This window comes from Micropterus salmoides, unplaced genomic scaffold (assembly GCF_014851395.1).
Source record: "Micropterus salmoides isolate LMB-PRFRI ecotype aquatic unplaced genomic scaffold, ASM1485139v1 Ms_hic_scaffold_19, whole genome shotgun sequence".
NCBI lineage: Eukaryota > Metazoa > Chordata > Actinopteri > Centrarchiformes > Centrarchidae > Micropterus > Micropterus salmoides.
Genome location: NW_024041039.1, coordinates 13,153,091 through 13,296,688, shown reverse-complemented (window position 1 = coordinate 13,296,688; position 143,598 = coordinate 13,153,091). Strand labels below are relative to the sequence as shown.

Below are 143,598 nucleotides of genomic sequence, written 5' to 3'. Positions count from 1 at the left end.
CACTATATGAATAAACACATTCTTATTAAAATTCAACCAATTTAATAATAATCTGGATCAAGCCACCAAGTTCTTAAAAGAACTCCAGCACAGAGAGAGGAACAAAGAAATATTAACACATTATATAAATGCAGCAGTTTTGCAGGTCTGGACGCAGAATGGGCCACATCAGGTCCTGATTCTGCAGACAGAGAAACAAAAATGAGCACATCGCTCTCAAACACGGACAGGTTGTTTACCAATTAGGAGCTGTGAAACAACAGCACAGCTCTATTGATAAATAAAAAGTAAAAGTTACGTTGCGTTCTCCGGCGGACCTGAATCAGCTGTTAGCTGTAACACACCACAGGGTTAATGTTAACGTTGCTATGTGGCTATGTTTTAATGACCGGGTCGGTTTGTTTTCGAAAGGAGAGGACCTTGGAGGTAATTCGGCTCCCGGTAGAACCCTGTCAGGGCACTGAAGTGGACCCAGAACAACTGTCATCAGCTTTTAGCTGTAAACACTAGCAGGACTAAAGTTACGGTATGGCTGTATTAAAACTATAACTTAGCACAACATCACTGCGCTGTAATAATGTTATGCTTTATTAAATGTCACATAATTAACAAAATAGCTATATAATATCAGTCCAGTGACTGTTACCTGACGGCCGACCTGCCTCTCATTCTCCGGCGCTGGCAGTCACTCAGCCTGCCGAATGAACGACTCAAACCTAGAGACCCACAGTTGCTATGAGTCGTGAACTAATCAGTTCTGTTTCCTGTGCTGACGGAGCCCATGCAGCTGCCGTGTGACGAGTGAACGTAAGAGTCCAAGAACTTTCACGCATTTGTGAAAATGAACGAATTACTCACTGAGACTACCCGTTCCTCCCGAGTCATACAAACGATTAGGTCTTATGAACGAAACGTTCATTGAACGACACAACACTAATATGCCATTAATCAGTTCCAGCATCAAACGTCATACCTGCTTTAAAAGCATTAACATAAGCACTTCCTGGCAGTTTAGTGGGAATTTCACCTTCACCTATCCCATGCAGACTTACTCCAATCTGGAATAATCCTGACATCTTGCAAAATAAGAAAACACTAAATTCCCCACTGTGGTATGACAAAGGGATAAGACATCTAGAGCATGTAATGCAAGGCAGTCACTTTATTTCATTCCAGGATCTAGTGGCACAATATGGAATTAGCAATAATAGATTTCTTGAATTTAATGGACTTAGATCTATCTCCAATGATAACAGACTTTCTTAAACTCTCAACCCCAAAACTGTTATCAAAAATATACATGTTACTGTTAAAAACACAGTCTCTCTCCCATTCTTAAAGTGGGAGACAGATCTATCCATTAGTCCAGACCAAAACTTCTGGATGCAGATATGTTTAAATACCTTTAGAATGACTACAAATCCCAATCTACAACTCATACAATATAAAACTCTCCATAGAACACACTATACTGGACAAAGGATGTTCAGAATGGGTCTTATGCAGTCAAACATCTGCCGGAACTGCTCAGGTAACATATCTGATGTTACATGCATGCTATGTGGCAATTTGCACCTGTTCAAGAGTTCTGGCAGAAGATATGTGAAGACCTATCGATAGTTAGGTTACCCCGTCCCAGTTTCATCTGTGTGTGCTGGGGGACCTAAGTGACATTAATATAGGGGTTGACACATCATGACATGCTCCTCACTGCATGAACTGGAATGCCAAAAAGAATTTAAGTATCACCCAATATAGGAATCTCCTTATCGACCACATTAGCATGGAGAGAATGCTATAAAAAAAAATTGACAAAATTCCAAGCTCTCTGGTCCCCCTTGATCGACTTTATCATTTGGTGGGGGTGGGTGTTTACGGCCTTGCTGCTCAGGGTTACATGTGGCCGGTAGGTGGTTCTGTCAGGATGTGTGTGGTGAGGCAGGTTGGTGGACCCAAATGCAGGACTCAAGGCTGACAGGTACAGTTCAAGGGTTTTAATAAACGAACCAAAGGCGAGCACACTTACAAAGAGTGGCTGAGTCCAAAATCCAAAACAGGTGATCCAAACAGAAATCCAAATCCACAGAAAACCGGGTGACACGACAGGCAGGCAAACAGAACATCACAAAACAGAGCATCTACACGCGACAATGACCGGACAGGGAATGAACAGAAACACCAGACATTTATACACGGGGACTAACGAGCAGGGCGGGAGCAGGGTTAACGAGGCAGAGAGACAGCATGGAAAAACAGACACGCAGGCAGGCAGAGAGACAGCAGGGGGAACAGAGAGACGCAGATGCAAAACATCATTTATGAACAACAAGGAACACAGACTGAAGCAATGATAAAACAGAACTCAGATAGACATAGGCCAAACACAGAAGTACACAGACCGGGAGTGAACACTTAACACATAAACTAAGGTACAGGACTAAGAACTAAGATACGAGACAAGACAAATACTAAGTAACTTAAAGATGTGGATAACCACAAAACCAGACACACAGACAGTACCAGACCAACCAGCACAAACACACAGAGTAAAGACAACAGACATGACTGAAACCCAAAACACAGACAGACTACATAACAGATCAAAAACACAACACAGAAGTACAAGGACAAGGAGTAAATACTACGACATAAATACCAGACTGGGAACTAAGACATGGAACCGAAACACAGACTAAATAGCCGCTACAAACCCAAACCCTCAGAAAGAAAACCCGAAGACACAGCACACAGGACAGGATCGTGACAGGTTCGGCTCTTGGATGTGTTGCGGTGGATTCGGTCCTGATTGACGGGTGTCGGGGGATACATTTTTTTGAATATTGATTGATAACGTGGTGTTGGCGGTCGGCGGCGCCCGGGTTGCCTGGGGCATGTGTGTGGCGGGGGGGAATGGTGTTTCTTATGTGTTCGGCACGCCACTGCTGTGGAGTGGGCAGCCACTCTGCTTGGGTGTAGAGCGGTTGTTGGTGTCGGTGCTCGAGTGGTGGTTTTGGCTCGTGTGCTGTGTGGATATGGTGGCACTGGTGGTGCTTGGCTGGCTCCCTGTGGGTCCTGTGTGTGGGTCCGGGTGGGTGTGTGGGTCCAGGTGGCAGGGCTTGGCGGGAGGGGATGCTAGCAGTGGGTTCCTGTCTGGTGGTGAGCATGCGGTGTGGGTCATAGTGTATCCGTGGGTGGGGGTCTGTGGTCTCCCTGGCTGCGCGGGGGGGGGGGGTTGTTGGTGCCGGCTGGCATCTCCCCTGCGCAGCGCATTATTTGGCTGTTGTGTGGCGTTGGTTACATTGGTAGCGGGGTGATGTTGGCTGGCTCACCTTGTGTGTGCTTGTTGGGGGTGTCAGGTGCGGGCCCGGACTGGGCTGGTGTGCGGCTCTATCCTGTGTGCATGCTGTGCATCCTGATGATTGTATTTCAGTTTTCTGAGGGCTTTGGCGGCTGGTTGTTGGAGGGGTGGGGGACTGTGGAGATGGGTTTGACAGGCTGGTTCTTTTTTGAGCAAGAATTGTGCCTTGGGGTGTGTCAATGGTTGTTTTGTGGTCGCGTTGCGGCCCTCTGGATTGTGGTCAAGTCGTGGGATGCAGGGAGATTCCTGCCCCTAGGTGGGTCCAAGGGGCTGGGTGCATCTGGTGACATCCTGGGGCTGAGGGGCTGTTGCTGCTGTCGCAGGGTGACTGCTGTCTCTTTTCTTTGGGGTCGGTGGGGCTGTGTGTGTGGGATGCTTCGCTGCTGGGGAGGGAGGGGCGGGGGGGTGATGGGCTTCTAGCCTGGGTGGCCTTGCTTCTTGGGTGTGGGTGGAGCTTCGGGTCTTAGCCCTAAGGCTGTTGGGCCGTTCTGTCCCTGGGTGGGGTCCTTGCAGCTCCAGACCTGCTCCCCTGTAGGGGGGGCTCGTGCCGGCTCCGATGGCCTGGGTGCCTGGAGGGACATGGCGTCCTCTTGCTTAGGGGGGTGGGGGATGTGGCTGAATGACGGGGCCAGTCAGGAATCTGGACCCAGTGGGGAGGACCATTCTAGCCTCCCTATGAGCTCCTTCACCTTCCCCCCTTTGGTCACGTCTCACTACATACACCCTTAAGTGCAATTTATACTTCTGCGTCAAATCGATGGCGTAGGTGATGGCGTAGGCTACGGGGCTACAGTGAGGCTACACAGAGGCTACGCTGTCGCCTGATGTGCACCTCCTCAAAAATGGAACTACACGTCGAGTTGATGCGGACCGTAAGCTCTGTGATTGGTCGGCTGGGTAGCCTTGCAATGCTTCCGAGCCGACCAGAAGTATCCCGTGCTTTGAAGTAACATTTACTAGTGGCCAAAACGGCGGCTGTAACACAGTGAATCGTTTCGCTATCAGAATGTGATCCATTTGGTCGGTAACATTTGAAAATGCTACACCAGCCACACATATACAATATTGTCCCCCGGCGTGGCGGCCCGCTCTGGACATGGGGGTCTGGGGACTCGGGTCTTTGGCTTTTGCTTATTTCTGGGGTGAGTGGTGTGTCCGTGTACCTTGGGCCCGTGGTCTCCTCTCCTCGCCCTCTTCAGCTCCTGCTGCTTCCTACTGCCGCCTCTCTCACAGTGGGGGCATTCGGGAATCCCTGGGGCACATGGTCGGTGTTGTCGGGGTGGGTTTCGGACCTCTTCCTTGGGGATGGTTGACTGGGGGGCTGGGCCCTAGTCCGGGACCGGCCTCGGGTTTACAGAGCTCGGGGCTGCTGGCTCTGCCTGCACTCTGGGGGGGGGATGCCTCCGGCTGGGCTGGGGGGCTGTCGGCCCTGGTTTTCCCGTGTTATCGCTCCCTGGCAGCAGGGTCCTTTGCTCTTTGGGGATTCGCGGGGTGCCCTGCCTACTGGGGGTGGTGGTCTCTGGGTGCTGCGCAGCGCGGATCGGTCTGGTTGCAGTTCGAGGGCTGCGATGGGATTGTGGGGCGATTATTGATGCATCTTGATGCATTGTTCTTTTCTGTGCAGGGTCTCTGGGTGCCTGCTGGGCGTTAGTTTGTGCATTGGAGGCATTTCCTGGTTGGCTTGGGGGACTAGTATGTGTGCCTGGTTTGCCTCATTGGCCTCAGATCCATGCTCCCCTGTTTCTCTGTCAGCCGGTTGTCGGACTCCTCTGGAGATTGAGGTAGTTAGTTGTCTGGATGTGCAGGGTGTGTGCGGGGCAGAGCTGTGCTCCAGGTTTGTTCTAGGCGTGTGCATGGGGTTCTCGGCCCTTGAAGGGTGGGTGGGTTGACGATGACATGCAGCTGGGCTAGTTGATTTTGCTTCATTGCTGGTTTGGCAGGCGTTGCATAGCGGCTGGAGGGCGTGCTGTGCGTGCACTGGTCGCCTTTTGCTTTCCGACGGCATTGCGTTGTCAATTGACATTTGGATGGCCGGTGTCTTTGGCATTTGTTAGTCGGGTTCGGGGTCTTCTGCGTTCGCGTCGCGATTCGTTTGGTAGTTGACTTCTCTCCCACCCCTATTTGCTACTGGGGTCTTGCCTGCCTGTCGCTGGAGTCGGTGTGGCGCAGTTGTGGCATCCCACTCTCACTATGAACTACATTCTGTAACAGGCTTATGTGCACAAACATATACACACACATACACATATAGACACATACAGTCTCACATATAGACACACACACAAACAAAGGTTCTCCCTGGTAGAATTATTCTTGATGTTTTTCTTTCAGTTACTTATTTGAATTAATTGTTATTATTTCTGCTCTGACGGCAGTGCTGTGTTGTTTATTTATGTTGCCTGATTTTCTCTCGTTTTCATTTCTCTCTCAATTGTCATCCTATGTCAGCTGTTTATTGCTGCTGTTCAGTTTGTTGTCTCTTTGTTTTTGTTTGTTTGTTTGTTGTTTGTTTGCTTTTCTCTGCCCCAAGCCCCCCTTCCCGTTCTTTTGCAGGTTTTGTTGCTTTCTGCAATTGGTGTTTCCTTCTGCTATTTCCTGTTGTCCCCACCCCTCATCCCCATTCTCTTGCAGGTGTTGCCGTCTCTCTGTGCTGTCTGTTTATGTGGTGTTTCTATTCCCCATCCCCATGTCTGGCCCCTGTCTGGCCCAGTGACAAATAAATTTGAATAAATAACAATACAAACAAAGGAGTATATTAATACTCTCTTGTTAAAGTAAAATCTGTCTGGCACAATATGGTATCCAGCTCCTCATACTCATACCAGGCTGCCAGGCAGGACAGGTTAAAAAAAAAAAGTTTAACTGGGAGGTTGGTGTGGAAACTGAGATGGATGTTGTGTGAACATTTTACCATTTGCCTTCATTTTGTCTTCCAAATAAGTTTGAATAACTGTGTAAGGTTGAATACCACCTGTTTGATGATGTTTCTTACCCATGGACCTATTTTTTTTTACTGTTGTTGCTCTATTCTGAGATTTCAGCAATTACTTTGATGAGTACGATGTTATCATAACCATAGAACCAATGGCCATAGTTATTAAATAAAAGTTGCACTAAACCATGATTTTTTTTCCCCAAAAACTTTTGCAGTGCTATAACAGCTTGATAATGTTTTTTTCTGGCTGTCATAAATTGCACAACCACAAGAGGACAATTGATAGGAAAATGTAAATTTTTTTTTTCATGTTTTAGGAGTTTGAACAAAACAACAAATCCAGCCGTTTTTCTGGCGCAGATGGTGTCAAGGCAGACGTGTAACTACAATTTACAGAAATCTGATTTTGATTAGGCTTCACTAGTGCATGCAGGTTACAGTGGAACGGAGCAGAGCAACATATTGCCTGGGAGGGGGGTAGAGAGTGATGGAGGTAGAGTGTATAAATGTGTGTGTGTGTGTGTGTGTGTGTAGGGGGGTGGGTTGGGGCTAAGCTCACAGCTGGGAGAATGGTGTGTAAACCCTGCCAAAGCCTCAGCACATGACTCCCACCACTTGTCAAAATCACCATGTGTGCAATAATGTGATTACAGTCTGGTTACTATTATGATTTAAAACAACAGCTTGTGTGGAATGGAAGAAACGTACTGCCCCACAGAATGTGTGTGTTCTTGAGTGTGTGTTTTGGAGGGTAAGAGAGGGGCTGGAAGGGGGCAATATAGGTAACAGGAGTAGGGAGGGAGTGCATTGGATATGTGTCTCAGCACCCTTCTTTCTTTCTCCCATCTATGCCCTCCAGGGGGACAATGGGTGGGGGTTTCGGGGGGACTGTCTGGGTCTTGTCATGGATTTACAAGTCAGGGGAACGCTTTATGTCATTTTCTCCCTCTCTGTAGCCCCTTACACCATCCACAGCCTCCCCCTCCTTTCATTCCAGGTTACACAATCACTGCACTGCACACAAGGGGTTGTCATCACAGGTGCAGCCGAGATTGGCCAGGATAAAGGAACGCTTCCAACTCAAGATGTTTTTCCTTTCTGTTTTCTTTTTTCCTCAACCAGCTCCTTCCTTCTCCTTTCTTGTTTTCCCTTTTCTTCTTGTGTCCTCTAATTCTTTCATTTACTCATATTTGTGGCACATTTTTCATTTGTTTCCTCCATACCGGCCCATTTCCGTTTCTATATATCTTGCTATCTGTCAAAACAGGCTGTTAAAAAAATAAAATGGTTAAAATGGAAAAACAAGGCACTATTACCACACAGGGTTTGTCGTTTGCCTTGATTGAAAGAGGATTCTGTCCCCTCCAACTACCCCGTACAGCCAAGAACCCAGCCCAAACTCTTTACGGCTCTTGACGGTGGCTGCCCCTTGGCTCACTCCTGAGAACAGCCAGCAGAGCAAAGGTGTGAGATCACCAATTTGCCAAAATCGCGAATGTGTCTGTTTGTAATTACGCAGAAAGGTCTTTCAGTCTCTCAGCCACAGAGAATGGTGAGCCTCCTTTTTGGTGGTACAGCCTTGGCCGCAGGGCCAGATGGAAAAGGGAGAGGGAGGGATGGAGGAAGGGAGGGAGCGAGGGAGGAATGTAAACTGTAACCAGGCAGCCCAGCATGTTAGAGGCTGGACTCGATCCACACGATGCCAGCCGGGCATGAAGGCAGCTCTAACGATTCCCTCCTGGGCATATGGAAGTGGGTGAGACAGAATGAGTGAGGCCCAGGCCCACAATGCCACCCATCTCGGAGCTCAACTAAGGAAAACAAACGCCAGCGGTCACAGAGAGGGGATTTCCGGTTAGAGTCACCTAATACCTCCCTGGAATCTCAGAGGTTTGGAATCCAGAGTTGTGGAAGAGCCCAGGCTGCTATAAGCCACACAGCAGCGATGTAATTCCACTTTTAAGTTTCACCTCTTTGTATTAAAATCAGTCGGCTTAGCACTGGGCTCCATAGTCCTTTCTATGCCAGCTTAGCTCAGATGAAGGAAATAACAGTGGATTTCACTGACAAGAATAGAAAGATCAAGTGAGCTATCCAGTTTTACAAATCAGCAAAATCCCTATGCACATGACTTCCCCAGTTCTCTACTTTAATTCACACTTTTCCCATGATTGATCCTCACATGTAACAAGTTTGTGCATTCTTTCTGCAGACTTCAGGCCAGATACAGGAATGTAAAGCAGGAACTTGGCACAGCCTCCCCTACTGAGACTGGGACATGGTGTGAAGCAGGTCAGGTGCAGGATCTCCGCCCTCAATCCCAGTGACAGGACGTGTTTGATGTGTGTGAGACCTGAGGTGACCAGGTGGCGCAGTCACCACTCATGAGCAGAATCATTCAGTAACCCTGGTAGCGAGGCCCCTTTTTCGGGCCCTTGCCTTAATTCTTTCACCAACTCTTTTTTCACAACAGATGTTGTTAGAGAGACAAAACCCAGACTACTAATAGAAATAGTTTCAAAAACTCCCTGTTGGCTTTTTAGGTCGTGTGTGCTATGGGTTTTGGTCCAACTGATTTTACGGCCTCTTTTGTGTCTTGTGATGAAACATCTGTGCACATTTGTGGACAGACTACAGTTGAGAGCACTGGGTGCATACACGTCTCGTTTGTGCTAGGTGTGGCCCAAGCTGTTTACATCTTGGACCGAGTCTGTGCTGTGTTTTCACCATAGTGGTACATGTCATGTGAGTACTCCAGTCTCTCTAGTTTCTCTAAGCACTTCAGTCAGGGGTTTCTGTGCTCCAGGGACCCTGCCATGAGACAGCTGTGCAAGAGAGTGTGTGTGCATAGACAAAAAAGTGTGAGCAGGCCGCCTTGGTGCTGCATGTGACCCTTTGCCCCGACGCTACAGGATGGTGTGAACGAGCGAGGTCACCATGCGCTGCAGCCTGACGGGAGTTGAGGCATCTGTCTGGGCCGTGATGAATAGCAAGCACCTGCACTACTCACGGAAACCAGTGAGATTGAGAGATGGAGAGGAGGGGAGGAAAGAGAGTGAGTGTCCAGCTCGGAAATTGGCAACAAGAGACCTCACCTGCTACAAGGCATGGAGCAATAAAAAAACAGCCTCGCTGCAAACCTCACCTCCTGCCTGAGAGCTCCAGAACCTCGTCACAACCACTGCCATACACACATACAGATACATATTAAACCCTCATACACACACACACACACACACTAGCTCAACCCGCTTTATTTGAGATGTTTGTCATGCTAATGTGCAGTACCTCAGGGAGAATCAGACTTAATGCAAGGAGACCGCAAACTCTGCGCTCTGTGGTCTTAATAAGGACTAAACCACTCGCCGAGCTTGGCCGGGGCTGGACAAGGAGTCCAATGGGAGAGAAACAGAGAGAGAGGGAGCGAGAGAGTGAGGATGAGTGATGATGAAGAGAGAGAGAGAGAGTGCAGGATGGAGGAAGAGAGAGTATGAGATGGCAGGAGAGAGAGAGGGAGGGGGGATTGTTTTACAAACAGAATTCCTTTAATTAATCACCCTGTTTGAACAGCTGGCCTTCTCAAGACAGGTCGTAACGGGATCCCTACATGGAAGTGCGGATTACAGATGCAGATTCGGCAGAAAAATATTAGCTGTCAAACGTTGCAGCCGAGAAGTGCAGGAGAAGGCCCCTGTTTCCTGGTGAGAGAGCCATAGACAGGAGGGGGAGCTTAACATGGCTCCCCAAGGACTGAAGCTGCACAAGGCAACACAGGGGCCTGTGGAGAAGGGAAGCGGACCTCAGACCAGGGGGCAGCCCCCAAGGCCAGCAGTCGTCCCACAGGGCCAAGCCCTGTGCAACAGTTTGGGAAGGAGGATTCAGATTTAGGGTCAAGCTCTGATATGAGACTGGAAACTTAGAGACCCCCGTGTTAGCATTTATATACAGGCCGCACATAAACAACCGAGAGCAGCTGTCAAGAGAGAATGCAGTGTCCTAGTGGTATATGTTTATTATTGATGTCCCTGCAGAGGGATTGACATCATGGTTAAAAATGTGGCTGTGAAATAGTTGGCTACTTACTCTTTGTAAATAAATACATTCTGTATGTAGGTCAGTTTCTAGACAGGTAATTGGCATTCAGAAGGAAGGCTGGGAAATTACATGCAATCACAAATATTTGTTACTAAAAGTTTTACATCATTTGAGTTTTCTGTGAGATCCCTTCTTTGCTTTTTTGCCTATGCATTCAGTTATCCCAGCATTTATGAGAGCAACATTTTGAACAAAAATTAAAATAAAAATTTAAATTTATTGAGTGGATTCTCTAATGGACGACATACATTTGGATGGTGCTTTTGCATAAAGTTAAGTGTGTCATTGGTCAATTGCAAACAATCCTTTTTTAAAGTTTATTTGACAGGGACAGATGTTATAAACATAGAGAATTGTACAACAATTTTTCAAAGCACAATATCACAGCACTTATAGCTGCTGCTAATTTCCAATGCTTGTCCTAAAGCAGGTGTGAGGGTTTATTAGATAAAGGTTTGTTACATTCAAGCCCCTGCCAAATGAGTTCACACAAAGCTGATTAAACCTATCACTGCCAGTTAAATATCTCTGTCTATCTCCATCTCTGTATTTGCAATAAATCTGGTGTCTGTGACGACATTCCCAGTGTATGCCAACCAGCAAAGATTGGTTTGCCAGAGCTATAGGGGTGAGCAACCCAGAGCCATGTAGAGAATTGCTGTGAAAAAAAGGTCCATTGGAGAGAATGTTTATTATCAAGAACTGTTTATTGCTTATTTTGTTATTATTTGTTTATTATTTATTTTTATTATGATTGTATAGTTTGTATAAATAGCCTTTGGCAGTGTTGTATTGCATGCAGACTAGGGATGTCACAAGAAGCAATTCTTCAGTACCAAGTCAATACCAAAATTCTGAATACATGTCGGTCTAGGTACTGTAGGTACTGAAGATCCAACATGGGCAGTTGCACCGATAGCTCCACCTTGACTCGACAAAAAGAAAAATAGTAAGAGTCATGTATAGAAGTACTTTACCATTATTTTTGTTTGAGACAGCTGGCATTGCTGTGTCACCTGGCCAAGTATGTTACATATGACATTTGCAGAGGCTAAACGCTAAAGGCCACCGTGTTTAGGCTAACGTAATATAAACATAGCTAGTAGTGGTAGGCTACCATCCTTTCCGTACAGTGTGTGTCATCTGTCGTAATGCTTTTAGCTTTTTAAATAAATATTTCCGGACTAATGGTCTGTCACCATGTCAGTAAATTTATATATATATATATATATATATATATATATATATATATATATATATATATATATATATAATGATGGTATTGGTACTGACTACTAAATTTCAGGTATTGTGACATGCAAATAAACATACTTGAATTGAAATTGAACAGAGATGATGCAACTCTCTACATGATTCTGAAGCAACCCTAGCTTTGGAGTAGGCTAAAGCAACTGAGTATGGCAGTAAAAAAAAACTAATAAGCATCCAAGAAACATTTCTGGTACTCCAAATAAAATCGAAACTCGTCGTTCAGAGGAAGGATTACAGTCAAAAAAAGAAAGTGATCGATGGCATGGACAAACACAGATAACCATTTGTGTAGCCAAGACTGAGGCCAGCATTTCATTACTGCTCTTGGACAGGTTGGAATTTGGAATTATTTGGAGTAGGCTAAGTAGCTTTTACATTTACTCTACCTAATTAATAAAATATTGTCTTGGAACTGTGGAAATTTCTGTATTTTTGTTACTATTTCTGAACATAAGCCTGGGGTGACCTCACCTGTAGGTATGCAGTACATCATTAGCAGACATCGACAGTGTTTGTGTAATTACTCTCACTGCCAGAAGGGGGAGACAAAAGTTCTAACAAAAGTTCTAAAAGGTCTAACAGTGTTGACTTTTGAGGGAACAGAGAGAAACTCCAAAATGGGCAAAGCTATCATGTTCCACCATGCAATTTTATAAACCCTGCTCTTGGAATGAACGCCAATGCTAATACAGCTTTTCTCTTTATATCCATTTCACCATGAACAATACTAGCCAAAGCCAACAGAAGCCACTCCATGACCTAAAAGTAGTTATTACGTCACCAATCACAAAGAACTTCTTTGCTGTTCCACTTCCTGGTGTGACTGGGGACTAAAACTGAAGAACATTTACTATGTCAGGCTTTCCAGACAGCCCAGCAGTTTAAAACAAACACCGTGGTCTGGTCTGTTTGACTTGATGGAAGTGCTGAAGGTACAAGGCATTGTCATTATTACCCAGACGGGTATGACCTGATAAACCCAACAGCAGAGAATTGAAATGTATGTTTTTATGTTACTCAATGCTCCACTTTATTGATGAACCTAATATAATGTCATTACCACAATGTCAGCCAATTTCTAGTCTCACATTTTCCTTGTCTGCTTTTTTCCCCTTCCATGTACTAATTCTTCTGTCTTTTATATCCTTCTGCTCCCCCCTGCCCTGCTGCAACCCCTGTTTTCCTGCAATTCCCCATCCCCTGACCTCCCCCTGTCTACCTGCATACGTTTTCCCACTTCCCCGTCAGCAAAGAGGCATATATACTGGCCTACTTCCATTCATTCCCCTTTGTTATGACGCCGTGCCTGCTTTTATGGATTCTTGCTCTCCAGCCTTATCCCCTGTTGAGCACATTTGCCTCATCTGCCTGCCTGGTTTTGACTTTTGCGTATTTTTAACCTCAAGTAAACTTGAACTTTCCATTTTGCCTCCATGCTCTCAGAGCCTTGCTTCAAACCTGTATCCCTGAGCCTTTACTGTGATTTGATTGCAAGCTCCAGCACAGCTACTAATGGACCTCATGATGGGATTGTTTTGTCAATTGCTTTTTCCAAGGTCAAGAAATCTAAATCTGAACTTTTCTCCCATCGTGCAAGGAGTCCTTAAAGTTTGAACATCTACTTTCCCATGACAACTGAGCAAACTACATCTGCTAAAGGAAGACCTCAAAATAAAACAGCAACTTTACGAACACTAAAAAGCTTAATTCTCAGTTCATTCTCACCTTTAGAGTGATGTTATGGTAAAAAAAAACATGTTGCCAAAGCATCTACATAAAAAGTATTACTTCCACTTATACTTTTTAAAGGTGATACCTTACAGTGAATGGAACAACTACTTAACTGACGATACTCCTGTACAGAGAATCAGAAAAAGAAGGTAATTCTGTGTATTGATATGAAAGAATCGTATATATTCTCCTGCCAGTTGTGCTACCACCAAAATCAATTTGAAAAAACAAATTTCTCTTATACCTCTTTTTTTTATACACTGGGCATTCTACAAGAAAAAGGACTGCTGACTTTTCACTGTCTTATTTTTTTCGGTTTCTCTTTCTCTCTCTCCCCTTCGTCTTTTTCTCAGCTTCTCATTCTGTCCCGTCAGTGCAGAAGGAGAAGAGGTAGTAATGTTGGCTCAGGTGCTTTATTGTCAGAACACTCACTTATACTGTATTTACATGTAGGGTAGGGGAAAAACAGTGTTCACCGACCACACACGCACACACAAACACACACACACACACACACACACACACACACACACACACACACACAACCAAGATGTATCACTTAGATTGTGTAAACAGCTATATTACTCTCAGACCTTCCACCCCGCCTCCACTGCCCTTTCTCTCATGGCCATGATGTAATTACCAAAGCACTTAATAAGTCATTGAAAGACTTGGAGCAGATACAGCTACAAAGTGAGATTTACCACTTCACGAGGCTAAACTAGAATCTTATCCGCTCTTATTTAATGAATGGCAGTCACAACCACAATAATTTTAAGAAGCCAAAGCCAAGGATGTTTTAGCAATAATATTTGACTGTAAGGCCATTCACTGAGATATACACCAACGAAAGGAGAGACCTGCCTGGACAATGGTGTAAAAGCTTTTTTGAACATCTGTTGGGCTTTCCTTTGAAAGCCCAATAAAGTTTCACCACAGAGTTTTGTGGTGATTTTCCGGGTTTCTCTATGTATCCCAATAGGGAGGCTGCAGCTTGTTCAGTGAACCGTGTTCAGTTCAAAGCACAGAAAGGAGTTCGAGAAGTGTTGAGGACGATGATGTATAGCAGACTGGACCACCAGGGTCATGGCTTTGGCATATCCCTTCTGTGTGTGTGTGTGTGTGTGTGTGTGTGAAAAGACACATCCTCTTACTGTAGATCAAACATACATACACAAATAGTGATACAAAACAATAATTAATAGGATTATGTAGTGAATGAATTGACTTTCGTAACAACCTGGTCATTACTTCAATACTGTTTTTATGCTTTAATACATTATTATTATTATTATTATTATTATTATTATTAGACAACTAGCAAAGATTACAAGCAACACATTTGACCACAATATTAACAACCAACCAGAATTACTTTATATTGTCCCACAAAAAACTGAGGAAGACCTGGGGCATGTGTCCCAAAGCAGGGGTACCAATGTCACTGCTCTGAATAAAACACATTTTCACTGAAAGCAGTTTTTTTTCTCTGCTGTATGCAACCTGTGCTTGAGGAGTGATATTTTCAGCAATGGGAGGAGAATTAAAGGGGCCCTCCAGCCATTTAAAATTGCACTTTCAGAAGGGGTTTGGGGACTCACAAGACATTAAAAAGGTCAACATGGCCACGATATCCTGACTTTTATTTCGTACTATTGATCACGCTCCAGAGACATTGCATCGTACATTTCCCATAATGCATCTAGCTTAAAGCATTGTTGGATGGTGGTCGAATAGCATCTGAACCCAATTGAACAATTATTGCATCTCCTCCCCCTCTATGACTGAAGATTTTCACCATGCCTACTTGTATTGTCTTCCCATGTTGTCAGATGACACGATATACATTCTAGCCAACCAGTTCTCACTCCCAACTCGTCACATAGACCCATTGCCATCAGTTTGTAACGCACTGGGGATCCCGATAGAGTCATAGTTCAACACAGTGGGAGAGGCCATGTAGAGTCAGTTTTAGACTGTAAAGGTACGTCTATGATATTTAATACAAAAGACCGAGTAAGAAGGTGGTTGGGGTTGATGGAGGGCCAGAACCCAGACTTTCAACCAGGAGGCCGGTGTTCATGTCCCGTGTGAAACAAAAAGGCAACATTAAATACTTTTATTTAAGTTACGTAAATTGCGTAAGCTACGCAAGTAATGTTACTTAACTTACGTGTTAACTGACATACGTAGTTATTTTAACCCAAACCATGATTTTTTTCCAACCCTAACCAAATATTTTTATTGCCTAAACATAACCAAATTGCAACTTTTCACAATTTTTCCCAACTTTTAACGTGCCGTTTCAAAATGGCAATGTTTGCAACAATAGCGTTTTGATATGAAAGTGTAACCAGATGTTGCATATTTATTGGGCGTTAAAAAGCGACGCCAAACGGCCTTGACCAAGCGTCAATATGTGACGAGTATGGAGTATATGAGTATGGAGTGAGAATGTTTAAATGCCCTCTTCTTTCAAACCCCACATCCCTAGTTTGTAACCCAGGCTTTCTGTTTCTGTCTCCAGCCCAAACAAATATTACTCTGATAATATATCATCAGGGTTATTTTTTTCAGACTTTGGAAAAACCCCATTCATGGCCACAAAAGATATTACTCACATTTTTTCACTGAGTAGTATGCCGCATGACTAGTAAACTGAACTTCAAATGATGGAGAGTCCCTTTCAGGAGGCTGCACAACAGACACTTAGTGTCATGTAAAACTATGTGAACACTCACTGTGGCTTTGTTTTGTTCATTTATTTACAATATACACCAACAGGAATGCATACAGATTAAAGAGGTTACAGTAATGTAGTGGAAAAAACAATGAACAAAACTCTGAGCCAGAACAACAACATTCAGTGAAAAAAGATCAGGTCTGTCTTCTAAAATCAAACTAGGATCTTGTCTCCAAGAATTTGCCAAAATTTGCTTTTATGAAACTGATTTTAGGGAACGTCAACCTTGAGGTAAACACTCAAGGCAACATCACACTCAATGCAACATCACAATTCCCAGGATGCTTTCATGAGATGAGAAACTTTTGTTGTCTCCTCCTCATCAGTGTGCAGAGTCTTGTGTCTGCATGTTCTTGTGTTTTGTGACCACGCATGTTATTGAATAATTTGCATACTGTTGTAACATAATTTACTTTCCCATAAAAGAAAGAGGCAAGTCATGTATCCACATCTGTGGGCGTCCAGTATGCGCTCATCATGGAGGCACTTGGATGTTACTGTATGTTTTTGTGTCCATGTTTGTATTACGTTAGCTGGATTAGTACAGTTTAGTGGGTGTGTTTGCATCCATCACGCGGAGAATATGTGTGTGTTGAACGTATTTGTGCGTCTGTGAATTCCCCACCCTTTTCTTTCTTTCTCCCTCTTAAGCGGTTGTTTGTGTGTGTCTGCTCTTAATGACTACAGCCACAGGACAAACAGCCGCATGATAAGACAATTACAATTAAGCCCATATGTGAAGCACATACAGGGCAGAGAGCAAGAGATAGAGAGGGAGAACAGAAAGAGACCGGGAGAGGTGGCGAAAAAGAGAAGAGTGAGTAAAAGGTGTGAGAAAAAGTAGAGAATGTGAGGGAGATGCATATCACTTCAGTGGCTCGTCTGGGAGACTCGAGGCGCTCCCACGTCCCTCTGCTCTCTCCCTTGGACGACCCTGCTCCCCTCTGTCTGCATTTGGAGAAAGGAAACGGACGAAGGATTTACTGTTGGGTCCTGACTTGTACACATTCCTGGTGTTGTTTTTCTCCCCTCGGCCCCTTGGCCATACCAAAGGCCTCTAAAACAACAGGCTGTCAGGTTGTGACAGCTGGCTTCAAACAGCTCCTACAGCAGCTCTGCACCCAGGTTCCCAGCCACACCATGGAGTGTGTGTGTGTGTGTGTGTGTGTGTGTGTGTGTGTGTGTGTGTGTGTGTGTGTGTGTGTGTGTGTGTGCGTGAGAGTGGCTAAGTATTTGTTTGGTCTGTACATGTGGATGTATAGCTGCTTGTGTCGGTATCTGTGTGTATCTATCACTTTGAGATAAGTGGGACTTCAGTCACTGAGACTTAAAATTTAAACCCCTTTGGTGTGTCCTTATTCCCATCGAAGAGCCCAGGTGGCAGAGTGGCTTTGAAGCGCTGTGAGCCTTCTTATGATTCCCCTAGCCATCCAGGTGTGTGTGGGCTGGCCCGTCTGTCTCAGCCAGAGAAGGCCCTTTTTGTCTGAGCTTTGTCAACCAGGAGAACACCACTGATGCCCACGACTCCTCCACCTCTTCCCCTTCAGAGTGCTACCGCACCTCCAAAATACTCCCCAGCTTCAGATGTGGGAGCTGGGAAAAACCAATGCTGTCTAGATGTTGCAGGGGTTGTTGGGGTGGTCATACAGTGTTGCAGGAGGTGTGGGCAGGGATAAGGGCTCCTCTAGGTGAGCAGGAACAGCCCCTCTTAGCACTAATGGGATAGTTGTTTGCACTCCACAGGTGCTCACCGTCCAAATGAGGTCACAGCTCAAGTGTGGCTCTTCAGAAGGTGAGCGAGATTGGAATTTTTTGATATCTGGCAGATGGGAAACAAACATGACGGCATGCGCACACCGATGGACAGATTGTAATGTGGAAATTAATTTCGACTTGGAAAAAAGACACAATAAACAGACACATTGAGACATGGTTGAAACATGACATTGAGTTCATTTATACAAACTTTTATAATTTAATGCTTTAAATTAGACAGTGATAAAATCACTTGAAGTAGTTTATCTAGCTCTTGTCTAGTATGATTTTCAAGGTGCAAAAAAGCTGCTAAAGATACTACCTGACTGGAAAAGCAGAACATCACAAAAAAAAATAATGTATGCTTCGGGTAAGTGGAAAAGTTGGTGTGTTGATTAAAAGAAAATATGATAAGTGTGATGGAAACAGTTTCAGCGAATAAATCATGACATACATGAGTCATGTGATGTTGTCCTCTAAAGAGATTAAAATGTAGATTAAAATGTAAAATAAAATTATGCAGACAACTACACATTTGGATGCCTAACTGTGTATTGGCAGTGGCAATACACATGGACATGGCACACACACACACACACACACACACACACACACACACACACACATGCACTCACTCACTAAAAGATAAACTCAAAGTAAGATATAAGGCCCCCTTTTCCACTAGTGTCATTGTTCTGTGGCTTTGATGGTCTCATGCAGGTATTTTCCTTATGATATTTCCTGTGCTTTTGAATCACTCATTGTGTCACTGAGTCTTTAGGAAAGCCCCTTGATAACTCTCTTTTTTCTTATGCACAGGTATTTACAGTCACATCTTGTCAACAACAAGTTGGTATGACACAAAAGTTGAAAAATTGTTTTTGAACCACAGTAATTCCCAGAAAACTGACTGGCTGTGTCACAGTGAGGACTGTGGTTTATACAGAGTAAGAGAAATATAGATTTTGGAATTAGATGATGCTATATATTTTTTTCCATGTAATTTTGTACAAATGCCTTCAGCAGCAGCAGATGATGTTTGCTCATTTGTTATGGAACCTTCCATTGTTCAACAGCCCAGAATTAATTGTTGAATTATCAATTAATTATTCCAAGGTCAAGAATGAACTGTCAAGCTTGTTAACTTTTAAGCTAACATGAACAAGAAGTCCTAAAAGATCTCAGAATAATGGGGAGTTTAGAGATTTACAATTCCATGACAAAGAGGAAAGCAGAGGAAACACCGTCTGCTGATGAAGACCATGTTATACAGTTGAAAGCTCCGAAACAAGTGAGTTAGTAGGTCTTGAGTGTTTTGTCAACTCCTGTTTTCAAGAATGAACTGTCAAGCTCAAAAACAAGACTGTACCTTGTGTGACTGTATACTTTTATGTGCATGTGTCTCTTATTGGCCAGTTGTGAATGACTTTATGGTTGTGATGCAGTACTCTTTTTTCATATATTCATGTATTAACTCGCTCCCCTGTCCATTGGGAGGTCAAAGTCTCAGGTCAGTTACAATCTCGCTCTCGCTCATCGACACTTCAGTAGGGCATTTAAAGTTCAGATAGGAAAAAAGTACTCTTAAGTGTTTTCTACAGTGATTGTACATTAAAATGTGTTTAGAGCACTGGAGTGCACTTTGGAAACTATAATGTGGAATTTTAAAACAATCCTTCAAGCTCATCTCTGGTCTGAACGATGCTTTAGGCCTGATGCCACAGTGCAGATTGAAGTCACAATGGGAGACATCACAGAGTCATGGCCTGTAAATGTTAGCTTTAGTTTCTTTTACATCAACAGTTTACCCATCTCTAATTGGAACATGGCCCCCCTCCCTCCTCTTTCTATCTAAACACATAGACATGCACATGAACACACACTCACACGTTTAGATGTACTCGCACAGTCGGGCATGCACGCACACATCCAGTGGAATTATGGGAACATCTGGAGGAGCTCAGCCAATGCACAGACAAACGTTTCCTGGAGAGCACCAAAAGAACCATCAGAGAGGCTTCAAACAGCCCGCCACTGCTAACACAAACACACACACACACACACACACACACACACACACACACACACACACACACACACACCTCTTGGCTGCAGAGGTGAAGGCCAGATCAGATGAGCAGAGAGAACAAAGAGCTTCTCTTTGCACTCAAAGGTATTGCAGCACTTAAGGTTAATTCTCCGAGTACAAGGGCTGGCTTTCTTCTCTGCCAGTGTCTCATCTACAAATCTCATATATACCACCATTCCACGGCCCCTGGCCCAGCAGGACACAGAGAATTGCCCTGGGAGCTTCTTGTGACACAATTTCAGTATGTCAGGGTGTCTGGCCTCGGGCAAGCCACTACAACACCTACAGTGTAGTACGGAGGGAAGATCAATACACTGCATGTGTATGTATTGCAAGCAGTTTTATAGATGACATGAGATGGAGAAGTACTGTGCAAATTTCCAATGCTTTAGAAGAAAAGACACAGCTACTGTAGGAGCTAAAATAGCAGTTTTGATTTCAGACATCAGACCTCATTTACACCACAAACATGTAGATTAGTCTACAATGTTTTGGTAGGATCATAGATCAAGTTTGATTTTTATAGGTAGGATATTACAGTTAAATTATTATTTTCAAACGGCGAACACAAAATGCTGGATAGACAAAAACGGAAAATCACAAATTTGCACCAAAGTGCTTAAACAGCTGCATATTCAAATTGTGTTAGTGTAGAACTTTTATTATTAATTAAAGATTCACTCAATCACTCAAATGATAGAGCCGGTTGCTGATAATATTGCATTGTCAGTAATATGTATGAACAAATGCTAAAACAACCCTAAAAATGCTAAAACAACCCTAAAAATGTTTTTGTAATGATAGTCCCTTTTAAAAGTTCTTTCCTTTCCTTCATCTCTCTATCTCTGTCAGACACGACAGAAAAACACAGTTTATCATTATCACCCCCTCTCACCTGAGACCTCACCTCTTGCCTCCCCTTTCGGTCTACTTCCTGACACCCCCTCCCTCCACCCTCTCGGCCCTTTCACCCTTCCTCTCCCCTGCCACTACCCATCCCTTCACACATTCTCTCCCCCCCTCCATCCCCCTCCTCACCTCCCTACCACCTAGTGAGCACATTTCCTTACTCCCTCCTTGCCAACAAAGGGGGAAAAAAAGCTTTTACTCATTAGTGGATGACCCTTGCCCCTAGGCCACATTTTAAGAGGCTCTACTTGACTCCTGACATGGCCGTCAGCAATCAAAACATGTGCGTTCAGTGCATATAGACCTGGAAAATGAGGGGGAAAGGCCAGTGTGTATTGATGTTTGGCTCAATGTGTGTGTGACAGCAGTCTGACAGAAGACAGACAGGTTCACTAACTACTGCATAACCTCAGTGGTGGTTCTTCTGTCCCGGGGATGGACGCTGGCGATGGTTACCCACGATGGAGATGGATCACTCTCTCTCTTACTCCTCATGTGGCCTGTTTGCTGGAGCCCCATTAGCTTTCTCACCAATGCGTGTGTTAACTCACTGGGAAAGGTGAAGGGTTTAGGCATAGCGTGTCAGAGTCAGTGCGTAATGGCGTCGATGCTTTTCTAATTGCTCGCAGAAGTTGGATGTGGTAAGCTTGTTTAAGATTTGATGTGTTTGTGTTTCTAATTTCACCCACAGGATGCACTGCACATACGCTGTTTATCTCACTCTTGGCCACTGTCCCACACACACACACACACACACACACACACAGACATACACACGCAAACTTTCTGCCTGGTATAAAAATGTAATATTAAAATTACTTACAACCTTTTTTCATCATTATATTCACTAGATTTATTTGAAATGACAGCAAAAGAGTCAATCTGAAAATGTGAGCTCACCCGAGGCTCTCTCCTGCCCAGGTCAGTCTTTTAATGAGGAAGCTGACAACATATTCCCTAAGGCAGGGTGCTGCTACTGTAGTAATAGCCCTTCATTGCTGACAGATTCATGCACACTCCTCGTTTGATGTGGCTCTCTCCTTCTGCTTTGACTCTTCTGCTTTTGGAAAGTTTTCTTCCAAGGAAAACAGAGCTTTTCAAAGGACGGCAACCAAGCAATTAAGGTCCTCTTTAACCTGCTTTACTGTGTGGTAATGTGACATACCTCTGGGTGTCTCTGCCACTAATATAGACATGTCTGCTCCCAGTATGGCAACTGAGGGCTGGCAATGTTGCTGTAGAAAAGTTTAAAAAAGAAAATGATTCAAATAAAGTGCAATCAATAATGATGTTTCAAAACATATTTAAGGAAATATTTTTAATTTAAAACAGAAACAAAACAAGAAGAGTAAAATAACAATTCACACAGCCTTAGGTACTGTACAAAAATTATTAGAGGAGAGGGGTCAGAAAAGGGGCAGGGTTATGTATTTATTTGTTTTTGCTCAAGGGAAGGTAGTCAGATTTTTTGGGGGGGGGCGGGGGACTAAATTGTTCTCATCCCAGATTCAGCCTTCCCTTGTGAGATTGATTGTTCATTTTACAAAAGTCAAATGGATACACCACAAAGATGGCTTTCATTTTGATATTTAACGCTGTGCTCTTAGAAAGGCTGTCTGGAAAAACACTTCCAGCAATGCAACTTGGGCATCTGATTTGAGGGACATCTTATCTAATAAATATCAGGCTATTGCATTATCTGATCTAATATATATATTTATTAAGTGAAATCAGAAGCACAGAGCAGACGGCTGTACTCGTTTCACTCATTATGTGGATGTAGTGACCGTTTACCAGATCTAATACTAAAGTATTACAAAAACGCTATTTGGCAATAGCACTACAGTGTCCACTGCGTTGACTTTTGCCGGCTGAGCAGGCTAACTTCCGGTTTAGCCCTCCGCTAACTTGAATGGGGATAAACTTATATGTGGGGCTGTTATAGACTTTTCAAATGTTATTAACCGAATGGATCACATTCTGAACGAGTACACATAGTGAAACAAGTCATTTCGCTTGGGTTGTGACGCTCAATTATATTGACCCACCATGTTACAGCCGCTGGTTTGGCTGCTTGTAAAATTTACTTCAAAGCACGGGGCACTTCCTGTTGGCTCAGAGGCATTGCGAGGCTATCCAGCCGACCAATCACAGTTCTTACGGTCCGTGTCGAAGAAGGAGGTTGTTGGTGGAAGTCTTGTATGGGGCCTATCCTCCTCACCAGTGCACCACACAACCCCTGTATTTAGACAGGGTTTAATTTTCAGCCTCTGGGTCGATGTTTAGCACAAAAGCCTGCAATATCCAAGCACTGAGCAGCAACAGCGACATGTGGCCACCAGACTCTTTCAGAGCTTTTTCTCCTCCCTCCTTCCACTCCCCCCAACCACCGCCCCCTCTGCTGCTCCTGCTGTTCCTCTGAAAACATTGTGTCCCATGGCATGAGCAAACATGCTTGGCCATCTTTCCTGTGAACCTGTAGAATGGTAGGACCCCCCTCCGTAAGACATCCCGGCCTCCTCTCAGTGTAACTCAGAACCGGTGAGACAACAAACCTTGAAGTTGGGTTTCTGTGACCTTTTAAAGGTATTTTAATGGCCCTATCTCCCCACTATTGAAATATTTGGCAGGGCAGAGTAATTTTATCTCTGTGAAGTGGAAAACAGCTAATCCTGCTTGAATAGGCTACCCTCTAGTGTTTAAAGTCATTATGGCTCACAAATAGGCTTTGAAAGTCTTGTTCCAAACAAACTAGGATTTAATTAGTGCCATGTTTTCACACCAAAGCTGCATCTCGGAAATTATATCGTCAGAACATTACAACCTACTGATGGCTGAAGGGAAACCACAAAAGAATATAAATTTTAAACATATTTCCTACAATAGGCATGCAGCTATTAATTCTCCATACATTCGATTAGTATGTGTAGCTCCCTTCAGATGCAGAGAAATAGATACAGCGAGTTTCACAACTTTGTTTTTTCAAGTTCTTATTTGGGAGGTAACCTTTGCCTGAGCTTTGCCTCGCTTTCATCCTCCAACTAGATCTGAAAGTGTTTGCCAAATGATTGCTTTCCAAACATGGCTATTTACTCATATCCATAATAGACAGCTTACAGAGACTGAGAAGCTGTTGTGACAATATTTTTAATGAGAAAGGAGGCCTCTTTCTCCTCTAACCTGGTGTCAGTGCAGAGGGTCTGTATGATGTAGTCAATAATTTGAGGGAGTAAAGGTTCAACAGAACATTAACATCACGTGTACACTCTATGATGTGTGTTAAGCTTCTCATCTCTCTCTAAGGCAATGACCTTAGCCACTCAGGACCAAGCAACAAAAAGAAAGAAATATTAGTGAAAATAGAAATGTGGCACATGTAAAAAAAAAAATAATAAAATGCAGAGGGTCTGTTTACACAAATAGTAAAATAACACTTTCTCAGTTACTCCAAGTGGTGTCTGACCCTGCAGATAATTTTACTTTCATTTCCCCAGATTTTGAGATATCTGCTTCTAAGATTTAATGTGTGTAAGTAAGTGAAATTTCTTTAATAAAGCACCTTTCACAGAACAAAGTCACAGTTTGCTTTACAAGAATAAATTATGAGAAATAAGATCAGAAAAGAAAAATACAACTGAACTGAATGGTGTGTGTGTGTGTGTGTGTGTGTGTGTGTGTGTGTGTGTGTGTGTGTGTGTGTGTGTGTGTAACGTGAAATCTCAAAAAGTCTGATAAACCCACCATACAGTAACCGCCAGCAAACATCAGACAGTCAAAGCGATTAGCTTGTAGACATGAACAAAAGGGAAAGATTAAGAGCTAAAGAGTAAGATTTATTTCTCAGGAAGTGGTGGAAACTAAAACAGGTCTTAAAGTAGGGTGAATATTGGACTTACATTTGTCAGGTGGCCAGAAACATGACTTCATATGAATGTTAATATTACAATTGTTTCACCAGAACAACTTGATGCCAGATGTTATGTTCTCAGTTCATTCCTCTTCTCATATGTGGTCAAAAAAAGAGTCAGTGCAGCTATAAATATAACTTTTTAATGCTGTGAGAACAACAAACAATCCCCCACTCACATCCATTTTTATGGCAAAAATCTCAGAGACAGATATCTCTATCTGGGCAAATAAAGTCTACACTATCTGCCACTAGTGGTCGAAAAATATATGTACATTTTTAGCAAAGTGTGTGAACTGACCCTTTAAAGATCTTCTCTCTTGTTAAAAAGGCATATGGAGCAGCTTAATTGTCCACCTATGTTGAGTCCCTGCCAAAAGTATTTCTTTTGAGTGGCAAAAGTACTTGTTTTAGGTGTACTGGGATCAAAAGAGTTCAAATGTATTTCTACTAAGATATGTGTAAGACATATATGAGAGAAAACGTCACAGAGAAAAGTTAGCATGCTCACTGCCTTGTGTTTACTTTGGTCAGTTTCCCATGGATGGATGTTTGTGTCGCCCCATTGAGCCACAACTCTCAAACTAGGTGACGACATTATTATTGTAGTTAGGTCCCCGAAGGGTTATAGTCAGTGTGTTAAAAAATAATATAGGCCCTGACGGTTGAGAAGTCAGCAGCATCTCTTTTCACCTGCTCTGCCCTCCACAGTGGTTGTGTGAGGTCTTTGTCAAGCTCTTCATTTGTCTCCCTCACCGCCGATAATAGAATACAGTAAATATTTGAGAGTTATTGCAGGGATTGGATTAATTACATGCAGTCTTGAGTTTCTGCAATGCATCCTTTGTTCCCGGAGAAGTCACACAACATTAACAAGCTGTCAAGCTGTGAACTGACATGGTTTGTCTCAGTGACTTGTTGTTGGTTTGCCGAACATTCTCTCTGTGTGTGAATAAGTGTGTTTCTGTGCCTTTTTCATGTCTGGGAAGTTGAGTGTATGTGTGTATGTATGTAAGACACAAAAAGAATTAAAGAGGGAGCTAGTGACAGTGAAAGAGTAAGAAAAAGGGGGGGGGGGGGCTTGACTAAACCAAGTGCTTGTACATAAATTGACATGTGCAATTAGGGATATGTACACAGTCCCCCTTGTCTGTTTAAGATCGAGAATAGTTTCCTAACAGCTTCAAGATGCCCTGTTTTGGCTTTGGTTTCAAATCTAAATCGGGGTTGACCTTGTTGAATGATGGTGCTGATGAAGTTCCCTCTGTTCTCTTTGGCTAAAGTCCAACTCCACACCATACATGACGGCAAACACAGAACGAGGTTTGGCTTCACTGGAATCTGATGAATGGTGGATGAAATTCTGACCTGAAGTTGAATTCCCAACATTGTTATTTTGCAAGGTGGTCATAAACACTTTTGGTTTTGGATTCCTGTTTATACGATGTATAAAGATGGAGGGGGCATTAAAACTGGAGGAGCTGAGGGTTTAGCTAGAGCACTTGGCCTGGAACCTCTCAAAATGAAATACTTTGGGCAATTCTTGCAGATTTCTCTTTTCTCCTTTTTGTCCAACTTCTTCTTTCTGCTTTTGCCTGTTCTTTCACTAAGCCAACACAAGTGCTTGCACAAAAACAGTTGGTAACTACCCAACCTTTATCTGTGGCTTTTAACACTTTACATGGTGTAGAGTGGCAGACTGGAACTCCAGAGTGGCATCTCATGGGTTAAAGACAGCTGTCAACATCTGTAGCTGTGGCTAGCTTTTAATTGTGAGGCCCAGCAAGTGTGCGAGCAGCATGGTGGAGAGGGGGCTGGCAGGCAGCATATTTCGGCGGAGTGTTCACAGAGCAGCTTTCCGGCTGGCCATGTGGACTCAATGATGGCGTCCAGGGGTGTGCTGTGCTCCTATGAAATATTAAATCTGCTCGGCCCCCAAGTGTGGACAGACCACCTGCAAGCAAGCGTGGCGTGCGGCGAGCCTGGAGATCAGATGTCCCTCAGCAACACACATGCATGAAAATATACTCGCCAATGTCCCCACACAGGATAAATCTGTAGGCCTGCTCATGCTTACACTAATGGACTTAAAGACATACAAACAAAAAAAAACGGAGAACATGGAAACACTCAAACTGATGTCGCTGCAAAAAATTTATTTCCTGCATGTGATAAAGAGCATTTCTGCAGATTGCTAATGAGAGCTATTTTCATTGGAACTTTGTGTGCATAATGCGTGTCTGAATTTGGTTTAAAGCCATGATGTGAAGTGAAAAAGTTAAATTCATGTAGCACCCATGAACAATGAGTATTTCATATTCGCTCTCTATTGAAACAATCAGGAAAGGCAGTGAACGATGATGAAGAACAAGGAAACAAATAAGATCCCAAAGAAACTTAAGCCTACTTCGAAAAGCAGCCAAGAAGACAACGGGTGCTTGTCGACTGCCGTCCCCTTCAGGCCCTTGTTCATTTACACGTCGTGCAGCCGGTCCTCAGCCTCCCTTCTGCTCCCCCGAGGCAACTCAGCCTGCCCAGATGTGCAGCTGTTTATGTGGAGCAGCGATAAAAGCAGCTGGCCTGCCCCTCACATCCTCCGAATGAACAAAGGGGGTCGCCATTCTCCAGACACTCTGCTCTTCAGAAAGAAACTGACTTCTCAAAGTTCACTCACAGCAGGTTTAGGAACAGTTTCTTTTTTTTAATCCGTCACTGTTTAACCATTTAACGCAGCCAAAGCAAACGCCTGTAATGATGATGATTATGGTGAGCATCAGCACACAGAATGTGTATGTAAACAGACAGAGTAGTTTTTAGATTCAATTGATTTAAAAAAATCAGAACAGAAAAATCAATGCATCATGTTTAAGCTGAAAAACAAACAGGTCCCACCTACATAATATACAGTGTCCAGTTTATTAGGTACGCCTAGCTGAAACCCATGCAGTCTAATACAACAGTCCTACAATAACTGCTCCTTCATGAAGGTTATAATGTTCAGAGAGGTGTTTTTTGACTTTATGGTCTTTTTCGAGGCTGTCGACTGTGGTGCTGTTGAACTGTCTTACTTTGACAGGTGTTTCTGTTATTTTGTCCACCCCAGCATCAATAAGTGTAGGCTAAATAACAGAAACAAACTGAACATTAAAACCTTCATGAAGTAGATTTATTGCAGGCCTGTTAGACTGCATTAATTTTAGCTAGGTGTTCCTAATAAACTGGACACTGAGTGTATATATTATATATATAACTGAATCATCTAAATTACCTGCGATGGACTGGCGACCTGTCCAGGGTTCCCCCGCCTTGCGCCCGATGTCAGCTGGGATTGGCTCCAGCCCCCCCGCGACCCTGTACGCGGGATAAGCGGTTGACGATGGATGGATGGATGGAATCATTTAATTACTCTTTTTTTTCTAATATCAGAATCAGAATCAGCTTTAATTGTCAAGTGTGTCAACACTGGGAATTGGACAAGCATTTATCTTTATTTATTTTGTTTCCAGTAAAACATATACATATATATACATAAAAAATGTAGTGTTATAAAGAAGTGTTATAAATGTAACAACAATCTTAAAACTATTCTGATTGTGTCTGAGCAGCAACATTTTTAAACACAGCGTACAACTACAAGTTTAATTGTAAATGAGAATACTGCAAAAAAACAGTGTAGTTTAAATCAGGTCACGCCATGCACTATAATGAATTAGTAAATGTCAATCTAACCTTCATAACAGCAGCTCATGTATGTAGCTCATACAGTACCTTCTGGTCATTCCATGGACACTAGCGACATCCTGTGGTCATTTTGTGTTAATCTTTCAAATAGTTTTTGTTATATGTCCTTTTCTTGTTGGGGGCTGCCAAAGTTTGACACAGCTACAAGTGAGGGATCCAGATGAGGCATGAAAATGTGCCTAAAAATTAAGAGGTTAATAGGTGTCGTCGTTTTTTTTATTTCCCCATTAGGCATATGAGTTACCATATGTTCAAGCTGAGTGGACACATTTTACCAAAACAACACCTGCTCATGACATCATCACTTTATGAAGTAATGATGTCATTAGCTGAGTCACATCATAGGTGTTGATAAAATGTTGCAATGATACATAAATTATCAGTGCACTGAAAATCACCACTCACACCACATTACATGCTGCTTTGAAATTATTTCCAAGTGCTGTTCAATTCAGCTCTAGTTTATCCACAGTTCTGTATTCTGAACATCATCAGAGGGAAACATCTCTAGTCAAGTGCAAGGAATAACTTTTGCATTTCATAAAATATTACATCTGAATCGGCCTCAGTAGCAACAGGTAAATAAGCCTATAGTTACCAACAAATAAAACTACTTTGTTTTTCATCTGCAAGTCAGACTTCACATAAGTGTTTGGACAGCAGCAGTTCGTTTCAGTTGAACATCCTGTTGCTATTAACCACTGCTAAAACAGTTACATAGTTGTTACAGTTCAACCGACAATGTTACATCCCACATTTTGTCAGAACTGTGACCCTGAAAATATTGACAGGCATCTTGTATCTACTCCCCTAGGGCCCTCTTTTGAGAATTGTCTGTGAGCAGGCTACTCTTTTTATTACAGCTGAACTGTAATTGTTAATTTGTTAATTTACTATTTTGCAGCTGCTAGCCAAGCTAGCCACTATACTAGCTATCTGAGGCTATAGTGTTGCCAATACATTATAAGTAACTGATAAATTACAGTTGAGCAAACTTACTTGTGGACTTTATGTGTATGTAGGCCTGCATGACAACATAGATTAATTAATGTGTTGTACTACTACTCTATGGGAACTTTCTGTCATAACGGACTATAGACTATTAACCAGTGCCAATTACTGATGCACGTATAGCTAAGCATCTGTAATTCACGTTAACTGTGATTTTAACAGGACTGACAATTTTGTCTAGCAAAAATAAATGTACTCACCAGAGAACTCCTCATAAGCTTTTTCAACGGCGCTGATGAAATCTACACAGTGCTGTGGGTATGAGTCATAACTTGTCAATCTTAGATTATTCCGCCCTGAAGCATATTCTGCTTTATGGCCTATTTCCCTTTAAATCCATAATTTACTAAATGAACATCATGCTGTATTGAAGAAGACATGAAACTAGCGATTGAGACCATAAACTCATCAGGAAACTGTTTACTTAGGTAATAAATCGGGTGAGAAGTAGGGTCATTTTACCATTATTTGTAATAGAACAGGACTTCTTTTTGCAACCAGAAGAGTCGCCCCCTGCTGGCCGTTCCATAGAATGCAGGTTTAAGGGACTTCCGCATTCGATTCACGTCTCAGATCGGAAGCTTCCCGCTTGAGGAGGACTCATGACCACAGCATTTCTACAATCTTTGTTACAGCCTGGCTTCAAATTTTCCTTTTTCTAAAACAACAATGTGTCTGACCTTTGATTGCTCTCAGATATCTTCAACTAAGATTTTGAGCCATGGTGGACATTGGTAAAATGAAAATATAACATTTATATGCCCTGTTTCTATAATGTATATTTTATACAATTTGGATGTATGATAGTACCATTGAAGTGTCCATTTGTGTCATTCACTTTGACAAAGTACCAGAGTTGCCTTGGTCAGGGCACCTTTTTAACCATTATGGTTGATAAATAACAGATAGTTGATCATCTCTTCATAACCCATTGCCCCACATCCCACGCACTCACAAATAGAAGTACGGGTGTGTACTTCAAAGGGTACAAGTGCTTGTCGCTGTGGAGGTACCCTTTTGAGAGACAATCCTATATTGCTAGTCCATTTTGTACCTTATCAAATTGTACCAGTTAAAGTACAATTATGTACCCTGCAAGACATAAAGGTACATTTAAACTGTATATTACAATATTGAACCTATTTAAAGGGTACTAAAATGTCCTATTAAGGGTACCACCTCAATGACAAGCTATTCTGGACTTTAAGGAGACAATTCTCCAGAATTCTCTACACAATAATTGCTTTTTTACTGATATATCACTTTTTCAGATGAAAACATGCAACAACAACATACCAATTCATGGTAAGAAAAAGTTACTTCATTGCAAATGCATGTCAATGCCAATGTATAAAACAAGTTGTAAAGAGTGCTTAAAATATTAACATTATACATCTTAATTCCACCTAATTAAACACCCATGTGAAACTACAGGATGCATAGAAAAATAGACACTTTTTATACTCCTTTAATTTGTCCCCCATCTGTATGAACAGAAAAAAATTCAACATATTTAGACAGAATGTCTCAATGAAACAAACAGTCAATCATCAACTAAATATATGTCAAGAGCCTGGTGGTCTAACTCATTTCCTGGATTTAGCAGAATCCAGTCGTTGTCAACTGTGACACGGTAAGCATGGAAATGATTGTCAAAAGAGCATGGAAATAAAACTTTCCTGCACAACACCCCAAAAGTCTCAATGTTCAGAATTTACTTAAAGGCAGGGTAGGCAAGTTGCCTCTAAAACACTTTTTGTCATATTTGTTGTACCTGTCTATATACACCAATGCATATTAAAAAGTTAGGTGCACTGAAAAAGAGAGAATAAAAATCGTCTGTCTGTAGTCCTCTCAGGGCTGCAGTAAACAGAACCACTCGTTCCATTCGGACCGAATGCAATGATTGGCTGGCTGACTGTCACTCTCCCTCGCTGCCATGGCTACCAGCCCTGCTGCTACAGGAGCTGCCCCTGTGCGCGCACCCGCTCAGCTCTCAGACCTGAAGAGCGAAGTGGTCAGACCGGTGGGTGATATCTGCATGGCTTTTCAACGATAGTGACAACTGAGGAACACCAAGGGGCTGAGAAGTTACAACGTGGTGGCTTTATTTCTGCTGGACAGGTTATCTGGCTTTTATCATTTTGATGGTAATTTGTTACTTTCATCGCTAGCACGTAGCTACCTATGCATAGAGCTAACGGTAGCTACCTACTTAGCATACAGCTAACTGTTGCGAGTGCAGACTGGTGTAGGAGCCAGAGTAGAGAATTCCAACAGAAATCCAAATCCAGGGAAACACAACTAATAAGGCAGGCTGGCAGGACAACACAAAGCAACATGGGACAGAGCGTCTACACACTACAATGACCAGACGAAGACTGAAGAGAAACACCAAACATATATACACACCAGGGACTAACGAGCAGGGTGAGAGCAACACAGGTGAAGGGTATCAGGACTAGGTAGGCACAGCAGACAGATACTTGACAGGCAGACATTGGGCAAAATAACCACCAACAGAAGAACACAGACCAGGAGTAAACACTTAAGACAAGAACTAATGTACAGCACTAAAAACTAAGACACCGAACTAGGAACTAAGATACGGGACAAGACAGATACTAAGTAACTTAAGGATGCAGATGAATAATAATAATCACAGGGCTAAAAACTAACTAAACAAGACTACACAGAGAAACACAGAACCAAAAACGGACTTAAACAGGAAACAAGAACACAAAAAACACATTCCTAACAGTTTGACATTGTTCATAGCTAAACCTACTGTTTGAAAACCTTTTCCTATAATTGGTGCTGTTATGCCATTTCTTATTTTACCAGAAGTAAAAAAACATCCTGTATGTTGTATTTCTACTGTGCCTTCATAACCCTGTACTTCTCACCAGTATACGCTGATTGGACCATGCTGGTTGGCCTGGATTACAACCACCGTGTCCACAGTCCAGCCAGGAGAAAAGCTGATGACACCTTTCAGTATGTTGCATTATGAGTACTCCTCCTATGCATTTTACTTAATACATTTATAAGTGATGAATCAAAAAATATTAAACAGTATGAGGAATACAGATAGATGGTGCTGATTTATGGGTTTTGATTGCATTTTATGAGGAAATGCTAACTACTGTATAAGAGAATAATGTCAGGTATTACAAACCTTTCACTAAGCTGATCCTCCTTTCTGTATTATCAGGTACAGCAAGGTGTACAACAGAAAGTCCAGGAAGTGGAACTTGTACTCATTGAAGGTGGAGAAGGACTACAGTTACATCGCAGACCTCCAGAGTGCCATCCTCCTCCTCTGACGGTTGTCTACTACGGAGGAGATGCCTAGAAGCAGAACCTGATGATCCCCTTCAACATAGGGTTCTGTCAGGTGTCCCTGCCCCAACTGTGTTGCTAGATACAGCAAAATATAAAACAAAAAGTAATATGGTTGGTTTTGAAATGTGGTAATCATGTCAGAGAGGTGATTGTGATATATTTAATCATCTCCACAGCAGCGATATGATGCTACATGCAAAGTCTGAACTGTCTTCATAATCAGTCAACATACCTCTGGACACACCTTGTGTCTCCCTGTGTATATACATATATTTAAGGATGTTTAAAATTATCTATTTGTGATATAGATTTTAGTCTTAGTAGTATTTAATAACAATAAACAAATGTTATACCACATTTGGATGTCATTATTGGAGACGTAAGACATAAATGTAGTTGCTTGATTGTTTATGCTGCAAGTGTAAAGAAAAGGCATTAATCATTTTCAATGTTTTATTTAAAAAAAGAATGAAAATATTATCCAGAACAGGGAAAAATATACTTTGTATTTTCTCTACCCTCCTGGGAATAAAACAATGTACAGGTAATCATCCACACAATGGATGGAATTATTTGTGTAGCACTGTGTCAGTTAGTGACATTACATCTTACGCCCTGCTAGGATTAAACCTCTGTATTGTCCTAGTGGATCAGGAGAACAGCAACTCAGTATCACAACTCTGTGTCTAAGTGCTCCATACTGCCACACTACAAACTGTCTGTGTGCTGCCCTACTGAACTGTCTGTTAATCAGTCCTGGGTCTGAAGATCAGCCATGTGTGGTGCATGGAAACACTGTAGTCTGGATGTTGTCCACAGTCCTCAGATTCTGGTCTGTAAAGGAATTTATAGTTGTTAGAACCCAAAATGGGAAAGATCGGTGTAATTGGAAAGATTCATCAACATCATCAGGAATTTTTATTGAACAGTTTTTCTCTAATAGGACTTCTGTGTCCACATTAAACACCGGGTCAATGTACATGACACAGATGAGCCAATGGCTGAAGCAGAGCTGTAGTTAGCTGTTGTAATCAGTAAACAATAATAAAAAAGTAATAACAATAGTGATGGATTACATTTATATAACACTTTATTTTTGACACTCAAAGGGCTTAGGGGGATACACCAGAGAAACTTTGAGACAAGCACACTGGGAAATAATGTATTAATATTAATATATATATATATATATATACATACATACATACCTGTTCATATGCCGTTGTTGGAGTGTGAAGCTCAACGCAGGTCCTAGAATTTGTGCTCCTTGGCTTGCACCTGGTCCTCCCCGTCCTGCCTCTTCTTCCTCGGACTGTGACAGCCCTCCCTCCTCTGCTTCGCCTCGACCCCAGGCTGGTCCTGGTCCTGTCCCGGTCTGTGCTTGGCTCTGGAGTGCAGTCCTCAGAGACAATAATGGTGTCAAAGTGGAAGCTCTAACATGCAAAACAACGTACATGTTATGAGTCTAACACGAAATTCACTGATGGAAACGGGAAAATGTGTATCAGCCTGTTTTTAGCTTTGCCCAGTGTTACTGCAGCTGTTAGCACAGCTACCTGATGCTAACAGTTAGCTAGCCAGCTCGTTACTGAATCAAAGTCAGTCTTTTAAACCTATCCAGTATTAACCCTTGTGCCCTCCTCGAATTTTGCACCCTCCGGACATCTTCGTGGCAAAAATGTACATGCACAAATTAACTGCTATAAAATCCTTATACATCATATTTCTGACAAACACTAAAAGTGAATTATTTTCCATAAAATAAATAGTAGGGAGATGGGGCTTTGGTGGTAGTTAGAATCTTGGATATGTCAAAGATTTGCAATAAAATTGATTTGATTGCGTTAGTATTTTTTATGTAGTGTCTGAACCCTCTGGACACCTTTGTGGCAAAAAATGTACATGCACAAAGAAATTACTATAAAATCATCATACATCAATATTTTTTTCTGCTTTTTTTTCATAAACATAAACTTCTTCTCTGCCTAAAAATACCAAATATTCAATTATTTTCAGGATTTTAACCCTTTAAATGCCAGTTGAATTATTTGAGGCATTTGCAAAATACTCCCACTGGACACCTTCGTGACAAAAATGGCCTCATAGACTTCCATTCAAACCACACTTTTTGATCTCACTGCCACTACATTATAAAATCATGCATTCTGTAATGTAAGCATTTCATTTAGAAGAAAAGTAGTTATATTTGACATTTTTACTGTATTCTACCAGATTCAACCTTTTCCCATTGTAGGCAGATGCTTGAAATTATTGTATTTTTGCCAGACATATTATGGAGTTATGTGACCACCAGGGGGCCCCAAATATGTGTGTGTGTGTGTGTGTGTGTGTGTGTGTGTGTGTGTGTGTGTGTGTGTGTGTGTGTGTGTGAATCTGTAACCATGCACTGATCATTTCAGGGGTGAAAAAGGCCATCTTTTGAGGGATGTGTTGCATGTGTCTTTGAAGAGGTGCTTGAGTAGTTTGGCCTCCTGCTTTTGTTGTAGTTCAATCAAAAACAGCCGTTAGTTTCTGTATGCACCTGACTGCACCAGGCTAATGGGTCATTTCATCATTTAGCAGGGAAGGAGAAAGAAAGGCACAAAGAGAAGAAGCAAAAATGCAGAGGCATTTCAGTGCCGAAGAGGTTTCAGAAATGGTCATGCAGCCTGTATGTGCCAGTGAGCTGCAGGACTCATCTGAAGAAGACACAAGCCTTGAGAGGAAGTCTGACATGGAAGGCTCAGTCTGACTTGCGCTGTCCAGTCCTGGTTGGGATGGGCAGGATCCTCAGTGTCATCTCCACTTTCAGAGGAAGGTTCAGAGACACTCACAAAATAGAGGACTCCAGTGAGCATTCCATGTCAGACTCCCCGTCAAAGATTGTGTCTTTACACACACACGTGTGCGCACGCACGCAAACACAGACTCGCACAAACTCAAAAAAATGGGGCCCCCTGGTGGTCACATAACTCCATAATATGTCTGGCAAAAATACAATAATTTCAAGCATCTGCCTACAATGGGAAAAGGTTGAATCTGGTAGAATACAGTAAACATGTCAAATATAACTACTTTTCTTCTAAATGAAATGCTTAAATTACAGAATGCATGATTTTATAATGTAGTGGCAGTGAGATCAAAAAGTGTGGTTTGGATGGAAGTCTGAGGCCATTTTTGTCATGAAGGTGTCCAAAGGGAGTATTTGACACTACATAAAAAATACTAATGTACATTTTTGCCACGAAGATGTCCAGAGGGTACAAAATGCAAAGATAGAGTATAAATGGGAGAGTGAGAGTGAAAGACACTGGAATTAAAAAATTTTGCCAAAAAGAAGAGTTCCTGCAAAATTCCATGCCACCAGCTATAAAACAGCCAAAATGATCACCAAATTAAAAAAAAAAGTTGAGAAAAATGTACAAAAATGCCCGGGGAGGGCATAAGGGTTTTAACATGCTAGCTTGATAGTGAGTACTAACAACCAGGTTAGTTGCTTATTTTCATAACGATAAAGTTAAATGTTTTAATTCTTTCCAATGATATGAGCAGAGAGGTTGTCACATGAAATAGTTGCTAGAGTAGCTTTTATCGTGTGCTTCTGAAAGTGAAGCCCTCTGTGGAGAGCATCTTAAGGTCAGCGCTAAAGGGTGGTAGTATAGTTTCAAGCCCAACTAAGATTTAGAAAAGAAAAATGAAGACAGAAAGACATTTTATTTGCAGTATTTAAATTACTTTTAACACAACTTAAGAAAATCCGGTTTAGGCATTATTTAGAACAGAAGTGTGTGATGGGGGTATGCCCCCCACCTTGATGGCAGCTGACATCACTAAAACACTAGGATGTTTCTGGGGAAGGCTGTAGTGGCAGCCAAAACAGTTGTGGTAAAAATATCTTACAACAGGAAAATAATCACAATGAACCTTTTTTTTAATTTCTTGTGTTAATATATATCACTGTTAATGTACAGACAGGAGGACAAATTTAAGTGCTTTAATTTGTCTCCCGTCTGTAGCTCAAGTTGGGATCAGCTTAACAGTTCTGACTTATCCCTGAGGAGGTTCTTAGGAATAGATATCTCCTCAAGACACCCTCAGTAGACATTCCTTCTGCTATTTCTCGGTGTCTCCAGGCAAAGGTTTTCATCATGTGGTCTTTCACCAGATTCACATCGGGATACAACTTTCTGTACTGCTCAAGCAGCATCTTGATATGAGCCTCAGAGGTTGCATCCTCCCCCACAATGCACAATTCCTTTATTAAAGCAGACAATACTGATTACAAATCATGTGCACACAATATGACTAGATTTCTTGCCTTACATTTTGTGAAGCTTTATGACGGTATGGGGAGTTACTACAGATGGCTTCAGTCGTCTGGGACATGAGGATGCAGATTCTTCTGTGGTCTGTGATGTTCTTGTTTGCCGAAACTTCTTAGACTCGTTTCACTTCCTCATTGTTAGTTAGTGAGCCTGTTCGGTTTTGAATTTTCTCTTGAGTTGACTGTGCCAGGTATGCTGGTTGTTCCAAACAGATATTATGAAGGTAAATTATGTACATTTCTGTTCATTTGGAATCTGTTAAGGAGAAACCAGATGAGAGATACTTACAACCATTCCCATGTACATCCTTTAAGAAAGGGTACCTCACAATCAATGCTTTGACGACCAGAATGTAGTCTGAGTTTGTTGGATACCTGTCAGCGTGTGATTGCTGATGTTGCTTAAAAGCTGAAAGCTAAATTGTTTTTAAAGCTGGAAAAAGGAAAAATATATAGAAGTGGGAAACAGACAGTAAAGAAAGTAATAGTACTCCGTCAGTAAAAATCCCCCCAAAGTTGGAAAATCTCTGTGTGTGTTTATATTTGTGTATGGTAGTACATTACAATGTGTGTCTTTGAATTGACTCAAATACAGGCATGCAAACTGGTCAGGGGTAAACTACTGCAACAAGAGAACGATACCGGAGTCTGGGAGTCCTCCACAAGGAAAGCATTAAAGACTTAATTTCCTGTTCTGCCTTTCCTACATATGTTTGTTTAAAAAAAATCTATAAATATTACAGAATATAATGCAGTGCAGCTCTCATTCTGTGTTGCTTTCACATATGTTTCTCCTGTAGATCAACTTCTCATATACAGTCCCTTCCAAAAGTATTGGAATGGTAAGGCAAATTCCTTTGTTTTTGTTGTTCACTGAAGACATTTGGGTTTAACATCAAAAGATGAGTATGAGACAAGAGTTCAGAGTTTCAGCTCTCATTTCCTGGTATTCAAATCTAGATGTGTTAAACAACCCAGGACATACCACCCTTTGTTTGAACCCACCCATTTTTTCAAGTGAGCAAAACTATTGTAACATGGGGCTGACAGATGTTTCTTGTTGCCCAGGTGTTGCCTTTTAGGTTGATCGTCCAAACAGACTAGTCATGCAGAGCTATTTAATAAGTTTTCATCCTTGGTTCAAACCTCTAAAGACTGCATTTCCTGTTAGAGAATAAACCAACATGAAGACCAGAGAGCTGTCTAAGGGAGAAAAGCAAGCCATTGTCAAGCAGAGAAGAGAAGGAAAAATCGACCAGAGCCCCAGGACAAACATTGGGCATAGCAAGCACAACAATTTGGAATGTCCTGAAAAAGAAAGAAACTACTGAGTACTGAGCAACAGACATCGAACAGGTCGGCCAAGGAAGACAACAGTGGCTGATGACTGAAATACCGTGAGAGCTTTGAAGAAAACCCCCAAAACATCAGTAAGTGACATCACCAACGACCTCCACAGTGCAGGGGTGAAGGTATCACAATCCACTGTTCGAACAAGACTCAGAGAGCAGAAATAGAGAGGCCACACCACAAGATGTAAACCCACATCAGCAGGAAGAATCAGAAGACCATATTGAAATTTGCAAAGTAGTACAGAGATGAGCCACAAAAGTTCTGGAACACAATCTTATGGACTGATGAGAGCAAGATTAATCTCTAAAGCTAATTTGAATTGAATAATCTCTACCAAAGTGATGGAAAGGCCAAAGTGTGGAGAAAGAAAGGTACTGCTTATGATCCGAAGCATACGAGCTCATCTGTGAAGCATGGTGGAGGTAATGTCATGGCTTGGGCGTGCAAGGCTGCTTCTGGAACAGGCTCATTGATATTTATTGATGATGTAACTGATGATGGTAGCAGCAGAATGAATTCAGAAGTGTACAGAAACATTTTGTCTGCCAATTTACGGAGAAATGCATTGAAACTAATCGGGAGGAAGTTTATCATGCAGCAGGACAATGAGCCAAAGCACACTGCCAACAAAACAAAGGACTTCATCAGGGGAAAAAGTGGAAGGGTTTAGACTGGCCAAGTCAATCACCTGACCTTAACCCAATAGAGCATACATTACACCTCCTTAAGAGGAGACTGAAGGAAGAAACACCCCGAAACAAACAAGAACTGAAAGAAGCTGCGGTAAAAGCCTGGAATAGCATCACAAATGAAGAATGCAACAGTTTGGTGATGTTGATGGGTCGCAGGCTTGAGGCAGTTATTGCAAGCAGGGGTTATGCCACCAAATATTAAAGGTTATTTACTTTAGGATAATTTGTTCCATTACTTTTGCTCACCTAAGAATGCTGTGGTCTAATACAAATGGTGATATATCCTAAGTTGCTTAACACATGAGATGTAAATACCAGAAAACAGCTGAAATTCTGAACTCTTGTCTCATACTAACTTTTGATCTTAAACCCAAATGTCTTCAGTGAACAACAAAAGGAATTTGCCTTACTGTTCCAATACTTTTGGAGGGGACTGTAATATCCTCCCTGCTGAATTAGCATGCTTGCAGGCATGATTTAGTCTTCCCTATCATGTTCAAAGGGAGAGGATATTTTAGTGTAAGTGTATATCATAATATAGACAAGAGTCCATTTGGAAAACTACTAATTATAAATTAGTGGTTTTCCAAATGGACGCTGGTGTACATTATAATTAGTAGTTTTCCAAATGGATTCTGGTAATCAGTAGTTTTCAGGTTGACTCTGATGTAGTTTTCCAAATGGAGTCAAGTGTATAATTAGTAGCTTTCACAATGTACTCCGGTGTATATTATGTTTTTGTAGTTTTCAAAATGGACTCTGGTGTATATTATAATTAGCTAATTGTGTGCCCTGTTGTTCAGATGCTGTAAACACGTTTGGTTTTAGCTAGCTACAGCCAAAGCTAAATGATGTTATGTTAGTCGGTCAAGTGTCTGTCCGTCCTTCCTCAGAGCTGTCCAGCCTCTGCTTGGGGAGGGTGAGCCTGCCTCTCAGCGCTGTTACAGCGGCTACGGAGAACTGGCAGTGGGCCCAGCCATCTGAGAAGTGTCAGCTCTTATTGTGAAAAGGGCTTTTTAAGGGGACGTGACATCACTTAGAATACCCTTGATTCTGTGGCAGTTTTGGGGGGGGGGGCCAACAGGGGCCAGTGCCCCTGTAACAGACACCTTGGACCCCCTATGGCCCCCCCTCTGAACGAAAAGTCTACAATAATCATATTAATATATCTTCCTTGTGACGATATGGCGTTGATGCGAAAGGCAGAACAAATGTGTCTCAACTAGTCGGATCATTTAGGACGTTACACTGCCACTGACAAGTGTTGTGCCTAGATAGTTATCCCCATAGACACGTTTTATTAGGACTTTGTTATCTTTGATAGAAAGTGTTCTCCCTGCCATGGGAGCGTCCGTGCATCCAGCGGTGAAGCCGGGCTTTCGACTTCACCTAAGTAAATGAAGTAAAATATAATCTGTGGATTGTTTAATCTATCGTTTTAGTATTGTTTTGTCAACACTTTTAAAGGCTAAAGTTAATGTTACATGTTATTGAACTTCGCATTATTCATTGCACTGAATTGAGAAGGTCTAGAGAAAACAAGCAGTTTCAGTTTCCCTCATAAAGCAAATGCAATATTATTTTGCGATAGTCTGACGATGTTATAACTGGCCACGTAGTTGATCACTTAGTCATACATGCTATTGTTTGGAAGCTAGATCTAGACAGACTCACCTTTTTCAAGTAAACTGTTGTGATGTGGACAGAGTGGACCCAAATGCAACGCTCAGGATGAATTTTTTCAGGATGGTTTTATTTAGTGGAGGTGAGGGAGAGGCGGATGCCAGGGAAACACAGGCACGGGGAACCAAGGAGACTGAGACAAGGGAGAGAGGAGGCACGGGAGAACTGACCGGGGAGGTTGGTGGAGGAGTGTGGTGGCAGACTGGCTGGGCGCGGGGAAGAGCCGGGAGGATGTTGTGGAGGAGGTCCGAGGGAAGAGGGCAGGGTGGCGAGCCCAGCTGACTTGACGGGGGACAAGGGTGAGTGAACCTGGGGGAAGACAGACAGACAGCGTTAGACACAGTGGAGACAAAGCACAGGGAAACAGAAATGACACAGAATATATGAGAACTTGAACTTGGGTATATTTCACATCATGACTAATAACTGGGGTGAATATGGAGACGTATCTAGTACATTAGAGCTTATTGTGTTCATTAAGCCGTACAAAGAAGTGTTGCATCAAAGAATGTACTGTAACTTGAGCTAAAGTTAACAGGAATGTTTTTTTGGATAATGTAATTTAATAAAACTATAATTAAATTACTGAGAAGATCATGTTACTGAAACAAATAATTGTAAGTTACTGAAACATTCTAAAACATTACATTATATTCTAAACAAGACATTTTGAAAGCTTGAACACTGCCTTTGTTTATTTTGTCGCGGATTGAATGTGCCCCTCAAAAAACAACTGACCCCAGCCAGGTCCCTTCAATAAAATTTGTCTAGAACCGCCACTGCCCTGATTGGCTGACTACACATGTGGATCGTAGTCACACACTCTGCGTAAAGACAGTGCCAAAACGATCTGTAGACATACGAGGGATCTGTAAATGCCCTGTGATCTGCAAACCATGCAACACTTGTAGGGAGAGCATTGCATAGAATGTGAAAGACTGTCTTTATACAGTGGTTTAAAAATACAAGTTAGACAATGTGCGTTTGCAAATTACGAGGAGAAAATTTAATGGGAAAAACAGCAAAACAGTAGTGACAAATGCAACACAATCAACAAACATAATATGACCCTCATGCGCAGACAAATCACTTTGCATTCATTCAAATTCTGGTTGTAAAGTAAGTCACTGATTTTTCTTTGTAAATCATAAAGAGTTTGTTTGAGGATTTTAAATCTATTTGCAGATCGTGTTTTATATTTGTAGATCATGAGGAGTTTCTTTGCAGATTTTAAATCTATTTGTAGATCTTGTTTTGTGTTTACAAATTGTGCAATGCTTTTTTGACTCATAGTATGTTCATTTTCAATGATCATTGCATTGTTTTGTCATCACAGCGAGACAATAGTGTAAAAATTCTGAGAACAAATGCGACACAATCTAACAGAACATTATCCTCACCTGCACACAAATCACTTTGCATTCATTCAAATTCTGATTTTCACATACAAATCACTGATTTCTATTTGTGAGTCATGATGTGTTTATTTGTGGATTTTAAATCTATTTGTAGATATTGTTTTACATTTGCGGGTCATGAGGAGTTTGTGGATTTTTAATCTATTTGTAGATTGTGTTTTGTGTTTACAAGTTGTAATATCTATTTGTGACATATAATATTTATGGCATTGTTTTACCTCCATACACTTACCTCTAAATTTCTCAGCCTCCTCAGACGAAATTTCAATGCCTCCTCCCACCGCAAACTTTTGTAGTAGCGCCTCCGTTGACAGACCCCTGAGTGAAATTGCTAGCTAGCTAGCTTACACTTTGCTGCTGAAAATCTCCTGTCCTGCTCAGCGAAGTTTGAGCGGCAAACTGGCCGTTTACTTTGAGTGGGCGGGGTCAGGGAGTGAATTTGGAGAAGGCATGGCCCGCCCTACTATGCCTCTGATTGGCTTAGCCTGATGATGACGTTATTACAGCAATAATTTCGAACAAACTTACAAAAAATATTTATATATCTTTGTCTTTATTAGCTGTACTCCCCAGGCCAGTTGTCCATTAATGTACCCATACTGAATATGTGTATTTTGTATTGAAGCAATGAGTTAGCATGAGTTTGCATGTTCTCCCCATGTCTGCGTGGGTTCTCTCCGGGTGTCGTGCAATATAAGACTCTTTCTTTGCTCCACTTGAAAAAAGGAAGAAAACAGATTTAGACTACCACACATTGACTGTATATAAAAATGGTTGAAATACACTGTCATTGTCATTCAATTTACCTAGCTAACCACAGCTAACACAGTTTACATGAGGGAGTGACATGCCAATCACCTGAGAGTATAGATTATATCTTTAAACCTTTATTTCTTTTTTCTACCACTGAGAGCATCTACAATCTCAAAATATAAATAAAAACATTGGCCAACAAATATGTATAATGGTCCCTGGAAAGGAAGAGTTTGGGTTTTACAGTTTGTACTGCCATTCAGTGATGCCAACTTTGGAGCAAATGAGTGACACATTTTTCATTGCTGCAGGTAACTGGGGATGAAATGTTATAAATTTGTTCTTACTTTTGATTGAAAGCACTTTGTACCCTTTAGAAGTTTAAGTAAAAAGGTGCACTTCTACCTTCTTAAAGACCGATATTGTACCTTCAAGGGAACATTCTTCAAAAGTGTACCTGTACAGAACTGTTCTTGTCTCCTACCTCCATTTTTGAGTGTGCACCCCCACCCTCCATTTTGTTCCACACTGACACTCTGACACTGTTATCACATTTGTATTCAGGATCAGCATGTTCCAAATCTTCACTGAAGCTTCATCATGTTTACCCTGAGTAAAGCATTCAGGTCCAAGACTCCATGTTTTTTATATGGTTTTACCATTCAAGCAAAAGGAAATATACTATATTTCTTATGCAGTCGTATTTGGTGACTGTTGAAAGTGTGGTGTCTCCACATTCAATTCATTTTAGTTTTTTAAGTTAGTTGGCGGTTGCCTTGAAGGGGTTGAAAGAATATAAAGAATTCTCTGTGTGGCACATTTTAAAATCAAATTAAGAAAGTGCTTATTTCATCACTGTTTGCTCCTCTGTCGGGCATGTAGCCTACGCCATCTGCTGTCACCCAAGAGATTTTAATAAAGGGCGTTTGCAAACTGCCAGATTTGTTAAAGCTGTGAGCTGCATTATAATGTAGTGTTTATGTCACAACAAAGACAATGGGGTATTGTTTAAAAACGTGCCTTCTTCCAAAATGAAATGTGCACTGGATGTTATTATGAATGAGGTGACTCACCCTTGGTCTGTCACAAGGTGGCAGAAGAGGCCCACTGGCATTTACCACCTAAAACTGGAGAACCTTTTGTGCAGCTGCTTTATCTGAGCCAAATATACAGTGCTATACTGCGCGCAGGGAAAAAGACAACTGGGCATTTTAAGGACTGAAGGTCAACGATGTCCTGGAGGTCCTAAACGTGGTCAGGTCCTGGAAAATCAGCTTAGTGCAGGCCTATGTACATAATTTTGAAATTCATGAAACAGTCTGATTGGCCAATCTGTGGTGGACACGTGAATCCTGCATGCTTTGTTTTATGTTGTATATTAAAAGTCAAAATCCCTGCAGTATGACTATTCATTGCTAATGAAATATGCAGACATTGACTTGCCCTTGGAATATATTTGTGAATGAGCTGAGGCAGAGGCGCTCTCTCCCCTCCCCTTTCTCCTTATTTGGATAAATGTCACGGATTACCTAACGAGCGAATCAGTGACTTTTTGTCATTCAGGAGGAGGTAAGACTGTCATTTTGTTGCCTTGGAGACTACAAATCAATAGCATCATGCAGTATCTCCTTGTCCATTCCCAATGAGCGGGTTCAGTGTCTGCTGTCGTCATTGGGGCTGGGGGTGGGGCGGAGGAGCTCGAGTCACCTGGGCTCTGATTGGCTCTTGTTGATAATGAGCTGCCATTGAAGTTTTTCTGACCCGTCTACAGAGGAGGTGTGTCTGTGCCCGACCGAGCGCACGCCTCTTGCATAAATACTCAACACAACTGGGCTGCTGATCAGACGCACCAATTTAAAGAGCGACGTTGTCTTCCCGTGGCTGTCAGACTCGTCGCACAGTTACACTTTCGGTTTGCGTGAGCGTACTGTGCTGCTTTGGAGAAAAAAAGGCAGTAAAAGTAGAGAGAAGTCAGTGACTGTAATTACATCCCCTAATCATTAGACTTGACAGCAGGTGTGAATTCATGTCTGTATTTTCCCCGCAGATATACTGGTGAGTACTGGCATCTTTTTCGACTTTCACATGTGTCAATGTTTAGCTTTATTTGTACTACCCCTCTAGCTATTTGGTTGAAACTACTAAATCAAGAATGAATAGCTAGATCTGTAGGTTTTGCACCTGACAGATGGGAACACTTAACTACATAGTTGTGCTTTCTTTTGCTTGGTGATTTCCCTCAGAATCAGCCACCTTTGTTCCTACACCCACTCTTGTTCCCTCTTGAGATTTTCTGTGGGGTGTTGCCCCAGAAATTGAAAATTTTAGGTCTCACTGTTGGTGTGGTGTTTGTTGTTTTTTTTTTGTTTGGAAGCAAATGGTTGTCAGACCCCAGCTTGACAAATGTTGTTGCATGTGCTAATACAGAAAGGTCATAGTGGTCACAGGTGTCTTCATTTTCTGATGTTTAGGGATAAAACGTACTTTAACACCCTTTTTCAATACCCTTTTTAAAACCAGGAAGCACACAAGCTTACTTTGCTGTATCCTTAAACATTTGAATGGAGTAAGACAAAGCTTTCATCCTTTGGTCTTTATTGCTGCAAGTGCAGTGCATGGATGCACTCTATCTATTCCTACTATCTATTATCAGTTTCTTCTGGCAGTCAGTACCTCCTAACTTCTTGATTTACTTCTCAACACAGACATAGAGTGCATTGTTAAGACTTTCTGTTCTGTTATCTGTCGAATCTTTTCCTGTCTGTAGAGAAAATATGCAAGTGTCTTTTGAAACCTTGTTTTGTGAGCACTGTTCAAACCTCAGCAGGCTTCTGCCTGTCTCTACCAGGAAGTTCAGAATCGACCTCTTTACTGTAACCACACTTGCTTTCTTGCCTGTGCTTACTTACAGTAGACCTATGCTTCTCTGTTCTGTCATGTTAGCCTACTTGTATGACAAATCCGCAAACAGGGTTTAACTTTTTTCTTAAGGGTTAGTTTTATTTCAAAGGTATGATTAGAAATGTTTGAGTATGATTTGGATCTGCATGCTACAACTTCAACTAAAGCCTTTAATGTCTGCACTGCGGTTTTCTGTGTAATCAGGAAGACTATTTTTTTTTTTCTCACAACAGTAGCTATATCAAGACAGACAGATAGCAGCATATGTTTAAAACTTGGTCCACACACATCACTAGCATTACCATAAGGCACTGGAGTGATAACTGATCCATGATGTGTTTTCAGTGGCAGACTGAACCCACAGGAATCTGGATACACTCATTCATTCCAGCACACTTCTGGGGGTCTTACTCAGTCCCTGCGCCACCCACATACCTGCAGAGCTGTGTGACTCTGCCGGTGGAAAAGCTCAGCGCTAGCACGGAACGTTAGCAGATTTGCCCTGTCGCCACACAGGCTGAGATTTATGATAGTAGTAGTAGTAAGAACTGTGGGGTGGCAGAGGGGAAACCATTTTGATAATTCAAGATGCAATCACTGGGTCAGCGCATTTGTCTGTACCTCAGTGGTTGTAATCTACAGGGTTAACAGAGAATATCACATTGCGCTAGGTTGTCATGTAGGATCACGGATTAACTTATCTTTCAAGCAACTGTAGCTTTTAAAAATATTGTATAAGTCAATTGCAGTCGGTCTGTGACAGAAGATTGTTTCCATTATTGATTAATGTGCCAACTATTCCCAATTACTTATTCATAGTCTAAGACTATTTTGCTGTCATAAAGACTTAAGAAAACCACCATATTTAATATTTTTTTTTTGTTTGTTTTTTGTTTAGAAATATTACTTCTGATAAATTGACTTATTGGCTGATAATTTCTGTCGCTCACCTAATCAGCAAATGGTTTCAGCTCTAAACTCTAGTAATCCTTTCCAATACCTGTTTTGGACATAAGGTACATGACTTGTGTGTCTTGTACCTGCTGTCCATCTGTGTCCTGGCTGCATGTGGCATTACAAAGCTAGCAGGACTAGGTTTGCATTTGCATGATCTTGACTGGGTCAGGAGGTAAAGAGGTTTACTACCAGCTTCACACATCAATCATTAGAGACGGTTTGTCACTTATCTATAGTGGTGTTGCGGGATCATCACATTCAGACATGCCCTCCAAATGTATACTCTTGGGTGTAGACTAACTAGTTGTGGTCCATGATGATCTTGTGTCATACATGTACAGGTTGGTTACTTACAGAACACTTAACGTCCACTCTAGGAGGGGCACGCAGCTCAGCCCTGCTTGACACTGGAAGCAGCAGCAGTAGTAGATGTGACTGTAGTCTGTTTGTTTCCTCTCCAGGTTGACTTGTTAGTTGTGCACCCCCACTTCCTCCTCATTGTGCCCCTTCATGTTTTATTAGGCCGATGTTCTGTTATTCTTAGCTGAGCAGGATGTTTATACGATCCCCGAACAGAAATATGACTGGCAAGGCCTGAGTGTTTATCTTTCTTTCTCTTCCCCTCTCCTCCGTTGCACAGGTTTTTACTGTCACTGTTCATACCTCCGTCCCCTCCTCTGCTGCTTTTTGCATGCTTGCCTCACCCTCTCTGCTCCCACTCAAGGATGAAATATGTTCAAGAGCAGCCCCAGCTGACATTCTGTTTTTTCCATATTTAAACCTTGCATATCCTTCAAGCCTCCTTATTTTTATCTTTGGATATCCGGGTATTGTTTAGGCAAAGTGTGCCTGTGTCGACTTGTCTGGCTGTTGGTAAAGGTTACTTTACGGTAATTCAAACAGAAGCTTCTCATTTTAGAGCCACATTGTGTGTGTGTGTGTGTGTGTGTGTGTGTGTGTGTTAAATGTCATTGCTTCAGGGGTTAATGATCTCATGACTATGTCATGCCATTCTCTTCTCCTCAGGGTGTGTGTGAAATCACTGCCAATCGCCACAGATTAGGGGGGGACTTCTTTTTGTTCTTGTTGCTGAATTTAAAGTGAGATGATGCAATTTTTGCGGAATAATGTCACTTGTGGCCACACAAGTATAATAATTGCTAAAAGGTAGAGCAGCACAAGTAGAGCCTTGAAGTCAGCAAACTGTGAATTACACAGCAATATATTTATAAAGTTTGCTAACATTAGCTGCCATGAACTGCTGGTCATACCAGACCAAGTAAGGTGGGAGCAACATCGAATTGAGCAAGAGTGCATTTTATTGCTTATGAATTCAAGTTTTTATTTCTAAGTAGAGGTATGTTATTCTCTCAAAGGTTACATAGTCTCACTTAAGGCATGACAAGTTTCATTTCAACAAGGCAATTCAAAGTGCTTTACATCTGCATAATCAGGCTTTTTACCTTCAATTGTTTTGCTTTTTTGATCTCTCACACCATAAATCCAGGTTGCTTGCGCTACAATCTTGGTAAAAGTAGTCAACGGCAAAGAAAAACATTCAGCCCTACTTGACCCTGCCCAGACGCACTGTGACCCAGATTGTGGAGAACTCTACAGAGAGAGATTCTACTTAGCCCTGTTAAGATTTGGTCTGACAATTTGTGACAGAGGAGAACCTAATTGAGTTTTTTTTTTAAATCTTCCCCAAAAACAGGACGGTAAAATTTACAGTGCAGTGTAAAGTATTAATAAAAGGATGAAATGGAAAACAAAAACCGTTAATCGGGGGGGGGTTTACCTTCTATTGTTTTGCTCTTTCGATTTCCTATCTCTCACAACAGTCACTAAAGACAAAATTAAAGATTGTATTGTTATATGTGAAGAAGAGTATTGAGTGTAAGGTGTGTGTGTGTGTGGGGGGGGGGGTTGGTATGACTCATAAATGAAGACAAAAAGATGAAACTGTGTGCTTTACTTAAAAATTCCAGAGACTGTAATTGCAGATGGAAGTAAAAGTAATGTAGGTTTCAACCCTGTTTATTTTTAAAGGGGACTTCTCTTTGTCTATCAAAACACTGAAATGATTCAGTATTTCCAGTTAGCTAATAGACTTTGAAGCAAGGGTGTTTTGATAGATGAATTAGGCTGTTGTAAAATTAATTCTGTGGAACATGTTTACATAATCATGATAGATAGAGATATGGAAAAAAATTTATATATATTTTTTTTAACAATGTTTTAATCCCTACCACAGTATAATTTTTCACCATTCTGCTGTAGCCAAAAACACATTTTTAACATAAGGCACTAGAGAGAAGTCCACATCTCTTCCAAAAAAACAAAACAAGTCCATTGAAAATGTGAGATTCTGAGTGAACCTCTTATCATGTTCTGTTTTTCTTTGTTCCATATAGCCAGTGACCATACAAACCACAAGCCTGTGGCCACTGACCACAAGGCTTTAAATAGAGAGCGTGAGAAGGACACTCAGCATCTTGTCTCAAGACAGCATCTATGTCAGTCCTGGGACCTGCTTCAAGTCGTGTGTGTGTGTATATGTGAGGGAGGGAGGGAGAGAGAGAGAGATGGATATATATACTACAACAATGCTGGATAGTGAATGCATTGAACATGGATAAACAACCTCTTGTTACTTTCATCTAAAATGGAAAGTTTGGCCAAGCTTTGATGGAACTGAGTGCATCGAGTTCCACCCCAGTCAAATACCACAGCACGCCCCCAGCACACTCTCACAATGACTGTTTTCTAGTTGCTAGTGCAAGAGCACATCATCCTGTATTCAGAAACGGCCACCTTATGCAAGCCACTGCATGAGCTGTGCAGCTTTGCAGTGCAGTAGCAGAGCATGGACTGGATGTGTTGTGGTCAAGATGTGCAGAGTATAAATAAAACTGTCGAACGTGTACAGGTAAAACAACCATGATTTCCAGACTTTAACTGTGTGTGTGCATACAGACAGTCTGATAGATGTGGTTGTTTTCTCTTTTAGATGCATGCATTCATTGGCAGATTGTCACCTAATATGTAGAATTTCAGCCCCCCATATGGACTACCATTGCACAGTATCTAATCACATAACTTCTTTTCTTTCAACCCTGCAGCCCAGTGTTAGTGCCCGGCCGAGATATGACTGAGGTGATGATCAACAGCACCCCCATGGAGGACATGAGACTCAGCCCCAGCAAGGACAGACTCTCCTTCCAGGTAGGGCACACATGCATTCATGTATGTATAACTGAAAGACTACTTCCATCCAAATACCCTACCAGAACATTATTATTTTATTTTATTTTTTTTGTCGCATGGTCATCTTGTGGCAGTCTTTATCCATTTATTATCATGACTTGGATTGACATCAACATAAGGAGGGTGTGTGTGTGTGTGTGTGTGTGTGTGTGTAAAAGAACACTTGAGATTTTTTTTCTATTTACTTTTTTTGTTTAACCTTTAAGACCGCTGCCCAAGCTGAATTGTTTTTCCTAAAATGACAATCATTTTAGGACAGTTTGACCATGTTTTACTATTATGACCAACCGGTCTGAGATGTGAATCCAATGCGGAAGTCCTTTAAACCTGCATTCTATCAAAATGGCCAGCAGAGGGTGACTCTTCTGGTTGCAAAAAGAAGTCTGGCTCCATTGGAAATAAGGGTAAAATGACCCTACTGCTCACCTGATTTATTACTTCAGTAAACACAAGGCGTTACCATGGCGACCTGTCAATCAGGCAAGAGTGACTTGTACCCACAACACTGTGTAAATTTAACCAGCCATGCTGTATTAGGAGTTGGCTGTTCACTTTCTCTGAGTACATTTAGTTTTAAGCCTATTGTTCGCTAGACAATGTTAAAATGACAGTTAACATGAATTACAGATGCACCTAGCTTAGCTAGATCCACATATAGCTGTTACCTCCACCGTCTCGTCCAAATATGGTCATGTCCAGTGCCACTGGTTGCAAAAACTCAACATGGCGGCGGTCTATCGGCCACACTTGAGGCTTCAAAATTGCAGTCCACAAACCAATGGGTGACGTCACGATAATTACGTCCACTTCTTATATAGTGTATCATTATGACGCTAACAATAGTCATTAAAGTGTAATGGCGTAATGATGTACAGATTTGAGTAGTTACGTGGAAATGCTATGCATATATGCACAATTCTACATCATTCTTTAATGTTTAAGAGGAAAATATAAAAAAGTGAGTTAAATAGAAAATAAAAACGGGCAGGTCTCTCACCTTTGCTTATCTTACTCCTTTGATTCCCCATCTTCCACTCGATTATTTTTTTTTTTTTAACACTTAGGGACTCTAACTGTAAACAGACTCTAACCCTTACTACTTAGATACGAGATGAGAGAAGCAGCCATCAGGTGGTCTTGACAAGGTCTTTGTTTTACTGTCAGCTCAAGGGCCATCTTAGAAACAAAACTACTTAAACACACAGCTGCCTGCTTATTTTAGTGTCACATATGTACCCAGGGTGGAAAGGGGGGAGGGGATAGGTGGGGCCCTATTTTTTAATACTGAAACATTCATCATGTCAGACCATTTATGATTTTGGACATAAAGTTGGCCTAATTATTAGTGGAGCTGCATCTTAACTTGTGGACCAGAGTTACTACTGATGTGGTAAGGACATGGGTATCAAAATATTCTAGCAAATTCCACCTGCCGAGGCTTTTACAACTCACAGGGCTAAAAGCCATTCCTGTTAGTTTCATACAAGACTGATATAATCTAATCATTTGTATGAAAGTTGAGAATTCATACACACAAACTGATTCACTGACCTGCTACTGCTATGTAGACATACTCTAAGAGGAAGTAGACTGACCCAGAGGAAGGCTGGCTTCCTCTCCCAACAGTTCACACCCCAGCTGTGAGTCTGAGGATGAGAGGAGCAGATTTGGGGGGGGGTGAGACAGTGCCACTTCTCCACTCTTTCATCACTGCTCTGTATTTCCTCACCATGGCCATTTGCCCAAGGTCCCAGCCACTCCATAGAGAAGCACTGTATGAGGTAGTGAGGTTGCCACCAATCACTTCCTCCGTTATGGGTGGCGGGGGCTTTGACTCAAATTCTGTGAACATTAAATTCCAGCTGCACCTTTTTTTAATCTACTGAAATGAATGTGACCTACTAATGGAGAAAGATGAGCAAATGCTTACTGAATTATCTCAAAAGGCCATGTCATGATTCAGGCGTATAGAGTGCACTCCCTCCCAACCCACCCCAGAAGATCCTAAAATAGCCAGTATTGTGCCTGGCTGACCAATGCTTCCTGCCACTGGATGTGAAACAAGTTATGACATGTGTTAGCAAGGGGTCCAAAGGCAAGGTCACTCACTGCCCAACTCCGCTTAGTGCTTACGCACAGTGAGGATTGTCGATGCAGACCAGGAAATGCAGATACATGCAGGCCTTAGACATGAACACAGACATGCTCGCACACATAATCGCACCGCTTAGCATGCTTCTATACGCATCGGTTTTTGAAGAATGTTAAAGACGCTGATGGACATACATGCTTTCATAACCTGACAAACTCTCACATTCACACTGCATTTTCATAACTTTTTTTTTTGTCTTTTTCCTCCCTTCTCATCTGTCTTCTATGGAATAAACAGACTTGGACACAGCTGGATCCCCTCGATCTCCTGTCTCAGTCCCTCTCCTGCCTCATCTAATGCTTTCTTTCCACTCGGCTCTTTGCCCAGACAGCAACATCACCCCCACCCCCAATGTCTTAGAGTGAAATATGCAGGTCTAAAAATATTCATCCACTTTATCCAAACAGCAAAAAATGCTGTTCTTGGACCAGGAGTGGCAGGCTTTTTCCCCTGGGCCTTTTTTACAGTTCCTGAGAACAAAGTCTGAGGTTGACGTCCAATCCTGCCAGGACAGGGAACGCATGTAATCTCTTGTCAGAATGTCTCTCATGCCCTTCACTTTAGATCCAAACATTTGACTATGGCGCGCTACGTTTATAAGCAGACATATCAGTCTGGATTTGCAGATAACTCTGCTGATTATGTTCTTTCCAAAATCTTTTTTACAACTCAATCTCCAAAGGAATATAAAGTGTTTTATACTAAATGCTGATTGTTATAGGGATAAATGTTTTTATTTATACATATGTCCCAGTAAAACTTCACTTTTTTGTTTGTTTTGAAATGCTATGATTATGCTCTTCTGTAATCTTTTGAGTAGTGGGTGACGTGATACTAGATGGGTTCATAAGTAGCTACCAGCTGCTTGGCACAGTGCCTTCCAAAGCATTTAGATTAAACATGATACAGCATTTAGCATAAATCTTACTAGACATGCCTCATCTACCCAAACACAGCCACTGATGTAAATCTTGTACAATGTTTTATTTTTATGTGAGCTCCTATGTGGAAAGCATCATTTCAGCAAATGCCCAGCCCACAGGAATGTGGGCTGGGCAAGAGCAGGTATGCCACTGGGATTTTAAGCAACAACTTCCCATCACAGATGTTTAGTCTTCACATTGCTTACCCCACAGTTGTTTAGCCTTGTAGTGGCGCCTACAACACTTCTACAAGGCTCAAGACCAAGTTGTGGTATTTTAGAGCCTATCGCACACTTGGCACTAATCAGAAATATGCTCACAAATAACTTCTTGGCTTACAATATGGGACAGCTGACTCTGCAGTTCAGAAATTCAATTGTATTGATATGTATGCCCAAGGTTAATGAAAGAATACTAACCAGTATTTTACCTATGTTTTTAGATATTCCCCGACCCGTCAGACTTTGACCGTTGCTGTAAGCTCAAAGATCGTCTGCCATCCATCGTAGTTGAGCCAACAGAGGGGGAAGTCGAGAGCGGGGAGCTTCGCTGGCCTCCAGAGGAGTTTCTGGTCAGTGAAGAGGAGGAAGAGGAAGTTGATCAGAATAATGGCAGTATCCCAAATGGACAGCCAATGCAGAATTCTCAGCACTAGAGGCTGTGTTGAAGCACCCATACGGTCTTGTTCCCGCTTTCTTTCTGATGGACCCTCCATTTCCCACACTGGTTCCACTGCACCTCAGCACTCAACAGACTCGACTGGCAGACACACATTCGGTGTCTCGTGATGCTGTCTCATTGCCCTTGACGCCAAAGCATCACTCCCACAAGCGACGCAATACACACAGCCAACACACTTTCTCATACACTTATTAGTCCGCCTGGACTGCAAACCCACCAAAACGGACATGTACACCTCCTAAACTACACTTACTTCCTACCACCGTGTGTCTCGGCCCAGAAAGGATGTTCTGTTGGACAGTGGCAGCTTGGTGCTCCATGGACAGCTCTTATACTGCAGGGGGGCTGTACACTGTACTTTACTCCAAAATGGCTGGCGTCATGACCCCAGAGACTTACATACTCGCATACAGAACTATTGTGGTACCCATGGGGATTATTGTCTACAGTACAATGTCCATACCTGTGTTAATTTCTGGATATGTTAATTATTGTGATTGCCACTGCTGTCCATAGATTTGTCTGTTTCTGAGAAGTGAATGTTTTTTGTCTTGTTTTTGAGAAGTAGGTGTTTTGTGTAAAATGTTGCTGGGATTTTTTTATTTTATTCCCCCCTCCCCCCTCAAGATAGGTATAAAAGGGGGGTGGTGGTTGTTGTTGTCTTTTTGGTTTTTTTTGTTTGGTTTTGTGACCTTCCATCAGGCGTTCAGTTAAAGGCGACCTGGAATAATTTTAGAGAAGTGAGCAGAAAGTGAGAAAATAAACTAGCATGCCCTGTTATGCTTATATGATAACTGTTGTACAAATGCTTGTAATGCAATGAGGGCACAGTCATTCTATGATCCTCATCACATTGGCTTACTGTAAACCTTATGACAAAACAGTACTTGGTGACAAAGCAAAACAGTAGAACATTGTGAACTAAATGTGATATGAGTAGGTTATTATTCAAAAGGGCAAAGCTGAGTAAGGGTTGACATTTTTGATAAAGCAATGTACAGACCCAATGAAGGACGTGTAAATACTTGTTCCCAATGAGCCAACCCCTGAGGCCTTGTAGTGCGCTGATCTTGTTTGTACTTGGGGTTTGGTTTACTTATTTTATTTTAGAAAGAATGACTGAGAATTGCTCTGAGCTGTACACACCTGAACTGAAAGTCTTTCCTAGTCTTCCTTCATGAAAACATACTTTTGACACCGTGAAGTTCAGGTCACGGGAGAATTCACGCTGTAGGACAGCATTCACAAATCAGTATGGCAGTTTTGTTTTTTTCCCCACAATAAAATGTGTCCTAATGTTTGCCAAACACTGTTAATGGAAAAGCTTATTTGTTCTCTGGTAGTAACTTCTGTCATTGTTTTGTATTGCAATTCTAAATGTTTTTTGTTCACTCTTAAAATCACTGCTTATTGTCTGTGGAACAAGTCTTGTCGGTCAATTTGTGGAAAAGATTTCACTTTTGTCTAAACAATGAAAGACTGTTGTACAAGCATGACTGAAATATCTGTTCTTTTGTAATTTCTCATTTGAGTGGCATTAGGGCTGTGTACAGAACATCTCTTTCTCCTGTCACCTACAGGTCCCACATTGTTTTTGTAAAGCTCAGGGAGATTAGCTGGCATCTTTCTCTCGTGGTGTGGGGTTGTGTGGTGCTGTGTGGGTTTTTTTTTTTTTTTTTTTTGGTATTTTGACCACTTTACTCTGACAATTACAGAGACTGTAAATAAACATTTGAATTTGCTATCTGACTGTGAATAACTATGAAGAGTAACTGCCATTTTTATGGTACAAGATGAGTGTTTTACTGGGGTAGTCCTCAAGCACATTTAATGTATCGTTTCCAAGAGACTTTTACTTCTGTGTTTTTGATTTTCCTTTTGCGACCCCCCCCCCCCTCACCTGCAGTGGTTAGAAAAGCAGTAGTACTTCCTGCTCGGTATCTCCCTCTCTACGAATACAGATGCCTGTATCAAATACGTATATGTAGAAGCGAGAACAGGCCACATGCTACTTCCTGTCTTCAACTTGCACACAATCTGACTGTAGTTACAACAAAATCTCATTCCTGAGCACTGAACAGCATTTATTTCTAAGTTCCTAAAAATTGCATGTTTACAATATTAAAATGATGCCATCCAGCATTTTGGAAAATGTTGGTTGGCTCTACCAATCTCTGAAGTCTTAACAATTACAGACATTGAGGATAGTACAGGGTATAAAAGCCTGTGGAAGAAACTCCTCACGCTCTACCCATAAACACTCACCACAATGATACAACACTAATAAACTGGTTCAGTGGAAAAGCTCTAATGGGGAACTGGGGGATTTACAGGAATAAACAAAGCTTTCTGATCACTGTTACAATGGAAACTTCTCAGGTGATTTGCTGCTATGTACTGTATTAGTGACCCACTAGGTCACGTTTGACTGCCCTGTACCGGGAATAGCCCATCAGAGTTGCTGCAGTAGGGCCTTTGGGGGCCAAGGGCCTGATAGATTGGCCAAGGTGGTACTCTCAGGGCCTTACAGTCACTTCCTGGAAGGGGAACAATGAACTGACATTCTATCCTGCTTCCTACTTCCTGGAAAAAATGGAGCATAAAGAGTTATAAATACCCCCCAGCTGATAATGGTCAGCAGCCGAGTGTGTGTTGGGCATAGGGAGCCAGTGGCTAGCTCTGAATAGGCTACAAAAGGAATGTCCTTTATCCTTTTCTTAACTGCTCCTTGATCTCTGCAGAAAATGTCATGAGATCATGGAAAGAAGAAATCATGAGAAGTTAGACAAGGACAACCACAGTCCTTAGAGAGACTGACTGAACTTGCATCCAGCTATACACAATCATGTGACTTTCAAATATTACTGGAGAAAGCAATATACTTCAGCTTTAATGAAGAATGGTCCTGTGTTTTGGGGGCTTACAGAGATATGAAAGGAGCCCCCTGAAGCTTATTTCCATAGCATTTTGATATTTTGAGCTGCAGCTCCTCATCTTCAGCCACTTCTCAGCTTGATCAACTCTTTTTTAAAGAATTTCTTCATGCAACTGTAAAATTTGTGATGCTATCTAATCGCCTTTGACACCAAAGCATCACCCAAACAAGAGAAGCAATACACACAAGCAACACACTTCCTGACACACTCATATATCCTCCTGGACTGCAAACCCACCAAAACACTTACTTCCTACCGTTACTTCTACTGGGTATTTTGCGTATTGTGATTTGTTTTCCTCCCACAGGTTTTGTATAAAAGATCTTTTGTGACCTTACGTCTGGCATTCACAATAAAAAGGCAACCTGTAATCATGTTAGAGAAGTGAGCAGAAAGTGAAAGAAAATAAACCAGATGTCACCTGCTATGTCTATGTGATAATTGCAATCTATAAAGGCTTGTTATCACATTGGCCTCCTGTAAGCGTTATTACAAACAGTACTTGGATGACGCAAAATAGTAGAACATTGAAAACTAAACATGTCGCTAGTAGGTTATTCTTGAAAAGGGCAAAGCTGAGAAAGGACTGAACATTTATGAGAAATCAGTTGATAAAGCAATGTGCCCACTCAATGAACAACATGTACTTATTGCCAATGAGCCAATCCCTGAGGCCTTGTAGTGCGCTGATCTTCTTTGTTCTTTGGGTTTGGTTTACTTTTTAGAAAAACATGACTGAGAATTGCTCTAAACACCGAAACTGAAAGTTGACTGTCTGACCTGTTCTTTTTAAAAAACAGCCATACTACTGACAGGTATGGCTTTGCCCCATCAAACCTAATCGAAGCATTTAAAACTGTGACCTGACAGAAATGTTAACAGAAGTTCAGCATTTATAAATACTACTGTGACAGTATTTCCATCACCTAGACAGCAGGAATTTTCAGTTACAACACCAAGAAATATCTTTCTTTAAAAGCCCTGAAAACACATTTTCTTCTTCTGACTATGAAGTCCTACACAAACACAATTTCGTGCCAACGAGTAGCAGTTTTAGTTATTTCACTTGAGAGATTTCTGTATTTTTCTCACTGGTTTTAAGTGGGCGGGGTTTAGTTTGGAAAGGGCAATATAACATGCTTCCATGCACCATCAGGATTTAGCAACATATAAATCACAATGACAATTGTCAATGAATTGAATCTGATCAAACCACGTCACACAGCACTTTGACTGAGTTTCTGAATGTTTTCCCTAGAATTAGATTTGAATACTGATACCATTCTCATTTTCATTCAGTTAATATGTAGCTACTTAGCTTAGCTTAGCTTAGCACAAAGACTGATAACAGTTAGCCTAACTCTGTCCAAAGGTATTAAAACCTGTTTACCAGTCCCCTAATTAACATGTTTTATCTTGTTTGTTTAATCCATACAAAAACTGCTAAAGCTTAAGCTAAGCTAACCCGCTAATGGCTTCAGTTTCACATTTACTGTACAGATATGAGTGGTGTCAATCTTCTTCTAACTCTCTTCAAGAAAGTGAATAAGCATAATATGTCCAAAATATAACTCCTGAGGATGTTTTTTTAATTGTATTGTTGCTTATTTAGTCATGAGTATTTTATGTTAAAAAAAATCATGATTTGAAATCAAGTTCTCACAGACTTTAATCTTTTACTGCCATATGAACATACCCTTGTGTTTTAATTAACCCCACTACCGATTTTAACAAATTATTCTCTTGTATCTCTGGTGTGAAAGTGATTTCCTTACACATCAGTTTGTTAACTACTCTGCTGGTGGTCAGAGGTGACAGCATTCATTTTGCAAATGGTAAGATGAGTACTTCGTGAGAGTCACTCACTGACATAGGGGAATGGAGTGTGTCTCGCACACCATTGTTGGCATGAGATACAGTATCTTTAAATGTTTGTGAGAGCGTGTGTGCCTGGCAATGTATTAAAACTGTTGTCAGAGCTCTGAGTAAAGTCACTGATAGCTCTTCTAGTTCATTCTTGGAATTCTTTCCAGTGGAAACAATCCCATCACTGATCCCAGTGTGTCAGCAGAGTCTGACCTGCCAACCCTTGAATTCTCCCCGACTCCCAACTATAGTTCGCATTAACGCTGTTTCACTGTCACTCCTCTACACACAGACTCACACCAACCCCTCCCTCTTCAGTCTGGTATGTCACAAGGAGAAAAATAATACTTATCCGATTAACTCTTTTTTCCACTCCCTCTCCTTATTTTACTTTTTTCTCCAATGTAGTTGTTTTCTTGTTCTTTCTATTTTTCGATCTCCCAGACTTTTATCCCATTCTGTTGTTTCAGCAAGTTTCCCATACTTACATGACAGTAGAAATACACTCATTCCCACAGTGCAGGTTATGTAACGTAAGTTAACATTTCATTATAAACATCGCCCCTGTTCTTATTACCTTGCTATTTTAAAACTGCAACCTTCCTTTATAAACCACTGAGATCTCTGTGTGTGCACTCATAACTGTGTCTGTGTCTGTTTGCGCAAAGCTTGCAAACGGGCACATGTGCTTGGAGGTTTTATGTATAACTATGTCTGTTATTATGAGTGCCATGTGCGTAAGGGAAAGATTCTTTTCCCATGGTTCCTTAAGTGTGAGAAGAAAGTAGAGCTCTCAGGACACGAAGCAAAAACTCTGCTAGTTATTTATATCCTGTCTGGAGATGGCCCACCAAGCGCAGACACATATCTGGCACTGTCAACAAGGGAAGAGCTAGAGTAAGATATGCTGAGAGGCATACAACAAGGAGGGAGGATTAATAGGTGAAGGGGTCAGGAAAGGAAAAAGAAGGATGAGGAGGAGGTAGAGTATAAAGAACACCTGCACTGTGACATGGATGAAGCACATGTTATAAAGACTGGTTGTCTCTCCAACTTAGATAAGACTTGATGAGATATGGTAAAATGCAACCATAGCAAAAATGATACTTGGGAACTTGCATAGTGTCAAAATGCCCTCATAAAATGTACTTTCCAATGACACTATAAACACCATGGAAGGGGGAAAATGCTAACAAATGCACGAGATGCCTGCAAGTTTCTCATTTCACTGTAATCTGTCCTTTACCTGAATATATTCCCGGAATATATTTGACATTTGAAAACCCCACAAGGCCATGTGATGCACCAATCAAGAACAGAGGAGCACAAAGTATTGATTGCTAATCAAAACAAAGCGTCTGCAACGTCACAGTTAATCAGAGTCAAGCATACTCAATACTCAGTATCTTAGAAGACATAATGCAACTGCACAATTAACAGCCACAACACATGTGGATGGATGAGTCTAAGCACCCTGGGACTCATTCTCTATTTAACAGGGTGATGGAAGGTACATCTCCATCTCATCCTCAAGTTCTAAGCCACAGCCTGTGCTCTCCTATAGGCTGTTGTTGATATAAATAGACTGCTTATGGCCCTGCCACTCTTGCCTTATTGCCTAAAGACCAGGGTGGAAAAAGAGAGAAAAGAGAGAGGGGATAGGCCCAGGACATAAACGCAGATACAAACACAGTGGAGTTACAGTAACGTACATGTGCTGTTACAGGTGCGAGGCCGAGACATGTTGTCAGTGTGAAGAGAAGGTGAGGTAAAAGAGAAGAAGACGCAAGTTAAATCATCCATGTCCCCTCTGTGAACTACCAAGAAAGCACAAGAGGTCATTAGAGGGAAGAATGTTTAAAAAAACAAACTCTAGATGACTTTTTTTTTCAATAAAGCCTATAAACTGTTATCAATAGAGTCCATTGAAAATAAACCAAAACACAGTGTCCAATGCCTGAAAGAAGTCACTCTGTCTCTCCCACATGGATTTATGTAAGTAGAAAGACATGTCTAACATGAATTAATGTTGTTGGTCTCTACGTTTATCCGTTAACGTGAAGTTGCATTTAACTTGGCTTACCTTCCATGCTGTTTTTATCAGCAAACATAGCTAAAGTGTACATGTTTTATGTTTCTAATGGATTAAAATGACTTGTGATTCTTACTAGAGAGCTTAGATATTTGGAATTCTCAAAGGGAATATGATTAGGAGCTCCTGATCAAATTGCTTTTGCTAAATTATCTTGGACAAGCATCATTAATCATGTGGATGTGCTTCTCTTTTGAAGGTGAATTGGCACTAAACAAAAAAAAATGGGAGCTTGTTTCAAAGCAAGGTTTTTTCCGTTCCCCTCTGAAGTGATGCGTTGACCCTTGAGAAGTTTATACTGACAAAGCTATACAGTTCACTCAGTCTCTCAGATAGAGTGCATGCCATAGAGACCAGGTCATGGAAAAGTCTTGAGTTTGACTAAGTGCACTCTCCCTTTTACCCTGTCTGTCAGTCCTTCTCTACCTCACTCACCACACACGCAGCAGCATACAAACACACAAGAGAGTACATGTGCATGCTCAGATACACACAGACACATTGACCAGTTTACACACACACACACACACACACATCACTGAATGCTGAGGTAATTTGTAACAGTAGAACAGCTCATAACTGTGGGTAAAAGAAACAAATGACACATGCTAGGATTTACACTACTTTAAAAGGCTATGTTGGGGGACTCATGAAGTATATCATCAATACCATGCTTGAGATTTGAATGAGTTCTGGCATATTATTAACACGGGGATCGGATTACTAAACACAAACGTAGTACCAGAAACATACCAATCCAGTGGCAGTTCATTTCAGTGTTTTCAAACATGATTTAAAGACATTTATGTCATTACAAGGTTAAACAATCAGAAATTAACTCTAACTAAGTAGAGTCTATTAAAACAGTGTGAAGCCTACTAGATATTTTGTCTTGAAACACTTCAACCTTTTAAAAATTCTCACCTGGTTGCAAATGTTTATATAAATGATGATGCTGTGATAGATTAATTGTATTAATTATTTTTTCTTTCCTCCCCTACATGGGGATTGCAGACTTCATCTTGTGTGATTGATAGTTTGTTTGTTATGCATTGAGTTTTAAAGGCTCAGCTACTAAAATTACTATTTTGAGGTATTTGTTCTTTACTTGAGTATTGTCATTTTATGCTGCTTTATTATTCTACTCTACTACACTTTAAAGGGAAATATTGCACTTTTTATTTGACTACATTTACTTGTCAACTATGGTTAAAAGTTATTTTGTTACAGATTTCACTATCTAACAACACAAAGTAGTAAGAAGCTACTGTAGCTCCATGTCCACTAGCTAAAAAATTTAAATGCTGTTCAGACATTATATTATTTAACCTGTAATAATAATATGATATATAATTGTACATCACTCACATTTTGCTGATAATACTTGTAGACTTTAACTTTGGTTTTAAATGCTGGGGTTTTACTTAAAAATGAGTATTTTCACATTGGTACTTTTACATTGTTACAGATCTGAATATTTTTCCACCACTAGTACTTGCATTAGCAGCGCATGCATGGTCTTTTCCCCCCATTGTCTACTTTTCACCCTTTGCACCTCCTACAAAGACTATAAGAGTGCAGGTAATTTGATTACTGCTTAAAATATAACAACCATAGTCACTATCAACATGTGAGATCTACACTGAGGCAAACACTGCTCTACATACTGCTACTGCGGTCACCTACTCCATGAATGTAGCTTGTACAAACAGCACCCCCTGTTGATGTATGAGTGTAGGGACAGGTGAGGGGTAAGAAGTTGAGAGGTCGAGTTAGCAAAAACGGTAAGGCGGCTACACTTTCGCTGCAGTCGTAGCAAGTAAACGCACTCAATGAAAGCGAAGTTGTCGTGTGTCCTCGCAGAAAACAGAGCAGTCGAGAAACAGTTTCAACGGGCGTCAGCTTCAAGGACTAGGAACGCAATTGCTGAAACGCCTTGCTAGTTAGCTAGCGTTAGCAAGCTGCTAGCTGGCTTGCTAAATCGCTATGTCGCAACCAAGTGTTTGGACTTCCTGGAGCTAACGTTAAGTAGCTCACCTAAGACAAACCATACCTCTGGAGGAATAAATACGAATGGTGGGTATGTTGTCATCCAGCAGTATGTAGTAACTATTTGGCAGTCAGTTAATGAATTAACTAGCCACCAATGTTAAAACGAGAAAGATAACATGAGATAGCTTTTGTTTTATGTTGGATTTGACTTGCTAAATTAGCATTAACGTTGTTTGTGTGAACCTGGTTCTAAGCTGCACATTACCGTTCGCTCAGTGATCTGCACTGCAGTCACCGACAGCAAATATCCATGTCGTCTCAAGTGGGCGTTATAGTGTACATACAGCAAGTTTCCTTATTTCTGATGGTAACTTAACGTTAGGTACGTTAATGCTACGGTGACATTTACTCTCAGTTGGTCATGTTAGGTAAAATTGTGTTGCCACTAAAGAGCATAAACTGTCATAACGTGAACTATCATAGCATTAACATTTCCATCCGCGAATTCATTTTGACTCCACATCATCACACCATTGTTCTTTAAGGTTGTCACTTGCATAGAAGATTAGGGTGAAGTAATTATTTACGAAGCAACGTGCAAATCGAAGGGGTAATTATTTACAGACAGAACATGGCAAATCTCGTATAACTAACTTACTTAGGTTTAAAGTTAAACGTTGGCTAACCCATATTGTTTTTCTGGCTAAGGTCCTTGCGCTTTCGTTGCCCCACCCAGGGATTATGGAAAATGCGTGCACGTCAAATAAAAGTACACAGGCCACTTACTGCTCTTGATTAGACTGCATCAACGAATATACATTTATACATCATACATAGACTTTTGTACAGCTGCAACTGTTAATGAATCCCAACCAATTCAGACACATAGTCAGATGATCAAAAATAAGTAATCAAAATGCTTTCCTTGTTTGCTTGTTTACACTGGGATTATTCTTTTTGGTCATTAATTTTATTTCCCCACCTGTGTGCATGAGGATGCATGCGCAACACACATTACCCCCATTACCTGTGGGGGTGCTTGATAGTGGTTGGACTCTAAAGGATATTGTCAGGGAAATTTTACTCCAGAAAGCCAGGTTTTCTACTATGTCCAAAAATTATTTTGCATTAAGTTCAGCCTTAATCTAATGTTTTTTTTTTTTTGCCTTTTAGCTTATCTGTTTGACAAATTGATATCTAAAAATTGTGTAAGGATTTCTGTGAAACTTAGTCAATATTGAGACACTTGATTCCCAAACTTTGTATGCAAGTTTACATTAATCAAATACATTTTAAAATTATAGCCGCAAGCAGCAGTGATCGGGATCCAAGCGAGTCGCGAAAAACGCAACATTTGACATTTTTAGAGGAGAAGAATAGACGCAGATGACTTAAAAGATTAAAATGATGAAAGAATTTGGACTTTGAGATAATTGCGGAAATGCAAACTTGATTTTTACAGCATCACTTTGAGATCCTGACTACTAGTAGTACCTGACTACTGGGTGAAATGTTCAACCCACCTGCGACATGTTGTGTTTCCAAGATTTAAAGTTTAAGCTGCACGGGATCCAAATAAAATGGTAAGAGGCTGTTTCCACACACCTTCTCACAGGTTGAGGTAGTGACATCACATGTACCAGACCCGGATAGTTTTGTCAATTTAAACTTAAAACACTTACAACTGCCAAGATGTTGGTGAGAAAATTCTGAACAAAATCACACATCATTCTGCTAGTTTTGGGTGTGTTGTTAATTATTTTGGTGGCATTTGATCCAAAACTGAATTAAAAAGAAAAGTTTTTTTTTAGTTACAGCAAGATACTGAATCTCACTGCAGAGTCACCGTTTGACCAATCTGAAAACCCTTTGACACACTTGATATCGGCCATCTGGCGAACGACTCTGTCAAGTTTGGTAGGGTTTGAAGAAAGACTTGTGGAGATATAGATGTTCATTGAATTAGCATATTCTGAAAATATAGAGTGACTGACTTCTGAGTTGATGTTGTAGTGAGACAAATGTTAGTCACAAATCAGTGGATGTCCTGAAAAAAATTTCAGCTCTCTAGGACATATGGATGATTTTCTTAAATTTTTTTAAGTTAGGAATGAGAAATGTCTAGAAATTTACATTTCTTTAACTAAACCACACCTACTTTGTGCAATCATTACCAAATTTTATACATTAAATGAGTATTGACCCGAGATCGTACAAATTTCGTACGAATCCATCCAGTGAATAACGAGGTATAAACTTTTTGCAAGTTTAGCGCCCCCTAGTGGAAGAATATCCCAGGACCGCTCAGCGAAGCTTGGGCAGAGCATCTGAACAGATGCATCAAGTTTGGTTACAATAGCTTAAGCCAATTTTGATTTACGGGAATTTATGTAGAATTGTACGTAAAGACACAAAAGTAAAAATTTATGGGAAAAAAACAGATTGACGTATCAAAATTTCTTAGATAGCTTTTGATCAGCGACGTCCGTAGATGATCCCTGACAAAGTTTCAGGTCATTTGGTGAAACTGTCTGGGACGAGATCGCAAAAATAGGTTTTAGAGAAAAGTGATAAAGTTGTATAATTTGACATTTTTAGAGCAGAAGACCATTGGTGCAATGATGCAGATGAATCCAGAGATTACAGTAATGAAAGTTCGACTCTAAACGAAGCCGTTTTCGAGATAATTGCAAAAACGCAAAGTTGATTGTTATAACGCCACCATGAGGTCTACGAGGGCCTTTTTTTTTGCCTGAGTCCCCCCTTTCTCGCTCTCTCTTTCCCTCTTTATCTGTTTATCTGTCTCCTACACACACACACCACTTAAACTCATTGTTTAGCCTAGACATGCTTGACCTCTTCACTCTGCTTTGCTCTGTTGGGATGTCTGTTCTTGGCTTAAAGTAAGGAATGCAAAATGACTGCCAGGGAATTCAGACTTGGACTATGAGGAGTACGCTGTGTATTGCATGTGGTGGTGTGTTTGGGGAAGTGCTTTCAGGATCATTACTATGGTGATTTAAATAAATGTTAAACCAACCCAAATGGACGGGACTAAATCAAACTCAGAAGTAATACTTGCTCTGGAGTATGGAAAGTGTTTCCATGGATGTCTTATGTAAATAGTGTTATGTCCCAGGTGCACATGCCATCTCTGGCTCCAGGTGTGTCATGTGTTTTTGCTGTATCTATGAATAGGCTCATCTGATTGTTCCAGCAGCCACCCAAGGGTGTGTCGTGCGTTTTTGTGGCGACAAAGCCTAATTGTGGCAATTGTGCTGAGCAAGCCTGTTTTCTCACTTGCCTCACATTTTCCACCATTAAAACCAGTAACCTTTAAACCCGTATTGCATCTTTTAAGTGTACCTTCAGCCACTTAGGCCGCTGCCGTGAGACTTGCTGCATCATGGTGCCGAAGAGGGTGTAAGGGAAAGATGATGGGGGTGTTGGGAACAGGAATTGCAACCTGAACACTTCTGCAATCTTAACAGTAATTGAGGTGGAAAGGTGTAGTAGTTACAAGAGAAGAAATCACCTGCTGGATGAAATGGCTCCCTGTAGCATCATCTCGGACTCCTTGCGTCAGCAAGGCCAGGGCATAATCAAATCGAGACTCATTGTAATTTGCCTTTTAACCTTTATGTCAGGGGACTTGCTAGTAATTTACTTGCTCCAGTGCTAAGCTTAAGATTAGTGAATCTTATTAGTTGTTTAGGTTGTTTTAAAGTGTTTTTGAACGTTAGTCAGCAGTTTCCGGTTCTTGTTTATAGAGGCACACAAATAGATCCAGATGCTACATAAACACTTTTATTGTTCGTGTCAAGTTTATTTACATAGCTTTGAGACAATACTGTCTCAGCATGTAAAAGTGCAGCACATCAAAACATTTGACATTATGTGACTTGCTCAAGGGCAATTTGACTGAGTGTGTTATTCATCCACTTGCCCCAGACAGGTGTTTTAAATTATTCTGGCTACTTAGACCTCTTCTCAGGTTTGGTGGAGCCATACTAGGAAGTGCATTAAAGTCCAGGTCATAATAAGGTACAAACAAAACAGGTGCATGAGAATGGACATGAGAGGGAGATTCCAGTCAACCACACAGTCCCGAGAAGAGGTCTAATCAGGCAAAAAAAAAAAACCACTTGTCTGGATATATACCATATATAGGGATTTTTAAGAGGGACATGTTCCACAAGTGTGACCTTACCATTTGAAGCTAAATGTCACTGATGTCATTGAAATTGGCATGGCCAGATGAACCCCTTTTAAACTTGATTAGATGTGGCATGGAGAAGGAAGATCGTGTTACTTGGTTTTGAGTTTCAGAAGGATTACAAGCTGAGTTCACTTCCCTGGGGCATCTAATGACCATGTGGTATTTCTGCTATGTTGCAACTACTGTTATGAATATGCCTAACCAGTGTTCAGTCTACTTAAAGTAGGGTTGGGCCAATGCCATGACTGACATCACAATGTTGAGCTTGCATTGCGACCCCTCCCACCACCCCAACCCCCCCAACCTGTAAGTTACGGCGACTGAGACTGGCGAACAAGCTGTGTACCCGAGTATCGGTAAAATGACAATAAATCTTAATTCAACATTACGAAGCAAAGAGTGATAATCTAGCTCATACTAATCTAGCGGGCTGCCTCTGCATTGCATCATTGGTGGTTTTAGAAACAAATCATTCCACATTAGCTTTGTACTGTTAAATAATTTCTTGCTAAAATCAACACTTTGATATAATACCAGGACCAGCATTAGCTCGTGAAGTAATGTGGCAAGCCATACAACACACACTGTATATTATAATATTACTACAACACTATAAATACTATAGTATTTTGCAACGAATAATATTAGGAACTGGTCGGTGTTAACTGGCAAGCTAACGTTACCTAAGTTGAACCAACTAAAACACAAAATCACAATATATTTCAAATGATTTGCAGTAATGTTAGCTTCCCTGTCCAATGAAAAATGAACTCTCTAGGTTTTTTTGGTTCTAACACAAAGTGTACGTCTCTCCGTGACTCAAACCTTTCCGATGTTGACCATATTTTTCGTCTGTAGTCAATCTGATTCTCTTTTGCCTGACGGGCCTGACAGTTCATAAAACCTTTTTGTTGTTGTTTATCCTTATGTGGAGTTTGTTTTTGTTGGAGTCTATGTTGTGCTTGGAGCTGTTTGTTTTTTGGTGTTAGTAGACTTGGGGATAGACGATATGGCCAAAAATGTTATCACGATAAAAAGTTTCATATCTTTCGATATCGATAATTATCACGATAAATATCAAATAGTAAATCAAAAGTAATAATCAAAAGTAAAATTATGTAAAACCTTTTTCAGTCCTTTTTTCCTCAACAGAATAAACATCTTAAGACAAATTAAGTCCTAATTTGTGTATGATTCAAGTGAATCAAATCAAACATTTATTGAATATTTATTGAACATTTGTTATATTGTTATTGAAAAAAATATATTGCGATAAGTATTGTTATTGTTTTATTGTCCAGCCCTAAGTAGACTCCATTGTTAAATGCGGTGTGGTCACGTGTACAGTTCAGAATGAGTAGGCAAGAGGCTCGGGAGCGCATGCCTATGTAAACCAATGGATTTCATGGAAAATCCGACCTGATTTCTTCACATAGGAAGCAGCATTGTGGCTGTTCCAACAACCGAAAAATCAGGGGAATGGTTCATTTTTATGTGAGGTTACAACCCGCTTACAAATAGGCAATACAAAGGTGATTAATTTAAAAACTACATATAGTCCCTTTTTAATGGTTTTTACATTTACCTTCATATAGTAGGCATTGGTATCTATACAGTTTGTATCTATGTGGTTTTATTTCAAACTAGTTACTACATCACCTGTTTTCAAATTTCCCTGGTAATACTTACACTACTAAGATGTATAAAAAATTTAAAAAAAAAAAAGGCGTAAAGAAAGTAATCAAATCATTCATTTCTTTATTGAAGGATAATGTTTAAGCTTATCAGTTTTATTTGGATGCAGGTTTCCTTTGTAAAGGTGTTTGTTCCTTATCTTTTTATGTACCAAGCCTGCCAAAAGCAAAAGCTTTTTTTACAATTGAAATGCTCATAATTAAAACAGCTAGCTGGATACATAATTTCCATGGCAAATGAGAGTGACCCTCTGTATACTTTGGTTTTGATGGTAGATTTAGAGACTCAGAACAGAAGAACACTTTGCACAGGTGTGTAGGAGATGGACAAATGGATCAAAAGTTGCAAATAAACCCCAGCACACTGTATAACTTGCAATTAATACATTTATTTGCTACTTTTATGAGCTAGACCTTCAAATCATTTGCCTGATGAAGGTCTAGCACAGAAATGTAGCTAAATGTAGTATTGCAAGTTAGACAGTGTGTGGGAGTTTATTTGCAAGCTGATTAGAAACATGTTTGATATAGAGATGTATCAACATCAACACCAGCTTCACTGGATATAGAAGTTATATTTTACCACAATATTTTTTTAATTTTAAGAATGTCATAAAATGTTTATGCCAGTACACATACTGTACAGTCAGTGAATGATTTTGAAGCTACACCCATACTTTGTTACCCATAGTCAGAAAGGTTCCCTTATTTACATTCCACACAAGGAATGTCTGCCTGAGTTTCCACTGTTTGTGGGAAAATATGTCAGAGTAACAGCAGTCAGCTATTGATGAGACTGTCGATAACTCCATTTGTTTCATGTTACAGAGTTGTTCCACTTCACCTGCCTTTCCACAGTGGGAAATCTAAGTCAGGAATAATTTCCATAAATGTCATCGTTTTTTATCCCCTTAATATAACAACTTCAGCTCACGCTTGACTGCTCATGACCTTGTTATTCATTTAGCTTTGATTTATATTCCTAATCTTGTATCGTTCATCTCTCCACAGATGGCTGTGTCGGTGCGGGGCTTGTACTTTGTGGTGACGCTGTTCTTGGGTAGTTTCTTTGGAAGTGTCTTCATGCTGGGACCAGTTTTGCCCCTTATGTTGCTGTCTCCTGCTTGGTACCGCTGGATCACTGATCGCATCGTTGCAACCTGGCTCACCCTGCCTGTGGTGTGTACACCAGCTTAGCCTATTTCTGTGCATGCCAGAAGGTCTTAAATTAACTGTGTTTGACACTGTCATGATAATCTGCATCATCTCAGCCTTATTTATAACTCTCTATTTAATCAGATATTATTTTTGTCAGAAGTAGACTTAATTTATACCAGATTGCCCTTAAGAGCAATTATGCAAATGTTGTTTACAGTATCCACATGAATTGATGGCATTATTAATTTATTTTACTCTCACTCTTGTCTCTCTCTCAAATTTATCTTACCACCTTCCCAGTCCCTCCTCTTTCCCTCTACACCCTTTCTAAATTATCATACCTTTTTCCCCTTGATTATCCACTTCTCCATTTTGCTCTGGCCCCTTTCCATTCTTCCCTTTCTTTTACTATTTCTTAATCCCCACCCCCCACCCATCCTGGCATCTCCTCTGTAGTCCTTGCTGGAGCTGGTATTTGGTGTGAAGGTGGTGATAACAGGCGATGGCTTCATCCCAGGGGAGCGAAGTGTGATCATCATGAACCACCGTACACGCCTGGACTGGATGTTTCTTTGGTGTTGTCTGCTCAGGTACAGCTACCTTCGTCTGGAGAAGATCTGCCTCAAGGCTGCCCTGAAGGCTGTGCCTGGCTTTGGTGGGTATACAATGGGTGCTTGCCCTTTACCTGTACACACATACCCTGCCCACCTCTGCATAGCATAATATAATATATGCTTTGCAATGTATGGCTTTCCTTCATGAAGGTTGGATTTGTTTGTACAACGGACTGTTGTATTTGACTAGTAAAAGCCTCTTGCAAGAAGACAATGGTTTGACAAACCTGATTTCCAGAGGTAGTATGTTACATAGCATAGGTACTCTGATGGCAAAGGCCCAATGTCAGATACTGTTCCTGGGAAACATAGGTTCTGCCTGCTTTGAGAAGCAATCAATTACACATGTAAAGGGTGAATGTATTCTCCAGGCTGGGCAATGCAGGTGGCCTGCTTCATCTTTATTCAGCGTCGTTGGGAGGAGGACAGGAAGCACATGGAGAACATGCTAGACTACTTCTGTGACATCAGAGAGCCCCTGCAGCTGCTACTGTTCCCAGAGGGCACAGACCTCACTGGTGAGAAATAAACACTGCATCCATTCATGGGACAGTTTGCCCACATTTCAGTTGTTACTCTCAGAATGTGTTACCCACTAACCAGAGCTCAATGTGGCACCTGTCTTACACCTTTGCACTGACACTGTTATGCAAACACAATTTCCTAGTGATAAGACATAGGCAAATCCCTTGACGCACACCCCACTCAGTCATTTCTGCAAGAATGCTCTGATCTTTCAGTGCAGGCAACAGCGACACCAGCGTCCAAAGCCCTTTCTGATCACAATTAAGCCAATCAAAGTCCAGAATAGCTTTACTGAGGGAAGCTTAACTTCTCTTTTCATACTATGATATCATGAGGGGTCCAGTGACGTTACATAATAATTGGCCAGCAGATGTAGGGCTTTAGAGGTTATTTCATTTCACTTTTGGTGTTCTTATGCGCCAGTACATGTGTGTCTGCATGTGCACATACATCTGCATTTAAGCCTCTTAAACCTCAAGGCTTAATTTGGCACAAGAAACAAGGGGACGGGTACACTACAGTATGTTCTGATGTATTACGGGAATGTTGTCCTGTACTTTACGCTCCAAATGGTTGTTCTAGAGACATACATACAGACCGCCATCTACAGGATCACATCATAGGTGCCCCACTAAAAATTTCCATGACCCCTTTTAAATCTTGTAGGGCTTGTGTGAATTTAATGAAATATTGTGTAAGATTGACAAGTCACAGCGGAGGACTGATCACCAAAGGTCTGTCCATGGTTCTTTTGTCTTACAAGTCACCCTCAGCTACTTGTTACAATGATATGACTGAGTCATGATAAAGTTTACATGTTTTGGCAACATGTTTCTGAGGAATGTTTGGTTAGTAAGAATATTTCTTGTGTTTATTTGAATTATTATAAAATAGAATAACAATCTGAGCAGGTAAAACTGTTATTTTCAGTTGCGCCTTAAAATAAGTACACAATAAATACACAATTATACATTATACATCCCTTCTTTCCTGCAACTACAAATATTATGATACACACAATTTATATACACTTAGTTGACTGCTACTGTTAACATATGTTGTATCTGGCAATTATTGTTATTTCGGAACAGTTGCCAGAGACAACATATGTTAACAGTTAACACAATGGTATATGGTGAATGAGAGATTTATCATGGGTCTGTCTGTTGTAGAAAATACAAGAACAAAAAGTGATGCGTTTGCTGCCCAGAACAGCCTGCCAAAATTTGAATATGTGCTGCATCCCCGCACCACTGGATTCACCTTCATTGTGGACAGACTACGCAAAGGTCAGTTGTGATCAATATGAACTTATTCTGAAATCAAGACATACATTAAACTTGACAATAGGGCTGCAGCTTTTGATTATTTTAGTGATTGAATATACTATAGATGATTGCATTGATTCACTGAGTAATCGGATAAGAAATACTTTTGCTTGGTGCCCCTGGTCCCAGAATCAGCTGTGTAACTCATTTCACTTTTAAACCCAAATTCACCAACTAACCAGTCAGAGAACAACAAGCGCACGTTTATACATTTACAACTTAGAATTGTGCCTTACCTTTGCTAGCCTTCATCTCAATTAGCAGTTGTTGTAGGCTAGTTTCGTTTTACAGTAGACACCCTGTACAGAGTTGTTTTCTTTTAGCTTGAAATTATCCCAGACTTTGGACACTTTCTGTATTTTTCTCTTCGTCCACTGCTATTTTTTCTCTCTTCCTCCATTTTTGCAATCAAATGACGTCGTTTTCACTTGTCCGCTGCATAAGGGCGTTGTGCGACAGTAATAATCGTGATGCGAAACAGTGTGCTGTATACTGTTACATGGATTACACAAAGTATCGATGTCAAGAACATTATTTTTAGTAATCAAATATTTCAGCCCTGCTTGACGATGACACAAAGACACAAATGTCAGTTAGTAGTAGCAGGCATGTGCTGCCTACTTAAAGAAAATAAGTAGGACACAAAACCTGTCATCACAATGGAAATGTTATATCAGCAAAACCAAGAGAAAATGACATGCAGTCACGATAACTGTAGTTAACCCACGGATGTTATTCGTAGAGGGATCATACCTGTAATTTTTTTAAATCTCAGACCTACGCTTCATCCTGCTGCCAGCCATTACAACACCCCTGAGACTGTCATGTTTCCCTATGAGCTCATTCTGGCAGTCCTCCAGACTTCTTAAATACCACCTCTGGCCCTGCTGTCTCATGCCCCACCCGCCCTGGATGCTGAGCATTGCACTAACTCACCAGGCAGGTGTCATGAATCAGTGTGATGTCATCAGACTTAGCTAATTCTCCTCTCCCTCTCTGCACTGCTGACTGACTTGCTGTGCATGTTGTTCTTTGTCCAAGTCCACTGTTCCCCTCTCAGCTCTATTTTTACCGTGGTAGAGGTGAGCTGTACAGGAACAGGAGTTGGCAAGTGGCATCCTGTCCACTTTATATTTAATTCAGCTCTGTCTGTGTGTTGTAAGAATACTACAGATCAGTGATGATGCTATATAAAGCTTATGGTAGTTTTGAAGGCAGAGAGGGGATGAAGCTCTAAGACCCTGGATAATTAGAGGTACATGTGTAATGGAGCTAAGAGCTGGGATTTTGAAGGGTTAACATTGTTCCAATAACCAGTGCGAATGTGGAAAAAGGATAATATAAATTCTCCCCATCAGTGGCATGTCGTCATCATCATGTCTGAAACTTTGTAGTTTACACTAAGTAAAGAGTCTAGTCAGTGTCTTGTGGTTGTATTATTAACCTGGGGGTCGGGACTATAGTTGTGAATGGAATCACTTTGGGTGAACACTAAGAAATAACTGTCATATGAGCAGAAACTTGATCACAACTCACAGGTCTGTCTCTTTTGTTGTAAAAAAAACATGCCAAACGTAGGGCGCCTGCTCTGGCATTGTTTGTGTGTAAAAGGTGTACAAACACGCACGAGACAGGGAAAGAGAGATCCGTGAGGGCACATGAGACCCTCAGAAAGAGGAGACACCACTGGTAGTAGCCTACCAGTTGGTCCAGGGGCTTCATCTTTATGATGGTCAGTTTAAGGCTTATTTTACGATGAGTCGGGGGCAGTTGTTGCAGTCTCCAGACAGTCCAAACAACTGTAAACTTCCGTCAGCACAACTGAGGACCCGTCTCTCCATTCATTAGATTGGACAATGGGTAAAAAAACGCAAATGAGGTCAGGCAGTTTTCTGTCCAGAACACCATGCACTCAGATCACTCCAGCCAGCCAAAACGTGAGGCGCCCAGGTCGCATAAACACTGCACACAACGCATTCTGTCTGATCCGGGGGTAGGGGGGTCGCGAAATATTTTCAACCTCAAAAAGGGGTTGGACTGCCAGAAAGAACCCATGTATTACACTATTATATCATTAAGCGTGTCAATTTTCCTTTTCCTAATTTAAACTGTGGAATTAAAATTCCCTTTTCCTAGGAGACAACCTGGATGCTGTCCATGATATTACAGTGGCATACCCTAAGAACATCCCTCAGACAGAACGCCACCTCATCCTGGGGCTTTTTCCCCGTGAGATCCACTTCCACGTCCGCCGCTACTCAGTGGCCTCACTGCCCACCCCTTCCTCTGACTTGGAGTACTGGTGTCGAGAGCGCTGGGCTGAGAAAGAGGTCCGTCTGCGTGAGTTCTACTCAGGCCAGCCTCGGGCCTTTGATAGGGAAGGTGTTGCTCGTGTGCCACCTTGTAAGACGGAGCTGCGAGTGACTCTGATCAAAGCTGCTTCACTGCTGTACTGGAGCAGCTTCATTGCCCTGTGCTTCACTGGCCTCTGGTTATGGGCTCCTTTCAGGCTTTACTTCCTGGTCATGGTTGGAGTGTATATGGCCCAGCAGAAGCTGATTGGAGGGCTGGAGCTGCTGGAGTTGTCCTGCCATCGATACTGGAAGTCCATGGCTGCCAGTGTGGGTGAGAAGAATAAGGTGATGGATGGGAAGATGCAGTGAGGATGGAAAATAGGGTTGACTAGACAATGACATGTTTCCACCTATGCTCAGCAAGGACACTGAGGACTCATTTGTCCTGGCCTGTTCTGTCCAGTGGGCAAGAGGATCCCTTTGCGAGACCCAGTGCTCCATGCCTTAGAAAGGGAGTAATGAGTTCACCTCCTGATGGTATGCATGGCTTCAGTGGAGAGAGCTTAATTTTCTGTTGAAGAATAAAAAGAGGAATGTTATGTACATTTATCTGTGTTAGATTCAAAGAATTCATCACATAATTTGTCACTTGCCATTTGTATGTCTGTATAATTTGTTATTTAGCTTGTGGTCAGTGCATTTTATTAGTTTATGTTGTTAGTGTTTATTAGGTTGAACCTCAGTGTGGACATGTGTCATGAAACAATGCTGTTTAGTATTTTCTTATACTGTTGCCATGTCTTTGAAACTAGTTTTATTGTTTTCTAATGTTGCCCTTGGTTTTATATCAGTGTCATACATAATGGAGCAGAGCCATAGTACAGATTACCTGTATATATGATGACTTGACTCTTAACCAATATTCAAATCAGCACTATAGTAAGCAGGATAAGACTGATTACTGATTGATTTAAATGAGTTTCCATTAGTAGTCTTTAGTTTAACAAGGAAAGAAAAGGACTGCTATAATTCCCAGAGAATTATAAAGAAATATACAGGTATATGTGTACCATTGTTTACCTTTTATTGGGTATTATTACCCTTTTACACAAATTGGGAAATGAACCTTTCCCAGTTAGTCCGTAGAGATAACTTCTGTGATGACGTTTGTCACTGTATCTTGAAACATGAGTTTTGTTATTCTGCTCAAGTAGCTTTTGCATGTTAAAAGCCAAAGGTGAGAAAAGCAGCTGTGATCTCATAAAAAGTAACCAAACAGAATGTAGTTTGTCTTGTTAAGGAAGGGAAGCTTCACCAACCACTTGCAAGGCTGCCTGCAGCTATACTGCACCTGTAGTCATCAAGATCGAAGATCTGTCATAGATCCTATGTCTGAATAACTGTGGAAGCAGATGAGCTTTGTGCCCTTTCTGGGAATGAAGGGATGCCTTGTACAGGCAGGATGTGGGTGGTGCAGGGGTGGAAGAATGTCCTGTTGGGACAACATTACCCCTCGATGTGCAGGGTGGCACAGAGGACCAGACTTGGAGTGGAAAACTGGCCCTGAACTCGACCTAATCCAAAAAAGCCCTCTAATGCCCACCTCTGCCTGTGTCCCTCGCTGGGGGACTGGCATTGATGCGTCTGCTAAACTCAATTAGCAAATGACAGCTGAGAAAGCTACACCAATTGTCCCAAAAAACAGACAAAGTGAAACAAGATTGGACTGGCGCTTGTACCACACTTTTAGCCATTAACTCTGCTTGCCAGTCAATACCTTTTCAATGTAAATTGTGGGAGTCATGAAACATTTGTCTCTTGGACAGTCTATATAGGTTTAGGCAATGTGTGAGCTAGCTGACCACTTAAACCCTATTTTGTGAGACCGATATCTTTCACGCTGAACCACACAATAGAAAGTTGACTGTTTTTTGTTTATATGAATCTTAAGCTCCTGTAGTTAAAGTGTAAAGGGGCTGTTTCCAGTCACTGTGATCTAGCTGTGTTAATTTTATCATCAGCATGTTAGTAGTGTACCAAACATGGTACTATATCCGTGTCCCTCAAAACCCTGAACCAGCTACAATCATATTACTCTTTGACTTATGCTGTTTTTTGTTCTGCTCATTTTACAATCACTTGTTGATGCTGGACCTCTTTAAAGTCACTGTCCTCAGGTAACCACAGCGGACACTTAAGTCAGTCTCATAAAGGAGAAAATATATATCTGAATAAATATACTACGCAACTCATTCACGTTTCCTGTCATTGTTCTTTTGAGTTTTATGGCAAACTTAGGGACTGTTGACTACTGACTTTATTTCTGATACTGCTTGTAATTAAGTGTAATAGCTCATGTCATTAGACTTGCAGTAACATCAGTTTAAAATGTTAGACATTGTGTTATTACATTATGTAGGAATTGGTTTTCTTTCATTGATTCATCACTCCACTAATGTAGAACAACACTTCTGATACACCGTTGTCATGTTTTTACTCTGACATCTTTAGGTGCTGCAGAGCAATCGTCTCGGCAGTCGTTTAATCTATAATGTACTATAACAATCACTACACTGCAGTGAATGAGTCAACGAGGCCTTGAATGTTCATGTTACACAACACTAGGGCCACAGTTTGCCTTGTCTTTTTTTGCACGCACGCGTACACACGTTCTAGGTTATCATAGACGACCAAAAAGGTCGGGCGCTTTGAAGGTGAAGTGCAGTCACCATAGTAACTGATGTTGACTCCCCTGTCTCCTAGCAACGGACTGTAGAGTGATGTCAATGGAAAGCATGCTATTTTCTCCTGCTGACAGAATGATGTCACTCCTTTGTGTGTGAAGAGAGAGTGGTGGAAAGAGAGACGTTTATTTCTATATATTTCTGTTCTCTTGAGGGGATAGTGTGGGGGGCATGATGCTGATAACCCACCCATGGAATCAAAGACAGACAAAAGGCGAGGATAAACTAAAATTGCTGTCCAGGGACGATGAATCATGGGCCAATTAAGGGTGCAATTATTCTCCTGGTTCTTTTTTTGGTCCCCCCACCCAAAAAAAACATATCTGACAGGTTTGGCCGTGGGTGGAAGGAAGAAGGACGATGCACACAGTCTCCATCCTCCATCCTATATGAGAAACATGAGAGCATCACTAGTGGGTCCTTTTCCCCCCGTTATTAGATTTGGTCCTTAAAGACTGCCTCTCTCTTAGTAACAGAATAGTTGAATGGGTGTATAAGATTCCTTGAACACTCTTAAGAGCTTGAGGTTAAAGTCTAGGGAATCTCTATGTCCAGAATCTTGCCCAAGAGCTCTGTGGAAGTGCCTGGAGGGTGGGGTAAAATTAGCTCTCTCACACGTAAAGTCAGATCTAGATTTGTCTATCCAATTGGATGCAGCCTAATAGGATCAACAAGCCAGTGTAATTATCTTTATGGCTCTTTCAATAAAGGCGGCAGATAATCCTGAGGTCACACAGGGACAAAGTCAAAGGCTACTATGAATTGTAAAGCAGGACGGTGAACCCTGTTGAGAAGGAGTCTCCGTTTACTCTTCTCTGGTCATGTCCAGCATTTAAATGGCTCTAGATATGGTCATAAAAACGTCAATCTTCTCAATCCATTAATTCTCTAGATCCCTTAAAAACAAACAACCCCCCCAGCAACTGCAGTGGATACAAAAATAGCTGTGACCAGAACAGTTTGTCGTGTTCAACAACCTTAATTAATATTTGTCTGAGCTAAGTTTTGTGCAGTGTGCCCAGTGTAGGGCGCCTCCAGGAGTGACTGCAGAAAAGCAGACCTGTTGTTGATTCCACCACTGTGACGTACACTACACACTAACAAAGAAGCCTTCCAACAGGATCAGCGCTATAAATAATTCTACGGCAGCACTGCAATATTAGTGGGTGGATTAGGAATGAATCGTCACTGCCTTTTTATAAGCCCAATGCAGTCAAACCTCCTCATCGTGAGTGATTCACAGTGAGTACTGAATAAGTAAGATCGAAATGGAATTTATAGTTTAAATGTAGTATATTTTTGTCCTAAATGTTTCGTCAGAACTCAGACAGCATTTGCTTGTACTGGACTCATTTCATTTTTCTGCTCCAGAGAGTAGTATCACTGACATGTATTTCCAGACTGCAGTGAAGCTCTACACCCTGCCAAGCAGGCTAACGTCAGAGGGAGGCAAGGGACTCCGCATCATGTATCCAAGGGAAAACAGCTTCAGAGATCCTCTTATCTCTCAGTATCCTGCTGCCACCTAGAGGTCTAAGGACTTAGTTTTACTCATAAGTGGCCTCCCCACACCCAAATATTAACATATTTGGATCTGGAGCACCATGTTTAAGTCAGATTTTGCTATCTAAAATACAAATACGAGGAGGAGAGGTCATTATAGCCATGTATTCAAACACATGTCTTCTATTACAGGAACAGATTGTTTTGGAACACTCTGGCTACAGATTTCAAACACGTGTTCACATTGATCACACACGTGCAATTGATTATTCTCTATTGCACTTGTTGACAAAAAAAGATGCTTTAAGCTACAAAGCAAGCACACAAAAGACAAAAACACTTAACCCATCAAGACCACATGTTTATTTAAAAATCACATCAGAAAACTTTACTATAGCCATACAAGAAAACTTTTTTTTTTGTTTAAAACTACAACCTGGGAAATATACAATATGATAAATGTGTCAGACAATAAAATAATATCAAGTAAAGCAAATAAAAACAATGGCCTATCAATAAAATGGTAAAAGTGAACAACAAAAAATATAATATTCTGTCACGGCCATTGACTTAAACTGCACTGACTTGGGTATATGGATGGAGTCAGTGTCCTGTATAAACTATTTCTATTTAATTTAGCAATTGTTCAGTTGCCCTTTATTGCATCACCTTGTAAAGGACAGCAAAAAACATTAACTGTCACATGTGAAGGCTGGACCATTCTGTTAAAGCCCGCAGGCATGCACATTCTGAAATGGCACTATGTTACACCAGGGCCATGATGCTGTGTATCAACCCACTCCAAAAATAACCTCAAATGTCAATGAGATTTTTTTTTAAGATTTGACATTTTGATTGAAATCTTCACAAGACACTGATGATATAAAATGGAGGCTCTGGCATAGTCAGAGGACAAAGGCTCAACTTTAAAGACTAATACTCCATTAAAGCTTTGCTTGGCTATGAGTTGTAAGAAATAAGTCATCTTATGACCAAATGTGCCCCAAAGTCTAGGATTAAAAAAAGAGGATGGGTCATCCCTATCCCGAAAGTAGTTCAGATGTCCGCATTATAATGTCTTAACTGGTAAGTGAATGTTTGCTGTAGGTTGTTTTTCCAGAGGTTATCTGTAAGCTTATCTCCCAGTGCTGGCTACTTTCAAACGCTTGCATGCCCCATCCTCTCATAATCCTGTCCTTAAGCCAGCAGGCAACCAGAGAGTGCCTTCATCACATCTCAGACACATTACTCCTCTGTCAAACTGAAGACACATGGCTGCAAGGTACATGCTCCTCATAAGTCACCAAAGTGACATGTTGCTCTTTACATGGCACACCACACAGGCACAGAATCCATGGTGACAGATGGAGAGTGGTAGAATTGAATTAAATTGTAGGATCAATTGTACAATTGTCTACTGTACAAGAGATTACTTCCACACTATGAACTGCAAGAATTGGACACTTTTGTGTACACCTTAAGAATGTCGTGTCAGTCAAAATAAATGCACATCATGTGAGCCAGATCTAAATAAAAACTATCATCGTCAAACATAACAATAAATACTTAAATATGACATCAATCTGTGCAGTCCTTACGGTGTCATTAGAATGAGTACATGGATTTCAAACACTATTACATTAATTTCACTACCACCAATAAAAGGTAACTGATATAGAATATAACAACTATCGTGGTCTTAATTGCATTCAGTGCTCACCAGTGACAAATACATTGAGACAAATCTGACGACACAGAAGCACAAGCTCCATTAAAGCAATACGTAGAGTGACACCTCCATTGGTTCATTTAACATTGCTGTGCAGAGTGGGCTGGTTGCTTTGCTCACATCTGAATGATGAACAAACTCAGCTCTACTGCCTTCAGTTATCTAAATAAACAAAAAAACACGCACTGATGTTTTTTTTATGTGACTGACCATGTCTATTTATCATGCAGGTGTTTAATTACCATATGGAAAAGTGTGGAGCATGCCTTGCAGAGACAATGAAAATTCTGTGATCGTGTACGAAGAAGTGAAGTTACAACTCCCTATTTGTGTCTCCAGCTGTTTTGGGGTGTGACACATAAATCGGGAAGCATTTTGGGAACACCTATTCACTAAGAATAGAGCTAGCAAACCAATCTTTTAATGAGCAGAGGTCTAAGGTCACAGGCCAGAGACAGGGAAGAAGGGGGTGAAGCCAAAACTTCACTGACCACTACATCAGCAAGTGGTGGTGCGCAGCAAAGAGGCAAGGGGGTCTAGGAAAGGGAGAGGAGGACACGGGAGTGAGCTCTCCACACAAGTTAATCCAAGGTTAGGGACTCATGAGTTGTCTGAGGGGACATGCTCCTCAAAGCCCTCACTCTCCCTGACCAGTGCCCGCTCCAGGATGACACGTCCTTCCTTGTACCGCTGACTGTCCTCAGTGGCAAACTCGTAGATCCAACCCAGCTTGCTGTTGCAGTTCTTGCAACTGACATCCCTCACCATGTGTCTCCCGGTGAGCATCACTCTGTCCTGCACCTCGCTATACTGGAGGTTCACCACCTGTGGGGTTGAGATACAGGCATGCACACACATTTTAAAGACCAGGACTAGATACTGAATACGGGTAATCCGTTTGATTTAGGAGTAAATGTCACAGATAGTAATCACCGATGCTTCTGTACCTTGTTGAAGAGGAAAGCTCTGCCTGTGGCTCCAGTGAAACGTGTTGAGATGAGCTCAGACCTGTTAGTCAAGATGGTGTCACAGTTGGCACAGGAGAAGAGGCGTGTTCCGCCAATGTGGTCCAAGAAGATGCGCCCCATGGTCAAACCTCTGGGAGTGACTGAACTAAGGCAGAAATATGAAAGAAAAAGAAGGAAAACAATTTAATGTTGGAAAGTTAAATAAAAATAGGACTTGATTATAAACAGTATATAGGCACCTTACAATACAATACCAAGGGCTGGCCAACTTGACAATGTACTGTATACTGTAAGGTAATATAAATGTGAGAACTCTAAGAGGTTTTGCAGTACTGTTTATAACGTAGTAGCTACGCTTTAATTTAGCTGGGTGTGTGAGGCCATTGTGGGCAATGCTGTAAATAAATGAGCAGGACTGTCACATTGGATTTTTAAGTATGTGAAGATTCTCAGTCATCCAAGTATGGTATATTTAAATTAAGTGTTAAGTCAAAGGCAACTGGGCATGCTCTAAGTAACCACAATAAAAATAAGTTATTTTGGTTTTATTCCTACACTCGCTCTCTCTTTTCTATCTCCTCTCTTTTTTCTTTCTCTATCTTATTTTCTAACAAGTTAGCGAGGCCTTTATTTGTGCATTATGGGGATAAATGGAGAGACCCTGAACTAAGATATGCATGAACTGTGAAAATCATGCACAAACTGACTGCATCTTGTAATGCGCCACTCCATGTCTTAAATGCCTTTCCAGTGTGCATACTGATGGGGTGTGAAGAAGGCAATTTCGTTCGGCAGGTGCACCATAGTTTCGACCAAATCAATGTGTAATGTGCAGTGGCCATAAACGACCCTACAGAGGTTAAATGCCTAAGACCCCCAACCAATCAGTCATAAATGTAGAAGGTTTTTGAATGAGCGGTGAAGAAGAAGCTAAAGCACATCCTGCTGCATTTTACTTAACACTTCTAGATATTGGATTTCATGACAAAAAGTAGGTTGATTTGTCAAGTATTTAATTTAAAACAGACATTCTGGATAATTTTTTTCTATCAAAAAATTTGGGTTCACACTGTAATATACTTTTAGGGTTATTCTTTATGGTGTTGTCCTGGGCCAGCGCTTAATATATGTACTCATGACCGTTTTTGTTATTTTTTCACCCATGTTGAGTGTTTGTGACCAATGCAGCAGAAATTCAGGCAATGGCCATCTTAATAATGAGGAACTACACATAAAAAACGTAAATTGAATGCCAATCAGCAGAATTTGCCTTCTAAATAATAATAATAATAAACAAAAAGGAGACATAAGGAAACTTAATAAGGAACATAAGTATCATAACAATTTACTGATTTCAAGAGGTACTTTTTGGTCTTGACTGGCTTGTCATGAGGACTGTTGACTGCAGATGGCAGCTGAGCTTTGAATGGTGCTGAAAGTTAAAGACATTATGAAGAATAACAAAATATCCTCCCTTTAAAAGATAAATGCGTCTGAACAACGGATTAAAAGGAATGCATTTGCTGGTTTCCACTGTGGTTTTAGACATTTTGGCTGAGTGATGTCGTTAAGTCACTGAGTGATCTAAGTCAATACAAGCTAACGTTACGTTAGCCGTCTCGCTAATAGCATAGCGAGAACGACAACAAGCGGAACAACAACAAAACGTTTATTTCTCCTTAGCTCAAAATTACTTATAGCTTCATACCTTTTCAAATTTGTTTCAGTGGCACAAAATGTTCCCAACAGCGATGATGTCACCGATATTTCAGACGAACATCTGTCGTTCGTACCGTCGTCGTCGTGGCTTTGTTTTTCTTTTTCAGCTGTTCCTGTCTGCGCTGTGCTCCAACCTAGTATCAACATCCGGTCATGACGTAACGGCCAATGGACGTTCCACAAGGGGTCAGCAGATCGAGTTGTACAAATATGAACAGTAAGTATCTTTGAATATTTATTTGACCCTGCACACAGCGGTAGTACTCAGATCTGTTACTTACGTAAAAATAGCAATACCACAGTGCAGAAATACTCTGTACCAGAAGTAAAGAAGTAAAGGTACTCAATGCACTAATCAATTTCCCATTGTAACTGGTAAATGTGGTGCTAATTTTAATATATAAATACCAAATTAGACAAGTTCAAAATATTTGGGTTGACTCTCTAAATATACTTTTAAGGCTACTTAAAATGTATAAACAAAGTCTTACTGATATACAAATATCACAATGTATTTGTTGATTATATTGGGTATTTATATGTTTATATGTTATGAATATGGAAAGTAACGAGTAACTAAAGTTATTAGATCAAATTAATGCAGTAAAAAGTATAATATTTGCCTCTGTGCTGTAGTGGAGTAGACGTACTCAAGTTAAGTATAATCACCTCAAAATTGTACTGCATAATACTTGAGTAAATGTACTTAATTACTTCCCACCACTGCCTGCAGGTACCCTGAACAGCATGAGCAGCAAAGTCAAGCAATAATAAAATGAATGATGGCTGAAATCCATACACTTGATCCATCGTTAACATTATTAATAGCACATGTGCTTTTACCACTGTGAAGTCAAAATGTGTGAATGTACAGGGACATCGCCAGCACGTATGGGCTGGATCCTCTGAGGAAAGACATGCAAAGTTTCATTGAAAAAATGGGTGCTGAAATCCTGTGAGATATCCAGATACACACAGACATATACTGACTCTAGTGATGGACAAAAACAGAAAAACAATACTGACAGTGTGAATGCAACATGTTCAGCTTCTTGATGAAATCTGTAAACTCTTTATTATTTAAAATTAACTGGATACTAACGTTATCCTTATGATTTGCGCAGTTCTGTCAATGTTATTAATGATGTACTTCAACATGGACAACCCTCTCTATAAACTAGAGAACTATACTTTGCTTAAGAGGCAGAAAATATATGGTTGTTTGAGCCTTTACACCCAAATGAGTTTTATTATGAACCAGAAATGTATTCATTTCCCTGGAAAATCACTCTGGTTACTATCACTGTGTCCACAATCTTTGTCCCGTTCCTTGAAATGATGCTTAATAGTTAAAACAGTTTTCACCTAACCATAAAATAAACAAACTGAAAACAGAAATCTTAGATGACTAACATCTCATTAGGTTGTTTTTTAAGATTTCTGTCCCAGTTAATGTCTATACTGACATATAAGGGTCTTTGGTCATACATTTATTTGGGATATTAGGATAAACAGTGTTACTGTAAAAATACAGTAAACAAAATATGATAGTTGTGTGGTTTATAAAGGATTGTGTGTTTAGTCTTTTTCATCCATTAAATGTATGATAGAAAGATTTATTGATTATTTATAAACCGTCATGGTGAGTTAATGTCTCACTGACCTAGAAGAAATATAATAGACATAAAAGGCACGTCATTCATGTCTGTTGCATGAGGCTTTTATATTTAAAAAAAAAAAATGCAGGTGACACAGGTACACATTGACAAAAACAGTGCAGACATAGGGAGGAGGTGGTGTGATGTGTGGTTTGGTTGATTATTATCCAGATAAACTTATAACAGGACTGAGAATAAAAGAGCATGAGTGGAAAAAGTAATTTTTCTTTTTACATGAGAAGTGGTTTTCCTCTTCTTTTTCTTTTACAAAACTTTGCCCTCTTGGCAGCTATTTTCCTTCTCCACCCTCTTTGCAGGTACAGTGTACTTTTACAGTCACTGAAAGCTTACAGTCATTCTTTCTCTGAGGCTGAGGGAAAAAAGAGGAGGGCATTGCACAAACCCCTCAGTGTGAAGGGCACTTAGTATCTCACCACATCATGGCTAGTTCTGCAGTCCTGATTCTGGCAGCCCTGATTGGATCCTGCGCTCAGCTTACAGGTAAAGTACAGGGCATTTCACCCATTTTATATGTGGAATTATTTGTTGCAGTCACAGACGATTTAGTGCAAGGTGGCACAGTCATGTGATGAGATCGGAATGATTTGGTAACTGAATAGCCAACCTACTTTAGTTGTGGTCATTTTCACACTGTTGGTTGATGCATGTAATACCCTGATTTAGCACTCACACAATTTGCCACAATGTGGATGAAAATAGGTTTTATCTACAAACTACCTGTTGCTTTTTTTGTGTATTGCAAAGTGTGAGCTTCCTCTAGGATTATATGATGTAAGATACACAGTACACAGTATAAAGAAAAGTTTGCAGTATCTCTGTTGTCCATTGTGCACAAAGGAGTCAGGGATGCAAATACAAACCACAGAAATTTTATTACACTGCAGTTTATTACACAGAATGAGCAGTGTCTGATGACACAATCAATAAGTAAAAGTAAATTCAGTGAATTCTTCATGTAATTGAAACAATAAGAAACATTACAACATCTAATCTGTTGTTATATGTTATCATCTGGTTTAACAATAAGCCTTTTTAGATATTTACTATGTTCACATAAGCAGTTGTATTTTAGGGGGAAATGAGAGATCAAATTGTTTTTATTTGTAACTGTTAACTTTTTAAACTTAATTTACATTTTTTAAAGCTGCATTTTGCATATCTTAAAAGCGTACAACTGCAGTTTTCTCCCCTTTGAGTTAATTTTTTTTAGTTTTTTTTTTCTTATGCCACATGCAGACACGGTTGATGTACGAAAAAATGAACCATCAACAGAAACATTAGAGGAGGTAATGTATGTCAGTTATGACACCTTGGTGTGCATAAAATATATATATGTATTAATAATATACTCAGTATTCTGTTCTGATACTGCATCAGTGATAGTCTGATTAATTGTTTTTCTGCTACAGACAGAAATTTACATGTCAATGCTCTGCTCACCAATACCAGCCCCCTTATCCCCGTCCTCTTCAGGTACTGCACTCTGCAATCACTAATCATAATTATCTGGTTACCAGTGTGATTGCCGTGTTTAGGAACAATGATTCATATTTTTAATGCTCTTATTTACTTGAATACATTTTTTTCTGAAATGTGTTGTTTTGTGTGTTAGAGACTGACAATTGTTTGGGAATCTGAAAATTGATTCCCACGGGATGGGAGTCAATTTCACTATTCATCACTGGACTGGGATAGGACAGGAAAAAAATAGACAGGAGTTTAATCATAGATCCATTTTTAGAAATGAATATGTACTTATAAATAAATGCTAATTTCTATTTTTTTGTTTAAAGTAATTCTTCTGTGTTTGGTATTAGACAGGAATTCTATTTATTCTATATATTTTAATTGGGCGGGACAGGGGTATTTTTGTGGGAGTGGGAGGGTACAGGAGTGAAATCCCCTCCTGCGTCTCGTCAAGACATTGATGACATCTCTGTTTCCTGTTTCCTCCCCGTAAGTTCACACTCTGAGACCAGTAGATATCTCCGCCGTTTATGTCTTGGGAATTCCTCTCTCACACAGGTAGACAGCCAAAAATAAAATGCACATATATACTTCAGTTATATTCAATTCATTGGATGTGACAACACAAATGTAGCAGCTTCCTGAGCTGCTTTAAATCATGAAGCTGACATATTGAAACCTACAGTTTTTCCCCATTCTCTCTGATCTCGTGCCTGTCTTTATCATTAGGGATGAAGCATCCAGAGTGGTCAACACAGTAGCTGGTAAGTCTATAAGCTTTCCCAACATTGTGTAATTCTACAATCAAGTAGAAAGGAACACGCATCTATAATCATCTAAAATAACTAGATTTTAGTGTTGGTGTTTCATTTTTTCTCACTTTTACATAATATTATTTGTAATCACATGGTTGAGGGATTACTGATTTTCAACTTTGTTATCACATTGTGGCATTATCAGATAAGACGTGTATGCGTGTAATTTAAAAAACAAACATCTTTATTTAAAGGTTTTTCATGACGAATCTTAGAAAACAGAGATTTAGATTTTCCTTTTAGTTTTCTAATTACATTCTCAAGCCTAGTCCGGGTCTTTGATTTTCTTTGCGTATACCACAGTAATCTTGCTCTGCCACTTTTTACACTATTAGGCGATTATCTGACCATCTGGTTGAAAGTACTTACAGTTTGCAGACAGTTCAGTTCAAGGCCGCAGTCACACCATGTCACAGGAAATGCCAGATACAGAGCACACAGAAAAGCTCTTAGAACAATAATCTTGTAGTTTGATCGTGTTTATCTCTAAGGATAAGAGAATGGGCCATAAACACAGGTTGTTGACCTTCCATTGCACATATAAGTAATCAAAACTAGTAACATCATTGGAAGCTTTCGCAACAACAATTACCACATAATGTACATAATCCACTGTCAGATTGTATTGTCATTTATTATACATACTGTAGATTAAGTCTATACATTAGTGTCTATGTGTGTTGAATAGAGTTGCTGTCCATGTTTAACCCTGGAGTGATCGCTCAACATGTGGATCAGACCTCATTGCAGCCCGGGTAACACACGTGTGCACACGACGCACACATTAAATGGTATATAGGGATATTACTGCAGGGTGTTATGTGTTTATGTGTGTGTGTTGCAGAAGCTTGTTGGAGGAAGCTGAGGAACTGTCACGCTCCCTTTCACATCAGGTACATATTAACCCTCCCATAACAATTTTTGAGTTCATCCACTGTAAATATACAAAATAAATAAATGAAGTCTAAAATATTTAACATGGTACTTTGACTGAAAGCAGAATATCAAAGAGCTTAAGTATTCACATGTGCTACTCCCTCCTTAGGACATCTCTATAAAGCAACTCTCCCCAAAACCAGAAACCAAGACTCTAAATGCATGACATGCAAGTGTACAACCAGTATTTCCTCCATTTTACATAAACATGAAACTTATGTCTATGTATTTCTTGGTTGCTATAAGACTCCAGGAAATAACTTTGCTCGGCCAAGAAGATTTCCTACACAGTTCTAGAAAACCACAACCTTTACACTTCAGTATTTGTATGACCAGAATGAACGAGATACAGTATAACATAAATTAGTTTTAGAGCAGCTGCTAGGCAGATTATCGGTTTCAATGCTAAACCAAGCCAACTGTCTCCTGACGGTAGCTTCCCCAAATATTGAACTGTCCATTTATCACCTTTAACCAAGTGACAGAAAAACTGAAATTGGAAGAAAAAATATTGTTAGTGAAGAGCTACATCGACTGTGAAATAATATAGTAATTGTCAGAAAGAACAAAGATGTATGATGATCTGAAACTGTATGGCGCAGTGTCTCAGTGTCCTCACTGTCAGCTCACAGAAAGAAGTTTATTCCTGGTTTACATGTTCTCCTTATGTTCATGTGAGTTTTCTCTGGGTGCTCTGCCTTTTTCCACCATCCAGAGACATACAAGTCAGGTTAAGTGAATTTCAAACTCACATTTTCACCATAGGTTTAAATGAGAGTTTGACCTGTCCAGAGCAAACCCTGCCTGATCAGCCAGTGTAAGATCTGATAGGGTGTAGGCCGCCATGGTTCTCAATGGGAAGCTTAAATTAAACTAAATGTCTTACTACATTTTCTGAAACTTTTATCCACTTCTAACAGTGGATGAAGTTTGCTCAGTTTGCCCCTCCTTCTATCTTTGCAGGTGACAGACTGGAAGTTGGTGCTGTTGTTTGTCTCGGCAGATTCCATGTGTGTCCGTTCACCACATGTAAGATTCCTTGCAACAACAAAATCACATTTGATGTGGCATATGTTTGAGTTAGTAAAGGATGTTAAGAGTGCATAACTGTTTCTTTGTGTTTCAGGTTGATGTAGATGTTAAAGCTGTTGTACAGGAAGTAGAAGAAGCTCTGCAGTTGTTGCAGAAAATGGTATTGTTCTTTTTGTTAAATACAATTTTGCCATGAACAGATATAATGGGGGGGGGGACTAATAGGTTGGTTGTATGTTTACAGTTGCATAACACTTTAGTTCATGTCGTGGTCTGGAGCACACATGATCAACAGGACAAGTGAGTGTTTTGAATTTTAGGTATTAAAAAGCTTGTATAAACTATATTTACTCATTTTGACATGATGTTGTGATCCTGTTAATTGTGAAATGCCACATGTGATGTGCTTTTTATTTTATTTTGAAAGCATAAACCGGCGACTACATAAAGCTACTCTTCTGAAAATCCTCCAGGTAAAATACATGTAAATGAATTGTATTTCTGTGCTTGTGGCTCATCTGAATCATATTTGGCTACTTATCTGACACAAATCCATTTGTCTTGTTTTCAGGACTCTCTAAGTCATGTCTTGGAGCATCAAAATTGGCACAGCAAAAGGGTGGACTTCACTGCTGTGATGCAGCCTGCCCCAGTTATCCTTGAACCCATACAAGATTCTGTAAGTAAAGAAAAGCCTTTTTCACACACCAGTTATAATCAACAATACTGTAATTAAAAATAAACTGTAACTACAAATAGCACAGCCTTCCTTCCAGTAACAATGCAGGAAATGACTAATGTGTAACGAGCATATATCTTGTGTTTCTTTGTAGGAACCAAACCAATTAGCTGTTCAGCTTTGGACAAACCTCGTGAGTTCTTATTAGCCAAAGAAAAACAATCAAATGTATAGTGTACTGTATGCATACATTAGGCTGTCTGAAAGCCTTTTTATCTATGTCTACATGTTCTGAAGTTGAATTTATTGTATCTCCGTTGTAAAACAGTGAATTGTTACCATAATCTCTCAAAGCAAAAGTAAGATGGAACAATGATTACAGGGAACATTTATTACTCTGAGATAAGAGATTAGATAAAAAATGTCTTAAAACTTGATAATATTCTCCTACGGGATGACTTTCCCCAACTTTGTTCATTCTAGGTCTATATGCAGATACAAGAATTGTGTAATCAGTACTGTTTTACACTGTATGGTCACTGGCTGTGCACAATAGCCCCACTTGATCCTAAAATCTTAACTAGTCATGACTTTTCCTCCTTCAGCTTCAGCCATCGACAGGTCAGGCAGAGGTCATGGACATCAACACTATTACTATTCTTTGCCCTACCCAGGTGAGGCATGCCGTCCCATAACACAACAAAAGTGTTATAGAGAAATGCTTTGCAAAACGATTTAATGTGTTGCAGCAGTCAGTACTCAGTCCTGAGGCTCTCCAAATCATAAAGCAGACTTTCAACCTGATAGCAAGATTTAAAATCCGATACTGTGGTTAAAACTGCGACATACTCCTTTACACTTTCATCCCAGGAGCGACCTTTCCTGCGGACACAGAAAAATTCCCCCATTGACAGAGACAGCAAAGCCTTCACACTAAAAGATCCTGTAAGTGTTTCAACTCCACTTCTGAACTACAGTCTATAATGACAGCACATACAATTAAACTTATTTGAGAATACTGTATGTTTGCAGGTTATGGGTACTGAGATACCTTGCACGGACCGCAGTCCATCTCCCATTACACCTGCTTCAGGTAAAATATGTTTTTTTAGCTCCTTTTCTGCCAGTATATTTGGGGAAATGTTGTACAATCCAACCAAGTTAAAACACTGTATTCTTTGTGTAGTTCATGAACTCAGACCTGGAGATATCAAGGTGGTGGCCGCAGTAGGAGACTCTTTAACAGTGAGTGTTTCCGTTCTCCTGCTTTTTTTTGCTATAGTCGAAATGTATATCTAAAAACTTGCTTATCCCAATTGGCTTGAATATAGATTACTGTAAGACCAGATATACTGTATAAAGAACAGGATGACAGATGTAAAGACATGGAGCTAATGTGTTTGTACTGAATGTCAATGCACACACGCAAAACAAGCAAGGGATGAAGTGCTGGTATGGTGGGAGTTAGGGTAGATTAGAAGTTTTTATTAAAAAATGTAGATTCAAATTGCAGATTGCATGCAACCCTCAAAACTGCAGCATATGCTTCTGGTTCAATAAATGTTTCTTCTGGTTCTACATGGTTTTTCCATCTTACATCTGCTGTTTTCTGCAGGCAGCCAATGGTGTGGGCGCAAAGGCAGACAACCTTCTGTTAGTGATTAATGAGTACAGAGGACTTTCATGGAGGTAAGATAAGCTAAAGTACACATTTGTTCTTAAAACTATACATTAAGTGTTTTTATAGTTTATTTAACAGTGCATTTGCTAATTTTGTGGGCTGCATTTAAAACTAACAAGCTGTTTCTTCAATTTTCAGCATTGGCGGTGATGAAAACATTACAACTGTGACCACACTGCCAAGTATGATTGCCTCTTATTTTTTTTTTTTTTTTACTGCAATAGCATTGCTTAAAATGAAATGACATAAAAATTCTTACTTAAGGCGTATCACATCAAATATCAGATGTCGAGCATTGTGCTTGATAACATCTATGATTATGTGTTACAGTTGTGATACAGTATCACATCATTGTACTTTTTATTAGGCTTCACTGTCCAACTGACCTGATTTATATGTCAGATAATGACCTGAGTCAACCAGCTATTTTAGGATGCCTTTGAAAATCAATTCATGTTAAAAACTTGAAATAAAATGCACAAATTTATCAGAAGCTGTGTAACGATTGCTGAAATAAGACTACAGAAATGCAATAAATTATGGAATATCATTACATAGGGAAATCTTATTAAAAACAAATTGATACAGTCTACTGGTTTGACAAAAAACATTTTAGTTGAGGTCTGGATGCAAATCTTTCACATGTGGAAGAAGATTTTATAGAATGAAGTCTCATGCTCAGTTCTACACTGATAGCTCAAACGTTTAAGCTGTTTGTCAGAAATAACTGTATCTACTGCAAAATACAGAATTCAGTTTTTTTGACCTTCCTCTTCTACCTCCTTTGTCTTTGTGGTCTGCAGACATCCTGAAGCAGTTTAACCCCTCCCTGACCGGCTTCTCAGAGGGAGTAGGTAAGGAGGACACTCCTAAAGCCTTCCTCAATCAGGCTGTGGCCGGAGCAAACAGTGGGTCAGTCATGGTCTTTTATTTTGTTTTAGTATTACTTACTTTGTACTTTAACTTACCTTTTGAATCTTAATAAATACAACTTTTGCAGAACTTATTGCAATACCAGAACAAAGAATGTGCACATCTTAAAATTCTAAACTTTCTGTTTTCAGTGATATGGTGCGACAGGTGCGTGTCCTAGTGGACAAAATGAAAACTGATTCGGTAAGACAGTAGTGAACAGATTTGCTCTTATATAACCTTTGACTCAGCTTTATGTTCACAATTAGTAAATTAACAGAACTTACCTCTTATCTCGTTTACAGAGCATCGATTTCCACAACGACTGGAAAGTGATCACCATGTTTATTGGTGGCAATGACATATGTGACTTCTGCACAGATAGCGTGAGCAGTCTTACCTTTTTTATCAAGATTTTCGGAGTAATTCTATACTTTGCCCTTACTTAGGCATTATGCTTTCCTTATTTACATATGATTGAATTCTTAAATGGTCTCAAAGGACAAAAATATAGATTTAGGATCTGCTCTGTAATTGTCACATTGATCACATGATCATCCAAAACATTACAAGCAATTTGTTTTACAGCAACAGCTAACAATTATGATCTTTATTAATCAATCTGTGGATCATTTTATCAATGAACTGATTAATTGTTTTGTCAATAAAGAGTCAGACAATAGTGGAAAATGCACACACAGATTCCCAGAGCCAAATGTGGCATATGCAAATTGCTTGTTTTGTTCAATCAACAGTCCAAAACCATCATAAAAGAAACAGAAAACCAGCAAATCCTAATATTTGAGAACCTGAAACCAGCAAATGTTCAGCATATTTGCTTGAAAGAAATCTAACTCAAATGACTAATTAATATTTATCTATACTTATCCTGTGCAATTATATGTATTTCCACATCGTGCAACTACCCCCTGCAATGTTCCTTCACATTTCTATTATAGTTTGTATTTTTTGATTCTGTTTCTGTATTTCATGTATATGTTGTGTTGTATCTGGAGCTGCTGTAACAAGTGAATTTCACCAATTTCTCTTATTTAATCTTATCTCATCTTATCTTAAAGCAGTTGTTGATTGTGATTACATTCAATTTTCTCTTGTCTTGTGTGCTTTTCCCACAGGTCTTTTTTTCACCCAGGAATGTGGTCAGTCGTATCCGCCAAGCTCTGGACATCCTACATAGTGAAGTATGTTTACATCTTCTTGCACAAACATACAACCTCACTGATGGTTTGCAAGTTCAAAGTCACAATCCAATTTACATACTGCCTACAAACTTTATGTTTTGTGTCATCCAGGTGCCTCGCGCCATGGTCAATCTGGTAGAGCTGTTAAATGTTGTACCATTGCGGGATCTGCACAAAGATAAAAGTTTGGGCTGCCCCACCTGGTTTGTAAAGTGAGTGATTTTTGGTTGTGTAAGACCAACACTTTGACCAAAAAACTTCAAGTCATCATTTAACAGTTTTGATGTTTATGTTTCAGTTTAGTTTGCCCCTGTGTACTGAAGCCTAAAGAGGGATCCTCTGAACTCCAGAAGGTCAATGAGATCAATAAAGCCTATCAGGTACAAGACTAAAGGATGCTAAAATAAAGACACATTTTAACCACCATTTTAAAGGCTAAATCATCATCGTCATCATCATCATGACATTGTCAACTGAAAAAAAAATCACTGAAAGTCAAGTCGAAACACTTCTTCTTTTTTTGGTCTTTATCTGTTGGCTGTCTTTCTGTCCAGCATGCTATGAGAGAGCTGATTGACTCTGGGCGGTATAACACACACGATAACTTCACTGTGGTAGTGCAGCCATTCATCAGGGAGGTCGTCCTTCCCACTTTAAAGGTAAGAGCTGACACACCTGAAACAATAAATATTTCTTGTGTTTTCGTTTATTTATCTCTAACTCTTGTCCCTTCTCTTTAAAAGGATGGCCGGCCTGATCGCTCATACTTTTCACCTGACTGTTTTCACCTCAGCCAGAAATCTCACACTCTCATGGCTCGGGCTCTTTGGAACAACATGGTAGGATGGTTTGCTTTATTACAAGACTTTTCCTACATTTGTATTTTGACACTTGGTGGTTTTAATTGTACTTTTACAGTGATCAAAAAATAAATCTCTTACTTTCAAAATTTGTTAGTTAGAGGCAGTGGGCAACAAGACTTTTACACAAGACTTCGCAGCTGGCATTGCTCTGAAGTGTCCCTCTGAGGTAACTTTGCACTCAACATTAAACAATTGACCAAACACTACACATTATATGTTTTATAATTTCTTTGTATATTAATGTGTTTTTGAATATTTGTCCATCAGACCAACCCATTTTTTAGGACTGCTGTCAACAGCAACTACACCTTTCCAGGCCCTCCCCCCACTCCTGCTCCTGTGAAAGTATGTCATAGTTTATGTCTTTCATGCATAGCTCAACTTTCGAATGGAAAGTAATTATTATCTATATGTGATACCAAGTTATAGATGATATCTATAAGAACCTAAATTACGTCTCTGTCATTCTTTAGAACTGGGGCAGTGACTTTTCCTGTGTTAACACAGCTCCATCCAACTCTGTGCCCACGTCAGGTAAGTGTTTAAGGTGTTACTTATGTATTACCTAAAGGGAAATAGAAAGGTAAGATGTTAAATATGCTCTTGAATGCTCTTGTTTAATATGCTCATGTTGTTCTTTTGTTAGCTCACAGGTTACGACCAGCAGACATAAAAGTGGTGGCTGCTTTAGGAGACTCTATAACGGTAGGTTATAACTGTATAGACAGAATGTGACTATGGATTTTGTAAAGGATAATGTGGCAACTGCTGGGTAGTCTAATAATTTGTTATAGTGTAAAAAATTTCTTCTAAACAGTTTGATAAAAAATATCTAATCTCTATCTAAAATAAAATTTGCTTGACATGCCAGAAAATATAATAACGTCCTATTATAACAATGTGCAGGAATGAAGTTCTGTGTGTTTTAATAATGCTAAGTAATACAATATAAATTTGTAATTATGGCCCTACTGGTGGATCCACGGTGTTAGCCCATACTTTTTCTTAAGTACCTATTAATCAAGTTAATGGACAAGCTGGGAGAGCATTTTCAGTGTAATGGGTCACCAAAAGGAGAATGTGTCTGTAAATGATTGAAGAGTATAACCATCTTTTCGTGGTACGCAGGCCGGCTTTGGTGCTAAGGCAAAGAATCTGCTGCAGCTAAAAACTGAGTACAGAGGGGTGTCATGGAGGTGAGAGACCACGCACAAACTATGTACATAAAAAAGCTGTGTACATTGCATTGTGATAATTTTATTTATTGTTGGTTTGTTTTTCATTAACAAGCATTGGTGGAGATCAATCTCTTGAGACTGTCACAACATTACCTAGTAAGTCTCCTTCTTTCTTGATGTTTAATGCACATTAGCACCACTAGATGGCAGAGTTGGACTGTAACAAAACTAGTGTTTTTGTCTCTTGTGCAGTAATTTCCCTGTTTTTTTCATCAGATATCCTTAAGAAGTTCAACCCTAAAATCAAAGGAGTGTCAAAGGGACAGGGGAAATGGCAGACTGGCTTCAACATGGCTGTATCTGGAGCTAAAATATCGTTAGTTCTCGCTTTTCTTCAAACTGTCATCAGCTTTGCAAACGGTAGGTTACTACTGTATGTTTTAACCATTTTGTGCACTCATGAAAATCTCTAATTTCATACAGAGGAATCCCAGGGCAGATCAGAAGCCTGATTGATACCATGAAAAATGACTCTGTGAGTTTAATTAATTGCACCATACCCATGCATGCCATATTTTAATGTGCAAGAAAAAAATTGTAATCTTTGTTCCATCTCTCTATCTCTTTCTTTCTGATTCCTTCTCCATCCTTTTAATGGAAATAGACGGTGGATTTTGAGAATGACTGGAAGTTGGTGACCCTCTTCATTGGAGGCAATGACCTATGTCAGTACTGCAATGACCGTGTAAGTTGCTTTAGGAAGTCATCACAGGAAATGCTGGGTGATCCAAAGGATGAAGGACATTTTCAAAGCACTCCCCTCAGTAAAGCCAGTCTCCCACCACAGCACAGTGGTTAAACATCCCATAGTGTTGTTTGATGCGCTGTGTATAGAGCCGTCTCATGATATCACTCTCCAAATGGGACGATGCACTGGAGCAGAATAATCAAGCTTTGTGAATAGCCCTCCCTTAATTGTTTTATTGTGTCAGAGTAAGATGAGAGCAGACATGGTTTCTTTTCAATGAGCACATTCTGTCACTTTACCCCTCCAACACAAAACACCCCCCTGCCTCCTCTATATCAGCCTCTGTCTGCATCAAACAAGCACATGGGGCACAGTGACAGGCCTTGTTCTCTAAGAGGCATAAACAACACAGAGGTCAACCCAGACTCTCTTCATCCTGTCACTGTCTCACTCCCCTCACTTCTTCTCCTTTTCTCATTTTGCCTCCATTTCCCCCTCTCTCTCTTTCTCTCTCTCAATATATTACTCTCCTCGCTCTCCACTGACAGGGTAGTCTCTCTTGTAATGTTTGTGCTTTGAAGCAGAATATCCAAGCCCAGCATCAATTTAAGATAAGCTCTGAGACTGTGGTAGTGACAGCTTAGGGTTAGTTGTGGCACGTACGCTCCTCCATGTTGCATGACGTCGTCTCTTTTGGTAAATTTGTGCTTTTTAGTTACAAACTTGGCCAGTTTCCCTGAAATATGCCTTAAATATTCTGCTTTTCTCTGGCCACAACAGAGAACAGCTGGTAATGAAAAAAACTATGTGTGTTCACTCTGAATTAATAAAATGCCTTGTGTAAATTGTGTGTAATCTTATTATTCTTTTGGTCTCAAAACCACAGGCCTCTTTGTCACCTCAGAACTACAGCCATCATATGATGACCAGCTTGGATATGCTCTACAAAGAGGTAAAATTATGTTATTAACTAAGCCAATTACAGTTAATTATGCAATTCACATTTTCTAACCTTCTGAATTTTACTTTTAAAGTAAATAAAAATCGTGTTTTTCTTGCTTTCTGGCCGTAGGTTCCCAGGATGATTGTCAACGTCTTGGAGATCCTGGAAATTGAAGGCCTTCGCAGGATCAAAAGGGATAGTCTTGGCTGCAGTGTGTTACAAAAGTACGCTCATTGATCCACTCATGCTCAATCAATTCTACATGAAGACCACTGAGTCCAAGGCAGACCAACAGCACTTCTCTTAGTATTGATTGAATGCTAGTCAATACAGCAAGAAATATAATAACTTGGAGTTTATTAAAGCATACTCATCCCTGAATCAATGACAAATCCAATGTTTTACAGTGCAAAAGATAGCATTATGCATCAGTCAGTAATGATTATAAAAGCCTAACCCTTAAAAGCATTTTATTTCCCCAAATCAGCTTATACTTTTCACCTTTCTCCTCAGGTATGTCTGCCCATGCTTCTTGTTAGCAGGAGAGGACTCCCCAGAGCTGGCTGAAGTAAAACGGATCAATCGGGAGCTACAGGTTAGCAGACAGGAACAGTGAAGCCAAAATGTGGGACCAACATCTAGTTAAAGTCCCCCTCTACTTTGCACAGTGACACTACAAGGATGTTCTTTCTTTCAGGTTGAGACAGAAAAATTGGTGTACGGAGGCCGCTATGATGACAGAGAGGACTTTGCTGTGGTCGCACAGCCCTTTTTTAAGAACTCCATTGTTCCTTTGAATGCTGTAAGCCCTCTGTGCACCCCCAAACCTACATTACACTCACAGTAACAGGCCCTTTCCCTCAAAGCACGTAATTCCTAAAAACACTGATGTTGTATTATTTCTTCTCCAGGACGGCAGACCTGACACCACCTACTTTTCTGAGGACTGTTTCCACTTCAGTGAACGGGGACATGCTGACATGGCTGCAGCTCTGTGGAATAACATGGTGAGTCTGGCAAAGCAGGACAGTAAAAGGCTAACTGTATTTGACAGGGGAAAGCTTTTGGATAAGTCTTTCTAAATTAGCCCATCTCACTGCAACTTCATGGGTTGAGCAAAGATGTACTCTGTTTTAACTCTAGTTGGAGCCAGTGGGTAAAAAACAGACATACAACAATTTCACAAATGCCAGAAATAACATCAAGTGCCCCACTGAGGTAAGAAAACAGCCACACAAGCATTTCTCAAATGCTGCTGCTGACATTTGTGGTTTATCTGTACAATTTGTGCATATTGGCACAAATGGTTCATAAAAGTGAATGTGATTGAATAGAAGACCTTCCTTCTTGTGCATTCCAGGAGCATCCTTACATCTTCACAAAGGTGAACAGCCTACCCAGTCTGACCACTACAACAGCACCCAGAACAGACAGCACAGCTTTACCTCACAGCTCCTCAGCACCCACAGCGCACAGCACAGGCCAGCCACTCACCTCTGATTGCACGGACCATGTGCCAGTATGGCTCGCTGCTGTGCTGGCCGTATTGGGTCTTCTGATTGGCTGGGCTGTCACCTGGCTCCTCCTCTCCTGCAGAACCAAGAGAAGCAAGAAGATGATGATTGCTGCAGTGGAGATGAAGGGCAGTGCGTTTTAAAGTGCTACTTACTGTGTTTTTGCACTGGACGATTCAACGTAACAGAACCAAGAACTACAAAACAACACTGCAATATTTAAAGTGATTGTAGAAGGCATATTCTTTGTGTTGACAATAAAGCAGTTTTTCATAAGAAGACATGATAAGATAGCCCTGTCTGCTTTGACTATAGAAGTTAATTATTGACCTTGAACCACAGAAAATATTACTGGATGCAGAAGTGGAAAAGGTACACCAGACATTACTTAAGGAAAGCAATGAATAAGACAACTGAATCACACTCCATTACAACTCCTGCATACAAACCTATTATATTTAATTTTATTAAAATAAAAATGTATTTTGTGTAATAATAAATAATGGAAAGACAATGTAATTAAGCATTCTTTCTGTTAAAAAATATTCTTGCTTTTGATTGTAACAAAAATGTTTTTTTTTGGTTATTTGGAATAAATAATTTGAAATAATTCATATAAACAGTAATCTAGTGTGACTGCTCAAGTGAACAATCAGACACCAACCAGTCTTGACATGTTGTAGCCTGCCTGTCCAGGCAATCATCACCATTACACATTAATGGTATTTATTTTAGAAAAGAAATACAAATATCACAATATCATAAAAAATACAAACCAACCATGCACAAATGATTCTACTTGGAGCACAGACCACATATGCCTACATGTATTCCCTTAATCATTACCACCATTGAGACAGACTACTGATAAACATAAAAAAGGATATTTTATGACCTCCTCACAGTGATGAAAGCCACCGAGTGCTTTTGGTACTTATGTCACAAGCATACAGAGGTGAGATGTACATTTACTCAAGTATTTAGAGGTATTTGTACTTTACTTGAGTTTTTAATTTTGTGCTATTTCATAATTATATTCCACTACATTTCAGAGGGCAATATTCTACTCTTTACTGCAGCACATGATCACTATATTTTTGTACAGACCCAAAAGTATAGGAAAGGAATTAGCTCCACCTTAACTGGTAACAACATAAAAATGCTTCTTTGAATATTTATGCATCAGCAATAATAATTTCAGTAATATATAAGTCTTACAGTGGGATTCGACTTCTATTACTTTTTCATTCATTTATTCAGTACGTTTTGCTGATAATATTTTTGTAGTTTTCACAATTTTATAAATGCATAAATGCTTTTGATTGTAAATTAGTATGTTTACATTGTACTATGAGTAGTACAACTTACAGGCCTATACTTCTCCCAACACTGCAAACATAAACACAAATTGTGTTTTAGAGCTCTTTCAAAATAATAACGAGTATGCTGGGTGGAATTTATTATAAAACAATATGTTTGTCAGCCATTAATAAACATATTTTATTTAATATAAATGTGGTTGAAGCTTTTTATACACAGTCTATGGGTTAAAGTGACTTCGCAAGTTCATACGGTTACTGTTTTCTTGACAGCAGCGCCCCCTGGTGTCAGTAGGGGGAATCGACGCGGCCAACACTGTACCACATCAGTTTGAAGATGGCGGAGGGTGAATTGAACGTGGACAGCCTCATCTCTCGGCTTCTGGAAGGTGAATTTCAATGCAGTTTGTGAATGTTACAGAGTTAGCTGTTTATGTTCATCAAAGCCGGTGTGAGCTTTATTCTGTAGCTACCGCGGTTGCCTCACAAAACGCAGAAAAATGTGTTAGCTAGCAGGGCTAACGTCAGCCACTCGTAATGGTGTATCCCCGGCTAGCTAATGCTACAGTTAGCTGGCCGTGTTTATAAACACTGTCAGCGGTGAACGCCTACATTTCTCAGTTTTCGCAGTAATAACTACGTTACTCTTGTCAAGTAATTTTATTGGCTCGTGTTCCTTACTTTATCATATAATTAAACTTTCTGCCTGATGTTTTTGGCTTTATGCCGCCTCATGTATTGTCCAAATTATGGGAGGAATGGCTGTTTGTCCTGAGCGTTAACGTTACAACATTGAAAATATAACGTTACAACCCAGAATCATGTCTGATTACTCTAACCTCTAACTCTACCCTTAACTGTTAGGTAGGTTAAGTAAATATTTGTTAACTACGACATGAACACCCATTTTCACCAGCGCCAGTGCCCTTGACACGGTTAAGTTTTACTCCATATCCGCGTTCCTGTAAGTTTTCATCATGATATGTTGTTAAATTTCTATTTGTGATCTGGTTAATGTTACATTATTGGGAAAGGCACTCTTTTGACTAATCGATAAAAAACACAAATAGGCTTAAACCTTAACATATGGATAACCCATCTAATATTTGATGTCCATATCACTACATCCTGTTGTCGTGAGGTAGTCTGATTTTTGTGAAGTAATTTTAACTTTTGTAACTCACTCCTCTCAGGGTTTGTAGGTGTGTTTTCGTGGGCAGGTTGATGTGATTCAGTGCACTCATGCACATTGGGCACACCATGCACACACACACTCCCTTTAAATGCCTGTTACAGGTGAGGAATAACAAGATGCAAATTAAAAACATCGCAGACAGAGGAATTAATACTCTCCGAGCTGTCCACAAATATTCATATTTATAGTTTACAGTATGTCCTATTCTGCTGTTGCGATCACAATCACATTATTGCTCTCTTCTTGGTAAATAAAGGCAATTGTGTTGGTGTGTGAGGACCAGGTTTTGGGTATGGCAGATAGAACGATGCTCAAAAATCTTTTTTGTGCTGGTTGTCCACCTGCTCAGGAGAAGGCGGAGAGTTTTCCGCCTGCCAGTTATTATCTGAGTCAGTCCAGACCACTAAGGCAAATTCCGCTGTCCTTGGCATACTTTCCACCAGTATCTGTCACTCTGTTGGAGGAACGAGGCACTATGCCATCACGCCAGATTTGTTATTTATACTAGTAATTGCTAGAAAATGACACACTGCAACTGCTTTGTGCTTCTTGCAGTCTCATTTTTATGTTATCATTGTTACCCAATGATGAAATTATTGGAAAAACTCTTTTCAAGTCTGAATCGTGAAACAACATTTTTCCTGCTGATCCTTCCCAACAGTTTCCCTTGTAGCTCAGACTACAGTGACTTGTTGATTGTGTTGCTCATATGTTGAGATGGCATTGGCAACCATGTATTATAGGGGTCAGTTTTGCTGTGATCTTGATGGCAATTGTGTCTTTTATTTTCTATTTTCCTGCTCATAGAACAAGCGATTACACGTGACTATGTGATTTGGATGTTAACGTTTCATAGACTTCTTTTTTAATTGTTCAGCTTTGTAGTTAGTGATGTGAACTTATTCAACAGTTTGAATCAAGCACGTGTGCAAATAATTTAGGAATATGATAAATGGTATATTATAAATGTTTAAATGTCTTTTTTTTGGTTGTCTGTAGGTAAGAAATGTGTACTAGTGAAATGCCACTGTCACTGTGGAACTGCTTCTTGGTACCTCTGACAGGGGTGGTAATCTTTGTTTTCTTCAGTCCTTGTGCCTGGTAACAAAACCTATTCAAAAGGGTTTAGTGGAACTAGCCAAGAAAAGGCACCCTGTAACTGAAACCAAAGTCAGGCTTTCAAATAGGTTTGTACCCTTCATTAATCCAGGTGTTAATTTAATCCAGGTGTTTATTTTGTAACAAAAAAAAACTGTTTTGATCTGAAACACATGTACAGGTTTTTGCTGATATTTTCTGATGTTCAGCACAGAATTCTCCCATCGTCACAAAATAGCTTACTGTATATTTTGCTGTCTGAGAAAAAGGGAGGAAAGCCAAGTGTCAGTGAGAGTGCTTATTCATTGGAATTACGTACATTTTGGAAAATCGTGCGGGACACTGTCTCACTTTCTCCAGACACATGTACAGTGACACAATCACACACAAACTCAGTGTTTTGGCTTCTGATGGCTGCAAATCCTTGCTTCATTTTAGCCTTTGCCCCTCAATGTTCTTAAGCACGTAATCTGTTTTAAAAGTGCCAGCCCGCAGAAGTGCGAACAGTGAAAAGTTCAGTGTTAAAGCCAAGCAGGTTAAGCATCCAAGCTTAACTCACTCGGCTGTTATGAGGCCTGGCCGTTAAGTGAAGAGCCCTGCTTCTGCAATTTCATGCCTCACACAGTGGGTATGAAGCGGTGCAGATACAGTATATGGATGATAAAAAAAAATTTATGGTGTAAAGCAACACTTCAGTAAGGTTGGGGGAGCCCTATAAAAAAAATTTTGGCACTCAGATCTACCATCTGTGAGGATCCATATTCCTCTGGTTCACTCAGTTCTCTCAAATTTGGTTAGATTAAATGACTAATGAGTCAGCAAGGGAGTTTGAGTACAGTGTGTAAATAGCATGTATATGCACATGTGTCTATGTATGCACGCAAGCTTCAGGAATTGCATACCAATACATCAGTTAATCCATTTGCAGCTCCATTTGCATGCTCTCTATTTGGCCTTTCTCTAATTTGTCATCCTTTTAAGGAAACAAAAATGCAAATAGGAAAAGTCTTTTCGGAATAACCTGCATTTGTTTCACTAGACTCTGCTATGTTTTATTGGAATCTGTAGTGGGCGTCTATCTTGTAGTCAATACCAAAATGCACACATTGCTTTGATTTGCTTTTTGTGACACCAAACTGAGACATAAATGAAAATTGCTGTCCACTTACATTTACTGCACATGTATTAATATAGTGACAAAGCACAATTGGTCCCTGTTATATCACCAAGACCATTCTTCCACCTTATATTTATTTATTCAGATTACCACCTTTAGCATTGGTCACTTCTGGCAAAGCTGTAACATCAAGTGACTAATTCTGTTTTTTGAAAGGATGCCATCTTCCAGAGACACTGCACCACAAGGCAGTACAGATATTACAGAATTTTCCTTCGGGGATCAATTAAGTATTTCTGATTCTAAATCTGATAAACCAAACACAAAAAATATACAAAATGCAGACTTTTGAAACTAGATGGAACATTAACTTCAGTCTAATACAAGCCACAGGGTGCCATAGCAAGGAAGCAGTTTTTATGCTGTATAATCTCACTTTTCATATCTCTGACTATTTCAGCTGCTGAGTATAGCCAACGTTTGCAATTCTTACTTCTCTTTTCATTGTTGGAAGATAAATCTGTACCCAGAGCTGTGGCAGAATGCCAGAAAGTAGGCTTAAGCTACCAGTGCAACTACACAGCCAATAAACCCCCACCACTGCTGAAGATGCAAGCTGCTTTCATAGTCTAAGCAGTGGGTTTCTTAAGTATGGCCGGGACTAAACAACTATAATCAGAATCATTACGCCCACAGCTCATCAGATTTTAAGATTCCTTTGTGACTGTGTTCTTTTTTTTTTTTAGGTAAAAAGTGAATGTATCGTGGCCTCATTCTGATGAACTTCGTGGGTTGCTGGTGCTTCTGTGTTAACACTGACATTGATCATAATAACAGCTGTTGATAGCACTGATGCTGTCTTTTCTCTCCTCTCCAGTACGGGGATGTCGCCCGGGGAAAATAGTCCAGATGACAGAGGCAGAGGTGCGCGGCCTCTGCATCAAATCCAGGGAGATCTTCCTAAGCCAGCCCATCCTGCTGGAGCTCGAGGCACCCCTGAAGATCTGTGGTCAGTATTCTATATTTCTGCGCTCCTCAACCACCACATGTTTATTTTTGCATTGTAATTTATTAAAATTAAAGTCAGTGTTGTGACAATTACTTTAAAGCATATTTGAGCTGAAAGGTTTAAAAGTTTATTTTAATCAGAGACCGGACAACACTGCCACAGCCTGGCTCATATATTTTAAGTCACAGGTATGTGTTATAGAAGGATCCATTGCACACATACGTACACAGATTGTGTATCACTGTCTTACACACGTATTATAGACAGACCGAAGTAAAGCAAAGCAACTGCAGCAGCAACTCCTCAGCTGAAATGTTACCACAACAGGTAACTCTAGCTGGCTCCAGCGCATCTTGGTACACTCCCACATGCTTTATCTCTTCCCTCCAGTATAGTGCTGCAACTGCAAAAAACTCTGAAATGTCTATAATATATGTACAGTCATTGAAACTACAGTACACAAGCTCACATATAGGCTCAGGCCTACACACAGTTCATTTGTGGCTGTCCTCATACCAGTTTCCTCCCACACACATTTGCTTTTAGATTGTAGATATACTGTCACCCTCAGATGACAGTATTTGCATTTGAAGTGATAAACGTGATAATGGAAAGCAGTAATTTGATGATCATATCGAACTAACCCTGTACATTGCTCTAAAATATGCATGAGTGTGAGGTGGTGTTATTTTTTCTACTGTGGTAGGTTTCTTTTTCTCTCCTTTATTTTCTTTGTTTTGTTGCTGAACTTTTATCCGCGGACCGATTACTTGCCTTTAACTCACAGCTCTGAGGGCAGGCTTTCAGGACACTACCACTGACTGTAGAGACCAAACAGTGAATGGACTTAATTATTTACTAAGGCCACATGGATCATGTTCTGCGCATACTCTTTTTCTCATTTGTTAAATTTAATACCACTGGCATCATTTTGCCCTAGCCGGCCGCTTTGATAGTGTTTGGCCTGGTCATTTATTTAAACAGAAGAATTAAAATTAGATTTTTTAAATACAGTGTTGTTGACAATAATGGTGATCAGAGCATCATTGTGAGGATGTGTTAGATAGTAATATTGTTTCTTAAATAAAATGGACAGATGATAATGATTAACAGCACCCTGCAATCACAATCCTCACCAACGGGTTTCACGTTCACCATAATAGGACCTTACTGATTCAGAGCCAAACGTAACTGATTTGTTAGCCTGTTGAATTAGCTGAAGAAAGACCACAAGCATGCATGCTGTGTTTACCATTTTAGTTCTGAGTCCAATAGAATGCCTTTAATTATTTTCTGGCTACAAGAGACTGACTGGGGAAAATGAGATGAAAACATTTTAGAAAGCACTACAACATTTCTGAATGCAAAAAAAATAATAATGAAGTCTTTTATTTGAATGTAACCACTTCAGTCATATTTTAGCAGAATATCTCTGGCAGCCAATATTCATTTCTCACCCTGAAGTAATTTGTCTTGATTATTTACGTTCCACGTTGTTAAATCAGGCCTCTGAGTACGGGTGCATGTTTATTTATGTTAGGCTTATATGTATCATTCTCATCATGCTGTTTAAAAGTTTCCTTGAAATAAAGTACTGCACATATGGTGCAGGCACAAGCAGGAATTAATGTTCTCTGTGTGCTGTCCTCTATTTAGTCTGTTGTTCAGTATGTGTTGCTGTCAGACTGCCAAAACAAAAAAAGTCTGTGTCTGTCGAAATATGTACTTCAATGTTTTTGTAGCTTTTAGCAGTATTCACATCTGTTCCCAGCTTTAGCGAGATTAGCACAATGTAGACTTGCACTGTAATGGATGCCCATTAAAATAAATTTCAGAGCTGTCAGTGGATGGAAATGTATTTTATTGCCATCTAGAACAGCAAAGACAGACTGTGTTACAGTTACAATCAGCCTGTTTGTTGAGTGTTTTTTTTTCTGTGTGTGTGTTTATTTGTTGAGCCGGATTATTCAGTGTTCCTCACACTGATATTGTGTTTATGTGGGTGCTTTTGAACCAGTTGATTATCTGGCTACACAAGGGCATGCAACAGCACACTTGATTACAACATTATCACTTAAGTACCCTTGCTCTGATGTTAGGCTAATGATATAATGGCCGTTAAATTATGCATGCATAGGCATTTTGTTTTATTGTTCTTTTAATTATTACTGATTTGTCTGTTGACCTGTTCTTTCGGTACATAGGAGCATGTTGGCCACTGATTTACCAAACATGGGTGGCATACTTGGGGAATCAAAAAATGCACTGCCTTTTCCTTGTATTAATTTAGAGTTATGTTATCACCATTGCTTTTATGTTGTATTGTCTTCTTAGACAAAGTTTGCTCATTTGTAACACTGACCTCAGGTTCTTTGCTCATTCCTTTCTTCCTACTTTCTACCTTTTGCAACCCTAAATCTCTGTGCTGCTATTCTCGGAATGTTTTGACACTGCAGAGGCAGTGCTAAGTAAATAATTCACTGTCACCCTATAATTTCTTGTGAGAGGGCAGGCGGCGTGTTTGCCCATAGAAAGCTAGCATTGGTAAAACTCACAATTTCACATTCAGTCATGCTGCAACGCTTTAGTGTGGAGTTAAGGATAGTTAGTGTAAGACTAAACTTGAGAATCCAACAGACAGACCATCAAATGGTGGCTGCTAAGTAATTCGTAATGATATTACTTTAAACTTGTTAAAAGGCAACATCACAGGTGTGGGAAAGAGAAATAAAATGTATTAACAAAGCAGTGAAAACTGTGGGGAAAAAAAGAGAAATTGGTGTGATGAAAGAGTATTATTTTATAATCCAGTTTATCCAGGTTTACCACAGAGCAACAGCTCAGATGAGGTTAGCCCTGTGCTTACAAAGTTCACTCACCTCCAACTGTCGCTGCACAGATTACAGTCTATGTTGCCATGTCTTTGCATGTACCATTTTATCCAAATGTGGCTTCCTGCAGTTTGTTTTCTTTTCTGAGCAAATTGCAGCATAAATGAGCACATTTAATTGTTTATGCCCTCATGTCCATTTCTGTTTTGCTGCAGGCACAAACAAGAATGATTGTTCTTTGTCCTCTGTATTTAATCTGTTGTCCAGCATGTGTTGCTTTCAGTAATCAGTATGTCCATGTTTTTATATAGTATTTCTAGCTTTTAGCAGTCTTCGGGTTTCTTCCCAGCTTCAGCAAGATTAGCACAAGTTAGACTTAAACTGGTATGTGTGCTGATAGACAAAATAATAAATATATGACACAATTTGCTATTACAGTAGACTAATATTGAAATAATGTTAAATGGAACACAAGTGCAATAATCTTTTGCTATAAGTTGAAATCTTGTTTTGGTAAAACACTTGATTCATGATTGATGATTGATGATTCATGGCTCCCTACTTTCAACCTACCATCACCTTTTCCTGTCCCATTATAAGGTAAAACTAAAGTAGTTTTTAAAAGCTTTTCTGATTTTAAAGTGACAGCTTGTGACCTGGACTATGTTGCTGGAGCACTGCATTAGCCTTGTTTCATTGAAGTTTTGATATTGTATTATTAATGTAAAGGATTGTGACGTTTTTAGCTTTTACCAGTACTTGTATCAAAACTCTAGATGGCAAGCTGAAGCTGTGTGTCCAGGCCAAAGAAACTAATTGATGGATAGAAACCAACTGGTTCAGCACAACATGAGCGCTGAAGACAGAGCTAGACTTCAAACATTCAGAACTGTTCCTTTTAAACATTCATTTGCACAGAAGACAGTGTGTTTTTGCATGCCATCCTAAGGCACAGGCAAAAATAAGTACAGGCCTGTAGCCATACAGGTTTGGTGCCAGCTATGGTTTGGGTTTTGGTGCGTAGATCACTGACGGACACTGTCAAATAGAAGAAATCATGCCAGCCACTCTCATGATATAAAGTTGTAATTTATGTTGGTCATTTTTATCTCAGGGCCAGACAGCTGCACAGCGTTAAAAGACCTATTATTTCCTTTTAATTTGTATTTGGTGCCATCTTGTAATGAGGCATTGCCATAAAAAGAGTGTGGCACACAAAACCTGTTATTATTGTCCTGTCCTTTCTGCCGAGGCTCTCTGCAGTCATCTGTGTCTGGAGCACTTAGCCCGAATTAGAGCAGCTCCCTTTTATATCCTCTCTCTTTCACCGACTTTAAGTTTGTGCAAGAGAGGATATAAAAAAGGATATAAAAGGAAGCAGGTCTTGGCTAGGATATAAAAGGATATAAAAGGAAGCAGGTCTTGGCTAGGTGATGAAGTGAGGCTCCCCCTTCAGAGATCCCGTGCTTTGGTGAGAGCGTCTTCAGCGCATCGGTGCCTGACTGTCAGAGAGAGACAAGGTTGACCCTGAATCCTGGGAGAGTTGTTAAAATTAAAGTTAGCTTGTGTGGTTATGTGTATGTGTGTCGTTTTATTTTTGTGATTAACCTGGATTATTAGCATTCTCTGCCTCAGTAGCTCATTTCCCGTCGGCCATGGCATTCGTCTGGTGGCAGTTGTAATAGCTTATTTTGTGTGTGTATCCTAGAGCTTCCTGCTAAACTCCAGGTAAAGCAAAGGCACAGTCAGATACCCCCCACCAACTGACATATTTGGTTGTGTTCTTAAAAATCAAAATGGAGATAGGAGTCAATATGTGTATACATACGTGGGGGTGAATATGTGGTCAGGATCTCTGCACCTTTTCTGTCTGCACAAACTGCATCACCACTGTTAAAACAATAATTATAGCAGCCTGTCCTCATGACTGCCCTTACAGTAAATAGTCAAACTTGTCTTCCTCTTTACCTCTCACTCCCCCTTTTTTTTTAGGTGATATCCATGGGCAGTACACAGATCTACTGAGGCTGTTTGAGTATGGTGGCTTCCCTCCGGAGGCAAACTACCTTTTCCTGGGTGACTACGTGGACAGAGGGAAACAGTCCCTGGAGACCATCTGCCTCCTGTTGGCCTACAAGATCAAATACCCAGAGAACTTTTTCCTGCTCAGGGGCAACCATGAGTGTGCTTCCATCAACCGTATCTATGGGTTCTACGATGAGTGTGAGTGGAAATAAACTCACCCTGCACACGCAAACAGCCCTGAAGCACATACACAAGTTTGGTTCAAATAACCCATTTTTGTGTGTTCTAACAGGCAAGCGCAGGTTCAACATTAAGTTGTGGAAGACCTTCACTGACTGCTTTAACTGCCTCCCCATTGCTGCTATCATTGATGAGAAGATCTTCTGCTGCCACGGAGGTAAGAGAACTGTTGGCACATATTTCCTCCCTTTGTCATAAATGTAAACCAGAACTTTTTGATTGCCTTGTTCAAAATACATCTGTAACAAATCCAATCAATGGTAACCTCTTTATTTTCTATTTTTAGGTCTATCGCCTGATTTGCAGTCAATGGAGCAGATTCGCAGGATCATGAGGCCAACAGACGTGCCTGATACAGGTACTGTGTGTGCTTGTTTATACTGAGCATGTTCACTTCCTCCTGTATTCCTCCCTGGAATTTAACGTTTACCTTTAAATCACAACACCTAGCCTCTTTCTTCCTGAATGAACGACTATGACATCAGTAGATCTCCTGCGTGACATCAGCAAAGTCAGCGGGCTCTCTTTTTTTTGTGTGTGTTCTTTACTTCGATCTCTCCACTCCATGTGTGTCTGTCAGGCCTGCTGTGTGACCTTTTGTGGTCAGACCCAGATAAGGATGTGCAAGGTTGGGGAGAGAACGACCGCGGGGTCTCCTTCACCTTTGGGGCAGATGTGGTCAGCAAGTTCCTGAACCGCCACGACCTGGACCTCATCTGCAGAGCCCACCAGGTAATTACGAAGAGAATGAAGGTAGAGAGCCTGGATATTGAGTGTAAATTGCCCCCCCCAAACAAAAAGTGGTTGGCCATGCACTTTAATGATAGCTGACCTCCATTAGTTTGTGTCTTTGGTAGAAGTAATTACTGTGGCTGATGCAAAGACACAGACACCTGCGCTAAACCACATTTTAATAGTGTCTACTTTTCTGCTCCCCATGCATCATTCAGTATAACTCGATTTTGCACTCAGTAATTGTCAATCACTTTTTTTTTTTTTTGCCGAAGTAAAATAATATGGAACAGAGAATGAGAAGCTACTGCATTTGTGACACTGACATCAGGTATATTATTTACCTGACAGATGAGCACAACAGTTGTTATTGTTAAATTGGCCGCAGCTATTTTAGCTCTGCTTTGGAGTGTTTCATATTGATTCAGGTGTAGGTGGTTTTGCACACCCAAGCCATGCTAGCAAAGTTGGACCCTGAAACTAGCTGAAGATCTGTTTCTTGGTATTGATTGCAGTGGGCGGTGGAATAATGTCATGTGTCTTCTAACAGGTTGTGGAGGATGGATATGAGTTCTTCGCCAAACGCCAACTGGTCACACTTTTCTCTGCTCCAAACTACTGCGGGGAGTTCGACAACGCAGGCGGCATGATGAGTGTTGATGAATCCCTCATGTGCTCCTTCCAGGTAGTGTGACAACTAAAGGGATTTAATTCATGCTAATTGCCTTTTGAAATATGACTGAACGCATTATCTCAGACACTCACACATGTATCTCCTCGCTCTCTGTCTTATGTGTTTGTGTCTCATTATTTAAAGATCCTAAAGCCCTCAGAGAAGAAGGCCAAGTACCAATATGGTGGTGTAAATTCTGGTCGGCCCGTCACCCCACCCCGCACCGCCCAAGCCCCCAAGAAGAGGTGAACGTACAGTCTGCCCCCCCCCCCCCCCCCTTTCTGTCTTCTGTCTTCTGTCTCACCCTGTCCGTCCCTGGTCTGCCACCACTGCAACCCCTGTAACTCCCCTGTATAGTGAAGATACAGGGCTTATCTAATTGCCCACATCTGTCTCCTCTTTCTTCCCCTCACCCACCCCCTCCTCAACTCCACTGACAGCTCTTTTTCTTAATGTGTATGTGTACATAAATTTGCTGTGACCAATCTGTTGAAAATTTTTTTTTGCCTGTTTGTTGGTATTTTTGATATTATTAACAAATAATCTTTTTTTTTTTGTGGTTTTACTTCCAATGCCATTTGAGGTTTTCTGAGGATCTGTGTCATGTAAGGAAATGCCTTCTCTGTGTAGAGAGACAAAAGAATTCTTCTTCAGTTAAATAGAAACATTGTTTTGCCTTGACCTCTCAAAAAGCAGAGATGAACCCTTCAATGAGACTGAGGTTTCTGTGCGATGCAAAAATCCAAAGAGACACAAATAACATCTCTCATGTTCCAGTTTAACCGTTTGAACACATTATAGCATATGCGGTGAACTTGCGGTTGTTGTGCACATTTTACATATTTAACTATTGAACGAGTGCTACTCCCAAAGACCAGCAAAGAATGTGAAAAGACCAGTTTGAATGAAATATAGAGGCTAAATCAGATGCTGCCGGCAGTGGACACGCTCTACCCGAACACAACGCCCTCCGGGCCTCGATTCCTCCACTCTGTTATGCCTGCCTGTGCCTCAACTCCACCCCCACATAAAAACATGCCACACAGAGCTGGTATTAACATTTTCCTTGGTCTCTTTATTATTTGTTCTCCTCAAGATGATTTCCCCTCATTTAGTCATCTTGATTTGTAGTGAAAGATGCTGAGAGATTTTATTTTGATTAAATGCAAAATGCATTGCAATGCACAGGCATTTAACTATTGAACTAATAACTAATGAGTCACTTGCGTCAATATTTTACCTGCAGACATACAGGATAAATGGTGTACTAAAAGTGCTTAGAAAATTGTCCTTTCCTAGTCTTTGTATGAAGGAATAGATGAGGATAGAAAATATCTAACAGCAGGAGCTGCAATTTTGCAAGTGTCTAACATATCTGAGGAAGCCTGTACATTGTTTAAAAAGACCAAAAAAATTAAAAGTAAAAACATTAACTACATAAAAAGCAAACTTCACAAAATGCTCCACTATATTTTAAATTGTTTAGTGCACAATGAAGAACATTTGCTTTTGGAAGCTTTTAAGTAAAATTCCAGCTATCCTCCTTCTACATCAGCCAATCTTCTTAAGCACAGAGTAAGAAAACTGGTGGAGTCAGGAGTGGGTGGCAGAACCAGGCTGTTTTGATATGTGATAGTGATGCCACCTGGTGTATAAAAGCAGTAGTACAGTACAAAGTAGTATGCACATCAGCTGTTAGGAATGTCAAAGTAGACAGCTCAGAATGGGTTTTTAATTACATTGCCAATACAAAATGTTGGTGTCATTCACCACGAGGAGGTACTTCAGTTTCGACTGGTTGGCACTCAACTTCAGTCTCCTACAAATGAGATGCAGTTGACCCCTTTTGCCTCTTTTCTGTTTAGTTCATTTTTTTGCTTTTTGTGGTAGTATTCTTTCTGTTCTCTATTCAGTGTTTACTTTATATTCACTTAATTTATTTCCAAATAATGATAATAAGAAAACAATGAGGTGTTACCAAAAGCTGTTTTGCAATTTGTATAAGTTTGTTTGAAAGTCTATAAATTCAATTAAAATGGATGGAAACCATTGTTGTCACCTCTGTTTTTACTGATGTATTTGCAAGATGAACATATGTCTGTGTACTGTCAAGAAATTTACTATTCCCTCTACACTTCTTTGTCTCAACATGCTACTGATACTTAACATTTTTCTATAGACCTGAAAGAGAAAGGGCCTACAAGGTAAAATCCAAAATCATGCAAATTTCTGACCAGTCAATAAGTCATACTCACTGGTAGAAATAAATGAAAAGCAGAGGAACTCTTTCTGTGTTTTGCTAATGTGTCATTCATCCCATAGTACATTTGATGCAACTTTATACTTACAATACCTATACTACATTTTGTATGCAGATATTGTACCTTTTTCTCCTCTACGTTAATTTGACAACATTAGTTAAACTAGTAACTTTGCAGATTCAGATTCTTAATACAACATATAAATCCACTGCTAGATTATTGAATTTTATTTTAAATTAAACTACCCAGCAGTATATACAGTATATAAAGTAATTAATATTACCTCCACCTTAACCAGCTGCAAATTAGAGTGATAAACACATTAATGCATTAATAATTATAATATACATTATTCTAAAATGGGCCATTCTGCTTAATGCATATTTTTACTTGTGGTTTTTATACTCCTTATTACTTTTACTTAAGTCAGATTTTGAATGCTGGACTTTTACTTGTAACAGAGTATTTTTACGCTGTGGTATTACAAGTTTCACTTAAGTAAAGATCTGATGCTGCGTTCCAGGCAACTTGGAACTCAAAAAAGATTTCTGATCTCCAACTAGAAAAACTATCCTGGAACGCCACCTGAAGTCGGGTTTCCTAGTCGGGAGAAAAAATATGTACCCCAACTTCTTGAGTAGCAGCTGAATGACGTCACAAAACAATGTCAGCGCTCATGGAAGCACACACTGTAAATGGTAAATAATAACCTGAAAGGCACCATAAAGCATATTTGCATGTATTTCAATTAAAATAATATATGCAATCATAAAACCTGTTCAGCATGTACATTCATGTAGAAATATGTTATTGCCTATTAGGTAGCTGGCTATAGTAAAGAACCTCATAAAGGCATCTTCTCTGCATAAAAGTTATTAAAAATGCCAAAACATTAGGAAGTGTAACCTACAACATTGAATGACTTGATGGTTACCAACTGATGTAGCTAGAGGGGTACACAGTTACAACATATAAGCTATTTATGTCACTTGTTTGCATTTAAACTGCCATCCTTTTAATTAACACCTAAAGCACTGCCGAAGGTGCAACTGTGTGTACACTGTGAAACGGTCTGCCATGGTTTTCGTTCACTTTCGGCGTCATGCACCACCATGCTACTGGAACGTTTTGAGGTTGGAAGTTGGATATTTCAACTTGGAAACTTCCCAGTTCCGAGCAGTCTGGCATGAGTTCTTGTTTTCATGGCATCAATGTATTGGTCCTTTTTAGTGAGGATTGTTTGTGTAATACACCTTCCCAAACGAAAGGGGGCGAACCCTGATTCAGTTTGACTGTTGTTGACTGGACCGCAGCAGCGTACAACACCCGCTTCCTACACAACATGGATGGGTCACAGTCACTGCGCATTCCCAGCTGCGGCGTTTACAGATCTACGAATGACGTTTTCCAGGACAAGCTACTGAACCAGAAGTGCAGGTCGTTTCTCGTCTTTTGCATCTCATGCAACAAAAATAATTTATGAAGAGTCGTGCTATATAGCTTATATTTAATGTAGAATATTCAATAGACCCAGACTTGGTACGGTACAAGTGAAGTAACGTTAAGTGTGTCGTAGGACAAAACTAATATTGTGTCACCCCTGTTATTCTTGGCCGCTGTGGAAGTCTAAAGTTCATCAATGCAGGTAGAGTTGAAGTAGCTAACGTTGTTAGCTTGTTAGTTGTGTCTTTAGGCCTCGCTGACTGCAGTAGCTGTAAGGGGTAAAGCATAATGAGCGTACTGCAATGGTTGTAACTCTGTATCAGACAGGACTTCCGCATAGTATGCAGTCAATTAAAATAACTCTATCATCAGTGCATCTCTATATGGCTTCCTGCGCCTCTTGTTTGTTCTCTGCTTTTTAGAGCGCATCGATTATTGATATATTGTTTAGATCATTTTTCAAACAAAACTGCCAAGCGTTTAATGCCTGCCTCCTGTTAAATATGAGAATTTGCTGTTTTTCTTTGCCTTACATTGTAGTAAACTGGACGAGAGCTGCAACAGTTAGTCGATTAATCGATTAGTCGCTGACAGAACATTTATTGGAACTTTTTAAATAATTTTTCAAGCAAAACAGCTTTTTGCATTTGCTCATGAAATGTGAATTTTTGGTGCAAGACATTTGAAGCGATCACCTTGAGTTCTGACAAATCGTGATGGGTATTTTTTTATCAAGAAAATAATTGTTAGTTTCACACTAAACTGAACATCTATGGGTTTGAGCTGTTGGTCAGGAAAAAAATAAGGGTTACAATAAACTGATGGCCATTTGTCACTGTGTTCTTTTATAGACCAAATGAGTAGTTGATTAATCACGAAAATAATTGTTAGTTGCAGCCCTTTTGTAACAATATCCCTTGTTTCCTCAAACCTTCAGGCTCAACAGAAACTCACCGATCGAGGTTCAATGGCATCCTGTCCAACACTTCACTGCTTTCTCAACAGTGAACTGTGGAAAGCATCAAGCACTGACTGAAGAATGGCAAGATTTAGGCGCAAGTTTTGCATCACATTAGTTGCTTTGGTGTTGCTTGTGCTCATAATAACAGTGGTCTTGAAGACGCTTACACCAGAGGACTCTGTTGGTGTGGAGCTGTTACTGGACAAAAAGGATGAGAACCAGCGAGAAAACAACAAGCCTGACCAGACCAAAATGAAAGACCCTGCTCAGTCAGACAAAGATGCAAAACTGGAGACTACACTGAGGAAGTTCCCTCCTCCTAACTACTATCTCCATGCCTTCTACTATGCGTGGTATGGGAACCCAAAGTTTGATGGCAAATATATCCACTGGGATCACCCGCAGCTGCCACACTGGGACTTCAAGGTGGCTCAGGGATATCCACAAGGGAGACACAGCCCACCTGATGACATTGGGTCCAACTTCTACCCTTCTTTAGGGGCTTACAGTTCCAGGGATCCCTCCATTATAGAGGCTCATATGCAGCAGCTGCGCACAGCAGCCATTGGTAAGACAGAACTTCACCTGAACTTAAATCTCCAGGGCTGACCAATAATGCAACATTATCACTGTTTCCATTTTTCAAACCATTTTGTGATGATATCATGATACTGTGAGATTATGATAGTCCTGGGCAATGTGGTTAAAATATAGCAATGCATACTGATCTAATTTAATTCAAATTATATACAGTTTTTTTGTCAACATCATTATAAAATTCTGTGATTCTGCTATGAGTTACATTCATTAAGTTATGTTGGGCTGCTGACTATAGCCACAGCACTCCCCGGCCTCATGTTAACATACATAAAAATGATCTGGGGAAAAAGAGAGCACTGGTGTAGGATCAGTACTCTCTCGGTATTGGCAGGTACTGAGAAAGTGGGAAAAGGCAGGATTAGTGCATCTTTATTGAGATCACAAATCCAGTAATAAAATATACCATACGATAGCACATGTGTACAAAATCACATGTAAAATAATAATAATAATAAAACTGATTTTCAATGCAATTAATGAATCTGACAAAACTCTACCTACAGTTTAAAACACAAAATCTAAATCACCATCGCCTATGATTATGTATATATGTTATATGTATATGTTATGTAACTGCTGTCCAGGTACTGCACTGTGGGTGATTAGGATGGGTTAAATGAAGTGAACAAATTCCACATACATTGTACTGTGTATAAAATTGTATGAGGCCAATAAAGTTGATTATCATTATTAATTATTAAATCATAATATTGAGTTACTGCCAGCACTATCTTTTTATAATACATAAGGCAGAGATGATAATGATTTCATTATTTATGGTGTCATTTTTGGACATTACACTGTAGTCTTATATTCAAATTAAATGGTCTTGTATCTACTGATTTAAAATACATAATCCATATTTTGACTGAAATCAGGAAAATTATTGTCAGCATGTTCATTTCTGCCCTTACCAGATAACCACCACAGATTTACTATGACTGCAATACATTTACACTATATGAGTATCTCATTATGAACATTTATGAGTGTTTGCTTTCATTTCGGGTTCAGGGTTCATGTTTGTAACTGTTAATTTTCAGGTGTCATCGCTGTTTCCTGGTATCCTCCTAATACAAAGGATGATAATGGGGAGCCAATGGATGACTTTGTGCCTTTGCTGCTGGAAGTGGCACATAAATACCATATTAAGGTCTGTATGAACATGAGTGAGTTAAATAGCCTTTTGTGTTGTTTTTACCAGCTGTCTAAACAGTTTTTTTGAATCTATATATGTATACTGAGTTTGGGTCTGTCTGTCTCCACACACAACCACGAACACTGTATAACGGGGCTCAGAAATGTTAGCTGCGCACATACAGCATGTGGTGCGGTCCACACATGACTTACGTGAATGACTAATCATTCATGCAGCACACCTGGACACACCACCGCTCATGATTATTTTAAAACGGCTTGCGTGAACCCACTTTTAAAGAAACCTGGTTTAGATCCCTCCCTCCCACATAATTTTAGACCAATTTCAAAACTGCCTTTTATTGCAAAGATTCTAGAAAGAATTGTGTCCAAACAGCTGCTCACTGTACTGGAAAATAACAAATTATTTGAAAAGTTTCAGTCTGGTTTTAGGAAGTACCACAGCACTGAGACTGCCCTGCTTAAAGTCACCAATGACCTTTTAATGTCTGCTGATGAAGGTATGTGCTCAGTCCTGGTACTCCTGGACCTTAGCGCTGCTTTTGACACCATTGATCACGTTAGACAGACTGAGGCACTGGGTGGGGATCTCTGGTACTGCTCTAGAATGGTTTTCATCCTACCTGTCAAATAGGAAGTTTTGCGTGTCTGTAAACAACTATGTCTCTTCATTCTGTCCAGTTAAATATGGTGTGCCTCAGGGGTCTGTCTTAGGACCCATTTTGTTTTCCTTGTATCTGCTTCCCCTTGGACATATTATCCATAAACATGGCATTTCTTTTCATATTTATGCTGATGACACACAAATATACTTGCCCGTCAGATCCACAGACCCTGGAATGCTGAGTTCACTTAACAACTGCCTTTGTGAAGTTAAAAAATGGATGTCAAATAATTTCCTCCAGCTGAACTCAGACAAAACACAAATCCTGGTCATCGGGTCTCAGCAGATGGCAAATCAAATACTGCCATCTGCTGGTTCCCTAGTAAATCAAATTAAGTCTGTGGCAAAGAACCTTGGTGTTTGGTTTGATAGTAATTTAAATTTTGAGCAGCACACCACAAAGCTTGTTCAATCATGTTTTTATCAACTTAGAAATATAGCTAAAATTCGATCTATGTTAACTTTTAAGGACACCGAGACCATTTTACACGCCTTCATCTCATCACGCCTGGATTATTGCAACAGCCTTTTCACCTGTTTAACCCAAAAATCTATTGATCGACTCCAGACTGTCCAGAACTCAGCTGCCAGGCTTTTAACCAGAACAAAGAAATATTTTAGCCTATTTTAGCTTCATTACACTGGCTCCCAGTATGTTTTAGAATTGACTTTAAAATTCTATTGATCACTTTTAAAGCTCTTCATGGCCTCTCGCCTTGTTATATTTCTGACCTTTTAGTCCCATACGCACCAGCACGTACCTTGAGATCCTCGGGCAGAGGTCTGTTGTCTGTTCCAGAGTCTCGACTGAAAACTAAAGGGGACAGAGCGTTTTCTGTCAGGGCCCCGAGGCTCTGGAACAGCCTGCCCGAGGAAATCAGGTCGGCTGAGTCAGTGAACTCTTTTAAGTCCCTTCTTAAAACATACTTTTATAGGAGAGCTTTTCCCGATCTTATTTGACTTTATTTTATCCCTTTTATTGTATTTTACTAATTTTATATTAAATTTTCATGCTCTTATCTTTTTTGTATTATTCTTTACACTTGTTAAAGCACTTTGTAACTTGTTTTTGAAAAGTGCTCTACAAATAAGGATTATTATTATTATTAATGTATAGGCCTACATACAGTACTGTGCTCAGGGGCACTTGACAGATATGGCATAATCATAGGCGATGATGATAATGAAGATTAACAAAAGTAGCTCATTTAGATTGTGTGTTTTATAATGTAGGTAGAGTTTTGTCAGAGTCACTGCATAACAGTGGAACACAGTTAATTGCATTGGAGATCAGGTTGATTATTTCAACTTTATCACTGGATTTGTGATAAAGATGCACTGATCCTACTTTCTTCCTCCCGATACAGAGACTGATACCTCAGCTCAGGCTGTCCAATACAGAGTGCTGATCCTACACCTGCGCTCCCTTTTCCCTAGATCATTTTTATATATATAACAATGTTTTGCCATTGGAAGTTTTTATCCTTTAAACCTGCAGTGCAGAACTTTTGAATCTCCTTTCTGACAGTGAGAGTAATTACCCAACAGTTATGACGTATTGGCTCTGCCATACTGAGTTGCTGCTGTCCCTATGGTTGCTCCCCCCTTAGGCTCTGGCAAACCTTGCATCACTACCAGTTCGCCAGTGCAGCAATGTTGCCACAGACAAAACTGTGGTATACTTATGCAATAGCTCACGACAGGCTGTTGTATATGCTTATTATATCACAGTTAAGGGTTGTTGTTCAGCCCGACACAAGATTGTGCAGCCACTAAAAAACTCTACTTACTCTCATCTCTCATCTCATTTCTTACTTCACTTTCTCTCATTTCAGTTGCCAATAGCAATAGCTGGAGAGAGCCTTCACACTTGTGTCCACTCAGCTATAATCTCTCTCGATTCAGCTCTCTCGTTTTTGAATTGTGGTACTGCAGTGGTTTGCATATCCTAGCCATCTCTCTGCTTACTCGCATATTCTTAGCAACATTGTTGCCAGGTGATACTGTGGTACTGATACTGTGCCTGGTATTACTTTCTAACGTCACTTTGTCACAGAGTGATACGGATCTGTGTAAAGGAATTTGACGTCATAGCTGTTGTACATGCCCATTATACCACTAGTATGAACCAATCAGTTTCCTCCATTTTATAATGCGAAATACAGGGAGATTTACCTGTCAGACTTAATCAGCATTGTGTGAACTTGTTTGGCAAGGGCTTGAATGTAACAGAAGTTCATCTATATGTAGAAGTCCCGTACTCCAGCATTAATGTTGCTCTCATTTATGTGTTTTCAGGTACTGTTTCACATTGAACCATACAAAGGAAGAGATGAAGTCAACATGTTCACTAATGTCAAATACATCATTGAGAAGTGAGTAGTGCTGTGTTTCTTCAGTGTTGTCAGTCAAATGTCAGCACCATGATCTTACACTCCCTCTGGAAATCATTCTGTCATGATTCATTGCATCAATTCAATAATTATGTTTGAGTCAGTCTTTCTGTCCCTATGACATTTTTCTTTCTTCAGTTGTTTAGCTTGTGTCATATACCTCCTCCTCTTCTCAGATATGGAGAGCACCCTGCTTTCTTCAAGTACCGAACAAACACTGGCAAGCTTCTTCCACTCTTCTATGTGTATGACTCATATCTGATGAACTCGGAGCAGTGGGCCAAACTTCTAAAACACACAGAAAGAAACAGCATCAGGGATACTCCGTATGATGCCATTTTCATCGCCCTGCTGGTTGAGGAGAAACATAAACGGGATATTCTGACTGCTGGTTTTGATGGTGTCTACACCTACTTTGCTACAAATGGTTTTTCCTATGGGTCCACTCAGCGGAACTGGGAATCTATTAAGTCTTTCTGTGAAGATAACAACCTGATATTCATCCCAAGTGTGGGTCCTGGTTATATTGACACAAGCATTCGACCCTGGAACTTCCAAAACACGCGAAACCGCATCAATGGCAAATACTATGAAACCTCACTGAGTGCTGCATTGCAAGCCAGGCCTGATTTTATCTCTATAACATCATTTAATGAATGGCATGAGGGGACTCAGATTGAAATGGCAATTCCCAAAACAAGTCAGACTGTGTATCTGGATTACCTGCCCAATAAACCTGCAATTTACCTGGAGATAACTCGCAAATGGGCTGCGATTTTTGGTGGCGAGAGACGGAAATGGCAGGAATGACCTGACCAAGAGCCGTAGTGAATGTTAATTCATCGCTGAATAAAATAATTACATCAACGCTAAATGAAGTTGTTGCAGAATGCAAAACAAAATGAAGACGATGAATAACTGAGAACGGGTAGTGATGTATGTGATTTTTTTGTTGATTTTTTTTTTAAACCTGGGAGGGGTATTATTGTTAATTACACTGATGTCTTTTTACTTCTTGTTTACACAGCCTTGAACATTTTTGGATTCATAACGTAATTGCCATGTTTTATCACTGTCTCCACTGTATCCAGCTGAAACTGTGCATAGGCATGTTTTGCTGTCCTGTAATCTGTGACTATATTAAACCTAGGTAAGAAATTAATAAAGTGCACTCTGGTAAAGTAGAAAGACACTAACAAAGCAAAAGCTGTCTCCTCACTCTGCTTCCAACTCTGCCTCAGACCAAAAAACAGTACAAGGAAAAAGCACCACATAGATCTTGATATGTGAAAGGCATGTCAACCTCAAGTCGGAGATGAATCAGTGATGACAACAGCAGAGGGATAATATTACAGCAGTTCAGTTATTGAAACAGGCAAAGAGCCCAGAGAGAGTGGATGGCAAAATCAAGATTTTTATCTGTGGAATAATTTCTTGTTAATGGAAGGATACTGGTGTATGCCTGTTACATGTCATGGTGTCAAAGTAGCATGTTTCTGAATGTGTCACATAAAGACACTTTACCACCTCTCTTTTTTTAATATTGGATCTTCCTTGATGCGAATTTTGCATATTGGGAGGAAATGTTTAATTTCATGTCACTGTTATGGGATTAAAATGCATGTGATGAAACACTCTGGAATAATAACTTCTCCATTTCCAAACACAGTGCATCAGTGTTTGTATTGACTGACCAAATACATCCACTTGGTAAAAGTTGAACAAAGGTGAATTCTGACTTTGCAGGATGCAAGTATAATGTGACCAAACCTTAAACCTGTAATAACTTATTTTTATTGGATGCTAAGCTGACAGGAGCTGCAGATTTGGGTGATAAGTCTGTAGGTTCGTCACTGGCTTCACGCTGTTGTCTCATTGTTTTCAATTGATTCATTTTATTTGATACACTTATTATAAAAATATAGATTATAGTTGATGTAAGCCAGCATTACAAACTGGGGTTATGAAGTTGGAAAGATGTAAGAATTTCAGGGCAGAGAGGGGGGGTCTAATGAAAGACTCAACTGAGTTGCATTATGGGAATTGGGTCTATGTGTTTTTGGAGCTTGGCCCATACAAGGTTATAGTAAAAGTTGTGATATCTCAGCTTTTGCGCCTTCGATTTTGGTAATTCTTTTTAAAAATATGTCTCTCACAAGTCCCCCAACTTTATGGAAGTGCAATAATAAAACGCAAGTGTCCTTTTAAATAATGAATTTATGAGCTAATAGGCAATAATGGTACTAATAGCCACATTAGGAAGTGCCTCTTTTTATCTGTAGAATAATTGGCCACTGTTGTATTGAGGCCTCGGTCTCTTCATAGTGGCAAGTGATGTAAATGACATGAAAATGTGAATATTAGCATGAATTAGTTAACTGATGTTTGATTTGGTTAGAGGCTGAGGGTGTGAGACATGGTGGTCAGCCTTTGGCTTGCCGCTACATCACTAATAGGCAGCCACGTACCACAAACCTCCTATTACTCCCTTTACTTGGATAAACCGTCGACACCGGCCAAGTGAGGGGAGAACCTTTGATCCGTGCTTCCTCGCGGCAGGAATGATTCACCTTTTTATTAAAATGGGAACCTTAATCAGATGATTGAAGTGTAATATGCACTTACGCTGAATCTCAGCATCCCACACACACACAAACACGCACACACTGGAGCTCCGCGACAGCCTGCAGCTGCATTGACGGTAAACAGAGCAAGGTAGCGCATGGGCAGCCAGCAGGGAATTATTCCACATCGCATCACATCCCTGAGCATACATGGCGTCCTCACACACCGAGCTATGAATTTAGTGTGCAGGCTGACGGGGTAGCCGCCAATTTTTTATTTTTTATTTTTTTTATTATTTTTTTATTTTTTTGCAGCCATCGTTCTATGCGTCGGTGTGCAGCAGTGGGAAACATTGAGCTCACATTGCTACAGTGGGTACCATCATTTGCTGGATCAAGACGATGGATGTGGGCTTATACGGATCTATTCCTGCAAATACGGCGGACAGACGCGAGTTTTTATTCCAAATGCATCCACATCTTCCGTATGTTGCAAGGTGTCTTTGAGAAGGATACGGACCTCCGGAGGAAATGAGAAGAAAGGTCTATTTTGACTCACGCCTGTCGAGATGGTGAGTGAAATGCATGTCTATTTTTTCCTTGCAACCCATGGCTGAGCAGCGGCACCTGTTTTTTTTGTTTGTTTGTTTGTTTGTTTTTTGACGGCAAATCCTCGCCAGCTAATTAAAAACGATCTCCACGGAAACATATCACAGAAAATATACTGACCGGCGCTTTCTCATTTTCCTCGGGGTGTTTATTTTACATATCACGTTTCAAGCACTAGACAGTTAAGGGGAATATAAAGGGTTTTCTCCAGTGAATGCACTTGTATTTCAAATCTTACATTGCAGTCTCAGCTGGATTTGCGTTGCACAACGTTATATTTTTCAGCACCATCCTCCTCGCTATTATCTTCTGCGCGTTTAGTGCGCAAAAGGGTGTTGTGTTAGGGAACACATGAAATATCCCAGTGAGTCTCCAATATTCTTATTAACTTCGATGCAATGTCACGCCAAAAGACCATTTTAAACAGTGGCTCGAATATAGCATCACGTTTTATGACCTTCAGTGCTCGGTGGCTGGAAACTGATTCTCACCTGAGATGGAGTGTCCTTTTACGATTGGCGCTGTGGCCTTCCTGACAGAATACACATAAATCAATGCGAAAATAGAAATCAAATGTCATTTTGCAGGACATGAGCGCTTTCTTTTTGCCCCGTAGCTTACCTGTTACTAACACCACATAAGTGATTTGATGCGTCTCTGTGACTGATGCTACCAAAAATCTGTGGTTGCGTTTTTTCTGCCTCTCTCCAGTCATTTCAAACGTAGCCTCGCTGCAGACTACTCACCCATGCGGTGCTCTTTCCTTGTCCCAAATACATCACAATGCATTTGACAAACCCCCTTGTTATGTTGTTTAAAATCTGATTGAATGCCTGAGCTGCATGTGTCTCACTCAGGTCTCATTTCATGGTAGGCTACAGAGATGAAAAAAAGAGGGGAACATAACAACTGTGTGAGCCTTATTAGCCTCTCATGTTAAATACTCTGACCTCAGCACCATCACCATGGAGACACTATAACTTTACAACACACTGCATATTTAACAGGCCTGATTTTGATCCCTGCATTGCTGTACATTTCAGCCTTTCTAGATCTTTGTTTTACATATTTTACAGCAACATTTGAAGGTATGCATGGGCTGCATCATCTGTAAAGCAAAGAACCCACCGCTGCTGCTGACAGAAACATGTTTCAGAGGAGTAAGAGGATTTGCCTACATAAAAATGTATTGATAAGCCTTTAAAAGGAGCAGCACTCAGCTGGTTCTGGTTCATGTGACCTCTGTGAACAGATCTTCATACCTAAGTCACAGATGGGAGAGATGAAGGGGTGCACATAAGGCCAATATCACTCCCCGTATGTCATATTGGGCAGATAGTGTGAGGAAAATCAATGTTGGAGCTGGTCTTACTCATTTAAATCTGCCTCAGCGATGTGTTTCAAGGTCTGTTTCTGCATGGCATCTTAATCTGCTTGTATGGCCTCTTTATGCAACATGCAGGTGTGCTGAGCCCCAGAGAGCTGCGGGCAGGGGGCCTTTCTACTCTCGTCCGCCTTAAGATGGTAGCATTCTCTTACAATACACAGTGTATGCCAAAAACTAATAACAGCTGGAAGCTTACAACCGTGCTTAACTAGCAAATTTTAAATAATATCCAGGATTAACTGACAATTTTGCAATAACCTTAGTGTTTTCATTTTATGTCCCACCTAAATTTAAAAGATGTGTTTCTTGAGATGAAGCTTATCTCTGCATGTTGATTGCATATAACCTCCAGATGTGATGCTGCATGCTTTTTCTCTGGTGATATTCAGTTACTTTCCCCGAGCTCTAGCCCTAACTGATTCTCTCTGATTCTCTCTCTCTGATTCTCTGTCTCTGCTCACGTAAAGGAGGCATCATTAAGAAGACCTGTACATTCAAGATCAAACACACCTCATTAGATCATTACGGATCATTGTTATTCTGCGAAAGAGCGAAGAGGCATCTCTTAGCTTTTTTTCTGTCTATGAGCACTGAATCACAAAGAAGATTGATCCCACCATCGACCGCATGTAGGAACTGCTCCCTCCGATTCCCACAACCTCTACTCTTGCTTGGATTTTAGCATTCAGTCAAATCCACCAGGTTTGTATTGTGCCTGAGGCGGCAACACATTTTTCTTAATCCAAAGTAGTGGGTGCCTTACGCATGGCAGGGTGTATACTCATAGATTATAGCATGAATAGGAATGCTGTGTTCCCATGCAGATGCTCACAAACCAACTGTATTTAATTGAGGCACAAATGATGCTCAGAATCAATGATCCAATATAATAGACATTATAAACACATGGTGGTAATGTGCAACACACTTTTACATGATTAGGTGATTAGCCTGAATGTTGTATCCTGTTGATCATGACTTTGTTCTGACTTTTCTTCATTGGTGTGCCCTTTTCAGGACAGAGTATGCCATCTGCACCTTTTCACAGAATCCTACGACCCCTTCTACTCGGCACTTTCGTACTGGGATGCTTTGTGACTCTGTTTTTGATGTATTTTAAACCATCCACCAGCTGGTTATCGGGACCTGTGGAGTCAACAGAATCCACAGACCGGGTCAAGAACCTCTTCTCCACCAAGAGTGATAGAAACGTAACCACCGTATTGATCTGGCTGTGGCCCTTCGGACAAACCTACGACCTGAGTGTGTGTAGCTCTCTCTTCAATATCGAGGGCTGTTTCATCACAGCGGACAGGAACCTCTACAACAAGTCGGATGGGGTCGTCATCCATCACCGAGACATCTGCACTGACCAGTCTAACCTGCCGCCAGTCCAGCGACCCTCCTTCCAGAAATGGATATGGATGAACTTAGAGTCGCCGTCGCACTCCTCCCAGCTTCCTGGGATCGAGAACCTGTTCAATCTGACTCTCAATTACCGTCAGGATGCTGACATTGAAGTGCCTTATGGGTCCATTGTAGCAGCGGAGGGCGAAGAGGACTTTGTCCCACCCAGCAAAAACAAGCTGATCTGCTGGATTGTGAGCAACTGGAACCAGGACCATGTGCGGGTGAAATACTACAATGAACTGTACAAACACATTGAGGTTCACGCATATGGACAAGCCTTTGGAGAGTACATCTCTGACCAAGACTACTTCCCCACAATTGCCAGCTGTAAGTTCTACCTGGCTTTTGAGAACTCCATCCACAAGGACTACATTACTGAAAAACTGTACAACCCGCTCTCTGTGGGGACGGTGCCAGTGGTTCTTGGTCCGCCCAGGCAGAACTACGAGAACTTTATCCAGGGGGACGCCTTCATCCACGTGGACGACTTCACTTCGCCCAAGGAGCTGGCTGATTACCTGCTGCTCCTGGATAAGAATGAGGAAATGTACCTCAGGTACTTTGAGTGGCGGCGGCACTTTAAAGTAAAGAAGGCCTATTTCTGGGCAGAGCACACATGCCTGGCTTGTGATTACCTGCGTAGGCACAAGGAGTACAAGGCATTTAATAATCTTGACAAGTGGTACTGGGGCGGATAGTGCTCTGAAGGGCTATGCAGTGCTTGCTTTGTTATTGAGGGAAGTGCTTTAAGATTTTTGGCCTTCAGTTAACATGAAGGTTCATTACTGTTCTGTCCATAGCTCCCGAATGACGTTTTTCTATTGGTTCAGTGGCCCAGTGAGACATCCATCTTGTTTTTTTTAATTTGCAAATTTTGCTAAGCCTTACTTTGCCTTTTGTGTTATTCATTTATTATTTATTTTTTATGGATTGCAAATGCACTACATTTTTTATTGTTATTTCAATTCATGTTTTGCTTAACATGCCCACATTTGCTGCTATTTTTTAGGTTTTTGTTCTATTATTAGTATGAATGCTTGATTGAACGGATGTTCCCGTATAACAGAAAACATTCATGATGCACGGTTGTTGTTGTTGTTTTTCTTTAAATATCACCTCTTCATGAAATGGCACACAGCGGATATTGGACTAGTGTAGGCTGCACAAGGAGACTGACATAATAAGTGAAAATATTTATGTAATATTTATTCAAGTGAGGCATTATATGACAAAAAAAAATCTCATCTGCGCTAGTGATGCAGTCACCTATGCAGTGTTTACTGAACTCAAATGTGAAAGTATTTCAATTGTGTCATGTACATATTGTGTATTTTTGGAATTATGTAGCTGTCATTTTTTCCCATATTTTTGTAAGTTTGCATTTGCACTGCTAATCCAACTGTTACCTATCTTTACATATGTACAGTAAGACAGACGGTCATCATATTATGTGGTTGTAGATGACATATGGTGATCATTACCCCTGGTAGTCTCCGACAGCAGATGTGTCTCTGGCTGTGAGAGGGAGGTTACTATTTTAATCATGTTGTGAATTGTTCATTGTCACATGTGATGTGTCACAGTGCAGTCGGATCCCATGTGGATGATGATAGTACAGTACAGAGCCATTGTACTGCAAAATAAAACTCCCACGCACCTCTTATGTTGCATTCTAATTTGATCTACTAAAGTCTGTTATTTATTTTATTGAATACACTGACAAAGAGGAAAAAGCACAAAATGAACATATGACTGAAGCCTTTGATTAAGCTATTTTGCTGTGTGTACTGTACCGTCATCCCACAATGTGACCTTAAATATTTACACTGATATTTTCAACTATTTCAGGCAGATGTTATCATAAGATCAGTTGAGCTCTGCCCACATTTTTGCAACACCTGTTAAGAAAAATGTGAAAGATGTGACTTTTTACTGCAAGATTATCTACATTTCTGTCTTTGAATCATCCCATCGCAGTGTTTGGGACGTTAAGAGGTTGCACGTGAAATGTATTTTTCTGTATTTTTTTCTTTACACTCCTGTTTACAGTTGTGTGGCTTGCCAGCCAACCTAAACCACTGAAGATCACACATCAGCGTCTGTAGATATCACTTCACTTTGAAATGTCGTCAGAACAGCTAATCCACTAAACAATGCATCTCAACAGCACTCAGCAGCTATTGACATGATGGTTAGGTATTTATGAAAAGTACTGTGCAAGACCATGTCAACATTTTATGCAAGATGAGCCGGCGGCTTCTTGGTCAAAGTACTCGAACATGTTTCAGGTTATTATCATTTTGATATTCCTTCACTGTCAAAGGGACCATTGACGTAAATTTGGATAATTCAATATTTTTCTTATGGAATATGGTTCCAAATGCCATAGTGAAACCTGTATATAAACTTGTAGTGAACTGAATCATCATCTGGATCAAACCAGCCCACTAACACAGATCATTCCTGTATGTGCACCAGACTGAGGGAGTGTTTTCATTTATGGGGTACTGAAACAATATGTTGTATATATTTTTAATGTCCGAATCTCTTTATAACATGCAAGTGTTGTCAGGCAGTGAATGTGATTTCACTGCGCCTTTGTAAGTAATGTTGGTGCTTCAAGAGGCTATGAATTGTGGCGAAAGGAGAGAGACACTTGAAAAGGACAACCAGCGTCAGAGACGATGGTTTTAGTGCTGTGAGATGGACATTTTCGTCAAGGGAGGCAAATTTACGCTGAAGTTTATTTATTTATTTTTTATTAGGCGGTAATCCTGTTGGCATGACCTAATTGAAAACGTTGTGCCAAAATGCAGCAGAGATATAGCACTTTTATTCATGTGGAGTTGTGTGACTCACTGTGCTGGTGGCTTTCTTAGTTGGAGCTATTGTGAGTTCAGAAACTGTCATCCAAGACCTCGGCTGTCCCACAGATTAACTATGAAACTGCCATTCATAGTTTCATATTGTACAGTCCAATCTCATGTATGGAAACAAGAATTTCCCTATCCAATGTGGTCGGTGACTTTAAAGGAACATTCGTGGCGTCTGTCTATTTCATCCTTTCTTCCTTTTTCTCTTTTTTGCACAAAAACAAACATGATTAGCTGTGGCTTCTCTGACCCCTGTCTGAGTCTGTGAGTGTGTCACAGCACCAGAGAGTGAATCAGGATGTATCTTGATACTAGTCTGACCTGGCAATGATTTTGCTGGAGTCACTAAAAACACTGAATACCGGAGTGGGATGAAGTCTTTGTGTATGGCTGAACGTGAAGATTTCTGCAGAAATGCAAATTTTCTGCCAGTTTGCTGAAATAATCAGAGAGTCAATCAGTACAAGTTTTTTGCCAAATCATTGTATTTTGCCAAATGTTGTGTTTTAACTGTAGATGTCTGATAGTGTCAAAAGAAAATAAAGATATGGACAATTGAGCAAACATGAGCAGCACTTTTTTGTAAAGAGACAACAGACGAATTTGATGGCAACCTTTTGAAATAATCTTACACTGAAACCATTTTTCCAACAAAAAATAATTCTGCTGTTACAGGTACTCTTACAGGAATAGTTTACATTTTGGGAACTACACGTATTTGCTTTTTTGCCAATAGTAAAATGAGAGTGATACTCAGGTCGTAGATATACACTCTCCCGCTTGTTCAGTAAATATGTAACAATAAGTCCTAGAACTCCCTTAGTTTAGCATGAAGACTGTAAACAGGGGGAAACAACTATCCCATAGTTCATTTAATTAAGTTGTACAAAAAGCAGTTTGACAACTTATTTGATTTAACAAATATTTTTTAGTTAGTTTTGGACAGAGTCAGACTAGCTGTTTCTCATCTAATTCTCGATAAGAAAACGATTAAGGGCATTTTCCATAATGTCAAACTATTATTACTTAATTTACTTATTAACTATTAAAGTTTAGATTTTTTAGTACACGGCTCTTGTATATGCAAACGTATGTGAAAATGAGCTGGTCTTAACACATTTTACATGATGACGCATAATATATTGTTCTAGGTTCTATATCAAATATAATTTCCAAAGATGTTGCCCACGCTGTTATCCAGTGCCATGTAATACAGGCGGAGGTATAAATAGCTATCCAAAAGCCTTGATAAGTGATTGATGAGAGCGAGGAGGGTGTGTTGTGGTGGTTACGCCGCGATCCTCTGGCTGTTGTTAGTTACCCCATATCCTCGCTAGAACTCTGGTATTTGCAGTCGACTGCTCCACCACGCAGAGATGACACATCTTTGTCAACTTCATCTGCTCAATGCTGCAGGTCAATGTGTGTGATAAAAATGTGTGTGTTGCCAGGATCAGTGGTGCAAATAATCCATCCATGTCAGTTGGGGATTAATGTGAAAGTTCAAGTTGCAGGGAGGGGGATTGTCCCTCCTGTTTTCAGAACTCAAGACGGTGTCACAGAAGAGCACATTGTCCTCAGCAGTGGATTTCACATTTGATAAATACAATGCAGAACATTACTCTGTAATAATGCTAACAAACATTTTACCAGTTACCTTCTTGTCATTTAAATTCAGTTTTGAATCCTGTCATCAAATCAGACAGAAAAATGAAGCCCAGATAAGATTTCTGCCATTCTACTGACTGCTGGGCTTTTTGGATCCATCTAAGGATCTGGAACATTCACAGTAAATTTAAGCTTGTTTGTTTGTGCTGCACTATTTGTATAACAGGAAGTGTTTTGGCACAAGGCAGTGAGGATGAAGTTCTTTTTATAGGAAACTTGTTCTTGATAGCTTAAAAGAAAAGTCTTCTTTTTGGGCTCTGACACTGTCTGAGGTTGTCTAAAGATTGAGATTTTTTCTGCAGCAGGTATGTCAGATAACTCTGTTTTGCAGGCTGTGAATAACTAGGTAAAATGTTCATATATAGGTGAAATATTGAAATTAATTTTGTGCTCTGACTTGCTGGCAACCAAAGTTAATCAGCAGCTTCGTCTACACAGTTAATCCAAATACCACAGAATCTGTGGGCTGGGAGGGATCGAAGAGGAGAACATTTTAATAGGTTGTGCATTCCTAGGAGTAGACAACTTTCTCTCCTCTTTAGCAGTGGAGATCATATGTCTGGCTCTGTAACAGGTCTTGTCACCCACTCATACCATGACTCATTTTGGTGAGAACTGGGGACGGGGGTGCAGAGTCGGAGGAGGCCTTACACAGGTGCTCACAGGGCCTCCCCAAAGGGGTGTAAGGTTTTGTGAGATAGTTTAGTTAGTAGATTGTATCTCCTCACCCCCCGGCAACCCCCATGTGGCTATCCTGTTCAGTCGAAAACGCTGCGTTGAAAGCTAGCACTCCACATCGTAGAAGAGTGCAGAGGCCTGCTCAAAGGGCCAGGTTTGTGTGAGTCCTCTCATTAACTACCAGAGCCGCCGATCATCTCAACTTAATGGATCCCACTTATGCTGTCATCACCATGCCAACCAGCTGTCAACTCTGGTGCGGTGAGGCTTTGTGCTTCTGAGAGATGCAACTGTGTCGTGTTGATCCGTCTCAGTCTACAACAAGTCACCACCTCAAAGGAGCCACCAAAGTAAATGCTTCTCTTCTTCTCTGAGATCATTTGATTAAGGGTTGGGGGAGCAGCCACTGACACCTTATTGTAAAGACTGAATACATTAAGATAAGAGGACACCCGAGTCCAGGTCAAATAAAGGCCTATTTATTGGGGCTAGACAGGCCGCATACGAAATCTGTTGGCAGCTGCTCACTAGTTGACTTCAGAGGATTAAGCAGGCAAAAAGGAATACGCAAGATCAGCAAGCTTTTTGCTCTGCAGAGTTGGCACTGTCTGGTGTAGAAGTTAATAATCCAAAGGACAAAGACCAGCACCTGTTATCTCTCAGATACAAATCAGAGCGGTTATTATAAAATTACACGCACGAACGCAGAGTATCACGGAGAATATCAACACAATATACAATAATCTCTATCCAGTGTGTAACGCTGCCTGTTGACATACAATTTATTTTTCAGGACTTTCATATTGTGTTAACACACTCAAAGGGATGAGAGTTTTTGTTTGCTAGTGAATATAGGTCACCTCCATCCCAGCTTGATGTCACATGATGACAGACATACTGTGCAGCAGTCACCAATGCAACAAAGATTAGAAGCTTTTGTGAGGTAAAGACTATATTTGTCCTACCACTGGGTCTGGGTTTATTTAAGGTCTGTATGGCTTTGTGATTTGCAGCCGCTGATGTGGACACCAGCAGGGAGTGAACAATACACAAGTAATTTGATGCAGAGCACCAGATGACTGTGTAATCCAGCAGATCCGCCTATTTAGAAATAAGTAGAACCTGAAGGATGGCATGGCTTCAAATCAGAAATATGTCCTACACCTTTATGTCTGACATGTTATGGTTATCTTGTGCTGAGAGTCTTACATAACATGCAGCGTGTAGATCAAAAATAACAGTCTTACATTATTACTCAGAGGTTTGTAGATACCACCTACATACACTCTTGTTCCAACACCATCTGCTGATCCAACAATGGATTACATCTTATTTATTCACAAGAGAGTGTAATTCTAGATTAATTTCTTTACAAGGAGTGGTACTGAAGTGAATGTAGAGATAAGACAGAGGGGAAGAGAGTTCATCAGCACAGAATTGCATTCCTCTCAGCCTCATCCCTGTCATTGACCTTCCCGTGTTTGTATACTAGGGATTAGGCCTGTGGGCTGGGCTGGTGGTCTTCCCAGGCTATTTTTATGAAGACACCCGCCCCCTGATCCTTTTGGAAAACTGATATGAGCACATGTTCCAAGATTCAAATGTAATTAGTTGACTGTCAGTCACAGACGCTGAAGAAGTGGGATTTTTTTTTTCTTTTTTACCAGGTGGAAAAGGAGGATTCAGTGCAACATGCATTTTTGACACCTACAACTGTGCATCCACTTGGTATATGTGATTGAGCCAAACATACATACAGACAAATCAGAAGTATTTGATTTCTATAATGTACTATAATGATTTGGGCACAGCACTACACACTAAAAATAACTGGGTCAAAACTGATCCAGTTTGGGTAAATATAACCCCATTCCAATAACTTTACCACCCAAGAAAAGAGGTTGTTTTAATCCAGTGTTATTGTTATTTTTTATTTGTTATAATCTACTGGAGCTATTATTAAACGTACAAGTCACTATTTGTTACTGATTGTTAATAATATGTGTATCTTTTTCACTTTTGGAGGTCATGTGCATGTCGTTCTTTACTATAATACATCTGTGAGAGGTTTGAGGTAAAACTTGAAACAACACTAACACTGGGTCAAAACAATCAATTGGTACTATTTAAAGTTGACATAGTTTTGCATTGGTGCTATATTGACACAAACTGGGTACATTTTTAACCCAGTGATTTTTAGTATTTATTGCCACTTCTTGTGTTATACTATGAATGTGTTTTTAATGAGGTTACAAGAGTATGCTATCAGCAAGATGGTCACCATTAAACTGTCATTTCTGCTCCTCCTCCTTTATTTTTCCGTGGATAAATTGATCATCCACAGGCCCGCAGCTTCCATCTTCTGAAGTGCTGCCAAGGCACTCTCAATAGCCACTGAGAGGTCCTGGCATTATAGTTCAGTACCTGGCAACCACAAAGCTGCTGGCGCCTACCTCTTATAAGCCATCTGCAACTGCTTGTGTGTGTTGCAGGCACTGACAAAGGCCACAAGTGTGTCCAGACACGTCATAGCATCCAAATAGCCATCTACCTCTGCTGTGGCAATATATGATACGTGTTTATGGGGGGAAAATAGTTTTTTTAGGCTTAAAATTCATCTTTTATTAATGTGTATTTATCAGAAATTGATCAAACATTTGGGCACTGACATTAGTTGAATAGTAGGCTTTCATGTTTCCCAACAATCATCTATCTTCTAGTCCTAAAACTGCATTTCTCATTGCTTTTACTCAAAAGCAACAATGATTAAATCCGTTCAAAGGCTTCGTGATCTGTGCACCATCAGCTCCCTTAAAAGGTGCAGAATGATGTAGTGGAGCATGTTCATTCACCCCAGAGATTACCGCTAATAAGAGGGCCCGTATTTATAGAAGATCCCCCCCAGTGGATACCCCTAATCCTGACTCACCCATTTCCATCCCTGCCCCATCCCTGTGCCTGGACCGCTTGCTCACTGCAGCCCCCAGCTTCAGCCTCATCTTCGCCCCATATCAACTGAGGTAGAGACTTCTTTAATACAACACTGCTTTTTTCAGATTCTTTTGAAAGAAGGGGGGAAATTGCTTGGCCTCTGCACTTGCTTGATAAAAGGGTAGGGGATCGCTGAGACCATTACATGACATTTTCTATCTTTCCTATTGTTCTTTATTGTCCAGCTTTCCTTGTCTTTCTCTCTTTGACGTGCAGCTAAGAAAAGCATACAATGTCCACCAGCGAGCGTTTCGACTGCCATTACTGCAAAGACTCCCTGCTGGGGAAGAAGTACATAATGAAAGAAGACACTCAGTACTGCACTAAGTGCTATGAGAACCTGTTTGCCAACTGCTGTGAGGGCTGCTCTTTACCAATTGGCTGTAATTGCAAGGTAAGGAAGCATCACTTTTACCCTGAGTAATTTTGATCACATTTACCTTATAAGAATAAGTATAAAAGCTAAGAGTTATTCTTACATGTTTCATGATTCTATCCATGCACATTTTAAATGAATATTTTACTTAACAGAATATCCACAAAATGCAATACATAATGTGTTAAATATCTGCAGGATTTGTCCTACAAAGATCGCCACTGGCACGAGCAGTGTTTCAAGTGTGCAAAGTGCAGCCGCTCTCTGGTGGAAAAGGCATTTGCCGCCAAGGATGACTTGTTGCTCTGCACTGAATGCTATGCCAATGATTATTCCTCCAAGTGCACCACCTGCAAGAAAACCATCATGCCAGGTACGCTGGGATAATAATGATAATGATAATGATGATGATGCTGATCGTTATGATGACAATGACAATGACAATGATGATAACGATAACCTTATGATGAAAAGGGCTGGATGACATCACCTAAAATCAATATCACGATGCTTTTACACGTTTGACAATAAATGGTCCTCAAGGTCCACTTAGAAGCTGTTCTGGACCTTCCAATCATTCATTCAACTACTGTTTCCAACATCAAGAATAAACTTTCAATATCAACTTTTAACTCAAGGTCAAATCAAGTGATCACACAATCAAAAGCTCCAGAAAAGTTAATGTAAAGTAAATGACTAAACTTAATTTTCTTGTGTTGATTCACTTCTAGTTTATGAAATTGTTTGAAATGTTTGGGAAACACACTTATTTGCTTTCTTGTCGGGAGTTTTATGAGAAGGTCGACATAAATTTCATATCTGTACAGTCAATACAGAAGCATCAACCAGAAGCAGTTAGCTTAACTTAGCACAAAGACTAGAAACAGGTGGAAACAGCTAGCTGGACTCTGTCCAAAGGTAAGAAAATGGATCTAGAGGTACCATATGCTGACTAAGCAGCTCTCATCCTGTGCCAGGTTCCCGCAAAATGGAATACAAGGGGAACAGCTGGCATGAGACCTGTTTTCTGTGCCACCGCTGCCAGCAGCCAATGGGAACCAAGTCCTTCATCCCAAAAGACACTGGCTACTTCTGCGTGGCCTGCTTCGAGAAGCAGTTTGCCTACCAGTGCTGTGCTTGTAAGAAGGTAGGGTTACAGCTGAGTGTTTTATATGTATTGACTACTGCAGTAAATCCCCCTGACTCTGGTATTTTAATGTTAGTCATGCTGCATAAAAAAGGTATACATAGCAAGAGAAATGCCACTGTGTGTTTTCTTTCACTCTTCCCTTGTCTGGTTATGTGTTTCCTCAAGGCCATCACAACAGGTGGGGTGACCTACCAGGACAAGCCCTGGCACCGGGAGTGTTTCTTATGCATTGGGTGCAGAAAGCAGCTTTCGGGTCAACGCTTCACCTCCAGGGAAAACTACCCTTACTGCCTCGAATGCTTCAGCAACCTGTATGCAAAGAAGTGCGTGGGCTGCACCAAGCCCATCACCAGTGAGTCACCGGCTGTGTTCGTGTTTTCATTCACTCTGCCACCGCTCACGCAGTTCTCCTGCTCATATTCAAGGCCTTTATTTGCATTTGTGTAGGAACTGTCAGATAAACAAGGTGAAGATCTTGCATTAACCTGCACATTATGTAAATACATGGATAATGTTTGATGTGTGCAGGTCTGGCAGGGGCCAAGTACATCTCTTTTGAGGAGCGCCAATGGCACAGCGAGTGTTTCACCTGCACTCAGTGCTCTGTGTCGCTAGTTGGACGTGGCTTCCTCACCCAGCGCGACAACATCCTGTGCACCGACTGCGGCAGGGAGAAGTGACCTTTCCTTGAAGGTGTCACAGTAACCACAAGAGCTCATATACTGATACAGATATTGGGTTTAATGATAATGATGATGATGATGATCGTTATGATGACAATGACAATGATGATAACGATAACCTTATGATGAAAAGGCTGGATGATATCACCAATCAATATCACGATGCTTTTACACGTTTGACAATAAATGGTCCTCAAGGTCCACTTAGAAGCTGTTCTGGACCTTCCAATCATACATTCAACTACTGTTTCCAACATCAACAATAAACTTTCAATATCAACTTTTAACTCAAGATCAAATCAAGTGATCACACAATCAAAAGCTCCAGAACAGTTAGTAAATGACTAAACTTAATTTTCTTGTGTTGATTCACTTCTAGTTTATGAAATTGTTTGAAATGTTTGGGAAACACACTTATGATGATTATGATACAGATATTGGGTTTCCATTAATGTTTTTTCTTAGCATGCCTGGTACATAAACAAACTGAATGTTGAATGCTTATGTTGGTGTTATAAAATGACCATTAGTTCTCTTAAATTGCCCAAACTCACACACAAAAAAATTGTGATGTGTCCATAAAGATAAATAAATTTCTTTAAAGTTAGGGTGCTATATTATATTTCCTTTGGTGTTTTCTTTGTTTTTTTCCTCACATTTTCATTTTTGAGAATGATTATGTTACAAACATATTAGAGCTGAAGGCAACGGGTCAATTAATGGACTAGACATTTTATTTTGATAATCAATAAATCATTTCCATTATTATTTGAACAAAAACACCAAATATTTATTGGTTCCAACTTCTGAGGAGTTTGGTACTTTTTTATCATATATGAAAGTAAACAGAATATTTTAAAAAGCAATTTTAAAAAGTCACTTATTATGATTCTATTAACACTATTTTGACATTTTATGGATAAAAATATTAATTAATTAATAAAGAAAATAATCAGAAGTTTAATTGCCATTGAAAATAATTGTTAGTTGCAGCCCAAAACATATATACATTTAATGCTCTTTCATTACACATATATTTGTGCTGTATACTTGTATACTGTATGCATTGGTTATGAATGCCTAGATTAAACATTTATTCACACTGAAGAAACAAAGATTCTATCATGAGAAATACTTTACACACTAAAGGGTGTTCCAATAAAGACTTTTCTATGTATGTAATGTTGAAATGGAAATCATTCTAGGCCTGCTGTTGCTCATCCTGATATTCAGTTCAATTCAATTCAATCAATTCAATCAACTTTATTAATCCCACAAGGGGAAATTGGTTAAGAGCAGCATGTTTGCAACAGTACATGACACAAATCACACACATTATTCACAACATAAAAGCAGCCAATATGTGCACATTTAAAAACCCCAAAGAACCCTACAGGGAGTTTAAAAGTTTGATCGTAGAAGGGATGAAAGATTTGGAGTGGCGGTTCGTCTTACACACAGGAAGCGCATAACTTCGCCCAGAAGGCAACAGAGAAAATTCACCTGCCAGAGCATGTCCCGGAGATCCTAGGATACTTGCTGCCTTCCGAACTATTTGTTGGTTGCAGAAGACATTAAGGTCTCTCTGTTTCAAACCGATGATTTTAGAACTGATTTTAACAATGTTGTTCAGGCTGTTCCTGTCTTTAACTGTCAGATTGTGAAACCAACAGAAAAACTTAAAAGAATCTCAATAAAAGACCGGCGTGACAGAGAAGGAGTTTAGTTTGTGGAGAAGATAAATTCTCTGTTTCCCCCGCTTCACATATGTATATAATATATATATATATGATAATGTGTCTTATTCGGCTCTGAAAAGGAGAGCAGACACACAGTTCAGTGTAACAAATATAGCATTGATGGTAGGTTTGAAATCTAGATCTTTTTTTGACCATACTGTCCCCTCTCAGTCACCCTTTAGACAATCATTGCTGTAATACAAACTTCTTGTGCACTTATGTTGCCTCTTGACCTTGTAGCTCCCAGCACATTCAAGTTGTAAACAAACAGAGTGACACTTGCTCTTGTACTTGTCCATTATCCACTAACCAAAGCTGCCACTTTGGTCCACGTACAAGCCAAGAATACAACAGACCATAACTGTGGGCACCTCAAAATATCTGTCTGCTTCACTAAACCTATTGTTTTGATACTTGTAAAAGTTGGTTTTCTTGCTGAGGGCTGCTGGATGAGTTGCGCAAGTGTCCTCACATGGCAGGATGAGCGGCATAAAATGCTGACAGATTTCCTGTCAGGATATGGTCACATGGGAGGTGAAACTACTTTACACTTCATGGACTTGCGGAGGAATCAGAGGAAGGGAGAACAGCAGAGAGGTAGGGACGTCTTATTTTACATATTTTGCAGAAGATCTGGCAGGTTTGCAGGTAATTATTGTATTTTAACTTACAAAAATCAAGCATTCTTACATTTCTGCAATGGCTTTTAGAGCATTTACACAGACACATGTCTATGGAAAGCAAGCTGCCCCAAAAGAAAAGGACAAATCCAGCATCCAGTGCCTTGAGTGCTATGACCGAAATGTGTATGTAGGGACCAAAGATGCAACAGTCCAGCATCTCATCCTTCCCAGTAGCGAAAACGGAGACCCAAGTCCTGGCCTGAGCAAAACCAGAGAAGGCAGGACAAGAAAACTAGGCTCAAGCAATCAAGTAGCCCACCTGAGGGCAGTCCCACTTTTCAACCATCTGATGGTCCTGTGCGACCGGAGCATTACTGCCCTCAACATGTTCTCCTTAGAGCCCGTTCCCACTCTGAAGAAGATCCAGCACGTGTCTATGTTTGAGGTGTGCGACTCATCGCTCGCAGGGCAGGCAGCATATGTGGAGATGGTGACTTCCACCAGCCGCAGGAAGGTGATCCGTATCCATGTGGTGGGAGTGGACAAGTGGGAGGTTGTGAAGGAAGTCCCTCTGCTCCAGGACCCTGTGGCTTTGGCTGTAGATGGCACTAGTCTGTGTGTAGCTACCAGCGACAGGTATCTCCTCTGTGATATTCAGACTGGGCGAACTGATGAGCTTTTTCCTCACAATCACAGCAGACAGCATGTCATTGTTACCTCAGTGGGGCGAGGGGAATTCCTCCTGAATGGGCCTGAATCTTTGGGTAAGAGCTTCCAAAATGTCTAAAGTACATATTATTCTACAGGCTGTCGAGCATAGACATTGTGTCATTATATGCCTCCTTTCTTAAGCATCTATACAGTTAATCATCTCATATCACTCCCCCATATTTTCATCTAGCCAGAGGATATTTGTTTTCTAAGATTTCTCCATCCTCATCCCTCAGGCATGTTTGTGATGAAGACAGGGATATGCCAGCGCCCTCCCCTGCAGTGGCCTCAGGAGGTGCTGGCAGCCGGAGTATGTTTCCCTTACATCCTAACCCTGCAGCCCCAAGAGCTGTCTGTTTTCAGCATGGTGGATCAGCAGCGCAAACAGACTGTGAGTCTCAGCGATGCGAAGGGTCTGCTCTCCACATCAGGTAAACCAAGCAACATCAATTTATCACCTAACCCTCGCAGATTGCAGACCGAACGGCTGTCAAGTTGTGGTTTTGTTTTGAAAGATGTAGCTGTGTCTGTCTCAGTTTGAACTGATTCAGTCAATCATTCTTGCACCTACTGTTGCTACACACTGAGTGTTTTTGAAAACCAAAAACAAATCTCCCCTCAGATGGTGTGTTAGTGTTCACAGAGAGAGACATTTTCAGCCTGCGCCTGGTGCCATTCGAAGAGCAGATCCAGGCACTTGTCATGCATGAGAGGGTCGAGGAGGCCTTATTGCTGCTGGATGGAGTTCAATGTCGTCGTCCACTTGACTCATACAAGGTCAAATGCAATTTATAGACATACAGTCCCTGCCTTTTCTCACAAATACATTTGGGTTACAAAACAGCATTTCTGGGGTCAACGTAATGACACTGATGCATTTATAATATTTCTCCTTTCTTTCCTTTACTTTAATCATGTAAGGAGAAATAAAACAAGAACAGGAATGTCTGTACCAAACTTCATGGCAATTTATCCAATAGCTCTTGATGTATTTCACTCAACACGTGTCCTGAAAAACTTAACTTACTGAAAAAAGTCACATGATCACCACCATCAATAGGATAAATGGTGTGGGGAACAATGATTGTCTGTACGTTTTGTGCCATTAAGTAGATGTTATTTCACAGGATAAGTGAAAGATTTGTCCTACTGGTGGCGCTAGAGAAACCAAAGTGAATAGGATTTATCCTCTGGGGACAATGAATGTGTGAGCTAAATTTTAGCTCACACATAGTCCAGTAGTTGCTGAGATATTTCAGTGGACAGACTGACTTTGCCATCCCTAGAGCACAGCTAGCATGGCTAAAAAACAAACAGTTACTGCACTCCACAGCTATAGCCTTAACGTTTTACAACCTGTTTCAATTTTAATGTTCCATCACCTTAGAATTATGTTTGTAGTACCACATTAATAAGGCAGTAGCTAAATCATAATGGTGAAAAACATAGCATAAATAAACTCGTCTTGCTCTTTTGAGGTATATTCATCCAAGAATGGATACAATTTTGATTTTACAACTTACATAGCTCTTATGAACCTTCAACCCCTTTTTCTCAACTTCCCTTTTTTAGTATCGTCTGCCTTTGTGAGGCAGCAGTCAGTGCTGCTATAATTTCACCATTTTATAGTTTCATACACACCCAACCCAAGCTGGCACTGCATCGTAGCGTTTGAATTTACAGATTGAACCAGGGTGTCAAGGCGTAGACTGACTACATTGTTGTAAACTGCTATCGTAGGTGGATGACAGCAATTGAGGGCAGCAGATGTTGTCTGAGATGTTGTGTAATCTGTGCCATATCACAGGTTACAGGTTAGAGGGGAGGATCTCAGAATTAACACGCTGATGAGTCATTAGTCATGCCTTATTATTTGTCTGGTTTTGTGTTGAGATTTAAGGATAGTCACATGTTCTTCTGCCTAAATGATTTCAGCTCACATATCTGTGCTTAAAGTATGTTCATGCAATGTGTGCCTGGTTTTAAGATAGTTTTTTTTTTACTGTCAGGAGCTGCAGAAGGTCATCACTTGCCTGGTTGGATTTGTTCATTTTTATCAGCAGGGCTTTTCCGAGGCCAGAAATCTTTTCATGTGAGAGTAAAACCCCTATCACGACACTCCAATTCCAAACACACTAAATAAATCACAGCAAAGTGTGCAGTAAGATGTTACTTTTGTGAATAGTGGGCCTTTTCTGCTGAATTCTACACTAAAGTCTAACACAAATCAATACTCATTACCCACTTGAACAGCACAGGTGAGCTGGACCCCCGAGAAATCATCCATCTCTACCCTGACATGCAGTCGTGTCTCAGCGAGGACTTTCAATCCCAGCTTGATCAAGTGAACAAGGACAGGGATCTCCAGGTGCTCTGGCAAGATGACAGAAACACATTTCGTCATTACCTGGCCTTTCTGGGAGATTTTCTCAGAGCAGTCAGGGGGACGGAGCAAGGCCTGCAGTGCATTAAAGAGGTGGACTGCGCCCTCCTGAGGCTGTACGTAGGACTGGGAGACACTGAAAACCTGCAGCAGCTTGTGGCATTTCCCAATGAGTGTGAGCTGGACCACTGTGTCCCTGTTTTGGAGCAACACAACAGGTGAAAATGAATGATTATTTGTTGAATAGGTGATTACACATGCTTTGAGCACAAATTTATTTTTATAGATTGACAAATTATTCTTGAAAGAAAAGGCTTCACTTTATTGTTTGAGACATTTTGTTTAATCAATTACTGATTTGCTGTTTGATCTCTTTCTATTTTTCAGATTTTTTGCATTAGGTTCCCTCTATCAAAGCCATGGAAACCAAATTAATGCAATTAAGGTATCTATTCTCAAATCTCCATTCATTACATATATACATATACAGTACAGAAACTTGAGGTGTAAACATATCTGTTATATTTTTCCAGACTTGGGTGAAAATTACAGATGGCTTCCACAAAGACCCCTCTTGCTCAGATGTATATGGACACATAGTGTGGACTCTCAGTCAGCTGCAAGACAGGGACACTGTGTGGAAATTTGCAGACTGGACTCTGCAACAAAACCAGGAGGTGACATTTTTTATGCTCTCAACTTAACTGCAGAGGGCAGAGTTGCACTATACAACTAGTGTTACAGATGGCAAAAAACACATGGCAAAATCCTCCCCACTATACTGAAGCACTTTCCTTATGAGACAATTATTTGTTATTAAACGTCCACTAACAGTTTTCTTTTATTTGAAAAAGATAGGTGTGCAGATTTTCAGCAGGCGTCCCCCAGATGATCGATTTGAGACACAGGACGTCCTTGCTCTCTTGGAAAAGTACCCACTGGCATTGCTTTTGTATCTTGAGTTCTTAATCCATAATGTGAACAGTGAGGTGAGTACAGCAGCAGCTAC

General features: G+C 40.5%; 9 protein-coding genes across 13 annotated transcripts in view; 8 read left to right on the top strand and 1 right to left on the bottom strand.

Annotated features, from left to right (window-relative positions):
- The first annotated feature begins 44,945 nt into the window (after positions 1-44,945).
- Positions 44,946-55,737, top strand: lbh (LBH regulator of WNT signaling pathway). The gene is made up of 3 exons (XM_038728211.1): positions 44,946-45,169; positions 50,095-50,197; positions 53,757-55,737. The coding sequence occupies exons 1-3, from the start codon at positions 45,141-45,143 to the stop codon at positions 53,967-53,969; spliced, it is 345 nt and encodes a 114-aa protein (XP_038584139.1). The 5' UTR covers positions 44,946-45,140; the 3' UTR covers positions 53,970-55,737.
- Positions 55,738-62,619: 6,882 nt separating this feature from the next.
- On the top strand, positions 62,620-76,965 carry lclat1 (lysocardiolipin acyltransferase 1). Of its 2 annotated transcripts, none has more exons than XM_038728209.1 (6): positions 62,620-62,965; positions 69,806-69,973; positions 70,409-70,607; positions 70,938-71,084; positions 72,264-72,380; positions 74,556-76,965. In XM_038728209.1, the coding sequence occupies exons 1-6, from the start codon at positions 62,963-62,965 to the stop codon at positions 75,080-75,082; spliced, it is 1,161 nt and encodes a 386-aa protein (XP_038584137.1). In that variant the 5' UTR covers positions 62,620-62,962; the 3' UTR covers positions 75,083-76,965. The 2 variants fall into 2 exon arrangements, with proteins under 2 accessions (XP_038584137.1, XP_038584138.1); XM_038728210.1 differs by having other exon boundaries at positions 62,644-62,673.
- Positions 76,966-79,300: 2,335 nt separating this feature from the next.
- Positions 79,301-83,523, bottom strand: LOC119910459 (protein yippee-like 5). 2 transcript variants are annotated; one of them, XM_038729084.1, is made up of 3 exons: positions 83,366-83,523; positions 81,637-81,802; positions 79,301-81,514 (listed from the first exon to the last, which is right to left on the bottom strand). In XM_038729084.1, the coding sequence occupies exons 1-3, from the start codon at positions 83,521-83,523 to the stop codon at positions 81,290-81,292; spliced, it is 549 nt and encodes a 182-aa protein (XP_038585012.1). In that variant the 3' UTR covers positions 79,301-81,289. The 2 variants fall into 2 exon arrangements, with proteins under 2 accessions (XP_038585012.1, XP_038585013.1); XM_038729085.1 differs by having other exon boundaries at positions 81,637-81,797; positions 83,366-83,503.
- A 1,746-nt stretch (positions 83,524-85,269) lies between these two features.
- plb1 (phospholipase B1) lies at positions 85,270-99,544 on the top strand. The gene is made up of 43 exons (XM_038729844.1): positions 85,270-85,535; positions 86,292-86,341; positions 86,465-86,528; positions 87,017-87,080; positions 87,252-87,286; positions 88,026-88,092; positions 88,182-88,230; positions 89,237-89,302; positions 89,400-89,465; positions 89,550-89,605; positions 89,733-89,778; positions 89,877-89,984; positions 90,139-90,177; positions 90,590-90,658; positions 90,855-90,929; positions 91,017-91,077; positions 91,171-91,229; positions 91,600-91,673; positions 91,804-91,847; positions 92,469-92,577; positions 92,730-92,781; positions 92,883-92,963; positions 93,714-93,779; positions 93,891-93,991; positions 94,078-94,159; positions 94,334-94,438; positions 94,523-94,618; positions 94,737-94,808; positions 94,910-94,987; positions 95,116-95,176; positions 95,289-95,347; positions 95,771-95,838; positions 95,933-95,976; positions 96,097-96,196; positions 96,304-96,355; positions 96,485-96,565; positions 97,455-97,520; positions 97,641-97,735; positions 98,025-98,106; positions 98,209-98,313; positions 98,423-98,518; positions 98,655-98,729; positions 98,872-99,544. Exons 1-43 carry the CDS (start codon positions 85,475-85,477, stop codon positions 99,166-99,168), a joined length of 3,276 nt encoding a protein of 1,091 aa, XP_038585772.1. The 5' UTR covers positions 85,270-85,474; the 3' UTR covers positions 99,169-99,544.
- Positions 99,545-100,621: 1,077 nt separating this feature from the next.
- Positions 100,622-113,314, top strand: LOC119910321 (serine/threonine-protein phosphatase PP1-beta catalytic subunit-like). Its single transcript, XM_038728851.1, has 8 exons — positions 100,622-100,733; positions 104,632-104,763; positions 109,587-109,817; positions 109,912-110,016; positions 110,146-110,217; positions 110,440-110,591; positions 111,142-111,276; positions 111,409-113,314. The coding sequence occupies exons 1-8, from the start codon at positions 100,682-100,684 to the stop codon at positions 111,511-111,513; spliced, it is 984 nt and encodes a 327-aa protein (XP_038584779.1). The 5' UTR covers positions 100,622-100,681; the 3' UTR covers positions 111,514-113,314.
- A 1,552-nt stretch (positions 113,315-114,866) lies between these two features.
- On the top strand, positions 114,867-122,378 carry manea (mannosidase, endo-alpha). Of its 3 annotated transcripts, none has more exons than XM_038728181.1 (5): positions 114,867-114,962; positions 115,906-116,497; positions 117,573-117,682; positions 120,650-120,726; positions 120,921-122,378. In XM_038728181.1, the coding sequence occupies exons 2-5, from the start codon at positions 116,008-116,010 to the stop codon at positions 121,552-121,554; spliced, it is 1,311 nt and encodes a 436-aa protein (XP_038584109.1). In that variant the 5' UTR covers positions 114,867-114,962; positions 115,906-116,007; the 3' UTR covers positions 121,555-122,378. The 3 variants fall into 3 exon arrangements, with proteins under 3 accessions (XP_038584109.1, XP_038584107.1, XP_038584110.1); XM_038728179.1 differs by lacking the exon at positions 114,867-114,962 and adding an exon at positions 114,969-115,170; XM_038728182.1 differs by lacking the exon at positions 114,867-114,962 and adding an exon at positions 115,172-115,246.
- Positions 122,379-123,182: 804 nt separating this feature from the next.
- On the top strand, positions 123,183-130,145 carry fut9a (fucosyltransferase 9a). The gene is made up of 3 exons (XM_038728183.1): positions 123,183-123,880; positions 125,772-126,006; positions 126,322-130,145. The coding sequence occupies exon 3, from the start codon at positions 126,330-126,332 to the stop codon at positions 127,410-127,412; it is 1,083 nt and encodes a 360-aa protein (XP_038584111.1). The 5' UTR covers positions 123,183-123,880; positions 125,772-126,006; positions 126,322-126,329; the 3' UTR covers positions 127,413-130,145.
- A 4,701-nt stretch (positions 130,146-134,846) lies between these two features.
- Positions 134,847-137,740, top strand: fhl5 (four and a half LIM domains 5). Its single transcript, XM_038728178.1, has 6 exons — positions 134,847-134,953; positions 135,141-135,318; positions 135,499-135,673; positions 136,278-136,447; positions 136,616-136,802; positions 136,979-137,740. The coding sequence occupies exons 2-6, from the start codon at positions 135,157-135,159 to the stop codon at positions 137,128-137,130; spliced, it is 846 nt and encodes a 281-aa protein (XP_038584106.1). The 5' UTR covers positions 134,847-134,953; positions 135,141-135,156; the 3' UTR covers positions 137,131-137,740.
- A 1,682-nt stretch (positions 137,741-139,422) lies between these two features.
- The window catches only part of si:ch211-266g18.9 (transforming growth factor-beta receptor-associated protein 1), a 5,790-nt gene continuing 1,614 nt past the window's right edge, over positions 139,423-143,598 (top strand). Inside the window, exons 1-8 of the mRNA XM_038728177.1 lie at positions 139,423-140,259; positions 140,443-140,637; positions 140,829-140,983; positions 142,216-142,298; positions 142,460-142,807; positions 142,977-143,034; positions 143,123-143,266; positions 143,444-143,578. Coding sequence (XP_038584105.1) covers positions 139,572-140,259; positions 140,443-140,637; positions 140,829-140,983; positions 142,216-142,298; positions 142,460-142,807; positions 142,977-143,034; positions 143,123-143,266; positions 143,444-143,578 — 1,806 coding nt within the window. The 5' untranslated portion in view covers positions 139,423-139,571. The remainder of the gene's footprint in view (positions 140,260-140,442; positions 140,638-140,828; positions 140,984-142,215; positions 142,299-142,459; positions 142,808-142,976; positions 143,035-143,122; positions 143,267-143,443; positions 143,579-143,598) is intronic.

Bases quoted from the DNA above. Each gene is read 5' to 3' on its own strand.
- lbh (XM_038728211.1), top strand. From the start codon at position 45,141: ATGTCTGTATTTTCCCCGCAGATATACTG. The intron at 45,170-50,094 runs GTGAGTACTGGC...TCAACCCTGCAG, and splicing joins TTTTCCCCGCAGATATACTG to CCCAGTGTTAGTGCCCGGCC. The intron at 50,198-53,756 runs GTAGGGCACACA...CTATGTTTTTAG, and splicing joins AGGACAGACTCTCCTTCCAG to ATATTCCCCGACCCGTCAGA.
- lclat1 (XM_038728209.1), top strand. The intron at 70,608-70,937 runs GTGGGTATACAA...TGTATTCTCCAG, and splicing joins GAAGGCTGTGCCTGGCTTTG to GCTGGGCAATGCAGGTGGCC. The intron at 72,381-74,555 runs GTCAGTTGTGAT...CCCTTTTCCTAG, and splicing joins TGTGGACAGACTACGCAAAG to GAGACAACCTGGATGCTGTC.
- LOC119910459 (XM_038729084.1), bottom strand. From the start codon at position 83,523: ATGTTGATACTAGGTTGGAGCACAGCGCAGACAGGAACAGCTGAAAAA. The intron at 81,803-83,365 runs GTATGAAGCTAT...TTTCTGCCTTAG, and splicing joins ACTGAAACAAATTTGAAAAG to TTCAGTCACTCCCAGAGGTT. The intron at 81,515-81,636 runs GTACAGAAGCAT...TCAACCCCACAG, and splicing joins GAGCTTTCCTCTTCAACAAG to GTGGTGAACCTCCAGTATAG.
- plb1 (XM_038729844.1), top strand. From the start codon at position 85,475: ATGGCTAGTTCTGCAGTCCTGATTCTGGCAGCCCTGATTGGATCCTGC. The intron at 87,287-88,025 runs GTAAGTCTATAA...TGTGTTGAATAG, and splicing joins AGTGGTCAACACAGTAGCTG to AGTTGCTGTCCATGTTTAAC. The intron at 94,160-94,333 runs GTACAAGACTAA...CTTTCTGTCCAG, and splicing joins AGATCAATAAAGCCTATCAG to CATGCTATGAGAGAGCTGAT.
- LOC119910321 (XM_038728851.1), top strand. From the start codon at position 100,682: ATGGCGGAGGGTGAATTGAACGTGGACAGCCTCATCTCTCGGCTTCTG. The intron at 110,218-110,439 runs GTACTGTGTGTG...TGTGTCTGTCAG, and splicing joins AACAGACGTGCCTGATACAG to GCCTGCTGTGTGACCTTTTG. The intron at 110,592-111,141 runs GTAATTACGAAG...GTCTTCTAACAG, and splicing joins TCATCTGCAGAGCCCACCAG to GTTGTGGAGGATGGATATGA.
- manea (XM_038728181.1), top strand. From the start codon at position 116,008: ATGGCAAGATTTAGGCGCAAGTTTTGCATCACATTAGTTGCTTTGGTG. The intron at 116,498-117,572 runs GTAAGACAGAAC...GTTAATTTTCAG, and splicing joins GCTGCGCACAGCAGCCATTG to GTGTCATCGCTGTTTCCTGG. The intron at 120,727-120,920 runs GTGAGTAGTGCT...TCCTCTTCTCAG, and splicing joins GTCAAATACATCATTGAGAA to ATATGGAGAGCACCCTGCTT.
- fut9a (XM_038728183.1), top strand. From the start codon at position 126,330: ATGCCATCTGCACCTTTTCACAGAATCCTACGACCCCTTCTACTCGGC.
- fhl5 (XM_038728178.1), top strand. From the start codon at position 135,157: ATGTCCACCAGCGAGCGTTTCGACTGCCATTACTGCAAAGACTCCCTG. The intron at 135,319-135,498 runs GTAAGGAAGCAT...AAATATCTGCAG, and splicing joins CAATTGGCTGTAATTGCAAG to GATTTGTCCTACAAAGATCG. The intron at 135,674-136,277 runs GTACGCTGGGAT...ATCCTGTGCCAG, and splicing joins CAAGAAAACCATCATGCCAG to GTTCCCGCAAAATGGAATAC.